The 112,000-nt window shown below is 38.7% G+C and overlaps 6 protein-coding genes across 10 annotated transcripts; 3 read left to right on the top strand and 3 right to left on the bottom strand.

The window, feature by feature from the left end:
* The first annotated feature begins 22,829 nt into the window (after positions 1 to 22,829).
* LOC103715855 (probable methyltransferase At1g27930) lies at positions 22,830 to 23,944 on the top strand. The gene has a single exon (XM_008803621.4). The coding sequence runs from the start codon at positions 22,920 to 22,922 to the stop codon at positions 23,769 to 23,771; it is 852 nt and encodes a 283-aa protein (XP_008801843.2). The 5' UTR covers positions 22,830 to 22,919; the 3' UTR covers positions 23,772 to 23,944.
* Positions 23,945 to 33,392: 9,448 nt separating this feature from the next.
* On the bottom strand, positions 33,393 to 50,718 carry LOC103715842. Of its 5 annotated transcripts, none has more exons than XR_005513702.1 (6): positions 50,437 to 50,718; positions 47,807 to 47,910; positions 41,924 to 42,037; positions 37,962 to 38,045; positions 37,633 to 37,809; positions 33,393 to 34,090 (listed from the first exon to the last, which is right to left on the bottom strand). XR_005513702.1 is itself a non-coding variant. In XM_026807995.2 (5 exons), the coding sequence occupies exons 1-5, from the start codon at positions 50,714 to 50,716 to the stop codon at positions 37,753 to 37,755; spliced, it is 639 nt and encodes a 212-aa protein (XP_026663796.1). In that variant the 5' UTR covers positions 50,717 to 50,718; the 3' UTR covers positions 37,178 to 37,752. The 5 variants fall into 5 exon arrangements, 1 of the variants encoding a protein (XP_026663796.1); XR_003387317.2 differs by lacking the exon at positions 33,393 to 34,090 and adding an exon at positions 36,573 to 36,798; XR_003387318.2 differs by lacking the exon at positions 33,393 to 34,090 and adding an exon at positions 36,815 to 37,125.
* LOC103715843 (probable methyltransferase At1g27930) lies at positions 34,097 to 36,602 on the top strand. Its single transcript, XM_008803610.4, has one exon. It carries the CDS (start codon positions 35,686 to 35,688, stop codon positions 36,520 to 36,522), a length of 837 nt encoding a protein of 278 aa, XP_008801832.1. The 5' UTR covers positions 34,097 to 35,685; the 3' UTR covers positions 36,523 to 36,602.
* A 5,463-nt stretch (positions 50,719 to 56,181) lies between the features above and the next one.
* Positions 56,182 to 77,443, top strand: LOC103715844 (alpha-ketoglutarate-dependent dioxygenase alkB). The gene is made up of 7 exons (XM_008803611.4): positions 56,182 to 56,458; positions 56,551 to 56,708; positions 58,634 to 58,992; positions 74,943 to 75,081; positions 75,222 to 75,288; positions 75,374 to 75,495; positions 77,081 to 77,443. Exons 1-7 carry the CDS (start codon positions 56,364 to 56,366, stop codon positions 77,218 to 77,220), a joined length of 1,080 nt encoding a protein of 359 aa, XP_008801833.1. The 5' UTR covers positions 56,182 to 56,363; the 3' UTR covers positions 77,221 to 77,443.
* A 4,056-nt stretch (positions 77,444 to 81,499) lies between these two features.
* On the bottom strand, positions 81,500 to 95,525 carry LOC103715845. The gene is made up of 7 exons (XM_008803612.4): positions 95,275 to 95,525; positions 95,132 to 95,172; positions 93,035 to 93,092; positions 86,905 to 86,998; positions 82,264 to 82,348; positions 82,122 to 82,187; positions 81,500 to 81,857 (listed from the first exon to the last, which is right to left on the bottom strand). Exons 1-7 carry the CDS (start codon positions 95,381 to 95,383, stop codon positions 81,696 to 81,698), a joined length of 615 nt encoding a protein of 204 aa, XP_008801834.1. The 5' UTR covers positions 95,384 to 95,525; the 3' UTR covers positions 81,500 to 81,695.
* A 7,844-nt stretch (positions 95,526 to 103,369) lies between these two features.
* Positions 103,370 to 104,748, bottom strand: LOC103715846 (ribonucleoside-diphosphate reductase small chain-like). Its single transcript, XM_008803613.4, has one exon. It carries the CDS (start codon positions 104,572 to 104,574, stop codon positions 103,543 to 103,545), a length of 1,032 nt encoding a protein of 343 aa, XP_008801835.1. The 5' UTR covers positions 104,575 to 104,748; the 3' UTR covers positions 103,370 to 103,542.
* Positions 104,749 to 112,000: the final 7,252 nt, after the last annotated feature.

Here is a 112,000-nt window from a genome sequence, read left to right on the forward strand (position 1 = left end):
CATCCGAGCAGCTCTACCAACCCAAAGACGTCCGACTTGCGCGCTGTGGTCACATCCTCCTGCAGCACGACCGAAAAACTACGCCTTGCCTTCGTCAACAATCAATGCGTATGACTCCTGCAGGCATCCGGTTTACTCAACAATCAAAGTGCATGGCCCCTGCAGGCACTCAGCCTACTCAACAATTAAGACGTATGGCTTCTGCTGTCTACGGACACCAAGCCCCTTACGGCAAACCTGCGTGGCTACGAATGATGGCATGACTCCGCGATGACTTGAGAACTTCGGCCTAATCTCCTACAGTAACAGCATTGATTCACACGATCGAGCATTAAGTTCCACTACATGTCCAATCGTACGACAGACCATTTGCTCCGTCACATCACAGGTAACCCAGCCTCCCTCTATAAAAGGGGAACTTCTCCATTTTAAAGGGGGCTGAGAGATTGAAACTCTACAAATTGACTACTCCTGTTCATACACTTGCCCCCTTCTGACTTAAGCATCGGAGGGCCGGCGCCGGGAACCCCGGCCACCGGCTTCTTGTAGGTCTTCCGGAGGACGTCGCGTGCCGTCGGACCGCCGCTCGCCGATTCCCACCGGAGCTCCTCCTTTCTGGCCTAGTGGTCGCCCCCGGGTCCAAATTCCAGCAACAGGAACTAATCTCGTGCAGACATTAATCTCGTTAGACCCTCCATCTTTCAAAATTCTTACAAAGCATGGCAAAAGAAATTATTTTACTATGACTCATGCTTTTATTAATTCAGGATCAGATTTGATGTAGACTATTTTGTCTTCTACATATATAAATGAATAAGGTCTGGAGGTGAAATCTACCATATTGGAAAGCCGAATTATACGCCATAACTTGTTCATAAGATATTTAATCGAGATGATCTTTATTTTTTTCAAAACAATTAACTTATCAAGATCTACGATGTAGAGTGAACCTCTTAAGGGGTTGACAGAGAACGAAATTCTATCATTTAGGCCATGAAATGGGTCGATCAATTCGAAAATTTTTGAGGGAGAAGATTTTGAATGGACATAACTTCTAATTTAGAAAAAATTGGACGAAGTGACAAAAGGCAAAGTTAATATGGAAATCAAGATCTACCTTATATAGCATTTTGATTTCTTTTATATTTATTTTTACTAGTCATGTCTATTTTTAGGAAGTTGTTCCTATACGAACTAAAAGATGTATTTGATACGAACTCTATAATAGCAAACCTCACTACTACTATTATAAATAGAGCTATGTACTTCAGTTTTTGAATTTTAATTAATCAATAAAAGAAAAGGAGACCTAAACCATACTTTTGCCAATTTTTCTACTTTTTGATAAAAAAAATTTTGAGAAATTTAAATTGAGCAGGTTGAAAATTTTCTTCCTTCCCTCTAATCGAATCATTTATGCATCTTGATCTATGATGCTAGATACACATTGCACTCCTTAAGCATCCATCATCCCAATTACTTAAACTAAGATGATAATCTTGTGTGCATCAAGTAGTTGATGTAAGAAATCCTAATTATATTATCTGCATGGATTAAATACAAAATTTTACTAAGAAGAAAAATTGGAAGGAGCAGCCGCTAAGTTAGCACCCTTATTGCTATACCTTAATGGAATCGTGTTCGAGTAAAATACTATGTTTCCCATTTGTTATGTTTAAATCATCCCCTACCAGCATGACATTGGCCAAGTTAGTCAGCTTGTCCTCAGCATTTTTCCGCATGAAATTCTATCCATCAAGGCAATATCTCTAAACATCCATTTTTATACTATAAAACACCACCTCCAGTCGTCATGAAACATATCCAGCAAGATTGCTCAAAATAGATTGATCAAGAACAATGGCATCGTTGTCCAAGAGTTATCACTTGGTTAGTACAGTATGTAGGCATTGCTCACAAACTTGGAACTTGGGTCATATCAATCTCATGTGCCTTGACATGTGTTCAATTCTAGTTTTTTTTTTTTTTTTTGGTAGAACCGCGGCTCACACTCTACAGATGTAAATGCGGCCAACAAAATTAGAAAACAAAAGACCAGATAAAGGACTCGGTACTATGTTGCAATTCATCCATACGAAGCCTTCGGAATGGTGAGCCGCATAGGAAGCCATCCAGTCAGCTGCATCGTTTGTTTCTCTATATACATGTGTGGTCTGATGGAAACCACACTCCCTAGTATGTTAAGTTTGGACCGAGAAAACTTGGTAAAGTGATGTTGGAGTTCAGGTGTTATGAAAGTAACTGAAGGATTCAATAGTGTCACTCACCATTTGTACGCCATATACGCAAATGACGAGTGATGTTTTAGCCGGATCCCATCAGTTCAAACACTTTGAACAAGAGAGAGGACCATTCTTCAATAAACAACACTAAATTTAAAAAGAGTCTTCTGGTTTGCAGAAAAAAAAAAAAAGAAAAAAAATATGATTAATATAAAAGTATAGGAATACCTCATGTTTAGTTGAGTTTTTAAGGAAGACAGATAAAAAGGTAGCTTTTCCACCGCCTGAAAATTAAAGAAATTTTTTTTGCAAAAGTATCCTTAAACTTTTAGATAGAATATGATAAGATCTTTTTCTTTATTAAGAGCATAACATATATTTTAGATAACTTTTCTGAAAAAGTAGATTATGGTGAAGGCCAGCTCAATCAAGCATGAAGCTGCAGCAAGGGAGAGGAGGGAGGGAAGGAGAAGGTGGCTGGATGTACGGCGAAGTCCAAGACCGGCTTTTTTTCTCAGTTTCTGAAGAAAGAGGGAGAATTTTTTGGATGGCAATGGCTAATCATGTCATCTGTTTAATTTGTTCGAATCCATTATAGATCAAACTGTAATATCTATTTAATAAAATAGTCACGATCTATATTTTTGATATATTTAATAAATACAACGGATTCGGGTTGATTATTTTTTATACCTATTTTATATCTCATCCGCCTCACATCTTCGTCCGGTCCAATCGGATTACTATCCCTAATTTTTGGTGGGTTACCAATGCATTATTGGGCTAGGCAATGAGGAGGAGCTAGAAGAACTTGTCCATGTTGAAGGAGGTCCGACTCTAATGGGATTTTTGTTGCATCTTAAAATTAGTTAAGGATGATGGCGAGGGTCATTTGAATGAGCACCAATAGACGAATCATTTTGATGTAGTTTGCTTTGCTGCATCAGCATGATATGATCTGAGTTTTCAAAAATTACAAAATGCATTGTGGCATAACCTTTTTGCCTAAATTTGTTATTAAATTTCAAATTTATATACATTGTCATATCAATTATTCCATTAAAATTAACTTATAAAGTGGTTTGAGCACTTAACTATGTAATACATAATAGTTATTATAATGCATATGCATTTATTTTATTTAATTTTATATCTTAGAATTTCAAATTGTTTTGATATGATTAAACGCAAATCCCCACTTTTCTTTGGTCAAATTGTGTTGCCCAGTCCAAACACATTGTGTCACGCCCCGGACCTGGATCCATAACACGGCCGTGCTATTGCCGACTACCGCCCCCAATAGCACGCAGCCTCATACATGGGTAACAAGGTAGTAAAAAGCAGTCAAACTTGCATATATCAAAATATGTGCATTACAACAGAGGTTATATATAAAATACAGAGCTTCTACATAGTTTATATACACAAAAGTATATTCATATCACCCCAAAAATAAAGAAGCCCTGTTGCAAAAGAAAAATGCTTCTAGCAACTGTCACTGGTGGTGATCTGAAAAAAAATGTAAATGAACAGGCATGAGCTACACGGCTCAGTAAGTAATCCTGCATAATCTTGTCGAATCAACTAAAAAATGCTAAACATGCTTATCAGGGTTTGAGAAGCTGACATGTATACTATCTAATAAATCATCGTGATAAAATATCCATGCTGAGTAAATAATTCAGTGTCCTATATCAACAGGAAATCTCATAACATGAAATGCACATATAGAACCGTGCCTCCGGCATGCCGTGGTTATACTCTCAGATACTACTGCGAAGTCATTATCGGCCACTGGCAGGGCTGGCTCAGTCATTCTCGGCCACTGGCAAGGCCGGCTCAGTTGCATTCGATCAGTAGCTCTTAAGAGTCCGTAAACAACACTTCTTGTAGGTAGTACCTCATGGATGCTACAGTGAATTCATTATCGGTCACTGGCAAGGCCTGCTCAGTTATTAGTCGGCCACTGGTGGGGCTGGCTCAGTCATTATCGGCCACTGGCAAGGCCGGCTCAGTTGCATTGAGCCCGTAGCAATATAAACCCATAAGTACCCCTTGCAAGCAGTGCACATAACTAGATGCAAATCATTATGTTATTTCATATGGATATCACAATTATATAGCAATGTAACCCAATTCATCTTGCATGCATAATAAAATCTGCATAAGCTCAATACATGCATAATCATGCATTATATGGCTAAAACATACCACTTATATACATGATGCATAATTCATAACTCAAGATACATAATTCACAATAAAATTATGACAGGTTAATTACATGTGTGATTCATAGAAGGTTAGGACAGGTTACTTACATACATGATCCACAACAAGATTAAAACAAGTTACTTATTGTGATTCGCTTTTTCCCAGGTCTCTCACGTCCTGGTGATAGATCCTGAGTCACCTAAAATCATATCATAACAAGCATGTTATTTCCTTTTTATTTGTTTGGATCCTATCCTAAATTTAGCCCAAGTCTAATGCGTCCATATTGGAGCCTTGATTGGGTTCATATGGGTTAATTGGCTTTCTAATTGGTCAATAAGCTTAATTCCCAACTTAATTGGGTTTAATTTCGGGTTTAGGGTCACTGTGGTCTATTTGGGCCTGTGTTAGGGTCAGCCCGAGGTCAATTTGACCTACATCTATTAAATCGGGGTTTGAACTAGGCTTTCTTTATGATTAATTGGGCCTGCTGAGACCCACATACTCAATTGGGTTTGGACCTGGTTTAAATTGGGCTCGTCCAGACTTAGCCCAATCTGATTGGGCTCAGGTTCAGGTTCAATTGGCTAAACCAATTTCTTATTATTGGGCTTAACGGGTTTCGGATCCGAACCCGATTCCGACCCGTTAACCCACTCTTTTTTTTTCTCTTTTTTTTTTCTTTTCTTTTCTTTTCTTTTTCTTTCTCTTTTTCTTTCTTTTTCTTCACTGTTTCTTTTCTTCTCCTTCTCGAAGCTTCTTTTCCTTCTCTCTTTTCCTTTCTTTCTTCCCTTCTCCCGATCCCTCTTTTCCTTCCCCCTTTCTTCTCGTGCGAAGGGAGGAAGGTGATCTCCGGAGGGGCCAAGCCACGGCTGGCGGTACCTACGGCCGATGCCCGAGGCCGAGCCCACGGCATCCCCGGCTGAGCCCACGGTCGGAGCCGACGGCTCCCTCGTTCCAACTGTGGTGGGGAAAAGAAACCCACCACCGCGGCCATGGCTGCGGTCGAACTTGCCGCGACCAAGGAAGGTGGCGGCCGAGCTCACCGTGCCCGAGGGAGGGGAGGAAGGGCCTCCAGCCGTCGATGCTGCGACCACAACTGCGGCCAAGGTCACCGCGCCGGATCCATGGTCGAAACACCGGTAGGCTCCCCTCTCCTTTTTCTCCTTTTCTTTCTTTTTCTTTTCTTCGGTCCTTCCCTCCGGCACCACCACCTCTTGCCGGAGAGGAGGTGGTGGTCCGGCCAGGGCTGGCGGCCCTGTGGCCACGCCGGTTGCCGGCTCGGCCAGACTGGCGGCCCGGGGCTGCCCCCCGAGCCCTAGGGTAGCCGCAGCCAAAGCTGCGATGCCCTGCTCATCTGCAGTCGGGCTCGGCCCGAGTGGTTGTCGGGCCTGGGCCTGGGCTGCGGCCGTTCTCAGGCCGGCCCGCGGCCGTTCTTAGGCCGGCCCGCGGCCTGTGAGTCCGGCCCGGCCCGCGGCCGGTGGGCCCTACCTGTGGCCCTTTCTTCCTTCTGCCGATCTCCTTCTCTCTGTTTCACTATTGAAACAGAGGAGAGAATACCCCACAGAGGGTTTCTTTACTACTTATAATTTCATTAACAGGGTCCTTACCTGGCTTTGGCCGGTTGCAGTCGGGCAGTACCACCCCTTAGTAGTCCCTCCTTCCTCTCCTAGAGCTTCAGGGCTTCTTCCGCCTCTAGCTCCAGGGTTTCGGCTCTCTGGTTTTTGTGTTCTAAGGGGTCAGGGAATAGAGGGTACAGTACTGGGGCTTAAATAATTTTGTTTAAGGGATAAGACCCCCTTCTGAGAGGTCCCATCCTCTCTTCCCCCTTGCTCCGGGGGCTTCCAGTTGCCCCCCCTTGTCTCAGGCCCGCCGGAATCGGCTGCCAGCAAGGGGGTGAGGTGGCGGCCCCCAGTTTTGCATGGGTGAGGGTCCCTCAGTGAGGTCCCATCCTCCCCTGTTCTCTGGTCCGGGAGCTCCCAGCTGCCCCCCTTGTCTCAAGGGCGCGCGGTGGCTCTCCCTCTGCCGGCCAGCTATGGCCCTGTCACTTCCCTTCTCAGCAGGAGGTGGCAACCCTTTCACGGTTGCCCCCTCTCAGTACTGCCCCTATAGTGAAATCAGGCCCCACTCCCCCCGTAACTGGGCCTTAAAATATTGTGCCCAGTTGGTAGTGGGCCCGGACATTACATCCTCCCCCCCTTAAAATAAATTTCGTCCTCGAAATTAAACATACCTCAATTTTCGAAGAGTTGGGGGTGACTTTGACGCATCTCCTCTTCAAGTTTCCAAGTAGCTTCCTGTTCAGTGTGATTGGTCCACTGGATTTTGACGTAATGTATGGTGCGCCTCCGAAGAATCTGCTCCTTCTTATCGACGATGCGCAGAGGGACTTTCTCATAGGTCAAGTCTTCATTTATCTGCAGGGGTTCATATTGTATTACATGGCTGGGATCTGGGATGTACCTGCGTAGGAGAGAGACGTGAAAGACATCATATACGCCTGATAGCTCCGGAGGTAAGGCCAGCTTGTAGGCGACCCTGCCTACCTTGGCAAGAACCTCGAATGGGCCGATGTAGCGGGGACTCAGCTTGCCGTGCCGCCCAAATCGGGTAACACCCCTTGAAGGAGAGATTTTTAGGAAGACAAAGTTCCCCTCCAAAAATTCCAGTTCCCTCCTTCCTTTGTCAGCCCATCATTTCTGTCTGTCCTGAGCGGCCTGTAGTCTTCGCATTATCAGGAGTACTTTATCTCTAGTATTCTGAACCAGTTCAGGACCCAGTAATTTTCGCTCTCCAACATCATCCCAACGCAGAGGGGATCGACATTTTCATCCATATAGAGCTTCATACGGTGCCATTTGGATGCTGGAATGGTAACTGTTGTTATAGGCAAACTCTACCAGAGGTATGTGGTCATCCCAGCCTCCACCTAGGTCTATGGTACAAGCTCTCAACATGTCTTCTAGAGTTTGAATTGTTCGTTCTAACTGACCGTCGGTCTGGGGGTGATATGCTGTACTAAGCCTCAATTCAGTACCCATAGCCCTCTGAAAGCTTCCCCAGAATCTGGATACGAATCGGAGATCGCGATCAGATATAATGCTCACTAGCACTCCATGTAGGCGCACAATTTCATCAATATATATTTGGGCCAGCCTGTCCAATGAGGTTCCAACCCTAAAAGGTAGGAAGTGAGCTGACTTTGTGAGGCGGTCAACAATCACCCACACTACATCATTTCTTTTTACTGTTCTTGGGAGCCCTGTAACAAAGTCCATAGTTATATGCTCCCATTTCCATTCTGAAATTTCTAGTGGCTCTAGTAATCCTGCCGGCTTCTGGTGTTCTGCTTTTATCAGCTGACAGGTCATGCATTGGGCAACATATTCGGCTATTTTTCTTTTCATACCTTTCCACCAGTAATGCTCTCGGAGGTCTCTGTACATCTTGGTACTGCCGGGGTGGATGGAGAAACGAGATTGGTGGGCTTCTCTTAGGATCTCCTTTTTCAATTCAGCATCAGCTGGAATATATAATTGATGACCGAACCTCAGGGTACCATCTGGGTGAATCTGGAGTTCGGGTCGTAACCCTTTCTCTACTTCATCCCTGAGTTGACCTGTGCGTACATCAGACTGCTGGGCGATCTTTATTCTGTCGATCAGTGTCGGTTGTATCCTCAAAGTGGCCAACAGACTCCTTGTAGTTTGTGCAACTACTTCAACTTGTAGCCTATCAAGATCCTTTTGAATCTGCGGCTGGGCGGTGAGCAGTGCAGCTAAAGTCACCGCTGACTTTCTACTCAGAGCATCGGCCACCACGTTAGCTTTGCCTGGGTGGTATTTAATACTCAAATCATAGTACTTCAAAAGTTCCAACCATCTTCTTTGCCGCATATTCAATTCTTTCTGGGTAAATATATATTTTAGGCTCTTATGTTCAGTGTATACCTCACAATGTTCCCCATATAGGTAGTGTCTCCATATCTTCAGGGCAAAAACCACTGCAGCCAACTCCAGGTCATGGGTCGGATAATTCTGCTCATAGGGTTTCAGCTATCTGGAGGCATAGGCTATTACCTTGCCATTTTGCATTAATACACAGCCTAGCCCAGTTTTGCAAGCATCACTATAAATAGTAAATTCTCCATTTGTGGATGGCAGAGTTAAAATTCGAGCAGATACTAACCTCTATTTTAGCTCCTGAAAACTTTTCTCACAACTGCCGTCCCAAATAAACTTGGCCCGTTTTTTGGTCAATCGGGTCAAGGAAGTGGCTATATTGGAGAATCCTTCCACAAACCGTCGGTAATACCCGGCTAGTCCTAGAAAGCTTCTAATTTTCTTGACGTTGGTGGGACGAGGCCAATCTACCACTGCTTCAATCTTCTTGGGATCCACCGACACTCCATTCTCGGAGATCACGTGCCCCAGGAATGCCACGCTGCTCAACCAGAACTCGCATTTGCTCAGCTTGGCATATAACTTTTTCTTCTGAAGGGTTTGCAGTACCATTCTCAAATGAATTTCGTGCTCTTCCTTGCTCCTTGAGTAAATCAGTATATCATCAATGAAGACTATCATGAACTGATCTAAATTCTGCTTGAAGACTCTGTTCATTAAGTCCATAAAAGCAGCTGGAGCATTGGTTAGTCCAAATGGCATAACCAGAAATTCATAATGTCCATACCTGGTTCGAAATGCAGTCTTTGGCACGTCATCAGGCTTGATTTTTAACTGATGGTAACCGGACCGCAAATCTATCTTGAAGAAGACTTGGGCACCTTGCAGCTGGTCAAACAGGTCGTCGATCCGGGGCAGAGGATATTTGTTCTTTATAGTTATCTTATTCAGTTCCCGATAATCGATGCACAGTCGCATGCTCCCATCCTTCTTTTTCACAAATAGTACTGGGGCTCCCCATGGAGACACACTGGGTTGAATAAACTTTTTATCCAAAAGTTCTTGTAATTGTGTCTTTAATTCTCTGAGCTCAGCAGGGGCCATTCGATAAGGAGCCTTGGAAATAGGTCCTGCTCCTGGTGTGAGGTCAATAGTGAATTCGACCTCGCGATTAGGAGGTAGTCCTGGTAATTCCTCAGGAAAAACATCCGGATATTCCCTGACTACCGGAATATCTTCTAGTTTGATCTCCTTTTGGGTATCCACCACACATGCTAGATAAGCCGTACACCCCTTTTTTAGTGCTTTGGCGGCTTGCAAGGCAGAAATGAAATGCAGTGTTGAATTACATTGAGGAGGTGTATCGTCATTCAGAAAGAAGAACTCCGGTTCCCCTGGCATCCGAAATACCACTTTCTTATGGTAACAGTTAATATGGGCGTGGTATTGGGACATCCAGTCCATTCCCAAAATAATGTCGAAATCATGCATGTCAAGCTGTAGAAGATTTGCCTCTAACTCCTTTCCTCCCAACTGAATTATGCAGTTCTTGTATTTAGTGTCGACTATTACTGTTTCTTGGAGGGATGTGGCAACATGCAATGGTTCTATTTTCTCAGATGTGCAATGTAACTGTTTGGAAAAACTAACCGACACAAAGGAATGTGTAGAACCAGAATCAAACAGAATAGAAGCATCAATCAAATTAACTGGCAGTGTACCTATCACCACTTGGTTGCTCGCACTGGCATCCTGGCGAGTCAGCGCAAATACTCGGGGGTTGTTCCTTAGCCTCTGGCCCTCGGGTGCAGGAAGTCTGGGGGCTCTCCTTGGGCAGTCACGTGCTATATGTCCGAGCTGCCCGCATGTAAAACAGGCCCCAATTTTCTTCAGACAGAGCCCACTGTGATGCTTGCCGCAGCTAGGGCAACCTCGGTTCTGTCTTTTCTTAATCATAGACCCCTTGATGCCCCTGGGCCTACTGCTCTGTCCTCCTGCTGGCCTGGCCTTCATCAGATCATTTCTTTCTATGTCAGGCCTCATCAAGTCGGCCTCAACCTTCAAGGCTCGGTCCAGTACGTCTCTGTAGCAGGTGAATAGGTGAGAAGATATCTGGGATCTGATCCTGTACCTCAACCCCCGCTCAAACCGGCTTGCCTTACTCCTTTCATTGTCCATGAACTGGGGGCAAAACCGGCCCAGTTCGTTGAATTTGTTGGCATACTCTAGGACGGACATCTGCTCGGACTGCATCAGTGTCAAGAATTCATCTTGTTTCATCTGGCTAACCGAGTCCGGGAAATACTCTGTATAGAACAGCCTCGTGAAGTCCCTCCAAGTTATCCTGCTGGCAGGGTATGCTGGTTCCATGGTTGTCCACCAAAATTCGGCACTTCCTATTAGCTGGGGAATGGCTAATCGGACCTTTGTTTATTCAGGAAACTGGAGTGCTTGGAACATCTTCTCCATTTCCCGAATCCATGTCTCACCTGCTATCGGTCCGGTCCGCCGTTAAACACTGGTGGGTTCAACCGTCGAAACCTCTCATAATAGGAGTTAGCTGGTTGTATTGCAGCCAGCTGCATCTGCTGCTGCTGCTGGAGTAACTGCGCCATCAACTGGTATACCCCAGCTAGATCTGCGTTGCCTGCCGCAACGCGTGGCGTATCTGGAGAGTCTGAGAGGTAGCCAGGATGTGGGGATGCTGACGGTACCCTCCTATCGTCATCCATATCTTACAGTGGTTACTGCAGTCAAAGTTTAAAGTAAGATCAACATATCTTGATAAGCCATAATATTCTTAACTACCCATTAACCCAGATGTTTACAGTTATGATCTTGTTAAACCTAGAGCTCTGATACCACGAGATGTCACGCCCCGGACCCGAATCCGTGACACGGCCGTGCTATTGCCGACTACCGCCCACAATAGCACGTAGCCTCATACATGGGTAACAGGATAGTAAAAAGCAGTCAAACTTGCATATATCAAAATATGTGCATTACAACAGAGGTTATATATAAGGTACAGATCTTCTACATAGTTTATATACATAAAAGTATATTCATATCACCCCAAAAATAAAGAAGCCCTGTTGCAAAAGAAAAATGCTTCTAGCAACTGTCACTGGTTGTGATCTGAAAAAAAATGTAAATGAACAGGCATGAGCTACACGGCTTAGTAAGTAATCCTGCATAATTTTATCGAATCAACTAAAAAAATGCTAAACATGCTTATCAGGGTTTGAGAAGCTGACATGTATACTATCTAATAAATCATCGTGATAAAATATCCATGCTGAGTAAATAATTCAGTGTCCTATATCAACAGGAAATCTCATAACATGAAATGCACATATAGAACCGTGCCTCCGGCATGCCGTGGTCATACTCTCAGATGCTACTGCGAAGTCATTATCGGCCACTGGCGGGGCCCGCTCAGTTATTAGGCAGCTACTGGCGGGGCTGGCTCAGTCATTCTCGGCCACTGGCAAGGCCGGCTCAGTTGCATTCGATCAGTAGCTCTTAAGAGTCCGTAAACAACACTTCTTGTAGGTAGTACCTCATGGATGCTACGGTGAATTCATTATCGGTCACTGGCAAGGCCTGCTTAGTTATTAGTCGGCCACTGGTGGGGCTGGCTCAGTCATTACCGGCCACTGGCAAGGCCGGCTCAGTTGCATTCAGCCCGTAGCAATATAAATCCATAAGTACCCTTTGCAAGCAGTGCACATAACTAGATGTAATTCATTATCTTATTTCATATGGATATCACAATTATATAGCAATGTAACCCAATTCATCTTGCATGATAATAAAATCTGCATAAGCTCAATACATGCATAATCATGCATTATATGGCTAAAACATACCACTTATATACATGATGCATAATTCATAACTCAAGATACATAATTCACAATAAAATTATGACAGGTTAATTACATGCGTGATTCATAGAAGGTTAGGATAGGTTATTTACATACATGATCCACAACAAGATTAAAACAAGTTACTTACTGTGATTCGCTTTTTTCCAGGTCTCTCACGTCCTGGTGATAGATCCTGGGTCACCTAAAATCATATCATAACAAGCATGTTATTTTCTTTTTATTTGTTTGGATCCTATCCTAAATTTAGCCCAAGTCTAATGCGTCCATATTGGAGCTTTGATTGGGTTCATATGGGTTAATTGGCCTTCTAATTGGTCAATAAGCTTAATTCCCAACTTAATTGGGTTTAATTCCGGGTTTAGGGTCACTGTGGTCTATTTGGGCCTGTGTTAGGGTCAGCCCGAGGTCAATTTGACCTACATCTATTAAATCGGGGTTTGAACTAGGCTTTCTTTATGATTAATTGGGCCTGCTGAGACCCACATACTCAATTGGGTTTGGACCTGGTTTAAATTGGGCTCGTCCAGACTTAGCCCAATCTGATTGGGCTCGGGTTCAGGTTCAATTGGCTAAACCAATTTCTTATTATTGGGCTTAACGGGTTTCGGACCCGAACCCGATTCCGACCCGTTAACCCACTCTTTTCTTTTCTCTCTTTTTTTCTTTTCTTTTCTTTTCTTTTCTTTTTCTTCTCTTTTTCTTTCTTTTTCTTCACTGTTTCTTTTCTTCTCCTTCCTGAAGCTTCTTTTCCTTCTCTCTTTTCCTTTCTTTCTTCCCTTCTCCCGATCCCTCTTTTCCTTCCCCCCTTTCTTCTCCTGCGAAGGGAGGAAGGTGATCTCCGGAGGGGCCGAGCCACGGCCGGCGGTACCTGCGGCCGATGCCCGAGGCCGAGCCCACGGCGTCTCCGGCTGAGCGAGCGGTCGGAGCCGACGACTCCCTCGTTCCAACTGTGGTGGGGAAAAGAAACCCACCACCGCGGCCATGGCTGCGGTCGAACTCGCCGCGACCAAGGAAGGTGGCGGCCGAGCTCACCGTGCCCGAGGGAGGGGAGGAAGGGCCTCCGGCTGTCGATGCTGCGACCACGACTGCGGCCAAGGTCACCGCACCGGATCCATGGTCGAAACACCAGTAGGCTCCCCTCTCCTTTTTCTCCTTTTCTTTCTTTTTCTTTTCTTCGGTCCTTCCCTCCGGCACCACCACCTCTTGCCGGAGAGGAGGTGGTGGTCCGGCCAGGGTTGGCGGCCCTGTGGCCATGCCGGTTGCCGGCTCGGCCAGACCGGCGGCCCGGGGCTGCCCCCCGAGCCCTAGGGTAGCCGCAGCCGAAGCTGCGGTGCCCTGCTCATCTGCAACCGGGCTCGGCCCGAGTGGTTGTCGGGCCTGGGCCTGGGCCGCGGCCGTTCTCAGGCCGGCCCGCGGCCTGTGAGTCCGGTCCGGCCTGCGGCCGGTGGGCCCTACCTGTGGCCCTTTCTTCCTTCTGCCGATCTCCTCCTCTCTGTTTCACTGTTGAAACAGAGGGGAGAATACCCCACAGAGGGTTTCTCTACTACTTATAATTTTATTAACAGGGTCCTTACCTGGCTTTGGCCAGTTGCAGTCGGGCAGTACCACCCCTTGGTAGTCCCTCCTTCCTCTCCTAGAGCTTCAGGGCTTCTTCCGCCTCTAGCTCCAGGGTTTCGGCTTTCTGGTTTTTGTGTTCTAAGGGGTCAGGGAATAGAGGGTACAGTACTGGGGCTTAAATAATTTTGTTTAAGGGATGAGACCCCCTTCTGAGAGGTCCCATCCTCTCTTCCCCCTTGCTCCGGGGGCTTCCAGCTGCCCCCCCTTGTCTCAGGCCCGCCGGAATCGGCTGCCAGCAAGGGGGTGAGGTGGCGGCCCCAGTTTTGCATGGGTGAGGGTCCCTCAGTGAGGTCCCATCTTCCCCTGTTCTCTAGTCCGCGAGCTCCCAGCTGCCCCCTTGTCTCAAGGGCGCGCGGTGGCTCTCCCTCTGCCGGCCAGCTATGGCCCTGTCACTTCCCTTCTCAGCAGGAGGTGGCAACCCTTTCACGGTTGCCCCCTCTCAGTACTGCCCCTACAGTGAAATCGGGCCCCACTCCCCCCGTAACTGGGCCTTAAAATATTGGGCCCAGTTGGTAGTGGGCCCGGACATTACACATTGGGTGTGGGCCTTACATGGGTTCAACTCAAACAAAACATGAGATGCTCAAGTTGACCAGGATCCAAATCTCATAGCTTACCTGATATATAAAATGGACTTTTATCTATAAATCTCTTATATATTTGTAAAACTTATTAATTATATAAATTGAAGCAAAGATATTAAAAAAATAGATCTTAAGAGTAAGAAAAGAATCAAACTTTCCAAATAATAGTATTTGCTTTCAACTAGGCTAATCCTGATCAAACTCAAATCTGATCTCAAGCCATACCTAATCCACCCGATAACTGCTATTCCGGCTGCTGCCTACACTTGAGTTGCATGCACCAAAAGCAGGCCTTGATCATACTTAATCCACATTCCCCTTGGTCATCCTTACCTTAATGTTTAGATTTTGGAACTTCAACCATTTCATGATGAAAGTCTCCATAAGCAAATCTGGTCGAAGGCATCGAGAATTTGGTATGCTAATGTAAATTTGGTTCCTCTAGAACATTGGGTGGAGTAAAGGCAACAAGTATACAAACAAGTAGTATGATGTAACTCTTGTTCAAGGAGGTGGCTTTTTTATTCCTAAGAGGAAAAGCAGATGCTCAATCGATCATAAAGCTCAATGTTCAAGTCAAATATGAGCTTAACATGTTTCATGAATCATACTTACAAAAATATAGGGTAGGCCAAGTTTAGTCAATATCAAATAACCAATATCGTTCTCGAGTTTTTATCGCTAAAAACAAAATACTAAGAGATTTTTAATTTTTTTTATAGTTTATGGGCTCTTCTTGAGATATCTCAAATCAAAATTATCCATTAATTCTTCCAAGTGAAAAAAAAAGAAGATCAACAGTTGAAGTTTATTGTGATTGAGTCTATTAGAAATATCATCATACTGTTGTAAACCTATTGTGACAGATTCAATTATAATTATATGTTATTTGTAAAAATAATAATTGCTGTATACATTTTACAACACTTCTCTGACAACATTTGGGTTTTAATTCTCTTGCAAAATCTTTCAATATATCAGGATATATCTTTAATGAATTTGTAACTAATGGTTTCGGCAGAGATAAGGTTCAACCCAATGTAACCGGCCATTCGATCGGACCAGTCACCTGGTCTTAGTTCAACTTGACACTCCCAACTCAGCTGCTTTTAGCTCAAACCAACCACTTTGGAGAAAACCCCAAGCATAATCCTGCTTGCATTTATCCTGACCTCATGGAATATAACTGACTGCGAAAGCCAAGAGTTGCCGACTCTGGAGATACGTGGGCTGGGCTCCACTGAAATGTAACCAGCCCAACTTGCAAGTTGGGTAGGGCCCAAGATTTTAGGAACGTGGGTGGGCTTGGGCTTAATATTCCTAAGGTCGAGATTCCTAAATTGGCTTATTGTTGAGTTTACAACTAACCAAAACTGCAACTCAGCTAAGCCCAACACTACACGGCCCAACTAGACCCAACCCGGAATAACCGAAATTATACTACTACTCATTTATAGTTTGCAGAAAAAGAAGAGAAAAAGTAGAGTTAACGAAAAAATGAAGAAATACCTTATATTTGATTGAAGTTTTTAAAGAAAGAAGATGGAAAAATAGCTATCCCATGGGAAGGGGGGATATGGAAAAGTCCAATTTCCCTCGGCTGGAGTAATTTTTTTTTTTTTGGCAAAAGTGCCCCTATGTTTTTAGATATAATGGGATAAAATGTTTTTCTTTATTGAGAGCAGGTATTTTACACAACTTCCAGAAAAATAGGTGCTCCACTAAACATAAGCCATATTAAAATGTGCCGCTTTTACATGATCAACCAAATATGCAAGACTATTTTTTCCAGCATCTACATATCAGCTTCCTAAGAAAATATTCTAGTGAAGAAAAAAAAATTTCTATGAACCAAATGAATCTTTAATATTTTGGCTATACTTATATATGGCTCATTTAGTTATATACAAGGCAAAGAACTGTGCCATGCATGGGAATAACATAAAAGATAAACTTAATAGATAGATGTTGGATGTTTATATATCTTTAGTTCTATGGATAGTTAGATCTATTCTTTTCATCAAGTTTTATCTATTTATGTATACGATGATATATATTTTGTACATAGACAAAGGATTAAACACAAAATAGCCATCCGAAAACAAAGATCGGGATCTTTGATCAACCGGGACTCAATATACAGCGACAATGATTCTAGGCAAAGTTCGGATCAATTATTAACTACCAAACTGTTACAAAAGAATCTTATTGATGATTTCTTTTAATCTTAATTAGTTCTCAATTTTTAGATTGCAACTGAACTAAAAAATAGTTGAGCGAACCTAACCCAAGTCAATCACGGTTGGATTAGCTCAAGCTGGTTCTCAAGATACCCAAAACTTTTAAGAATAAATAGCAACAAATTCTTCTTATCTTTTTAATCTTAATTTCTTCTGAATTATTCGAAATGCCATTCAAACCATTTAATAATGGAACCAACATTACCAGATCCAATCAAGATTGAGTTCGTTTGGCTCGTTATTGAGTTACATATTTGGAAAAAGAGAAAAAATAGAAAGAAACAACGAACAGCGCCCTATCCTCACATCGCCATCTCAAACCCATGCATAAAGACCATGGGAGCCACAACACTAGGTAATTTATAAATAGACCCAGCATCTTCTATAGTGCGATTTTTGCATTGCAGAGTACTGTATCACTATGGATATCCACCGTCACCTACCTTAGAGATAGACGGGTCTTCTACATCTTGTGTATCATATGGAAGGCATTTACTTATATTTTTAAGATGAATGAGAGTCGTTTGTCTCCAAAATAAACAACATAGTGGTTAACGGATACGAATACGAATGTTAGTCGGATACAAAGATTCATATTTATATTTGTTTTAAATGAATACAGATACAAATCATATATCGAAAGTCTGGATATAAATATAGATATAAATCGAATAATTAAACTTTATAACCATAGAATCAAAGATATTACTAAGTGGATAATAAATCAAGTTAATAGCATGTTAATATAGTCATTTATTTTTCTTAACAGCTCATAAGTGCTATATAAAATTAAATAAGATTACAAATGGAATCGAATTTTCTGATATAAATCGGATAGTTATTTATTTATATTCAAATTCATTTTGCATTGATGGATACAGATACGGATACAAGATATTAGTTGAATGCTCAAATTTCTATCCAGATCCAGATAGTTTCGAATATGAAAATGAATTTGGATAAATATTATCCGATCCACTTTTATCCCTAAATACTATTGGGACCATAAAAACCATGCATCTAATATTATCTTACATGACCAATTTAACCAAGCCCCTTGGTTGGGTTTATGCTCAGTTTTTAGTTTATAGTTCTCATCTTATTGTAAATATGATTTTGATTATATATATAAAATTTTGATCATACAACATAAATGCCAGGTGTTATTCCCTATACTTTTATCTGTCTAAGGACCATATTTTTTTGATTCTAACCTCTATGTTTAAATCTGAATAATTGTTCTTTTATTTGACCCATAATGACTAATGCAAGGAACAATCTTTTTATTATAATCCTTTTGGGTGGAAAATACCAACTATTATCGCAACTTCCAGTTATAAACAATAACAACTATTATAAAAGCTAATATCAATTCTCAAAATGAACTCTAAGGTTGAGCTGGGGTTTTTTTTTTCACATTGTTGCTTCTCTCACTACTAATTCACCGCAAATGATGGTGTAGGTGGGGGTCCATCAATAAAGGCTACTGGCATTGCAACCGTGGCCGTCCTTCACTTGCCCATTTCTTTTATTCGCCCTAAACCTCATCAAGCAGCCACACTTCTCAATATTGGGAAGCCCAAACTCCAAAGCAGTAATGCCTGGACATACATGAAATCAGTACACAATATTGGTCATTGTCAGTGCCTGTTGATCTGGCCATTCACTTGTTTATCTCATTGGATTTCATTATGGGTCACCTAACAACTAAAGTAATGACTCTATTTAATAATCCAACAACCTTGTTGACGCCCACATGAAATTACAAATATATATATAATAATGCATAATTTGCCTCGAAGTCCATGCTATCTACTTAATTAGGAGATGAAAGACCATATGTCTAGGTGCAACACCTTTCATACCAGCGAAACAAGTAGGCTGGTGTAACCAAACAAGTAAAAAAAAGAAAGTTATTAAAGTATCAAATTAACAGAGAACAGCATAAGAAAGTTATTAACGGAGAGTTGTATTTCATTCAATACTATATATATATATATATATATATATATATATATATATATATATATATATATATGTGTGTGTGTGTGTGTGTGTGTGTGTGTTGTATTTCATTCAATACAATATATATATATATATATATATATATATATATATATATATATATATATATATATATATATATATATATATATATATATATATATATATATATATTCGAAAGACAGGCAGAGCTATAGATCAAATGGTTTCTTATGTTTTAGAATATTTCAATAATGCTACATAAGAAAGTTATTAATGGAGAGTTGTATTAGGGGTTATATTTCATTCAATACTATATATATATATATATATATATATATATATATATATATATATATATATATATATATATATATATATATATATATTATATCGAAAAACAAGTAGAGCTACGGATCAAATGACTTTCTATATTATAGAATATTTCAATAATTAATGCTACATGAGTGGATGGTATCATTTTTCGATTGCAGTCTTATAATATTTTATTTTTTGATTTTGTTAAATATGATTCATCAGTTTGGCAATTTCTAGCTGTGGCTGATTCCCGTTGGCTCTGGACCGGAAATTAGGTTTGGAAGGAGCATAGAAATCAACGAGTTTGAATATTTTTTCGAGCTTGTGTCATACTTTGACTACTGCCACTAGCTTTGGCCGGCAACATAACATATTTTTTTTCTGTCTTAGGGCGGTACAAACGTAGTACAAAAACGTCGCAGTGGAAGGCCACCTAAATTTATATTTCATTCTTCCCTGCTCCCATTTGGCACCACAGAAGCTGCCAAACGAAGGACCATGCAAGTTGTTATTTTACTTCCATTGAGTGTCGGAATCTTGTGGTTTCTTTAGTTGGAATATATCAGATTATTTTCTAATCTGTTTTTAAAAAAATTATTTATCTAAAATGATAATTATAAAAAAATAAATTTATTATATTTGGTTGATAAAAAAATAATAGGGGCGAAATAGATCGTTCAGCTCATAACAAAAGGGCCACCCAATTTCGGCCCAGTAAATGCTAACACCGACTAGATGGGTTCTCAGTCCGGCCTCGGACTCTGCCAAAAGCTCCTTCAACTTCGGATATTCTTTGACTCGCCCGACCAAGTTCAGGACATCTCCCATGTTCGCTGACCCACCCCGACCTAGCTCGAAGAGCCTCCGGTACTTGCCGACTCACCCCGATCAAGCTCGGGGCGCCCTCTTCAGCAATACATCCCGACCCAAAAGCTCGGGGCGCTCCACCAAGCACACTTCGGAACTCGGAAAGCTGAGCTGACCTCACCAAACGTATGATGCGGCCTCTCAATGAGTTCGGCCTCACCAGCGGCCGCACCGACATACGTGCTCACGCCCTCCTACGTTGCCGTATATTGCAACATCACACACCATGCTTTATTAGCTGGCCCTTGACAGTCAAACGACAGCATCGTGACTATTCCGGCCATGCCCTGCTACGACTGTCAACATCTTACCACTCTCAAGAGCGAACAGTACCACGCGCCACTGGCCAGCTCGAGCTGCGCGCCATTCGACTTAGAGCCACCCTCCTTTCATGATGAGGGCGGACAATGCCTTTGCTACTTGGGCCATTCCACCGAGACTATAAATAGCCTGACCAGGTAATTTCTAAAAACTTTTTGGCTGGACAAAAGATCCCCACTCTAACTTGATTGTCGGAGGACCCTCACCAGAAACACCGGTGAGGTTTTGTGCACGTCCGCCGCTGCCACGCAGGAGGTGACTCCCGTTTTCTTCCTCCACCAACCGACAGCTCTCTCGACTCCTCCGGCGTGGCCACCCTTGGGCCAAATTTGAACCACAACAAAAAATATTTTCAAAAATAATATAAAAATTATTTTATTTGATTAAGATAATTTTATATAAAAATATTGTCAAATTTTAATAATATTTTTAAATAAATAATTTAAATAATAATATTTTTTAATCTATTTGCTTGTTATTATTTATGACCCATTTACATAAATACCGTCAATATTAACTGGGGATTGATAACCTACTGTCTGTTATGGTAGGTTATCAATCTACCCATTTTTTATTGGACAAAAAGTACCCTTACTTTTTATATGTATATAGAAAGATGTATGTATATATATAGATAGATATATGTATGTTTATATGTGTACGTGTGTTTGTGTATATACCGAAGAGAGAGAGAAAGTATTAATTGGGAGTTGAGAGGGTGAGTTAATATAGGATTTTAAAAAGATATAAAATATCCTTAAGAGTTATAAAAAGTAAGAATATTTTTGTCCACGGAAATATGGGTAGATTGATAACTTACCATAATAGAGAGCGGGTTAGCAATCCCCATATTAACTATTTATATCATTAAAAAAATTTAAATAAATTAAACATAAAAAATATTTATCTTATTATAAATAAATTTTTATATATTTTGGTATATAAATAAATATATTAATGATTAATAAATTCTATTATAAATTTATTAATAAGAAACAAATGTCCATTGTTTTTTTTCAAAAACCTATGGTGCAACAACTTGCACTACTAGGAGTTGGCCACCTAGAGCCTTGTCTTGTTGCTCAAGACTGCTTTACTCGATTCAGTATTTTAATAGAACAAATGCATCCTGTGGTAACTTAATTGTAGCCCTTCCACTCTAGTTTATATCATTTCTGAAAAAAAAAAGAAAATGAAAACTTTCTTGCATTCCCATCTGCACTGAGCATTTGTATTTCATTTTTTTTTTTTTTGCTAAAAAAAATTTGTATTACTGATTTGTACCATACTCTCCACCTGCACTCGATTCCAGAACCCCCGAGTATCACCATCGTCGCTACCGTGTAGGGCCCAGTTCATAAGTGGGTGAGGACATGGGTGGGTAAACAATAGGTGTCATGTACTGTCCTAGTTTTTTTACTTTTAATCGTGTTCCTTTCTCTAATAGAATCCCGGCACGTGGCTTTCCTTGATTCGTTGCTTTTTTTTTGGCTGGATCCCACTAATCCGCCTTGAACAATTATCGGCCGACAAGTACCTAAATCGGCCGTCCCAAATTTAGCACCGCGTGAGCTGTCGGAACACGTGTTACCATCTTGTCCTTCGACAGGATCCCCTGAAGGCCTTCCCCAATGACCATTTGGCCCACTCCCCAAAATCTATTGTGCCTCCATTCAGATCTTTCTCAAAAATACCCTCTACCTCTAGTGGTGAAATATCTAGTACACCTGATAAGATAATTATTGAATTCTTATTCACATATTTAATTCTATTAGTAACTTTATTTAATTTTATATAATATTTATAATTTTAAAAAATTAAATGACTATACTAATATTCTATCCATTTGATTTATCTTTCACTTGCGATCATAAAGATAAACAAATATATCCAACTCTATCTTGTCCTTATTGAAAGTAAAAAAACTCAAAAGGAGTAAACTCATCAAAGCATATTATTGTATTACATAAATAATAAAAACTTTCTGAAATTAGGTGGTGATTTATAGAAAACAATTCATCCAACTACATTGAACCCTAATTTCAGCACATCTCAATATTAGAACCAAAATCGAATCATATATGGATTGAATACCAATATATCCATATTCATATTTATTTTATTTAAAGAAAAAGATACATATAAAGATGTTAACTAGATTTAAACATTTATATCCATATTTATTTTAAATGAATACAGATATAAATCGAATACTGAAAGCATGAATATAAATATGAATATAAAATAGATAATTAAACTTTATGATCATAGGATCATAAAAATTACTAAGTAAAAGATAAATCAAATTAACAATATATTAATATGATTATTTATTTTTTTAAAAAAATTATGAGTGCTATATAAAATTAAATAAAATTATACATAGAATTAAATATTTAAATATAAATTAGATAGTTGTCTATCTATATTTATATTTATTTTTATTAATATATATATATATATATATATATATATATATTAGATGCAGGTATTAATTGGATACTTAAATTTTTATTGGTGTTTGAACCGATGGGTTTATCTCCTCCCATCCCATGGGGAGGGGCATTTTCGTTATTCAGAGATAAAATGTGACATCGTGCGGGCACCCTCGCTTATTTGTCTTCCACGGGAAGCTTTTTAGAACGGCGAAGAGAGAGCGAAATCACTGCTTGATAGTTTGGAGCTGAGGAGGGGTGAAAGAACTCGGCAAAAGGTCGGCGAAGAGGAAAACGAAGCGATGCGGGCGGCGCTGGAGAAACCCCTTGTCGTCGCCGCCGCGGCTGCGGCGCTGGTGGTGGGTGCCCTCCTCGTCTCGAGCTTCATCCGTGCCGGCGACCGCGCCCTCCTCTGCTCCTCCATCTTCTCCTCCTCCTCGTCCTCCTTCTCCTCCTCCTCCTCTTCGGAGCTCGCGGAGGCGCTCCTCCACTACGCCACCACCAACGTCGTACCCCAGCAGTCCCGCGCCGAGATGCGCATATCCTTCGACGTCCTCCGCCGCCGCGCCCCCTGCAACTTCCTCGTCTTCGGCCTCGGCCACGACTCCCTCATGTGGTCCGCCTTCAACGCCGGCGGCACCACCGTCTTCCTCGAAGAAGATCCCAAATGGTTCCAATCCGTCACCAAGGCCTCCCCGGCCCTCCGCGCCCACAACGTCCGCTACCGCACCCAACTCATCGAGGCCGACGATCTCATCAAATCCTACCGATCCGAGCCCTCCTGCCTCCCGCCGGCGGCGGCGCCACTCAAGAACAACCACCGGTGCCGGTTGGCCCTCGCCGACCTCCCCGCCGAGATCTTCGATCGGGAGTGGGATCTCATCATGATCGATGCTCCAAAGGGGTACTACAACGAGGCGCCGGGCCGGATGGCGGCGATCTTCTCGGCGGCGGTGATGGCGAGGAGCCGGCGGGGAGAGGGCGAGACCGATATCTTCCTCCATGACGTCAATCGGAAGGTCGAGAAGATGTTTGCGATGGAGTTTCTCTGCAAAAAACACCTCGTCGGCGGGACTGGCCGGCTGTGGCACTTCCGGATCCCGCCGGTGAGGGGGAACGAGACCTCCGCCTCCAGCGAGAAGAGCTTCTGCTGAAGTTTTGAAATTTTAGATTTTCCGAGGGGCTTTCTTGTTACTTTATTTTTGGGCTTGTACTTAATCTCTATTTTTGAATTTTACTTATACCCCTACTCTATCCGTTTGCATGGATTTGTGAATTTTGATTAAATTATAACAAATGAGCAGGGTGGAAATGGTAGTGGAGGCAATAACACAGAGTAAGTAATGGACTAGTATGTAAATTTTGTTGTTTATCTTTGATAGGGTAATACGAAGGAAGGTAAGGAAAATGTGATAAATTAGGATGAAAATTTAATTGGATAGGTAGTAGGGTGCTGGAATGAAAAATAACGTATGGTACTCTCATTCATGTTATGGATAGCTAGCTGGAATACAATAAAATCGCAATTTTGGCTAAATTGGAGATCATTACAAAACAGTTCGTGTTAAAATCCCATTTTTATTCTTGTTAATCATATGTGTGTGTATGTATAAATGTATGTATGTATGTATAGATATAAATATGTGTGTGTGATATGTGTATCTTTGTGTGCATGTGTGCCCGTGCATATTTACATGAATGTTTGTTCATATGTATACATATATATATATATATACACATATATATATATATATCTATATTTATATATATGCGGGTATATTATCTCCATCGGGGGACCGAGAGAAGCCTAAAGAAATAAATAATATTAAGAAATGAGCAAGGTAGTGAGTCTAGTTTGTAGGTGGTTTGGTGGAAGGGGTGGTAATGGGATCAAATCAAATCGGATGATATAAAAATCAGATCAGAAATCAGATCAGATGCGGAATAGATCAAAAATCTACCAATTTGAATCTCACCTATTAATAGACAATTTAACTCAATCTATAATAAGTTAAAACAAGCTAAATGGATTAAATGATTAAGCCCGTTTTCTATAGTTTAATTAAAGTGATTGTTAGTGGAGAGCACACGCCTATTGAATATTTTTTAATTTCTTAATAACATAATCTATTATCTCATTGGATATAGGTGAACTATAATACATAAACGGTGCATTGTGAGTAAATTAAGGTGTATGGCGGTGTGCCATTTAAAAGTATTTGGCTGGATTTCAAACCATGTGACTTCCACGGAATCAATCAAATGCCGTGAAGAGGGGCCGTAGTTGGAAGGTCAAGTATCTATTTAGAAATGAATCTTGGTTGCCCCTGCCTTCACGCCATGTATCTATCCATTCCTTTTATCACCAAGCTATAGAACGGGAATTTTGCATGAAAAATATTCTCATTTCCAAGTTGATATAGTTATTATTTTTTTCTTTCAAGGACTTTGTTTTTGTCATGAAAAAATTTAAACGATCCTATCCTAACTCTTATCTTCCGGTCCGATCGATGATATCAAACTACATGAGCGTAGAAAAATCCAGTAAAAAAAAAAGAAGAATTTGATGAGGTGTCCATTGTTTATCAGAGCATATTGTAAAAATCTTTGATATCAATGGTGGCCAAGGTTCACCCTTTTACAAGGTTTTTCTTTTTATTGGTTGTAAAGGTTGACAAGGTTCATTTTAATTTAGGTGCTGATATCCTCTTAGAAGTTGGCAGCTTGACTACTTGATGTGGAAATGGAAAGCCAAGTAGTGTCCCTTTGGGTCTGTCAAAGTATACTCTGATGACTTCAAACGCAAGTTGGTTCAGTAAATTAAAGTACAAGTAGATCTTTCTGAGTTAATTGCACCTCAATGGACAATCAAGTTATCTTTATAATAATTGGTGGTTGAACAACTTCTATGAGGTTCTTAATGAAAAGATATGCAGGCAAGCCCTTAGATACATAGATTCATTTCTTTTTTACCTGCAGGGTACAAATCTGAGGTATTACTTAAAAAACAGAAATGAAGACTGGTAAATATATGTGACATGTTACATGCAATACATCGGGTCACAAACTATGGAATTCAGCATCATGATTTCATCAAATTAATCTTATTTGATGGGTGAAATCAAAATCATTAATTAAAATTTTTGCAAAAAAGAAGGAAATATAATAATCAAATTTGCAAAAGAATTATCATCTTTTTGGGATAGAGCATTTGTTTTCAATTTTTGTTCGCTGACTAGAAAATAACCTACGCTACGCGACAGTATTAAATTGAATGACAAAGAAAGAAAATAGCAAGGAGATAGAGATAAGAAAGAGTTATAGTGGTATTGAACATTAGATGATATACAAATATAGAACTTAATTATGACTCCTATCTAGCTCAGACTCTTCAGCATGAACTGGTTAATTTCTGTTAATCTACCTTTCAATTGCTATAAGAGGTAGTTCAAACCACACATATGAGCAGCTTGCAAACATAAATTATAACTTAATTAACAAAATCACATCAATATAAGAAAGAAGAAATCACTCGATTAGCCTGCTCTCTATGTGACAAAATCAGATCATCAACACAACATATTTGAAGTCCATTAGCGGCATCCAATAAAGCATAACCAAATAAACATTGAAGAACAAATAACACAACAAAATAAATTTTAAGAAAACAAAAACAAACAAATCACAGAAAGTTTATTTATGAGTAGGGATCCATAATGAGAAGTGTGTGGTATGACTTTGAATATTTAATTTTTCCTCAAGGTGTTACTTTTGTCTTTCTCCATATAGTAAATGGAGGGAAAATATACTTAGCTTTTATAAGCCATTTTCTCTATCTCAAAAAATTTATTAGCTATTTAACAAGTAACAAAGGCTAATCAGTAACCTTATTTCATTACATAACCTAGACTCTGATAGCATGCACCGGTAAGGCGCCGTTTTAGATCTTGATGTTCTCTCACTAAAATTTAAATCCAAACCAGCCCATTCTTCTCCAGTTTTTTGATCCCTCTCCCCTCTCCATCCATGGCGATGACCGCAGCGCAGGACGCAGAGGATGGGAGAAAAAAGAAGGTTGACCCTGTGCTAGTCAGGGGTGCAAATTGATCGGATCAGATCAGATCCTGATTGATCCTGATCTAATCTAATTTTTTGTTCGGATCCTAATTTTAGATCCAGATCCGATCCGATTGAAGATTGGATCGGGTCGGGTCGGGTCCGGATCGGTTCTGAGTCGGATCGGGTTCGGCTCCGAATCGGATTTTTTTTTTTTTTTTTTTTTTTTTTGCGCTATTGGGAAAGAATTTGGGCAAACCTAATTTAGTCATATTATAACGTTGAGGTGCTGGGTGACCCATCACTTGAAAGACTTGCAATTGACCTCCAGTCAGAACAGATGACCCATGACTTACCAACTAAGCCGGTCTACAAGTCAAATTTCATATCACACTATTTTTTATCTATATGACTGATCGGACGGAACTTGGTGTCTCCCTGCTCCCCTCTCAGGAGGACAAAAAAAATCCCAGACCTTCTTCCAAAATCCAATTCCATTGCAGAAAACTGGCACATGACGCATATTCAGTTCCTGTGTTCCCTCACTTTCTCCCTTCAAAAGTTAAAAGAAATATCCCGGGCCGAGGTTCCTTTGGATTCTGTGAACCTATGCTTGTTGCTATCCTTCCACGCTTGAACCCTACTCCCCATAGGGCATTTCCTCCTTCATTTTTTTTGTTTTTTGGTACAAAACTTTCCCTCTTCGTTGGCTGGCATTTTCCATCCCTTAGGGAGCAAGCTAACAAGCTCCTAAGAAACCCATATCTCCTTCGCCATCAATTTACTTAAAAACGACCAATAGTACCACGACCCCCCTCCCCCCACACAAAAACTCTCTCTCTCTCTCTCTCTCTCTCTCTCTCTGGGTCTATTCGGGTCGGATCGGGTCTGTTTGGTAAATTCAGGCCTGACCCAAAAAATGATTTAGGTCCAATTTTAGGACCCTACCCAAACCCACAGATCCTAAAATTTGAAGCGGGTCGAGTCTACGCGGGTCGACCCGACCCATTTGTAGTCTTAGTGCTAACCATTTGAGTGCGAGGGAACAAGAACTAAGTTCAAGAAATAGAATTCACCCTAAGATGGATAATTAGGCCGAATGATTAATTCCAATCAATCTAATAAAGACCGAGGCAAATATACTAGTTTTAGATTTCCAAAAATGGAAAACTATTTTGTAGGCAAAATGAAAGGCCAACGAAACATGATTATTAACTTAGTAGTTGCAGAATATTTGTACTTGTACATAATGGAGAGACGGTTAACGACAGTTATCAGAATCGTTTTAAGTGAAGAATCAGACGTAAGAAGCAACCATCGGAATGTATAATTATTATATTTGTGGGTAATTAGTATGTATCATTATACAAAAGTGAAGTTGTATTTTGTAAAGTACTCTTCGACAATCAATCGAGTCAATTTATTTTTATCTTTACCTCGGTCATATGTCATACAAGAAGTTATAACTTATTTTTTTACTGCAGCCCAGTGCTATACTCTTAGCATAGTCTAGTGCTGCATCCTTTTCACCATAGTCTATGCTAACCCACATCCATATCCATCTACTTCAAACAGTGATGAGATGATGATGAAATTTTTTGAATATTAAGGCATTTAAATTCACACTATTCTTTATCCTCCCTTTGGTCTATACTTTTCTGGCTAATTCAATACCGATGTCACATCTATGTACATACCCAAATCTTTTTCGATCAAAACAATTGATGATTCATTTTTCACCTCGATCAATCGAGTTTTTCGAAGATTTCGAGAATTCTAGCTAGATGCGAACACCATTGAATCTGCGTATTCTCAAGCTCGTTGGTGGAGTTGGGGCCACAGGTGCGTGGATGATTGTTGATGGTTTTCCAAAGCTCGAAGGATTGTACGTCCATGCCGACGGCGTGGGCACATACAACCACAGGAGGTCCCCAAGGCCCTGCGCAAGGCCAAAAGTGGATTGTCTTCAAGCTGTCGTTAATGGAAGTCACGACACCCTGCCTAAAATTTCACTGTAGTGACGGAAACTCTCTCGAATCCGTGCTCTTTGAATGCGACTGATGTGAAGTATCACCAAAGCTTGTTTTAAAGCTTCAAACTTTTCCGGTTGGTGCTAGCTTACCGTTAGTGATAAAAGAGTTGCATTAGTGCTCAAATGTGGCATACATCTGTTTCATTAATTGCTCTCTAGTTTTATGCATGGTGTGGCATTTGTTGTACCAAGTTGGAGAGTTGTTGCTGGTTTAGATCGTTTCTTTTCTTGTTTTGAAGACAATGGTTGGTGTTTAGGGGGTTTAGTCTATAGCCATCTTATCTTGTATTATTATTATTATTATTGACATCCTTAGCCAATTAGTGTCTAACTTGTCGCATCTGAAATAAAATTAATGGTGGAGCAGCCAAAGAAACAAAAAGTATCTTTTCTTGTTAGGATTTAAAAAACTAGCAACCAATAGTTCATTTGATAAGGTTATGATATCGTGGATTATTGAAGATAAGGGTTCTAGCATTATTTCTAGCTTTGAGCGGTTTACACTTGCATCTATTTCTTCAGAGCTAAAATGAAAGAGCGATATAACTTCTAGGGTTATCACACAACAAAAGGCTGTCAACTTGATCCGCGTCAAAGGATGATTCTAGCTCTAAAACTAGTTGTTTTTAGCTACCTAATGGCACCTGCATGGAGTGAGGGGAACTTGGGGGAAAGGAATCACCAGCCATGTCTTGCCCAAGGGAGAAACATGGGATATAAAATTGAATGAAATGACGTATCTAATTTTAAATTATATTCAACCAAGAGATGGGTAAAAGTGCCTCCCTTTATGACCTCCAGGACCATCCTTAACAAAAGACTCTCTACCATTTTGATCCTTTAAAAATACAAGTAACATCTTAAATGAAAGCAAGATTTATGGATTTAGATGAGAGGCTTTGCTAGATGATGATAATATGTTTATGTTGTGTCAATGGAAAGAAGCCAACCAAATAGGTTTGATCCTCAGACTCTTACCAACCTTTTAAGAGAAATAAGAAGCATCTAATGGTGGTGAGGAAAAAAATGAAAAGCATGGAAAATGTTAACTCGACTATGTAAAATATGAAAGAAATTTGAAAGTAGCAAGTGAACAAGTAAGGAAGGTAGCAAAAACAAAGTTAGCAAGCTCGGTTAATGAGTTAAAATTTGGAGAACTAGCAAGTAAATTAGCAAGTTGTTAGTGGAGCAAGTAAATAAATAAGCAAAGAAAAAAAAGTAAGAAAGAAGAGAGGAGAGCTAAGGTATGTAGAGCCCTTATTTTTGTTGTTGTTGATAATGAGGAAGATCTCCCTTAGATTCGGAAGTAAAGGCTAAGGGCTTCTTTCAAGCTCTAATAGGTGAAACTTATCTTCTCCTTGACGAAGGTTTCCTTCTTGTTAGATGAGTTTAGGTCTTTCGGCTAATAGGAGATAGTGGGAAGTTGGGTATTCTAAGGCTCTAAGGTTTTGGTGCTTGGTTTAAAGCTAGGATTTCTTCTAGGGCTAGCAAAAAGTATTAAGAGAAGGAAGAGAGCTAGCACTAAAAATTGGGGTCTTTTTTGCTTGGTCTTCTCTTCATGAATGGGGTTTCTTGGAGTCCTGGGTTGAAGTCACACTTGTGTGAAGGTTTAGCTAAGCAGAGAGGGTTTGGGTGCATTGCTAGGATTGTATCTTATTGGTTAGTAAGAATTGCTTGGTCTCACTCAAGTGATGAGACTAGATATAAATCATAAGGTGGATGAAAAAGGAATATATGGCTTGAATTAACTTATTTGAAATAAATGGGGAGAGGAGATGGTAAAAGTTTTTTCGGTTCACCTAATATGTCCAAGTGGTTGAGTAGGGCTGTAAAATTAATGCATAAATCTTGTCGATATAAATTGAGCTTCACATAGGTTAATGAACTATATAGCTTCTAAATAGATTTTAAGTTAGTGGATCTGGAGAGCTAGCATGGCCTTGGAACCTTAGAAATATGAGAAAGGGGTAAAGATGAATTTGGTTTGGTGCATGATGATTGGGGTAGTTTATTTTTTCTAAGGATCAATTGGCATAAAATAAATCATGATAAGTCCATTTGAGCTTTGGATGAGGAAAAATTATTGTGTGCACTGCATGCACGGCCACGTTGGTGCATGCCACCAATCGCCGTAGTGTATTGCTGTGGGCCAATTAGTGAGACGAGCGCATGATGAATGGAACCTACGTTCAGGCATCTTGGTGATTGGTGGCATGTACTAGCATAGTCGTGCATGCCGTGCACACACTAATTTCTCTTCAATGAGGCTTAGATAGGGCTAATGTGTTGGACTGTTTATGTGGGTTGGGCATAGGTTGTTATAAGTTGGGCTTGGGTTATTCATGGGTTAGCCCAGGGTTAGTTATGGGCTGGTTTCCTACATGGGTGGGTATGGTTGGTTGTAGGTAGGGCTTATTTAGTTATGGATTTGGGTTTTATGGGTTGGGCAGATTGGGTTTAGGTTAAGTCTGTCAAGAAACAAATTATTGGATCAAGGGGAAGAACAAGGAGGCCCTGTTGCATCTATTATGGGAAATGATATATATAATGTTTTGTTATCTGGTACATTACATTCAAATAATGCTTTAATGCCTTAACCTTTCTTCTGGATATCTTGTGATAGTGGTTTTCAACTTGGGGTTTTAGTAGTTTTAAGGCCTTCTGTTTATTGTATCTCCAAAATTCCATCATCTGAAAATATCTTTGTTGGTACAATTGTTTCTGAGTGCTTATCTGCCTCAATATCCACAGTTTAGCTTGCCATCAATTTGTAAGTCTGCTTGGCATGAGCTCAATTTTGTTATTATGATATTCCTTGTCCTGCTTGTCTATTTTTTTATTGATTAAATGTGAAAATAGATATGAATAAGGCTTCTAGGAATGAGTATAATTAAGGGACCCACTATGGTAGAAATTTTAGATAAAATATACACTCGTTAGAATTGTAGATAAACAGAATGTGCTCTTCTTCATTTAATTGTCATATTACATAGGTTCATGACATGCACCAACAAAGTTTGCAGTCATTCAGTAATGCTGAGTAGTTTGAAATAAAATATATTAAAACATTGAGTAAAATGCTCACTGTATTGTGTATATGCTTTTTTGTTTCTTTTTTTTCCTTGATTGCTTTTGTATTATTCTTTAGGTATGCATAATTAGTAAGTTTGAATCAGAGGCTCTTAGATCTAGAACAAAAACAGTTCTTGTACTTCTAAAATTTCTGACAAGTAATTGCCAGACAAAAGTCTAATAGACTATCTGAAAGAAAAAAAAATACTCAAATGACTTCATGATCGATGAATGCTGCTAAGGCGTCGATGCACCACCACAAGATAATTAATCCAATGTAAAAGTTTTCAGGTTTACAAAAATGAACCTAAAAGTAAGATGAAGAAACAAAATTTATGGCAGCATACAAAATCAATGAGGAAGGCATCTTGTATTCTTTATCCAGCTAGATAGAGTTGGAAACCAATTAGTGAAAGTGTTCATTAAAGAATTGATTTGTAAACTTTAACTTTTACATCTGATATGATAGGTTCCACCACATTTTCTAAATATAATGTATAAAAGCTTTAAGATTTTCCAAGATGTTGCTGATATGCTTCGCATTAAATGTAGAACTTTATGCATGCTAGTTAAACCAAGAGAACATCTTACAGCTCAAAATCAAATAATTAGTTAACATATAATGGGAGATATATAATGATCTGCAGTAGGCAAAAAAATGGAGTAATATGAAGATACCTTGGTGATATAGCCTTGCAGATGCTTTAGAGGATACCCAACAACAAGTAGAAGCTGATTAAATTAGTTCTGATCTAGACTAATCTGACCAAAATCCCTGCTGCAAGTGCTCCAGATTTAAACTCAGAAATGAAACAGAATTCACTTTGATACAGCAAAACTTTTATCATAGTTATGGTCGTCTAAAGGATAGGTGTAAGTGGCTATCTTGAATGCCTAGGCAGGAACCTATTAGTTGTTTAAAAAAAATAAAGTAAAATTAGTAACATAATCTTATATTGCTTGTTTTATATCCACTTGATACACAGGATTAGATTTAGAACCTTTTAGTCATAACACTAAATCTTGTTCTCAACGTTTTTATATTAATTGAAGTCATTAAAAAATCTTGAAAGTTTTAAGTTTCTTAAGTTATTTAGGGAACTTGCGAATCAAAGTTTAATAAAATACCTACCATAACGGTGAATGTCAAGTGAAGAAAATTGATAGGCATTCAAAAGTTTGTGCACTCTCTTTCCATCATAAATTCATAACAATATGCGTTTATAACAATTTCTTTCTTCTTCTTTGTTTTTTTGAGAAAAGAGTTAATGAAGAAAAGAAATAATGGAAACATTAATACATTTGGTTAAAACTTGATGCTTGTCGAAATGTTTTTGTGAAATGCATAAAATATTAATAAATTTTTGAGGAAAACACTTTATTTGTCTTCATACAGTTGGCTTTCAGATCAAGTATGATTTGTAAACATGTTAATTTTACATCTGGCTTGCATTTTAATTGCATGCTTGACAGATCGATGCTGAGCATTGTCAAGAGTTGCCCAAGACAACTTTGGAGTCTGCCTTGGAACCTTGAAATCCAACTGGTGGAAATGAAATCCTTTGCCATTTCTTAAGCTCTATTAAAAAGATCAACCTTCAAGACAAAAAAAACCTTGAGGTTGGAAGATAAAATGCATGTTATCTATGATGCAAAAGATCCAATATAGGGAATTGCATTCCTCTGAGACATTATATACCCAAGATTCTAATTACAAGACTATCCAAGGGTACACCTTGTAAGACCTGAGTACCAATTGTTCAGAGCACACAACATATTATGTGCTCACCTCTACCTTGGAAACTACAAATACATTGAAATCATTGATGGCTAAGTCATAGAAACAGAATCTAATGCAAATAGGAAGATCATCACAGAACTGGTAGTTTTTCAGGGGGGGTTACAGTCGGTCATCAGCATGATCACATAGTTACAGATGATTACAGTTGCTTGATATATAATCTACCAACTTGCGCAAATATATGCCACCATAAAAGATGTCATGGAATATAGGGTACATAATGACAAGAGCCAGGGGGTCATTAAGGTTAGGAAGTTGGGGAGCCTAATAAAGTCTTTGAAGAAGAGAGCTGACCCTTCAGTGATGTGAAACAAGCTGGTAGTCCATAACACCCCTCCAGCATCTATTTTGTTTGTTCGACTTTAATTAAACTATTAACTTTGATGTTGAAATAATCGTCGGGAAGGTTCGATGAAGCTAAACGTAGGTCCAATTTTGGACCACATCATAGCCGTCCACAACCGCTTGAAAGTGATGCCTCATGCTGCATCTTCGCACACAATCGAATCCACCTGCATCATGGAGATCTTGTCTGATCTGATGGTGCAATTGTTTAGACAGATTGATTAAGCCATACGAACCAAAGATTATTAGAGAAAAATGATGTTTGGGGCTGTCAAACATGTTCGTTACTTAAGGGACAAACAATTTGATATCTTAGCATGCCCAATATATTAGGTACAATATATATAATTTTTGTAAAGACTCGTGCGGGCATGTGCTTAGTCCTACATCAGTTATTCGTTGGATAGATTTTGAATACTTATACAAGATCAAGAAATCCAAATAAAACCTTCCGGCTAGCCATTTTGAGTAAGATCCTGGATTGTTACAAATAGTATCAAAGCGGATCTAGCTCATAATCTATGTAGACTAGGGGACACTGCATCACAAATTCATTAGGACAGACTACGAGCCGATCATAGTGCTTGTGATTAGATTTGAATCCTTAACATAATGAGGACGTCATGGCTTAAACAGGAAGAGTATATGAGAACCTGTGCAGGCGTATGTTTAGTCCCACATTAGTATTCGCTGAATAGATCTTGCGTACTTATACAAAATCAAGAATCTCTCCTAACAGAAATGAGTCCAAGCTACAGGCAACTGCCATCATCTGATCATAAGTACCTTCACTTGCATTGTGGGCAAAATGGATTTTTCCTCGATAAGCAACAAAAAAGTTAGCATGTTAAAGGCGCAAACATTTGACATGATTGCTCCCGGCATGCTTTGGCTATGTATGGCCCATCAGCTCAAGTTGTTAAGATGGCCACAGTGAGGTTAATGCTAGAACCTAACCACCCCATGTTGAGAATAGTTGACAAAATGGATGGTTAGTCACGGAAGTTGGTTTCCTATGAGCATCATTCCAGAATATTACGGCCAATGAACAATAAAAGAAATAAATTAAGAGCCAAAGAATGATTAATAAAAGAGAAATGATTAATATGGGGCCCTTAAATGAAGTAATTTTTGCAAAGCTTTTCCTTGTTGGTGCAATCACCAGAAGGACCCACATGTCTAGAATTTAGATGAGTCATCCGAAATAGGAATTCAAACTCAGGCTTTTTGCAATGAGTTTATTATATGGAATAAAGACCATCATCCAATTGACCAATTGAAAAAAGGATTTGCTAGAAGTGAGACCATCTCCTCCATATGTGATGGTGTATGATCATGTCATTGCCAAGCCACCTGGGTCACCTTTAACTTGTGGAAGGGATTTATAAAAGTTCAACATCATTAACTGTTGCTCAGCAGCTACTCCTACACCTTTCTTTATATTCACTCAACTGCTCAACAAACCTGAAAAATAATTTATTTATTCTGGAAGAAAAGCATTCAGGATGCCAATCTTTTGCTGTTGCCCCCATTCAAGAAAGAACTCTTTAACAAGAGAAATCATCTCTCTTAGCTCTCAAGAAATCCAAAGGCAACCAACACACCCACCACAACAGTCAGAAGAAGTGAAGGCAAGAGTAGAAAAGAGAAGAAGACCAACTCACAACCATATGCAAGACCTGAAAAGCTTCCTGAGAAACATTGCAGATATGAAACAGCAGCAGGAGGAGGACATGAGAGGGTAAGAGGAAAGAGAAAAAAAATGACATGGAAGAATCTCATCTTCATCCTTTTCCTTATCTTCTCAACCATTTCCTTCCTTAGACTCTTCAGATTTACAAGCATTACTTCACCCCCTATCCTTCCCCCTTTTCCATTCCTTTCAAATTCATGTGCTTCCACAAATCCTGTACCTGTGAAACGCCTTCCTCATGTATTGCATACAGTGAAACCTTATGTCAGGCCACCTGCTGAAGACATCCTCAGATTGAAAGAGCACCAGCTCCTCAAAAATCTTATAACCCACAGAGCCCCATGCAACCTCCTTTTCTTTGGACTTAAACCACAATTCCTTGATCTAGCCATGCTGAATACTGAAGGCACTACTATCTTCCTAGAAGACGACCTCGAAAAGCTCAGAACTCGAAAACTCAAAGGCATGGGAGTCTACTTGGTTAAATACCATAAAAGATCCAGTGAAGCATATGAGCTACTTAAGCATGCTAGGACAAACCCTGCCTGCACACCACAAGCAGGTCTCCTCCATAGATCACACTGCAAGCTAGCACTTACTGGCCTGCCAGGTGTAGTGCGCAGGAGAAAATGGGACGTGGTGGTCGTCGATGGACCAAGAGGAGACCAACCAGAGGCTCCAGGCAGGATGGGGGCAATCTACACAGCTGCCATGGTTGCCAGAGCTAGTAAGATGACGGACGTTCTTGTCCATGACATAGATCGGATGATTGAGAAGTGGTACTCTTGGGAGTTCTTGTGTCATGAAAATTTGGTTTCTTCTAAGGGAAAACTATGGCATTTTAGAATAAAAGGAAACTCCAGCTCTACTAGGTTTTGCTCTGAGGCTGTACCTCTGATTCAGTAGGTATGTTCCTACTTTTCTTTTGCACCTTACAGATATGAAATCATTTATTGAATATGAATGAAACCATAGTTATATCAAAAGATATCTTCTTTGAGATGTATTGAATATCTTAGCCAAGGACAAACTTGATAAAAAAGATGCGAGAGCTGAAAGCACAATTACAGGAATATGAGCAAATTGCGCATTCTTGTTATTTCTGATTTCTGAGTCCAGGTACCTTAAGAGCACAAATGCATGGAAATCACCAAGCCACAAGTCTCTACCAGAGCAATAATGCTGCAAAAACAAATGGTGAAAGCAACCAACATTTTCTAATCTTAATATTTCTAGATTTAGCATAGAGATAATAAGGAAAACAAGTTAAAGGCTAGTTGATTCATGCCATAATTTTACATGATGGACAAGCATAGTACACAAAACTGAGAGCAGCTGGAGAAAGAGAGGTTTCCTAAGCTATGGTGAAGCTGAAGCATACATATTCATTAAATGTGATAAGTAGGTTGACTTTCATTCAAGATGTTTCACAACCAAGGACGCATCTATAAACTGAAGCCTTCCTATGATTTTACTTGATTGGAGATGGAGGTTGAAAGCTTGCTTAACCTGCAGCATTCCATAAAGGGTGCAGATAACAGTGCAGGAAAACAAACCAAGATGAGTTTAAGTAATAATTACTAATTTATAGCAAACCCAGCTATACTTGTTTAACCTTGGCATATAAGCTACTTAGGGGCTATTTGAAGTTCCATAAGTAGAGCCGCATGTAGCTCAAGTTATATGTACATGATAATCCCTTGTTTGGATGCATGCAAACCAAATTACAAAATACATTGAGTTGCTTGTTGGGCTGCAACTCAGGACTGTCTTGTGGTAGGTTGACTCGCGGTCAATATGACCATCAGACATTTGAATATGTATTATTATTTTTTTTAAAAAAAAGGTTTTTGTCCTTATTCCATCTTGATCAAAGCCTTGGCACCCCATCTCGTATCAAACCTTCCATAAAACAGGGAGTTCGGTAACAATGTGTTCACTCATAAGAGAAGATTCAAAGGAAATTACTACAACTAAAATTACATACAAAGCACCATAAAACAATGTCTGATGTACCTGAGACCTCCTTGCCCACATGACGGATTGCCATAGATTACCAACGCTAAAATGGAGCTACAGCAACACAAGAATGCCAAACCATGTGGACTGTTTCATGGATAAACATGCGAACATAGTCTACAAAAAATACTTCATTCTGTCATCCCTCCTCATGGCATTATATACAGCTTGGACCTGGAACAACCAAATCGAGTTATGGGTCAATAGATCATGCACCTTTTATAAAAGATCATAACCAGTAAACCAAACATTATGCATCCAGCTGATTGTCCTCAAAAAGTATGAAATGCAAGCTAAGATCTGCATAAAGGGGAGGGGAGGATTACCTGCTCACTGGAGACAACACGAATAGGTCCAATGTTTACAGACACATACCTGCCCCTTGAAGACAGTTTCTGAGTCACACGACCCTGCTCAGCATCCAATAAAATATGGTTATGATAGTAACTGATGAACATGAATATCATAACAATAATAATGACCAGAAGTTCAGAGCCACTATGTTCGATAAGCTCACTGGGGAAAATAAATTACAAAGAAAGCTAATCAATTATGTATATCATCCTAACCATTGAGCTATTTGGACACTAAAAGGAAATATCAGGAAATCATTACCAACACTAGAGTAAATTCAATTTTATCAAGAAAAAAATGGAGTTTTTGCAAATATGTTCACCAACAATTCACCAACAAAGATGTCTGAATTCCTGTTTTCATGCTTGATTCCTATCTCTACCTCATAGAGAGTAAAAGTCATCAATCTATATACAAAGCAAAAGTTCTTAGCCCCCAAGACACCAACTTATACAAAAGGTCCACATTTACTTTTTGGGTTGTATGACTTTTCAAAAATTCGATTTATTCCTTCTCAATTTGAGATTCGAGATCAATTGTTGTAGCATATTCTCCAGTATATTGGATCTTCCGGCGCCTCTCATATTAATCAATTCGCATCTACCATTAATCTTATTTACATGAGCTTCCAGAAATGATGATACAGACAAATGAAGAGGGAACACTTCTCAGCATGATTTCATTGAGGTTTGTGCTTTGAATTTATTTTATTCATCAAATAAAAAATCAAAAGTGAAATAAAAGGATGAAAAAGAAAGGTCCAAAAAGCAAAGATGGCAATTGGTAAGGCACTAACATATAGCAACAGGCACAACAGAACATAAGGGAAGGCGAGTATGACATCATAACAGCTTCCTTGAGCATTCAAACCCACAGCAGAATAATACCAGTGATTCTTCAATCAGATGTGAGTGATCTATGCAAGCAAACAACCAAGTAGTTGCCTATATGCAAGACTTGCAGGTAATGAGGGCAATTAACATATCAGAAAATTAATCATAAATTTATAACAATCACCTTGAGAAAGAAATTTATTAACACCAGACAGAACAAAATCAATTGCCAAGTCACAAAACAAAGATGGAAAACAAAAAGAAAATATATTATGATGCTCCTAGGAGAACTAGTTGACAACACAATATGTTGCAATAACCAAGGAGCAACATCGGTGGAACCGACCCAAACTGGCCGGTTCTGTCCATTTCAAACCATACGGGTGGCTCACCGGTATAGCTCCAACTCCAAAAACAGGACACGTTCCCAGAGCCGGAGAAGAAGAAGAAAAGAGAGAGCGAGCAGGGGAGGAAGGGAGAGGAGAGGATGCCAACGGCCCCACTCTCTCTCTTTTTCTCTCTCATTCTCCCTCTCCCCTATCTATTTCTCTGTGTCGGTACGGGCCCGGCACGGCACGGTGCGGGCCGGTACCGAGACGTCCCGCCAGAAAACCGGTACGGGGTCTGATATTGGTTCCTCCAACCTTGTCAAGGAGTGAAATCATATGAGCAGTATCGAAAGAAAATCAGGAACGATATTGGGAGCAGTGATGACATCAGAATGATAAGTTTTATACTACTCGCAGTTTAAAGCGGCAAAGGGAATGTGAGTAATAACAAAATCAAAGTCTAAGAATGGGTTTGTATGGTGGTTCCTACTTCTAGAAAACCGCAAGACAAACGACCATAGATAAAATACGCCTGTCATATATAACTACTGGCAGCAGACCAACCTTTAAAATCAATTCTAGAGCTTGCTCAGCCTTCGAGTTTGTTAATAATTAAATGGGTAGCAGAATTTAACGTTTGCATTTAGGATATGTTTGGTTCGTGGTATGTTTAGTTGGAAGGAGCTGAACTCTAAAATGGGAATGAGAATGAGTGACTCCCATTCCAACCATTTGGTTGGGAAAGTCTCATTTCCGTTCCGATTCCAAGAAGGAAAGCGATGCCCCAATGCCCCAAAACCCAATTCCTATTCTCCTCTAATATTCAAATTTCATTCTAATTCTGATTCCGATCACGAACCAAACACGTAAGCAGATATGGTTATTTCGATTCTCATTTCAATTCATTTCGATTTTGACTCCAATTCTGGTCGTGAATCAAAGGCACGAATTGGAATGAAAATTGGAATGGCATATTTTCCAACACATTTGATTCGTAACTAGAATCGGAATCAAAATCGGAATGAGATTTGAATACTAGAGAAGAGTTGGGATTGGGTTTTGGGGCACTAGGGTATTCCCATTCTCCCTGGAATCGGAATGGAAATGGGACTACGCCGAACCAAACAGCTAGAATGGGAGTCACTCATTCACATTCCCATTATAGAGCCCAACTCTCCCTAACCAAACATGCCCTTAGAGTCAATTTTGTAATAGGTATAGATAATTGTTAAAGTATTGCACCTTATCGAAGGGCAGAAGGATTTTTAAAGCCATTGTCTATGGTTACCCACTTATCTAAAGAAGGGAAGCGATCTCAAGAGATTGTTAAGTGAACATTTTATCTTCTCAAGTCCTTCCCTGGAGTCTTCATAATCCAAGCATTATCCTGTCCTAATTTTGCATCCTATTTATGTATATCTAAGACAAGTGTTTAAATCCAAGTGCCAGAGCTCATCTTGATCTAGGACCATGCCAGTATGGTACCCAGATAGTAGTAGCATAGATCAAGAGGACCAAAACAACCATTAAAAACAAGAACAAATATAAAAAATAATAAATAATAAATTAAAAAATTGATGTCCCAGCAGGCCAGACCATCCAAGTGTTGGGACACAACAAACAATGGCCGTGATGGACCAAGACAACCTGGTATAGAGAAACCCAAGATCCCAAATGCATCCTAGGACCTAGTCTCTCTCCATTTGATATAGTATCGCTATGAGGTCAGTCCTCAATCATTGCTTTAAGGCTTCTTCTACCAACTCATTCATCACCATCAACCGTCTCCCATTTTAAAATTGCATCCATTTACATAAAGATTTAATTGATTGCCATTCATTTTATCCATTACCTTGCATTACTAATTAACTTGCATCATTGTATCTTAGGTCCAAGGATAGATCATCACCAACTAGAATAGTTTTTTGAAATTTTTGGCAAACCTCCTTGAATCCTTTTATGTTTTCTTATAGGAGTGTCTCAAGGCTTATTGGTAAAGTATAAGGTTTTCTTCTGGGGAAGAAAGGGCAGCTTTTGATTCTCCTTCCTCACCTTCTTGATTGCATATTTATCTTAAATTTTTTTTTTTTTTTTTAACAAAATATTGCAAATTCATTTACTCATCCAAATCCCTCATGCTCTTTCTCTTTATCCTGTGAAAGCCTTACGCGAAGTACCCATATAACGAGAACGCTTATGTTATTTTTAGTATAACATTCCTAAGTTCCCCATCATCCAACCAGCTAAGGCTTTAACACAGAGAGCCTACCCATCTGCCTTCTCTGCTTGTCTGTCCATCATTTAACATCTCCAACTCACCCACAGAAAACCATCCCAGCAATCCCACCCATTAACTGTTTATTCCTCCTCCATGATTTCTTTTCTCTTTACCTCATATTTTTCTTCCTCTACTTCTGCAACCTATTCCAAGTATTCTTCTTCCTCTTTTTCTTAATTTACGTCTTGAAGAGCCTAAGTCATTGTTCAACCAATCTACGCACCATCTAGGCATTTAGGTGTTCCCACTGCCTAGGATTGCATAGACACCTTGCAACCTTGGCTTTTTTCATAAAAAAACCTTCAGAAAACATATTAAATGAAGAAGCATGAGTTTAGTATTTTCGGGATTACAACACTACAAAGGTATTAGTTTACATAAAATATGTGAAGCTAATGAAAGTTCACATGCATCTTTATAATTTTTAACTTCTTTTGTGCATACTATCAAAACAGACCAGTTTATTCAAAATTAAACATGATCTGTACACAAACCTTCGGAATTGGTTGCTGAAGTACAGATTCAACAGCAACAACCATTGCTTGGACAAAATCATCACCTCCAGTTCCTATTGCAGTGAACCCTCTCTTCATGGGATATGAGTTTACCTGTAAAATCAACAAATAACAACAAACAGGTTAACGGTACTAGCTCCTAACATGGTGAAGTATGAACTGCAAATTAAATTACTTATTCTTGGTAGTCTCCATACCAGCTCCTATTCTTCGGTAGTGCACATCTAAAAATTGGATTATCTACTCCAAATAAATTGGATTATTTACTTCTAATAAATCATTATTACCAACATAGATGCAACGATGGAAGAACCTTGTTAATGATAGTAATTTATGGCACAAAATCAAGGCCAGCTGCTGATAGTAATATAGGAATATAAATAGGTTTTATATTATTACTAGATATATTCTTTACTTATTTGGCAAATTACATATCTGTACCCTAGCTGTAAATCCCTAATTATTAGGCTTGTAAATTTCTATATAATGTACAACTCCCAAAGGAGAGGTAGGCTGTTTTTTGGCTCCCTAAACTATTGTGTGCTTTAACATGGTATCAGAGCCTCAACATTACAATTGAGGCAAAATATCCCCTGGTGTCTTGGAGTTTTGTTCTTGTCTTGCGCAGCACTTGTGATCCCAAAGTGAGAAAACTTGTTCAGGTATTTGCTGGTCTTGTTATATTGGTGTCCTTCTCTGTCCTGTCACCTAGCTTGTGACTCATTCTTGCTGGTTACATCATGAATTCTGAAAAGTCAGAATTTTTTTGTGTTCGTTTTACTGGGAAAAATTACTCGGCGTGGGCATTTCAATTTCAGTTATTTGTCAAAGGGAAAGAATTGTGGGGTCATCTTGATGGGAGTGATTCAGCCCCTGAAGACACAGAGAAAGATAAGGATCAGTATGCCAAGTGGGAAGTCCAGGATGCTCGGGTCATGTCTTGGATCCTAGGTTCGGTTGAACCTCATATTATTCTTAATCTGAGGCCGTATAAAACTGCCAAGGACATGTGGAATTACATGAAAAGGGTCTATAATCAAGGTAATACAGCTAGGAGATTTCAACTGGAGTATGAGATGGCAAATTTCACACATGGCAGTCTCTCTATTGAAGCATATTTTTCTGATTTCCAAAATCTATGGACTGAATACTCTGATATCGTTTATGCTAATGTTCCTCCTAGTGCACTTGCTGCTGTCCAAGCTGTGCATGAAATCAGCAAGCGGGATCAGTTCTTGATGAAGCTCAGATCTGATTTTGACACTGCACGTTCTAATCTGATGAACCGTGATCCAGTACCCTCGTTGGATGCTTGTTTTAATGAGCTTCTTCGTGAGGAACAACGCCTTTTCACTCAAACTGCCATGACCCAGCAAGATCATGCGCGTAACCCTATACCTGTGGCTTATGCAGCCCAAGGGAAGTTGAAAGGCCGTGACATGAGCAATGTACAGTGCTATAGCTGCAAAGGTTTTGGTCATATTGCAACAAACTGTTCACGAAAATTCTGCAATTATTGTAAGAAATCAGGGCATATCATATCAGATTGTCCCACTCGGCCTCCCAAGAAACACGAGAGTGTTTTCCATACTTCAGTTGGTGCCTCAAGTTCTGCCTCTCCGGTCATTCCTTCTGCTCCTCCACATCAGCCTTCTCTCACTCCTGAAATGGTACAACAGATCATAGTTTCTGCCTTTTCTGCCTTAGGGATCTCAGGTAACAAAATCATCTCTTCTCTGCCCTGGTTTTTTGATTCTGCAGCCTCTAATCACATGACAAACAGTGTTGTTCCTCTTACCAATGTGAAAAAGTATGCTGGTCCTCTTGATATTCACACAGCCGATGGGACTTCTTTGCCTATCACGGCTGTTGGTGATATTTCTCCCTCCTTAACTGATGTATTTGTGTCTCCTAGCTTAACTACCAATCTTATTTCTATTGGTCAATTAGTTGACAATAACTGCAATGTTACTTTCTCTCCTGCTGGTTGTGTTGTGCAGGATCAGGTATCCGGGAAAATGATCGCGAAGGGGCCTAAAGTGGGACGACTCTTTCCTCTTCACACCACACCTCCACCTTTTTTTGTTGCATCTCCTTCTTTTGTTACTTGTAATGCTGTTAGACCTGATTATCAAAGGTGGCATAGATGTCTTGGCCACCCTAATTCTCATGTACTCCGCACTTTGTTCAATTCTGGTCTACTAGGCACTAAAGATTCCTCTTCTCTTAATGATGTTCAATTCGATTGTACGGCTTGCAAGCTGGGTAAAAGTAAAGTTTTGACTTTTCCAACTCATGCATCTCGGGCAACTCACTGTTTTGAGATCATTCATAGTGATGTTTGGGGGATTTCCCCTGTTGTTTCCCACGCTAACTACAAATACTTTGTTACTTTCATAGATGATTATAGCCGATTTACTTGGATTTATTTTCTTCGCTCTAAGGATGAAGTCTTTACTGTTTTTCAGACCTTTGTTGCTCTTCTAGAGACTCAATTTTCTGCCAGAATTAAAGTCTTTCGTTCTGATTCTGGGGGAGAATACATGTCTACCAAATTTCAGGCACTTCTTCAAAGCAAAGGAATTCTCTCTCAGCGTTCTTGTCCGTTCACTCCACAACAAAATCGTGTTGCCGAGCGAAAGAATCGTCATCTTCTAGATGTGGTAAGAAGCTTGCTCCTTGAGTCCTCTGTCCCATTTCGTTTTTGGTGTGAAGCTCTTTCCACTGCTGTCCATTTAATCAATAGGCTACCTTCCCCTACTCTCAATAATGCTTCACCATTCTATCTTTTGTTTAAACATTCTCCTCATTACTCTCACCTTCATACGTTTGGTTGCGTATGTTTTGTACATCTTCCTGCTCCTGAACGCACTAAACTTAGCGCTCAATCTGTCCAGTGTGCTTTTTTGGGTTATGCTACAAATCAAAAGGGTTATCTTTGTTATGATCCTTGTGCACGTAGGATTCGTGTCTCTAGGAATGTAATCTTCTTTGAAAATCAGTATTTTTTTCAAAATCATGTTGAGCCGCCGTCTCCATCCTTATCTGTTTTGCATAATTTTGATTCCCCTGCGCATATAGAAAGGTTTAAACCTAGTTTTGTGTATGAGAGACGTCCTCGGACAATATCTGGTTTTCCTCCAGATCCCTCTAGGCCTCCTCATGATCTTGCAACGGAACCTGATTCTGCCTCAGACTCAGTGGTTGATCCAGTCCCTCTTCGCCGCACTACCAGACCTTTGAAACCCCCTGATCGGTATGGTTTCTCATCCCATGTCTCCCTTGTAGCTACACTGTCTTCTATTTCCATTCCATCATGTTATAAACAGGCTATGGACCATGAGTGTTGGCAGAAAGCAATGGCAGCCGAACTTCACGCCCTTGAGGAGAATCACACTTGGGATATTGTGTCTTGTCCTTCTTCGGTGAAACCTCTTCGGAGTAAATGGGTGTATTCTGTTAAATTGAAATCTGATGGTTCTTTGGATCGCTACAAAGCTCGGTTGGTAGCTTTGGGTAACAAACAGGAATATGGCATCGACTATGAGGAGACCTTTGCTCCTGTTGCCAAAATGACCACGGTTCGCACAATTTTAGCCATGGCAGCCTCTCACTCTTGGCCGATCTACCAAATGGACGTGACAAATGCTTTTCTTCACGGTGACCTAAAGGAGGATATCTATATGACGCTTCCTTCAGGTATGACTACCTCCAATGCAAATGATGTTTGTAAGCTTAGGCGTTCTTTGTATGGGCTGAAGCAGGCTCCCCGGGCTTGGTTTGAAAAGTTTCGCAGTACGCTGCTTAACTTCTTTTTTACACAAAGTCAGTTTGATGCCTCACTCTTCTTCCACAAAACTTCCACTGGTATGGTTCTTCTCTTGGTTTATGTGGATGACATTCTCATTACTGGGACTGATGTTGCTCTGATTTCTAAGCTTCAGCAGTTGTTACATGACTCTTTTCATATGAAAGATCTTGGTCATCTCACCTACTTCTTGGGATTGGAGGTTCATTCTCAACCCAATGGGATTTTCTTGAATCAACATAAGTATACCCAAGATCTCATCACCTTGGATGGTTTGGAGGATACTCAATCAATTGATACTCCTTTGGAGGTGAATGTCAAGTATCGGAAGGCTGAAGGAGACCTTCTATCTGATCCAACTCTTTATCGAAAACTTGTTGGGACTCTTATTTACTTAACTATTACTCGGCCAGACATCTCCTATGCCGTTCATACAGTTAGCCAGTTTATGAACTCTCCCCGGCATCTTCACTTGGCTGTCATTCGTCGCATTATACGCTATCTGCGCGGAACTCCTACCCGTGGGCTTTTCTTTCCAGCTGGTTCTCCTCTTCAACTTACGGCTTATAGTGATGCGGATTGGGCAGGGTGTCCGGATACTCGCCGGTCTACGACGGGGTGGTGTATGTTCCTTGGTGGTGCATTGATTTCTTGGAAATGTAAGAAACAAGATTGTGTGTCCAAATCATCCACTGAGGCTGAATATCGTGCCATGTCGGCTGCTTGTTCTGAAATTGTATGGTTGCGTGGTCTTCTTACGGAGCTTGGTTTTCCCCCGGATCATCCTACTTCGCTTCATGCTGATAACACTAGTGCTATTCAAATTGCAGCCAATCCTGTTTACCATGAGCGAACCAAGCACATTGAGGTCGATTGTCACTATATTCGTGAAGCCTTTGACCGGCGAGTGATCTCTCTTCCTTATATTTCTACTGACCTTCAGGTGGCTGATGTCTTCACCAAAGCTATGACTAGGCAGCGGCATCAATTTCTTGTTGGCAAATTGTTGCTGGTCGATCTCCCAGCATCAATTTGAGGGGGGATGTTAATGATAGTAATTTATGGCACAAAATCAAGGCCAGCTGCTGATAGTAATATAGGAATATAAATAGGTTTTATATTATTACTAGATATATTCTTTACTTATTTGGCAAATTACATATCTGTACCCTAGCTGTAAATCCCTAATTATTAGGCTTGTAAATTTCTATATAATGTACAACTCCCAAAGGAGAGGTAGGCTGTTTTTTGGCTCCCTAAACTATTGTGTGCTTTAACAAACCTGACCCACTCCCTGCAGCAGATAATGGTCTAACTAAAGCCTAATGCTGATATAACACAAACCCTAATAGGTCCGCCTTAGGTTTCGATGAACTTGATATAAAAATTGAGAATTATCTATGCTATAGCAGATGCTAATTTTACCAACACCAATTAAACCCTATGATAATTGGTAAAAGACGACCTAAAGGGATTGTCTTTATATGCTGTCAAACACCATGCCTGTCAGCCAGTGCTACTTGGTCACGATTCAAAAATGTTTCTGTCTATGCATCTACTCTGACCCAATTTGGGTGCTGCATATGCGTGCGTGCACATGCATGAGAGAGAGAGAGAGAGAGAGAGAGAGAGAGAGAGACCCCACGTGGTTTGGGGGTGGGGGGATGAAAGGATGAAAAAGATAAGCAATTCAGTTGGCCAATGAATGAGATTCATTATACATGGCAAGACCAGCCAACTCCAGTTAAGATATTTTCAATCAAAAGAAAAGAATCTGGATCGAACAGCATAGAAACAAAAGAAAATGGATAGCAACAACAAGCCCGATGGCAGCACAAGATAAACATCTAAAATAAAATAAAAGCAACAGTGGCTGAGCGTGGTTTTGAATTTCACTAAGGGGACTCAGCAGGTACATTCTAGACCAATTCATGAATACATGCAAGTAGGCACATAGACCAGGCAAGACCACCAATACATGGATGCAACGCAAAGTCCACAAACATGCATAAGCATTCAGACGCGAACCACAAAGAGAGCGACAAATACCATACCTTCTGATCTAGAACAAGCCATTCATTGCTAGCATCATCTGTCACTGTACCACCAATGACAATATTTGTGGTTTGAGCAACCCTTCCTTCCGACTTTGATACTTCTGGATACGATGCCAATACAAGTTAAAACAGAAACAGAATATGACAACTTTAATAAAGATATTATTCAGTATTTTAAAGTTTAAACTAATAACAATCAGCAAACTGTTCAGTCCTAACACAAGTGACATTCACGGTAACCTGCATACTATGGAAAATCCATGATTCCATTCATAGATGTCCCATTTATTGCATTGAATGTCAAGGTTTACATTTTCTTCTATTTGTTGCTCCGCATTATAATATACATAATGACCATACATAGTATCACTGACTACCAGCTTGTCTCCATAAAACTTCCAGCTTTATGACTAAAAAATGTGCTTCCTGGTATTTATGGTGAGATGCTCCTGCTGAGAGACAGTGGGACTCAAATAGTGCTTATGTCAGCAAAATTTCTCATATAATTTCAATTATATACCTAAAAAGTACAGCTTCCAGTCAAATGGTAGCAATACCCCCTCACTTGGAAGAAGTTGTTTGAAGAAGGCTTGGTTCAAAACAAGCAGTGATTATATCAGCAAGTCAGATAAACAGAGTTGATTGCACATTGCATGTCTATGGATGGGGCATGTCTCTGACAGGCATCAATATGCAAGTATTGGGACATGAGTATGTGTGTATGGGGGACCTTGACAAAGCTTCCACTGCCTCCCTTACTTTGACAGCTGTTTGTGCAGCAACACCCAGCTCTGCCTCGCCAGAAAACTTCCCAGGCCCCACCACCAGGCCCACTTAAAGCCATTTATGGCCAACAGTCCATGCCTAAAAAGAAAATGGACTATTACAGGTTTAAGTGATCCTCCATATGATCATATCCTGTTTAGTCCTGTTCCACACAGCACATTCAGGTACCTCTCTCTCACACACACACACTATCCCAAGCAGGTTAAGAGAGTGTTTTGTCAATATCATGTTTCATAAAGAATTTAAAAGGAGAAAGGGTTGTTTATTTTGTTTGTTTTATTCATGTTATATGGTTATATTGATATTTTTCTTTCTTCCTCTTAAATCTTATGATTAGACAGGTGTTGCTTGCCATAAAATTTAAAAAATATTTATATAATTTTTAATGTTGTTTTTAGTGTCTCTTTTTCAAAGTTCAATACCAATTGACCAAAATTTAATTCATTATAGATAAGAAAATGAAAACACTTTGTCATTATCTCCTAAAAACTACTGAGAACAAAACTTCAAGAGAAGAGGACATATTCGCTGGACCGTATCCTCTTTTGGCATTGTTATCTAAATGCGGTGCTATGGCTGATGCCCTTAACGTGAGATACCTCTCGGGTGCATGGCTCCATATGCACTTCTTTGGCAGAGCCATTCATTGGTCCACCAACATTCATATGTGAAAATCTCAATACATCATTAATTCAATATGAAAATTTTAGCTCCCCAGAATAAAAGGTCAATGTTGATTAATAGGATATTGTTCCCATACTGATTTATGTCAGTCCACCTAGTAAGAGAATTATACCATATGAAAAGATCTTATTATATATTGCTTAGATGGCCTATACCAGAAGTGGCAATCATAAGGTGATATAATTTATTGTTCTTTTGCAAATGTGCAAGTTAAAGAGTGAAGCTTGGTCACACATTATCAAGCTTCACCTATGCTCAATTGCCCTTTTTCATATACCAAGCTGAGCCTGAGCAGCGTCCTGCTCAACTCGGCTCCAGTCAGCTCATTTGCACAGCAAGTAGTGGAAGAGGAAGACTTATGCAAGAAATTAAAATGAAGAAAATAAGCTGTCAAAAGTTAGTTATCCATTTATAAGGTTGTTCATCCCAAGTAAAAAAGAACGATGCATCCCAATTCTGGAGAAAAAGAAAGGGAAAAGAAAATTCGTTTTATTAAGAAATATCAATTGCTGCAATCAAGCATAATTCAAAATCCAGAATTTTATCTTATTTCAAATCACTTCTCCATGTGTGATATAAAACGTATGAGTGGTTTTCTGTTTTAAGTATATAAAGTAAAATTAACCCAAAAGAAGTGCAGATATTACACATAAATTATGCATCAGTGAACCAGCCTATCTCAAATGGGTTTAGGTAGCTGATCACTGATCATCATTGTTAAATCTTATTTCACATAGTCTTATTCGAACTGATTGCTTGACAAGAATTCTCAATACAATTCCAAAAATTAACATATCCAGTCTCCATCCTAACAACAACATCAGTATGGATATCATACTATAGCAAGATTCATCTCTAAATTCTACCATCACAAATAGCAACTCCAATAACCAATATTAATTTCAAACATTTTATTTCATTTTTCTTCCATGCCGTGCATCAGCTAGTTCCTACTTTTCCACAAAATAAACCTGTTAAGTAGATGCAAAAAAGATAGATTTTTTTTTTTCAATAATTTGCTTTCCAGTCAATGCGCCCCATCGCTCCAGAGAAGAAGACGTAATCAAACACAAGTGATTACAGTACAGCGGTAAAATCGGATTCAAGGTATCATATCATTCCATTGTATTTGGGGGATAAGGGGTGAGGGGGCTCACCGGAGATGGCCTTGAGGACGGCCTCCTGGGGTGGGCCCTGGTCGTCCTGGGGAGAGGAAGAAGAAGGGGAAGAGGCGGGCGACGGCGCCTCGCTATGAGAGCATCGAAGAGGGGAAGCTCCGTAGAAAACCGTAGCCCTAGAAGGTCGAAGAAGGGGAGGCGGAGGGCGGTGGAGGGAGGGGGGCCGCCATGGCCATGGCTCCCAGAGGAGGACGGAAGAGCGCAAAACGGTTCGACACGGCATCGCGGATATTTTGCGGGGTTTCCTTGGAAGCCACATTTGCGCCCGACAACTTATAGCGGCTTCCGGAACTCCGCGGTTGGCACATGCTACAGCGTTTACGACACCGTGAGGGCACGCATTGTGGACTTCAAGAGTCGCGTTCTTGTTTCGTTCCCATGATACGGGGGATTTTATCCAATTGCCCGCTTAATCTGTACTTTTATGAATTCAAGCTTCTTATATTTTATTTTTTCCCCTTTAATAAAATGTTCAAGTTTTGAAAATTTCAATTGTTATTGCGTCTGGTCCATTTTTAACATATAAATTTATCCAAATATATATATATATATATATATATATATATATATATATATATATTATTATTATTATTATTATTGAAACAGATATTCTAGTACAAATACATCTAATATTGTCATAAAATATCAAATTTTGGAGCGCTCTAGGCATCTCCCCTCTCCTAGCCTACAATGTGTTTCCGGAGTGATTAGTCACATACGAAGCCACCCAGTCCGTGGCTCAGTTCGCCTTTCTGAAGACATGCTTGGCCCGAAAGGCTATGCCACCGCTTAACATAGCCCAAATGTCTCAAAGCAAGGGGTGCCCCCTCCAACGTTGCTGGTATCACTCTGTGTGCATTTATTATAAACAATATATGTATTCAACTGTGCATAGACATATAAAAAATTTAAATATTTTTAAAACTCGACTACCTCTCCAAACAAAATAATGAAAATGCTGAAAAACTAATAAAAATATACAAAGTACCTTCTTTAATTAAAACTCCCAGTTCCCTCTCCAAGAGTTGCTATTACATCGCTATTTATCGCGAACTAGCATTTTGACATCGCATTAGACATTGTCTGTTCAAGATAAAAGAATATTTAGTTGGTAATCATAATCCCACCAATTAAAGTTGTTTTCTTTTTATTTTTTGGGTAATATATGGAGGAAAGCTAAAGTTCAGATCGAGTACAAGCATATATAATTGAGTTAAGTATTAGCAAGGCAACGACTACACATAAACCGATAAACAACACAAACCAATCATAAACGCAGAAACCCAACGTTCAACCCTTCAGCTATCAGAGGTTGGAGATAAAGTAGACCTTTCTATAATGATGAAATCCCCTTTAAGCAGTTGATTCACCAAGAAATCTGCCACTTGATTACCTTCCCTATATACCCGAAAGGAAGGCCACTTAGTTTTCCAATCAAGAATGTCCTTCATCGAAGGAGGCTGACATTACTTCTTGTCCAAGGATTTTGATGCTATTTGACCATAATTAAAGAATCTCCTTCCAACCACATATTTTCCAGCTGATAAACAGATATAGCATGGTGCAATCCCAACCACGCTGCAGTCAATTCTACATATAGCATAGAGGACAATAGCGATTCGGCTACAGTGATCGACTGGATCGAAAGCGGACGTGCCAGGACAGATTTGCACCCTCTAGTCAGTGATATTTGCCATCTTCTCGAGGAGTTTGATTCTTTTAGTATCATACATGTATTTCGGGAGACAAACAGTATGGTGGACTAGATCGCTTCCTTTCGTCACATGGGGGCATTAGAGCATGTGCCGTTGGCACTAGAGCATATTTTGTACGGTGAGTATTCCGGATGTACTCACGGTCGTATGTAGGGAGACGCTAATACACCAAAAAAAAAAATAGAGGACAATAGCAGTAGTTCACCTTCTCCTCTAATCATCTACCCCATATGATTACGTATAACAAATCCTACTGCAACTGTGAGGAGTCATGCGAATGTATATTTAGTTCTACAATGGTTATTTACCGAGGAGATTTTAGATACTTATACAAGATCAAAGAATCTAAATAATATATAGAATACTAAGGTACTATATATTATTAAAGATCCAAATCGCCTCAGAGCACTTTTGTTTGGTACTATTCAGAACTTCTTGGCTCTACTTCAAATACCAACTTAGAGGTGGACTGGAAGGTAATGTTCAGCAAATACCAAATAAACCTCAGTGATTTGGAAGAGAAATTTTCTAAAGAAGAAATTAGGAATGCACCCTCTAGCCCTGCGAAAGACAAGGCTCCAGGGCCTCATGGTATTCGAGCAACATTTTATCAGCGCTTCTGGATGGTGATAAAGGATGATCTAATCAGATTGTTTGATGAAATTCGCAACAATAGTGCAGATACTTCAAGACTAAACTTCAATTTTATCACCCTTGTTCCAAAGAAACGAGAATGCCTTGGTTCAAGGAATTATTAAAATCTCCTCCAAGATACTGAGTGCAAGACCTGCCAAGCGCATGGATGCCTTGATAACTGAGTCTCAAGCGGCATTTATTTTTTTATTTTTTTTGGTACATCAGCGGCTCACACTTGACGAGTGTGAAAACAACCAACAAAATCAAAAAACAAAATACTGTGCAAAGGCATAGGCACAACCTCATAATCTAGCCAGAAAAAAATTTTCGAGTAATGAGCCGCAAAGAAAGCAACCCAGTCTGCAGCACCGTTCGCCTTCCAATATACGTGCATGGTCTAGTAGGAGCCAGCCTTCTCCAGTACTCTATGAATATTGTGGAGCAGCGGCCGATCCTCGACTGAGCACCCCCATCCTCGGATCCACTTAATCACCGTGGTCGAATCTCCCTCGAGGAGGATGCAACCACCATCTAGTACCCGCCTCGCATAGGAGATACTCTCTCAAGCCGCCCGAAACTCAGCAGTCACTACTAACGAGTCAAAAATCCTCCACCTACCTGCCGCCACGAGTCTGGCGTCGTGATCCCTGATGACAAATCCCACATCTCTACAACCCCCGTCCTCTGCTACACTCCCATCGAAGTTCACCTTGAGAAAGCTAGGGGGTGGGGACACCCAGGATACCAATATCGTCCTGGACACTGCAAGAGCATAATGGGGGGCCCAGATATCCCTGGCCAACCTAGTAGGTGAAGCTTCAATGGTGCCGGTGATCTCTACCGCATGCCGTAGAGCTTAGTCCCCCACCACCTTCGGGTGGGAGTTGTCGCCGTCGAAAACTCGTATATTCCTATCCAGCCAGCAATGATAGGTCAAATAGGCATCACGAGTCCCCCTCTCCTCCTGTCCGGACCCTCGAGATGAGGCCTCCAAATGCCATAGGAACTCCTACAGCAAGATTAACGATAGCTACATTAGTGCAATGGAAATCCTCTTTTACAGCAAGAAGCATAAGGAAAAGGGGCTGCTATTTAGAATAGATTTGGAGGAGGCATTTGACAACATAGACCGGGGATTTCTTTTATCTCTGCTAGAGGCCTCGGGGTTTGGAAGTAAGTAGTGTAAAAGCCTAATAACTTGATAAGAAGGGTCTCAAAACAAGGAGACCCGCTGTCTCCTTTGCTCTTCATATTAGTGGCCGGCATTTTCAATTGCCTTCTCAAGCCTGCAGCTAGAAATAATATGATTAGAGGAATAGGCACCCTTAACAACATCGGAAGCATATTATCTACGGATAAAGGCTATGTGCAAAATCTAAAATTTCTCCAATATTTATTTAAATTGTTAACCGACGTAAAGATAAATTACAACAAAAGCTCACTTTTTGGCATTAGGCTTGACCCAATTGCTATTGAGGCTTGATCCCATCAACTCCTTCAAATGCCCAGAAAAGATAGAAAGCAAAAAGTTGAAGAGTAAAAGAACTTTGTTTGTGAAAAAAACTCTCAAAAGATAGAGTACCAATGAGAGAGAGATTGAATTGTTTTTTTATTAATCTTAGAAGAGTCTATTTATAGACTTTATTCAGAAGACCGAAGAGATGCGTCTGAATATATGTAATATTTCGGAAACATCTGACACATCTCACAAAAGGTATTTTAAAACATTTAAGACAACTAAAATTTAGGGGATAAGAAAATTTAATTTTTTTTTACATTAAAACTCCAACATATTCAACAAATACTTTCTACAAAAGTGGTGGTGGAGATATTCTGAAAATCAGGATAGGCTGTGGCAACAATTGGCAAACAAGGTGTATTACAAGGCGAAGTTCCACATCAACCCAAAGCCTTCCCAGAGCCTCTTCAATGGGGAAGGACATTAACCCGGCAAGAGACTTATTTTTCAACAGTATCATCGTCAAACATGGAAATGGGAAGCAAATAGCGTTCTGGAATGATTCTTGGATCAGAGAATACCCATTGAAATCATATTTTCCAACTTTGTATCCCATCACCACAAACCGGAGCATGTCCGTTAGTGATTTCTTAGCCGTTCCAGTTCAAGAGAATCTCTTCCCCTCCTCGCTCCTCTTTAAGACGAAGGGAGGAGTCGGAGAGGCTCGCAAACCTTCTCAGCACAATAAACATGATCAACTCTGAAGATAAGATATCATGGAAATGACGTAACTCAACCAAATTCTCAGTTAAAAAGTACAACAACTTCTTCAACCATCGAGGTGCAACTTCCCATTTCGCAGCAGTCAATTGGAAGTTACATTTGATGGAAGAAGTGAAAGTGTTTAGGAGAATGAAAAGAGGTGTAACAGAAGATAGATAGATGGAGATAGAGATAGATAGATAGAGAGAGAGAGAGAGAGAGAGAGAGTTTCCAGCATTCATAGTGATGTTTTTTGTCATGGAAAATTTAATAGAAATAGCAAGAGACAACGAACTGGGAGTAAATCAACAGCAAACATTTTTGCTGATGGCAATGAAGATAGCACGAGCATGAAGTCAAACTGAAGCAAGAGAAGAGAGAAACAAGATAGAACGAGTATTGAAATATGTTCATATTGTAGAAAAAGACTTGCATCACAAATACATAGCAATCATCGTGAAATCCGAACAGATGGCTGGATGTATGGATCCAATACCCTTGTACATTGCACTAACCCTGAAATTACATTATGGAATTGTGCAAAACACTCGACATTCTACAACCTACAACCTCTTATAACCACAACCGACCCTGCAAGTTGGAGTAATTATTGGTTGAACCAGATCCATGAGTTGGTAGATCAGTCCAACCATGAACCAACACGCATAGAGACTGAAAGAATGCAATACACACATATTTGTGCATGTTGCTTCACAGTTGAACTGGTCTATTAGCTCAACAATAGATCCGATCCAACTAAAAAATAGCCCTACAAACAAGGTCTGCTGAACTGAGTTGAAACGCTCGATTCAAGCATTACCAAACTGATCCGGTTCGTCATTCATATTCGATTCCGGCCATAACCGGTCCTTTACTGCCTGGAACCTGCTAGAACTTGTCGGTTCGGTGCGAACCAGTCTGTTCTCACCGAGTCAACCCGGTTTCGAACCGGATTGGATATGGGCCACCTACCGCTACCCTACCGATTTGGTCCGATACCGAGCCATACTGAGCACTGATGGATACGGATTTTGGTACTAGTTCGGTGGATTTTATCTACAAATGGTTATAACATACTGGTTTTGTGTGGCTGATGGCTACCACAATATTTTTCTTGTTTCTCATCACCTCAGGTATCTTGACTGCATCACAGGATCGAGGCAATTGGCAGGCTTATGGGTGCCAAACCTAGTTGCGGAAGTCACCGTTACGGCACCACCTCACTCAAGCCATAAACTACTGTTATAAGTGCGATTCGTTTCGGGTCGGCCGGTTGCCGCCTCAAAGCTTCAAACAACTCCATACGTCGGCCAGAAGAGCCCGGCGGCGCTACGATGTACGGCGCCGAGCCGGCGGAGTCGGAGCGGACCGCGTTTCGGCGGGCCGAGAAGCGATACAAGCTCTACAAGACTCCCAACCCCAAGTCCAGGTCCCTCCCGCTTCCCCTCCGAAACCCTAACCCCTCTCTGTCCAGGGTTCCCAATTCCGATTCTGATTCGAATTCGGTGCATTTGATTGCAGGAAGAAGCTGACGCACAGGACCACCGATCTGTCGGACGTCGTTGATTTCCACTCTATTCTCCAATCCTTTGAGCGGAGCGGAGATCCCCCTCCGGGGATTTATGGATTCCAATGCCCTGGTTTCAATCGCCCCGTCTTCTGCTTTGCTGATCGACCTGGTATCGATTAGAGTTCCATCTCGATTTGGGACGTTGTTTCGTTTCTTTTGTTCACTTGATTTTATAGTAGATAATTGGATATATCTGTTTTCTCGTGGAATTTGTCATGCATATATATTTCTAATTATGATTTGAAATGTTGGCATTTTCATAGTCGACTTAGATTTCTGTTTGGATTTATCTAGTAAATTGGTAAAGCTATTTTTTTTATTGTTTACTGGATCAAGAGGAGGTAAAAGCAGCGACTAAATTCGATTGAATACTTGAGCATTTTGAGTTGTTCATAGCGCTTGCTCTGTGAAGTGCATATTAGAAGGCCAAGTTAAAGGAAAAAGTTGAATCCAGTGATAATATACTAATGTTAGTCTCCTCACTTTTTCTATAGCGTTGTAGCAAAATTTTAAACAATGCTTATTGCATGTGCATGCACTTTTACCTGTTATTTGTCAAACCAATTTTCTTGATTTGTTATGACTTAATGGGCCTTGAGTTTTCATTGTCATTTTTTTGCAATCATTCTTTTATGATTTGTTTGTCCATGTGATCCAAACATTGCTAACATTGGCTTTAGTGACTTGCCACCATGTCTAAAACAATGTTACCATTGTCTGGTGTTACAATTAGTGCCCAGGTTCCTAAATCGTCTTGTGAGCTTAAAAACTGCAGTATAAAAGCATAGGAGCTGGTATCATTTTTGGGAAAAAGTGAGAGCTGTCAGCATGTTATATTAAAATCACTATGTTTCTGTATAAGTCGACTGGAACATAAAAACTAGCTTACCTATAAACCCAAGATACAACAAAACAAGGTGGGAACTCACCAGATGCATTTTAATTGGAAAAATGAGGCGGTAAAAATTGGAGGTAACACAAAACCACTTATTGTCCAACACCAAGTTGCACAAAAGAAACAATTGAGAACCCATCTTGAAGGAGAAAGGGCAAGATTTTCGAGGAAAATTATTACCAGACCCAAGAAGAAGAAAAGGGCATCCAAATATTTAAATAGGAATAGAGTAATTCTTTCTTTAAACTCTAGCTTTGTCAGTAGAGTGTGTATCATCCAACCAAATGGAAGCATATGCCTTAAATAGGGTTTGAGCTTGACATATGACCAGAATAAATGCACTATACGAAGACCATAACTTTTGGATGGTCTTAGTAGAAGTTTGTCTTGGAAATTTACAATTATTTTGAAGATAATAAGAACTTGGTCATTAAGGATGTTGTATCTTATAACTCATCTTGGCAGGTATTCTAAGGGGAGGAGACAGTAGATTTTATGACAAAAGGAATTTTCCTAATCTCCTTGCATCTACACTTTTCTTGGTTTCTTTCTTCTTCATCTCTCTATTTTCTGTTTCATGCCTCCTATTTCTTCTACTTTACCATAAATAGAATAAATACAACGAAGCATAAGGAATGAATTGGCTTGTGCATAATGTCTCCTGTGGAGTGGTCATCCTGTAATCTTTGATCTCGTGTTTAACAATAGATTCTGGCCTTGATGGATAAGCAGTTGGCATCTATTCCATTTTTTTTTGGATGATGATTTAAGGAAGGTGTCTATCTATATTATATAAAACCACCTGGTCATGAATGCTGTGTCTTCTATGATGAAATATTGACCATTACTGTATGATACTTTCATCAAGCCAGCTGAATATATAACTCAATGAATGCTGATGAAGGATTTTAAAGCTTATGCCTCAAAGTTGGCAAAAGGCACTCTTGGTTTTCTTAATAAAATTTTCCTTTTGATTAGTAGTGTGTAATGTGTTGCTGGCAAGCAGAAGGGGCCTTCTGTTATCATGTTGTTTCCTTGCATTGACTGAAGAGTTTGCTCTCTCCTAAATTAACATAACCTTTGTGCTCTAATTCTGAACATGTCTCATAGAGTTTCATATTTTTTTTTCTTTGGTGTAGGATTTTATTTTATTCCAAGTGCATTGACTGTTGAAGAACAATGCCACTGGATCAGAGAGAGTTTGACAACCTTTCCTCAGCCTCCAAATAGAACTAGTCTAACTGCCATATATGGTCCTATTGCTGACCTATTTGATGCTGCTCAAAACCAGAAAGTTTTGATTGAAACAAAAAGTTTAGCTGCAGATATTGAACATGAAACGAAGAATGGTGAAAACAGTCTGCATACCTCTAAGTACATATTTTCTGAAGCACCTGACGATGCTCGTAGAGGGGAGTCATGCAAACCAATTGCGGCATCAGTTCTCTTGCAAAAACTCCGCTGGAGCACTCTTGGTTTACAATTTGACTGGTCTAAGGTATCCAAGCAATTATGCTTTTTATTTTTTATGGTTGGACTAAGAGTAAAACCATTGAGATAATCTGTCTTCTTTGCTTTTTAGGTTCAGATATTTGAGGTACTAATTTTATGCTTGTCTGCTATACAAAGAATTTTACAACTTCACTTAGAATTATTGGTTATTGTCTTTGATTACAATGGAAGATGTACCCTGTAGAAGTGAAATCCTATTGTAGAGTCAGATAAATCATGGGAGTAGTAAATGTAGATTCATGAGTAAAAGATTAGATGTAGAAAGTGTAAAATCAAGATAAAAACTTTTTTTGGACTTTACTTTAAAAACCCTAATAATGAAGTTCCGCCAAATTTTATTCAGCTGAGCATTTGATAAAGGAAGTTTTAAATACCCACTGTTTTCTATCAGTTTTTATTTTCTGTTGAATTATCTTAGATAACATCTTAAACTTATTAACAGAAAACAATAACAAATTCAACAACTTCTCAGCAAAAATATGTATCCAACATGTGCATGGAAATTGGCCATTTTTCCATATCTCTTGTAGTCAATGACTGATGAACAATCTTTATCCTATTATCTCATTGTTGCTTAGTCTCATCTTGATCATTGGAATTTTCTCTTAGGTATTTTGTTACTTGGATATCAAAATATTCAATTTGAATTTCCTTCATTAATTCGTGCACTAGTATGTTCGCTTCCCATTTCCAATACTCCAATTTTCTACAAGGTCAGAAATCATAGTTGTAGTAAATACTATGTAACGTTGACTTTGACAAACAACTCATCATAAAAAATTAAACCCATTGTATATATAGATCCAAGCTGCATCTAGGTAATTTTTTAACTAAAAAAAAACAGGAGACGTAAGCTTTAGAAAATCCTCTCCATTGTCAAAATAACTTATTTAAATTTTAGCATTTATTGAAAACATGAAGATTATGAGAGCAGGGAACCTCTCACGGATGAAAAGGAATAGATACAACTGGTAGCTATATCTCCTACTTCGTAAAAGTAATGAACATATGTGCATTGCCATCAGGTAATAAATCCATGGCAAGGACCAAAGGAGCATGGATCCTACCAAGCTGTGCATGTGCTGAAACTTTGTACAAATGTCACAATATACAGTCCATGTGCATACTTGCAAGTATTGAAATGACACATGTCCATGCCATTATAAACATGCATAAGCTATTTCGTATGCAGTACATTTTATTTCACAAATTTTGGCTAGCATCTCCCTCAACTCGAGATGGTTCATATATCAAGATTTGCTGCCAGAAAGATACATTAACTACAAGTTGTATTATGTTGATAGGAACAGACAGTCTATGGGAGGTAGTATTAATGTGAAAGGGTGGCACCTAAGATGCTGATTCTAAAAGATGTTTCAGAAAGATGACTCACAATGCTACATGAGGATGAATGAAGTCCTGAGCATAAAGAAGCATCAATCTAGCTAATGAGCAAAAGCAACAATGATGTGACAATGATGCCATGTATATAAGCAAGCTAAAATGTTAGTAAGAGGGGTTGCAAAGATTATGATTGGTCATTATAAATCATGGTGCAATAATGAAGGTGACAAGATTGAAATTGCTGCTGGTGTTATTTTGATTCTAATAGATAATTTAAGTAGTATGACTGGGAATTGACTTGTATTAATTATTGTCATGAACAATATAAAGACCTGATTGGAGTAGTAACGTGTTCATGCCATGAAGTTGACTAGTTGATGAAGTCTACTGGCAACAAAGTTGGCAGGTTGATGGTATTGAGAAGACAATGCAGACTGACTGCAAAGTCACGAGATGTGTCATATATCTGCGAAAAAGATAATGGTGGTGGAATCTGAGCTACTAACAGTGTTTGCACGTTAAGATGATTGACAAGTCTCGTAGTAGATAGCTTAAAGATGATTTCAACAAAAAAGGATAAAAAAGCTTAAGAAGTACAAGTTATGAAGGATGTTGTTATTCATGAAATAGGAGTTCTTGGTCATGAAAATACAACGTTCTTAGTTGGGGGCAGTTTTGTTGATGCAGATCAAATATCTAATGAATGAATGATAATAGGATGAAAAAAAGTGAGGTCCCATGTATTATTAGCTAAGTGAGGCAGAGCCAGTTGTAGTAGTGTGACTAAATATGATAGTCTTGACTGAAAAAAGGTTTTCTTTATTGACTTGGGAGTGATGACATATGCATAAGGCCAGTATATAGAGATCTCGAGCAGAGGAAGGCCGAAGAACAACACAGAAGATATAATGATGCAGCAAAGAAGATTGTTCTTACTCAAGAACATCAAGAAGATTCAAGGATTTCACTAGTGAAACACAAAAAATAAGAATATGGTAGCAATAGATAAAGTAGGTTTAAGGAGAGAGAATTATCATCTCAAAAAGGTTGATCAAAGAAGCTAATACAGCCTTACAGTGAAAGGAATTGAGTGATGCAGAAACAATAGTTGTGCAAAACATGTACTAAAGGTGAAACTGCCAGTTCAGCACAAATGACAGTGATGTGTGGCCAGAAAAAGGACCAAAATGTTAAATTTGATTTGGATGGAATAGAATGACTGACTATTGGTAGGAAAACTTGGTTTCTGTGAAACCAGATTTTTACAACAGTGGGTGGTCATGATGGTATTGTCTTTAGAAATGAGAAACAACAGAATGAACAACACCAAGAATAATAGAATGTAAATAATTCAATAGTTCTACTTGGCAACATTCGCCAATTCACCCGTATATAGGCATGGTGATTAGAATGTAAATAATACAATAGTTCCACTTAGCAACATTTGCCAATCCACCCCCCCCCCCCCGCCCCCGCCCGCTTCGCCGCCGCCGCCGCCACGAGATTGAAATTTACATATACACCCTTTATTTCATGTTACAAGCACTTTTATTTAAGATCTATCAAACTGGGCCGAACCACCCGGTTCAGCTTGTACCGAGCCGACCTGGTGGAGGATCGAGTCGGGTCGTCTCTTTTATTCGAGATTAGTCCTGAACCGGCCGGAACGGGCTGGAATCGGTCCGAACTAGCTGGTTTCATGCGGAACCGGATGGTTCGCACCAAGTCGGGCTGGTTCCAAACCGCCCCCCACCTCTCCTTTTGTTATAAAGAATTGTTGGGAAGGCCCGAGAAGTTTCTAAGGCCTTCCCAACGTTTGGATTAGTTCCCCCTTTCCCATGGCAAAAATTATAGTGATTCAGCACGATTAAAGAAAGATCCAACCCTAAATAAGGTGTGCTTTCTCTTTTCTATCTTCTTTCCTCTCTTTTTCTTTAGGCTCAAAAAAATAGCTCGAAATTTGCAAAATAAAAAGGGATCATGTCAAAATTTTTGATTATGGCTTGATTTTATGATATATTCTAGATCTATGGATAATCTACAAAATTTCACAAAAATTTTTAATTTTCAAATCATATATAATTTTTAAAAATTAAAAATATATTTTCGAATTAAAAAATAAATAAAAATTTTAAAAAAAGTAAAATCAGAAGCATATTTAGGCGCATGCAAGCTACTCTCCAGCTAAATTTGGTGTCTATTTATTCAAGTTTTAATGCGATTATGTGCATAGTGATCTAGGCCAAAATTTGAAAAAAAAATGAGAAATAAGTAGCCTTTGATGCATGCCTATGGGCCTAGAAAAAATATATAGCATCAATTGTTTGGTTCCATATGGATCTGAGCTGAAATTAATTTTTTAAAATATTTATATTTAAAATTTATTTTTTAATTAAAAATTAATTAAAAATATATAATTAATACAAAAAATTATGAAAAATAGTAGTATGTAATACATATTTCAGAAGTATTTTCTGAAGAAAAAATATATTTTTCTAAATTTTGATATTTAAAGTTAAAAAGTATTAAAAAATATAAATAAATAGAAAATAAAAAATTAGTATTATGTATTAGATAAATCATATGCATTTTTGAAGTAAAAAATATTATCGTAAATTTTTTTTGCTATTTTTAAATAATTAATAAACTGACGTATTTGATCAACCTGTAGGAATGAAATCATAAAAAAAAGAAGCCAGAGTGTGACATTGGTTGGGATCATGGGCAAATGCTCTTGGGCAGGCACTATTGGAAGTGCAGCTGGTGCAACACAAAATTCAAAGGAGGGGTAACTAGGTTGAAGCAGCACTTAGCTAGTAGTTACCTCAACTTATCTGTACCGAAAATGCCCACAGGAGGTTCGACAACTGATGAAGAAATATTTACTGATTTCAGAGCAACGAAAGAGAGGATTTTCAAGAAGAAAGTAGAGGTGGATCGCCGAGCGACAGAGTCATCTTTCTATCACTCCAGAAAGTCAGAAGAGACATCTGCTTTAGATGAAAAGGAGGCACAGATCCAAATTGCCATTCAGATGAGTCTGGATGATAAATGGTAGCAGGATGAGGTGGTTAGGCATAGGGCTTGATTTGGGCCCTCATACTATGAGTCGGGCTCCGGTTCTGCGAGCAGTAGGACAGATCCAGAGCTTAGGAGGACCTTCTCAGTTAGAGAGTCCGTCGGTAGAGGCAGTGGTTATATTGCATCTATGCTGCTGGGGGCTTTTGCTAGCAAAAAGAAGTCCTCTAGAAAGATTCCACTAGAAGCCGCCATTCATGATTTAGATCTGAAGGAAAAATTTCTCGAGTTGTCCGATAAAATCGGACGCCAGGCATGAAAAATCAGTTTTAAAATTTTTATTTATAACAATTATAAATATTAAACATACTAATATGTAAAACATACCTCGATCCCGCAGCAGAAGTTGGATGAGGTATGCCGGATCTGGATCCCTGAAGGTAGCTCTACGAGGCCTGGATTTGCAAGCCCTCTACTTCGCACGCACGTCGAGCTTCGTAGGAAGGTAGGATGACTTTGATATTCGTGCAAAACATCTTTTGCAAAAGGGGCCGTAGAAGAAAAGAAATTCCCTTTTTCTTTTCTTTCTTCTCCTTTTCCCTAACAACAAATCATTGTTTTCTTTTCTCTCCCGTTTTTCACGGCACGCCCGAGAGCAGTGACGCCTGAGTTTGATCCCGATCACAGAGGAAGAGGGAAGGCAGGAGAGAATGCCGGATTTGAGCCGGACTCCGTACCACCAGAGAGAACTTCTTCCTCTCTCTTCTTCTTCTTCACTGAATCAAGACTACCTCTCTCTGTCTGACGTTTTCTTCCCAAGAAAAAAAATTCTCTCTTCATCTCCTTCTTTGAGGAAACGGTGGCCTACAAATAGGCCAATGCTGAGAGGAGTTAAGAGGCGTAAATGGCCGAGCGTTATTGTATTCATTTGTTATCTAATATGAATGAATTTCATAACGTTTGTTTCAAAAACAACCATGGGGAAAAAACAGCAATTAATGCTGTATTTCAAAAATCAAATTGAACTGGAATGTAGCCGGTTCAAAACCGGACATTCCAGTCCAAACGGCAATCCAAATGGAGTCCGGATGGAGATGTGGCGTGGCTTTGAAGCATCGGCGGAAAGTCCTTTATTTTCTCCCAGACTTTTTCCCATCGCGGCTCACAGGACACTTCTTAAGGGTCCATAGCTTTTATCCATCGCGGCTCATAGGGGATGCTTAAGGGTCCATAGGAGCTTAAGGGTCCACGGGTCCATAGGTTATTTAAATTGGGATTGGGTCAGCAGTTCAATCAATTGGGTTAGCCTACTTGGTTCTAAACCAAATTGATGGCCCAATTGAATGGTTTTTGACCAAAAAAAATTCCACATGAGTCCGACTCATGGGAGGTTCAATTGGGTCCAATCTCGGCTCGATCCAAGTCCGACTTAGATCAAAACAATACGAAATTAAATTCCAATTAAATCATGATCGAGCCCAATTACTTTAATTGAGACCCAATCAAACCCAATCTCAACAATTGAGTCCTGATCAAGTTCAATTGCATTAAATGAAACTTGATTGACCCTGAATACAGACTTAATTAGTTGTTCATCCATGAAATTTAGCATGTACCTCATGTTCAGTGCTAGCTGAACATAGACAACCAAATTCCAAATGATCCATAATTTAATTCTTAATTAAATTGGGTCAAGATCTTCCTACTTAGCTTGACTAATATGCGTGACTCCGATAGGTTCGAACACTAAGCCGGTAGTACATAGACTACTCCATGCGCTAATCGAGGTGACCATCTAGCAATGATACCCAACGTCTGAATAGGCCGAATATGCAAAGCAACATTCAAGAACCTAGACGTATGGTTATTGCATAATTCATCCCTATGACCATCGATGCTCAAGATGACCTCAGAGTGGACTGTCGAACTCTGGGTCCGATCATCCATAGTGTATTTCAAATAATCAAATCAAGTGACCTATCACTTGGTTTACCCTGGCCAAGGTTTTAATGAATTGAAATACAACGAGATATCAACTCGTATAATCTGGAGTAGTCAATCCCATCTTGACTCATACACAGACTTCGCGAGTACTTGACTGCACCCAGCATCCTTCCGATCCCTGAATTAGAAATTCAGGTCGTCCAGTGCCTAAGTACAGTGAGTTGCTTGCAAGTCACCGTGATAGTCTCAGGTCTAAGGGGTACTTATGCCCATACGCTTTGCTAGCTAACTTCCGACAGTGGAGTGCTACGCAGGTGAGTCACTGTTCAGTGACGATGTACTTCTACATCTCACCTGTATGCCATACAGTGTCTCCACACTCCTTGGTTTAAGAGGACAACCAACTAAATGGCACACAACAACCTATACTTGACATAGCTATCGTCCAATTGACAGCTCATCATTTGGTCGCGAACTGGTTTAAGGACTAAATGATAAAACCTCCTTTATTCACTAAATTAGTCCTAAGGACTTCATCACAATACACAGGAGTTCAATTTGAAGATGTAACACTTGTGATGAATAGAAAAATGCCAGAATAAATTTTTATTCATTTTAATAAAACATATACATACATCAATTTCTTACAATTAAAAAATTAGTTTTGGGACACAATTCCCGACAAGATCCACATGTCTTCTCCAACAAGGATTCGAAGCAGCAGAGGATTGACACAATACTAAAGAAGGATAAGAAGAAGGATATGTGGCGAACTATTGGATCCTAATTTCACTTTAGTCACATTTCAACGAATGTGACAGACAATACGTACTATAGGTCTATCATGTTCACCATACAGGCTATCGGTCTTGGTATAGATCCTCCAGGACTGAAGGACATCTACGGTAACTTTATTGACAATAATAAGGAGCTAGAGAAGTGGATTGCTTCATACAGACTGACAGTGATGTGTGATGGTTGGACCGATCCTACTAAGTGGAGCATTATTAACTTTTTGACATATTGTGATATGGAGACTTTCTTTTATTAGTCGGTTCATGTTTTCAATCAGGTGCACGACGCTATATGCATTCTCAGATTGATGGAGGAGGTGATTGAGCAAGTAGGAGAGAAGAATGTTGTGCAGGTCATTACTAATAATGGGCTACAATATAAGGCCACCAGGAGATCTTGATGGAGCGACAACCACATACTTTTTGGACCCTATGTGTGTAATTTGTATCAACCTCATGTTAATCAACATTGTGAAGATTCATAGGATGCAGCAGACAGTGGAGACAATCCAAACCATCACCAGATATATTTATAACCATACATGGGTCCTATAATTAATGAGGAGCTATGCAGAAAAATAGATCTTGAGACTGGGAGTGACATGGTTTGCTACCAATTACGTTACACTTAATAGCCTTCTTAGAAAGGAAAGTAGTCTTACGTCAGATGTTTGTCGATCTCGAGTGGCAGAAAAGTAAATTTGCGAAGGGCGGTCACTGAAGGGAGCACTGTCGAAGACTTGGTGACGAGGTAAAAATTCTGGCAGCAGGTCGAGAAGATAGTGAAGGCCATCAAACCATTGTACGAAGTGCTTCGGGCCCTGGACAATGAGAGGTACCTCTAGATGGGCTTCTTGTATTATATGATGGAGAGGGCAAAAATGCAGATCAAGGAGGCACATTCCACATATGCCTAGGAGTACATCGACATCATTGAGCCATGGTGGAACTACCAGATGGGTAGGAATTTGCATCTAGTAGGTAAGCAAGAACATTAAAAATTAGATTGCTTCTGTGCTTGTACAATATTACTAAGACAATTACAAACTCTATCTGCAGCATACTACTTGAACCCGAGGTTTCAGTACACCATACTTGTAATTGATATGGATGACAAACTTCTGGTCACTTTGCGTAATGTGATTTACAAGATGGAGCCTAATGTAGAAGTCGCGATCCTATGTCTAGAAGAGGTAAGTTAACTTAAGTGACATGTGTAAGTTAACTAGTATCTTCAATTATTAACATATTACAATACGGTTCTTTTTCACAGAGCAAAATATTTAAAGAGGGTACTGACAGCTTTAGAGTCTCGGTAGCTGTCGTAAGTAAGAAAAGTATGAATCCAAATATATTACACATCAGAAGGATATTTATCTGACGTTAGATGGTTACTAATATGATACTATCTTATATATAATTTTTTTCAATATTTTTGCAGTTGAATGATGAATTCGTTTTGATTTGTCTGCGAGAAATCTTAAGCAACTAGCTATCATGATCCTTTCGCAGACTGCCTTTTCGAGTGGTTATGAGCGCAACTGGTCCACCTTCGCTCTTATTCACAACAAGCAGAGGAACCGTCGACATAGAAGCACCTCAACGACCTTGTATATATTCACTATAATCTGAAGTTGAGGCTGGAGTGCATTCAGAAGAAAGTGGAGCTGAAGTACAGAGATTCGATCCATAAAGCTTTCATTGACGATGAGGATGATCCTATGATCGGATGACTTGTAAGCCAACAACAAGAGCCGGAAGCTTAATGAGCGAGGATTGTCTCCATGACCGGCCAGTTTCATGATCAGCGAGGTTAGGATCCATGTAGGGCAATGGGCAGATTGCAATATTCTACACATTTTGCCAGCTAATCAGCCACAGCCACAAAGACCACTGGAGAGCCGATCATTATATAACTCTTTGTCCGAGACATCCTCTTAGAGATATGACCGAGAGATGCTTAAACAAGGCCACTATGCTACTCGGTCAACTCGGTCGGAAGGGCGACATCAATTCTCTCAATATAGCCAGGCAGAGAGGGGCATGAAGAGTAAACAGGCAGATAAGGGCACGAAGGATAAGTAGGTAGCGTTCAGCATACACACACAAAAAAAAGAAAAGGCACCTACAATCCCATGGAGAGTGTGGAGTTAGTTCACCCAGATTCAGAGACCAGGAGCAGCAACGATGACAGTTCTACTGATCATAGATTTGTTGGCCAGAGAGGAAGGATACATTCGTAGGGTGGTCTTCGATTCATCGATGAGTTTCATTTTATACATGCTATACAAGATAGGGATCATGATGCACGATCTGGTAGAGCTCGCGAGGATACGATTGCATATAGGAGACGGGCTTTTCAAGGTCATTCAGGAGGACACGATGCAGCTGCAAATGATCTCACATATGGAGTAGGATCTATAGACATATCAGATTTCAAATCGTATACTAGATCCTATTACCCGCAGCCACATGCAGCCTATGACCCATATGAATATGGTTATGGATATGGTGTGTATGAGACATCATCTTTCGGTGGCTACTATCTTACGTAGTCCGAAATATTTTACGGATCGAATTTTGTTACTGGAATATTCGGATGGGCTCCTCCACAGTCGTATTATCAGCTAGAGGACATCTTTTAGAACCAGAGCTTCAACGAGAAATTCGAAAGTGCTTATAACCCAAAAATTCCTTATGAGATAAACATACAAGACTACAATACCGCTTGGTTAGAGGGGTAGGCTGATATGCCTCTTGACTATGTTAATGATTCGGATATCTATAAGAGGTATCGCAACTCGATGAAATTTTAGATATCGGTATGTTTGTCATATTTTAAATATACGTAAGTAATTGTATTATTTTATATTTTTCATCTCGCTAGTTGATTTGAGGATATTTCATGTTGCTTCTTGTAGTATGCAACATCTCACTAATTATTTTATATTTTGTATCACTTTAAAACAACAAGATGCATCGTTTAGGTTAAATCGTCATTATAGAAACATCAAAATACATCAAATTATACTAAAAATTATTTAAAAATTTGAAAAAAAATGATTACCTATGAATCAAACTTGAAAATTTTTTAAAAAAATTGGGCATGCCTGTTTCGGTACGGTACTGGTTCGGTATTGTACTGATTCATTCGCCGACCGGTATGGATTCAGTACCAGTTCGGTGGACCTCGCTTCTATTAGTTTAACCTTAGGTTGGCTAGGTGAGTATTGAACTCAACAATTGACTATTTTGCCCATATATATATATACTCTTTTTTTGGGTAAAAGCGGCTACACATTTCATATAACTCTAACGTGAGTACAACCTACTAAATCACGGGTCCATATATATAGTTTTCAGAATTTGGAGATGCATATCTAAATATACATGTCATGTGTTGTATCGTATATATGTTACATGTTTTTGCATTTATGTGTATTTAAATGCTCATGCACTTGCACATTAGGATAAGCAACTAAGCACTTTCTGGACAAGATATATGCAAAAACCCTTGAAGGAATGAAATAGTAAATTAATAGGTGATGATCCTTTACATTTGGATGATGTCATCTAGTTCCAGGAACATATATGCAAATTTCAGACTTTTAGAAGGATATGCATGCACTTCTTGGGTTTTGAGGGTTAAGTAAGCATGTGATCACTTTTTAATATTATATGCAAAAATCCCATAATTTTATGATCTTGTAGCCTAGTTAGAGTTGGAGGAAATTTTGGAGTCTTCTGAGTAGATGGGTAAAACAAGGAAGAGTTGGCATGTGGATGGAACTATCATCAAGAGTAACAAGAGCAAGAGATTGTAAATTTACTTCAAACATATATTTGTCTTTATTGCTTCTCAGCTGGTGCAAAGCTCCTGAATCTCTGGCTTAAGATATGGATCGACTAAAGATCATGAAGGTGGAGAAAATTTGGGGATCAATGGAGGATAAAGACTGGTGGAAGACAACTGCTAGTTATTTCCACTGCCATCAGTTGTGTGTGCCTGATTGGCCCTAGTGATGTTGCCATGGAAGTCCTAATAAACCTTATTCGTCTTGATCCAGAGATAAGAACGTATGTACTTGCTGTTGCCCATCCCTCTAGTTGTGACATCCCACTCTACCACGCCCCTCATTGTCGTTTCTCTTGAATTGGTGGCCGCCTTGAATTCGTCTATGTACTTGCAGCTGGCAACTCTCCATGTCACTTGAGAGAGGCTGGTAAGCATACAATTCATAGGAGTACTGTAGTATACCTGTAGGCTCGTCAACTTGTTACACATTCGGGAAAATGAAGAATGTACAAAAATAATCTCACTGTGTTTTTGACTAGAATAATTTTTGCAGGACGTATGTCCTTGTATGTTAAAGTAAATGTGGCTGGAATTATTGTTGGCTTCTGTGCTATTCCATAATCATGTTGTGACTTGGGAATCTTTCTACTCCAGTCTTCCTCCTTTGCATCCTCACTCCTGAGGGAACAACCTTATCTTTCAAGCACATGCACAGTGACGGATCGTTTGAGCCGAGATAAGTTTTCCTTTTCAACTTGATAGAGCTTAGTTCAGTCTGACCATCAATCATTGTGGTATCTGGTGATAATTACATTAAATGCAGTAATCAGATGGCAGATATAGGAACCAAAATATGTCCTAAGTCTAGCATAGTTTATGACAGAAAACAAAACAATCTTCTTATTATGGGCAAAGTTATTGCAATGGAGAAGCTTGTTCTGCAATTTTTTCTGCATATATATGTGCATTACTTTGGTCATTATGGTTGAAAGTCATAGATGGGACGTCTGTAGATTAACTTTGCTGAAATTTGGGACTGCATGAAGAGATTGCCATGCCAAATTCATAGTGCAAATGTAGCACATGCAGTAAACAAATATATCTTTCTGGATAAAGCAATCAAGGTTTTCTCTTAGAAAAAAGATCCAGAGTGATCTTGATCTAATTAGACATAGAAATCTTCAACTGCTCCATCCATTTAATGTCACAAATAAAAAATGATCATGCTCTTAAGTATTGGACCCTACTGGTTAGTACCAGGCATTACCATGCTAGACTATCAGGGATCCTATACACTGTATGCCTTGAGACTAGGTACCAGACTGGCCTAACATACCAACACTTAGTATGCCTGTACTGAAAGGGGTGCTGCTAAAGGTATCAGTGCCGTACTTAAAACTACAGGAGCTCTTAATTGGAAAAGCCAGAGAAAAACTACATATGCCCATGCACAGGATGAAGGGGGTTCACATCATCCACGAAAAAATGTTGAAATTATGAGCATGAAATTTTAGTTGATTAATTAAAAAATCATGCTCAGGCACAAAACTGAAAAGAAAGTTGGCTTGACCTGCATAGGTAGAAGAACAGAGATTACACCTCTAAGGTAAGCTATTGGAAATGATGAGATTGGTTATCAATTAGTTGTGAGGGTTTAGTTAATAATAACTTTTCTTAAACTTTTTTTTCTTTTGAGTTTTAATTATTATTACAATATTATTATGAAATAACCTTCTAGGCTACGGAGCTGTATACTTGTTATGTCCCTAATTCAGTTTTCTGATATTGGCATTTAAAGGCATAAGAAACTCTAAATATTAAATCATCATGTCAATCTATAATTTGGTAGATAGATTGCTATCTTTTCTTTCAATGATTCAAATGCCTTGGAGAGGGGTGTCTCGGTTTCCCCATGAAATAGGATGCGATACATCCCGCCCCGTCCTGGCGATCACCCCATCTTGGAATGCTCTTTTTTATTTTGTAATTTTTTAACTTTATCTTAAAGGTTTTGTTATTTTATTTATTTTTAAATGTATTTGGACTTCGAAAATAATGTATTTAGGGTAAATTGGCCCTATTTAGTGTACTCTGAGGTCAGATACTATGTAAATGTGTCTGTATCTATTTTTTCCTTTTGTTTTTATTAATTTTTGTTAAAATTTTAACAGTAATCTTCAATAAACTTTATTAATTATATTAGCTATTAAGATATATGCTAAGCTAGAATGGTGCCTATATTAGCCTTGGTTATTAAAAAAAGTATCAAATGGAAGCATAATTAACTATATGCTGCCTAATGAACTGTATTTCAATATTACACAAACTAAATTCATGAGTTTAAGTTAAACATTTCAGACATTGCTATTTCATGTGGAATGTCTATGGCGCTCATATACATTCGAGTCCTGTTCATAGATAGGTCCTTGAATTTAATGCCAATCTAGATGTTGGGCCCATTCTTGTTGCTTGTACCATGTCCGGTGTTGTCCTGGATAACCTCTTGACAAAACGTCGAGTAAAAGATGGGCCATCTTTGCTTGGGGTGATGGGAGGTGACACCATACTATCTTTGGAATGTAATCAAAGCAAAATAGGAATGTACCCTTCAGGATTTGATTACTGGGGTATACATTTAAATCATATGTAGAAGAAGAAAAAGGATAATGCTATGCGCTTTGATTATCTGATGCGCCAATGGGTCCTATAGTGCCCCTACTACACCAGAGCCACCAACCCTCTCGAGCTAAGTGTCCAAACCACCCACTATGCGTCATAACCTCGTCCTGTGGACACTGCTCCTCGATAGAGGCCCGTGCCTCCATATCATCAGGATTAGAATCTTGATCATCATCCAAACCTTTGCGAACAAATCTATCAAATTCCTGATGATCCAGTGCACCCCTTTGAGCTTTATTTACCATCTTAGCCTTCCTCAGTTGCATATCTAGTGGTGCCGACCCCCCCCCCCAACATTTTTCTATGATGCCACCCAATATCTTTCTTTTTACTATCGAGCTCTGTTTGGTTAGGAAACATATGACAATTGGTATAATTTTAATAACAAAATTTCAAGCATAAGTTATGGTCTATTTGAAATCTTGGTTGTTCAATTTATTGTTTCTTATTTTTCTAAAATTAATTATCTAATTAAAATTTCAGAGTAAGATAGATGTTCGCGACACCGACCATCATTCGTGCCTCTAAATTACGTGGGGATATAGCTTAAATTTCCCCCTCAATTTTATATTCATTAATTTTAATTTTAAATAATTATTTAATTAGTCATTATAATTTAATTTGATTATTTTAGTTATTTGCTAAAATATCTGATAAATACCTAGAAATTAGCTTCAAATTGCCTACACTTTTTCGAACTTTTTACATTTATTGTAATTGATTATAATTTTTAAATATTTTTTGTTCAAAAATTGAATAAAAAATAAAAAAATTGAAAAATAACAATTCATGCCTCTAAACTATGAGAGGATGTATCTGTATTTTTCTCGACTTTATGTTCATTAACATTTTCAGATTTTAAATAATTATTTAATCAATAATTATAATTTCTTTTGATTATTTCCAATAATTATTAAAATACATAATAAGTACCAAGAAATTAGCTTTAAGTTGACTACCCTTGTTCCAACTTTTTTAGATTTAATATTTAGTGTAATTTTTAAATAATTTTTATTTATAGGTTAAATTAAAAATCATAAAAATTCTGAAAAATAAATTTGCTTAAGGGCTTTCTACGCACCCATACATGTATTTTGTACGTTTTTTCCAACTTGAATAATAGCATTTTGGTCCGAATAATTGAAGTCAATTTTGATTTTGGGTGTAAGCTTAGTTGCTAATGAATGCAGATGAAATTTATTTAAAACAATCTAAACACGCTACATTTTTTTCTTACAAAAATTATTTTTTATTATTTTTAGTGATTAATTTATCTTGGTAAATATTATAATTTTATAAAAATAGGGTATATATAAAGATAAAAATTACAATGTTTTTACCTTCATCCTTGCCCTACATTATATCATAATTTCATGCCAAATAAAAAAAAATTGGCATGATCTCTTCAGTTTTCCTTTATTTTGGTCAAATTAATGGCAAAAAATTATTTTTTAATTTTTAAATTATTAATTTATCTTGAAAATATTATAATTTTATAAAAGTAATATATTTAGAAAATAAAAACTATAGTCTTGGAGCTTGATCCTTACCTTACAATATATCATAATTTCATGTCAAAAAAAATGGCTTGATTACCTCGGTTATCCTTTATTTTGGTCAGATTAATGAAAAAAAAAAATCAACTTAGCTGAAAGCTTCTCAATGTTGAACTAACCATGGTCATTGAAATCCCACATCATGAAGCTCTCCTTCCCTTCCTCTCTTTCTCTCGGTTAGTCAACTTAGCCTTCAGTTCTAGCCACTAGGGTGATGCTGTGATGGGCATCACAACAGCCATTGATGCCTAAAAATGACATCGAGACATTAGGTGTGGGACTCGGTTCCACTTTTCCTTGGAAAAAAATAATCAATGCACAAGGCTGAGAGGAGGCTCGTCACAGTTTAACCAAGGACTCGGGCTTCAGGAGGCCAAAGCTAGAAGAGTCAGGGGGGATCCATCTCATGAGACCCTTGAGCTTGAGGGAAGTATCATGGCTCCAGTATAGATTACCACTAATAACACCAAGACCACTACAGGCTGGAGCGAGGGATTCAGGTCCCACTCTTATCCTAGGTCCTGCTTTCTCACAAGAACAAATCAGGATGGCCGGGACACCCCCCTATCTGATTTTTAAGTCATTGCTTTCTTTAAATTGTTCCGATTTGCTCCTCCTAATTTTTAAAAACCCTGAATTCTCCGTGTTTAAAGCAGGAACTTCATTATATCTCCATTATTTTTTGCTGTGGCTGCCAACTTCCTGCATATAGCATCCTCTTGACCTTTATTTACATTTATTTCATTGCATGGTTAGTTGTTCCATCATTATTTATATATTTTTTTGTTTTTTTCTGGTGGTGTAGCGCAACTATGATGTGTCTCTCCCCCACAACAAGATACCAGATGCACTCTGTCTGCTTGCTAAAAAAATGGCTGTACCTGCCATGTCATCAAGGGAAGAGTTTCAGCCAGAAGCTGCAATAGTAAACTATTTTGGTCCAAGTATGCCAGTAATATAACTGAGATCTTGTGCTTATGCTAGCTGCTGTAATCTGCAAGTACAGTATATATTGGTATCAAAATGAAAATAGCATCATCTATGAGTTCGTGAACCAAAGGTCATTTTTTTCTTCAATTTGCAGGTGATATGCTTGGTGGTCACCTTGATGACATGGAAGCAGATTGGAGTAAGCCTATAGTGAGCATAAGGTGTTGCCATTTTTAATTTGCTCATGCTAATAAGCTTTTAATACCATGCTCCAAGAATAGCTTATTTGTATACCTTCTTTTGTAGCCTGGGCTGCAAAGCTATCTTTCTCCTGGGAGGAAAATCTAGAGAGGATAACCCAATAGCCATGTTCCTGCGCAGTGGCGACATTGTGCTTATGGCTGGGCAAGCAAGGGAATGCTTCCACGGTCAGTTGGTGTTTCATTCAAACTATTGTTTCATTTTTGTTTACTTCTCTTTCTTTGAATTATTATGAAAGTCTTGTTATTTCAAATTGTGCAGCCTCAGGACTTGGATAAACTCTCTAGCAGTATATTAGCTTTGAGTAATGTTTTTATAAAAATGAAATCATGAAGTTTGCAATTGATTGTGTTAGTCACTTGGCCAATCTGTCCTGCCAAATAAAGATGTGTGGCAAGAACCATGCTAAAGCTAAGAGACTACTGTTTGTGATAGTTAAATGGATAGTTCTTGTCCTTTTCTATTTACTTCAACATGTTGTTGAAGTTTGTGAACCATCTTGTGCTATTTTCTGATGATATGAGAAAAATTTCACACCAATTCATATAAACGTTATTTAGCATAGTACATGCCTTTAACAAGATATAGGCCCATTGTGATTTTTTCTCCATACTGAGAGAGACAATTGAAGTGCATCTCACAAAATTGAAGTGTATGTATTACTCCTCGCTACCAAGTCCTGAAACTGAGGGAAAAATTGGACCTGAGAGAAGAGGCAGCACTCCTGGATGGATGTGGAGTTGCAGAGAATTGTGCCAAATTGAAATGTGTATAAAAGTTCTCGTTCCCAAATCATTAGGCTGAAAACAAATTTGGAAAACAAAGGGAGAAGCAGAAAACCTGGATGAACTTGGATTACACTGTATATTATATTTACTAGTAGCTGAAGCTAAAAAGATTGTTTTCTCTGTTGTCTCTTCTCTTGCATTCATCTCACACTGTAGTTAATTAATAGCAAAAAAATTAAGAAGATTGTTTTCTCGGTCGGCTCATATCTTGCAATAATCTATCACTGTAGTTTGTATTTAATAGTAGAAAAAATTAATTAGATTGTTTTCTCGGTTGTCCCCCATCTTGCATTGGTTTCACAGATTTAATGAACCTTCAAACTGCAATGACTTCTCCTAGAAATGAAAATTTCAAAAATTCCATCACTGATAGATATGTTCTTTTAACAGCATATGGTTGTTTGACATTTTCATGGCCACAGTTCTTGTTGGCCAATAGAAATGTAAAGGTGGTAGAACCCTCATATATTGCACCTTGTGCTGCATACCTGCAGCAGCCGCGGTCTGAACATCATGACTTGTCTTGGGAGTGGATTCCAGAACTCACTGCATTCCAGGAACTGGCTCAGGCATAGAGAGAACCCATGTTGTCTCTTTAGAATATGCTTGTCCGATTGCTAGTTTTATGCTGGTGTTTGTGGTATTTTTCCTGCAATGCTGGATTTCATTCTTAAAAAGATTATAAGGCAGGGAATCTCTAAAAGGAAAGGAGACTAGTATTCCCTCAGGCCCCAATCATAACTGTATTGCTTTCTGTTGAACAACTAAGAAATGTATCTCAATAACCAACCCTATTTTTGTGTCTCTTTTCTAAGCTGTGGTAGGCTTTGATGCAAACTATGACAGAATAAAATTGTAAACATAAATTCGAAGAGGCTATGGACCACATTACTAAGCGCTGCTTTAATTCATTATTATTTTTCACTCATGTAATAAACTACCTCCTTGGCTTCTGTTTTGGCAGGAGTACCACGAATCTTCACAGGTGATGAACATGCAGATGTTGCTACTCTCTTGTCACATTTTTCTGACAAAGATAACTGCTGCTTCATGGATTACATCAGATATTCAAGAATAAATATCAACATCAGACAGGTCAATTAGATTCAGTTATTGTGATTCCTACATTAGAACATTCAACTATTTCCATCATTAGGCAATATACCAATTTGAGTGTTAGATAGAGTTGTTTAACTTCTTCTTGAAAATGGGAAGAAGAAAGTGGTGAAGAAATTGGGATAGGAGAGAAGAGAATATTTGTCCTTTTTACGACTTGCCCATGCCTTTCAATTTGGGGATATGAACTTGGAACAGTTAATTGGGAGAATAATGAGATCATGATCATTAACCAGGAAACAAGAAAAGAGCCTGGGGCAGAAATCTTGTAAGAGTTGTACTATGGCCGAAACCGTTGCCGACAAGCCTGGCAGGTGATCTCCATGCAAGTGGAATTGATCCTTCTGGTGGCCACCTCCTTCATCCTCTCCACCTTCTCCACCTCCTCTCGGGCTCGCTCCCACACCAGCCTAGCTCGTGTGAACTCTTTCTCTGCCAGCTCCAGCTCTCTTCTTGTCAGCTCCCTCACTCGCTCAGCGTAAGCCTCGTCTACAGCAGCAAGTCGGATCTGTTCTGCAGTTTGTTGCTTCAGTGCTTGCGCGTCTCTCATGTTGCTCTTAGCCTCCTCATTTGAGGGCGGTCTCCGTGGTCCAACGCACATCGATAGGCTTAGGTCAAGCGGTGGATGATCAGAAGGGTCGGTTATCACTGGAAACTTCGATGCCTCGCAGGGAACATGAGCCGAGGAGGGTGCAGGGAGTAGTAGCTTTAGTTCTCTCACATCATCTTCTTCCATGGAAGGAGACTTACAGGGGAATATTGAACAAAGATGGTGAGTGGCTGCAAGGGTTGGTGACGTTTAGTCTTTATATAACTGTTTTCCTGATTAGCTAATTTACCAGCATGCCCATGCTATCAGGGGGTGTCCTTTGCACCTTAAAAATCTAGCTACTCTTTGTTCTTGTGATAGAGTCTCTGTCAATTTTGTGCACTTACAAGTTACAATGCATGTGGGTTTCAATTCTTCCATTTGGTCGAGTAGACCGGTCGATTCAAATATTTTTTGACCAAGAGCTCCTATCAGCCCTCTGTTCTCTCATCCCTTTTTTTTTCTGAAATATATTTCAGCTTAATCCAATTACACATTTCTTCTTGTGGGGTGTTTAAACTTGGCCCCAGGATGTGGTTGGTTCATTCTGGCTTGGATAGGACTAGTCCATTTTGAATCCCTCGCTGATTAGATCTATTGGCAGCGAGGGCAGGCTCCCTTTTCTTGCTGCCTTTGTTTCCACGTTCCTAGCTTGGGCCTTTTTGGGTTGGCAAATGGTAGAGGGTGCAATAATTGCAATGGCACTTGTGTGAGTTGGTGTTGTTTCATAGGAGTCTCCTCTGTCGGTAGGCCTAGGTTGTCGGCCCCGTACAGATAAACCTAACATTTTAGTTTGGTGGGATCAACTACTTTGAATCCCTTTTTTTTTTTTACCAATAGCCAATCTATGGCACTCTTCGAGACAGATCTGTGGTACTGTTTGTCATGGAATCTTTTTGGGTTTCAGAAGTAATATCCCAAAGAGAGGAACAAGTCTATTTCTACAAGATGTTCATCCTTGATCAATTTCTCAAAATTGGTGTTTGTTTGAACCAAGATGCATATTTTAGAATGTATTCAATTCAGTCTGTCCATTTAGTATCAAATATTTGGTACTTGTCGGAATAGATTCCTAGATATATCGCATTTGCATCATGCATTTGTTTTGCAATGCTTTGGCAAGCTCTAAACTAATTGTTTGCATTAATTTTTTTCACAATGGATTAAAGTTTATATCTAACACTAATCAGGACATCGCATATCAGTCGGTCCCATCCTCTTTTTTCAGAGTTTTGAGGTTGGAGTCCTTGATGTGGATAACTCATTGAGTTGGCAAAGGATGCAGGTTTGGCGTGGTTTTGTGCCAATATGTTCAGCGTTGCTGCCCATCTATCACTTTCATATATAACCCTTTAAACTTGGAGGTAAAATAAATTATATGTGGTCCCACTAATATTAGATGCATTTTTTGAATATCTACAGTAGATTTTCACTAGTATACAAGCATTCCTAAATTTTTGTTCTATGTGGTGTTACCATAAATTATCTTCTCCTGAAACCTATGTTAGATGATGGATGTACCATAAACCAAAAGCAATTAAAGTCAGGTTAAATATTATCTTCTTTTTTTCTTTTTTTTTTCTTTTTTTTTTTTGAGAGAGAGAGAGAGAGGGAGGAGTGGGCGAACCACACCTAAGTTAAAAGGGAAGTTCAAGTATTATTTTATCATTCACATAAAATATCTTTTTCTTGATCCATCTCATAGTGGACAGGAGATCAATAAGTCTAAACAAATCCCAACAGTCCTCAGCAGAAGCAGGCTTTCAGAGGAGTACTGTAAAGGAGACTGAAGATAGTGATTGGCCTGAGCACTGAAATCAAGACTCCCAATCACAGCTCGAGTTTGTCCACAAGAGCATTAACTTAGTGCAAAAAACCATGTGAGGTGACCCTAATCACCACTGCTTTGCAAAACAATCTGCTACCATGAAATCATCACGTCACATCTACAAGAGAAAAGCTGCCATGTTTCCCTACCTGACCCCTGGCATCTCCTTGCCTGCATCCAATATCTTCATAGGTTGGTGGCTGGTTAATTTTTTTCATTGGAAATCCTTTTGGATCCAAGGAGACACAAAGCATGTGTGAAGAGAGGTGTTCCACCATTTAGCTCAGCTTTTGGCTGATGCTCTCGGCCACAAACCACAAGTCCTGTGCCTGTGATGTGAATGGGGTGGATAACTTGCACTCTCTTTAGACACTGATTTATATATCATTGTCTCCCACCATTGCAGAGGAGCACCCACCAGAGATCTTTGGTCCCCATCAGCTTAGCCTTAAAAGTGAAGGCCTGGTCATGCTTCAGCCCTGCAAGAACCTGTTAGCTAAAACAGCAGTACACGACCATTTGGTATACGTGTGATACGACAGTCTTGATCGATAACCCACTGTTGATCAAACATCTTGCTCGACGACGATGCATCAGTGGCTAGTCAATAGGGCTGATTGGCTGGCTGCATCCATCTGATCATGGATCACATTTAGGTTTTGTGTCATCATGGAGACTGCTGACTGATATAAGTGGGGTTGCATGGTGGGATTCCTGGTGGACCACTGCTATATTACTGTGGTCCTGAGACAGGACTCATGTCTTCAGCCAAACTCAGGAAGAGAGGGCTTTCCTTGATGGATTTGATGTGCTACCAACCCTTAAGTATAGATTTAATTATGGAGGTGGAGTGAATGATTCCTTTGCTCATGAGACCCATGGGTTCCTGATGGATGAACTGTCAACCACATGATCAACATGTCGTATACTAGAGTGTTGCCATGGAGACAGAAGCAGTGGTCCTTGCAATCTGGATCTATGCACCCTTTTCTTCTCTCTTTTTTTTTTTCCGAGAAAAATGGTATTCAATATGTACTGCACTTGGACACAACCTCGATGACAAATGGGGCTGGACCAGCATTACATCCATGGTAAAAGATCACTTCTTGGCTTGGGTTTAACCTTGGCATAGGAAAATCATGAGAGTTGAAAGGAATTTCGTGTGCTTCGATTTATATGTTAGATTACTGAATCAAATTTATAACATAATTTCTACCATAAATGTGGAGGACATCAAATGAAGAAAACCAATAAATGTTCTCACAGTTACATCACCATAATTTATTATAATATGATATGAGAATTAAAAAAGTTGATTCTATTCGAGATATATGTCTGCAGTGAAAATAATATTTGGTAGATACTAAGTAAAAAAAATTACAGATTTTTTTTCTCAAGATTTAATCACTTCTTTAAGAGCCATGAAAAATTAGCAAATTTGTGAAAAAATTCAGAGAGATACGTTACATCATCATCCTCCCATGCTTTTAGGGTGAGTGGGTGGGTGGTCTTAGTGTCTATAGCAGTGCCCTACTGCAAAAAACATGCATGATCCAGCCAAATCTCCCAACAAAGATCTCTGATGGCGAGCCATATAATGACCCATGACCAGTAACAATGACCTTTTTCATTTTCTTGAAAGCCAAAATTGGATAACTATCCCCAATTGTTTTGCATCATCTATAACCTTGATGACAATTGTTGTATCCTATACAAGTTAAGCCACTAAGCATCGCTAACGCAGTCAGATGCGCTGGCCAATGTTTCTCAGTACAACCAACTTAATTAACATTCAAAATAATAAAAAAATTATCAGAATGAAGCAGCTAAATAATCATACCTCACAACCATCCAATCAAAGCATGCGGTCAAAACTTAAATAACCAAACAACTGAATCTGGACAAGAATCAAGAATACAGGGGTAAGCTTTAGTCCATGGCTCACCTAAAAGACAAGAGTATACAATGCGGTAAAAGATTACAGCTATGGAGATAAAAAAACATATGTATTTGAATCACCAAACCGTTGATTCTTCACACTAACAGCTACAAAAGGCCGAAGAGTAAAGACAAAAGAAACTGGAAGAAGCACGACCCCGATGTCTTGGCAGAGGATGAGGTAATTCTACTAACCACCTCTTGAATTTGATCTGGTGCAAGAACTGCAGCACTACTATCAAAATTAGCACTCTCCAACTGTTTGTGCAGCTGCATCAGGACAGAATTGAAAGAATCCATCACTAAAGTCAAGCTTGTCTAAGGTACCATAACGCAGGAGACAAGTGAGAAACAGGACCAAGCAAACAGAAGATATGTCCTACCTACCTTCACAAATGGACCCATCTTTAAATTTCAAATGCAGCAATGTAAAACCCTGGGCATAGGTCCACTCAAACCTCACATTGCACGCTTGCACATTCACGTGACGTGCGCGTGCGCACACAGAAGAGAGAGAGAGAGAGAGGAACATACTTTTTCAAGGATTGCAGATTGCTCGTCTGGATTATACTTCCGGATCTGCTTTAACATCTCCAATTGCTGCAATGTGTTCATTTACAACTGGAGTCATTTCTTAATTACAGATCTTAGATGACAGAACTGATATATAATCTACCTGCTCTTGCAGTTTTTGCTGAGTGAGCATTTTTTCTGCAAACTCACTTGGCTCAAGCTCAGCCTCATCAATGGCCATCTCTTCCCTGTTATTATTGACATCAGAATCTATGATGGTATGCTTTCAGTTTATAATCACATGCTTGCTTGGGTAAAATATGTAAGTCCAAATATGATGGATTGATCATGGAATCAAAATGGAATCAAATATGCAACAACAAATAGACGGGATAAGGTCAGTATTCTGGTTACAAGAACGTTCTAGTGCAGAAAAAACCTTGTGGCAATTGCTTCGGAGAAGCTTAAGAGCAGCAAGGTCGTTCCTGTTTTCATTTATTCCAATTGACACCAACTTCCAATCTCAGAAATAATATGAGTGTGCTTGGTTCTTAAGTGAAATTTAATTAGCATTCTTGTAGACCAACATGACATCATTGGAGACCCACATTGCCCTCATCTCCTACCTCCTCTCATTCCAGATATCTGCTCAAGATTGGATTACCACACTCGAGTGGGCATTCGAGGCAGTGGAGATGCAGCAGAATTCTGGGCCTATTAGTTGGGCTAGGCTGAGCTGTTCAGCCCACTCGGACTTGGTTAGGTCTTGGCCCATCTAGGCTATGGGCCGATCTCAGGTTCAGGCTTGGGTTGGGTCAGGCCAAAGTTTAGAAAAAAATTTTGGGCCTAGGACTGGCCAGAAGCCCAAAAATTTCTTTGGGCTGAAGCAGGCTATAGGCATACCAAACCCAGCTTGACCAGTACTACCTCTACTTATTCTACTATCAGAAAAGGAAACTGGAAAAAATATGCTCTCGTATAATATTATACATAATGTCAAAGGATAGGGTAAACATTACACAAGAATGCAGAATTGGACAAATTGAGAATAAAGTGATGAAAGCTGATGCAGCTGGCATAAGTAATGTGCAGAAAAGATCTCAGACCTCAATGAGAGAGGTACTTGGATTTATGCCAAAATGTCGGAAATAAGGAAAACATAGGACAACATGGGAAAGTGAGCCTTGATGCAATGGTAAGGCTGCTCTATTGAGACCAGAAGATCAAGAGTTTGAAATACGGAAATAGCATCTCGGCACATGGGGCAAGGCAGCATACATCTGACCCTCCCCAAACCCTGCAATAGCGGGAGCCTTGTTCACTAAGCCCCCCCTTTTTGTAGGACAACATGAATGGAAGTTGTGGAAAAGATTTTGAAAAATTTTATACTAAAGCTAAATGTGATTTATAATTAGAATGATTGGTGATGGATTTGTTAGATGGCACCAAGTAGTTGGGACAAGATCAACACTTATAATTGTGGTATTTTAGTATATCTATAGTGTTGCCACTAGCCAGCAAACAACCTTATGTACATATCCATAACCAAACAGTTATTTCTTGCTTCTTTTCCCTCTCTGGCTCTCTTACTTTTTTTACAGTTGTTTCAAGTAAAGGTTCCATATTAAATTTCGTTATCCAACATTTGGAAGCTACATGTAATATCTTTAAATTAAATGAGAAGCATTCATCCCTTTGTTATAATAGTGTATTTGTATAGTCAGTTATCTTACAATTAAAACAAGAAATTAAAAAAAAATGATATAATAGTAACATATTATGAGATAGCTGTTAAGATTTGCCACTTGCAAAAAACAAACTGGGTTCCTCTTCATGACGGATAGGTCTCCAATCAAAGTACGCGGAACGGACCGAAGCGACGTACCGGTGAAGATCGATACCGGTTCGGTACCGATTCGGAACCGGTTCTGAAAAAAAAAACGCGCGGACGCGCGCGTCCACGTTATGCTGCAGAGTGGCATTTAATGCCACTTTGCCGCATTAAAACCGGCCACGTGGGGCAGCGTGGGGGCTCGCTGCCCTGCACGGCGAGCTCGCGCAGGGAATCACGCACGCATGGACCGCGATTCCCACCACGTGGAACGCGCACGAGCATGAGTCGGGGGACGCGTTTCTCCACTCGCGCCCGCGTCCCCACGCGCAGGCGCGCTCCCCACGGCCTCTCTCTCTTTTTTCTTTTCTTTTTTTTCCTCCTCTTCTTCTTCCCGAGCTCCTCCTCTCTTCTTCCCTCTCTCCTCCTCTCTTCTCCTCTCTTTCCCCCTTCTCCTGCGAGCAATGGAGCTCTTCTTCCCCGCGAGGTGCTCCGGAGGAAGAAAGAGGCCCGGTAGCGCAAGAGGTCTTCTTCCCCTCTCTCCTCCTCTCTTCTCCTCTCTTCCCTCCTTCCCCGCGAGTACCGATGCAAACCGGTGCAGTCCGCACAGGTACGGGCAAGGAACCGTTCGGTTCCGAATTCCACCGCTGTACCGTACCGGTGAAGGCCGGTACCGGTACGGTACAGGCTGAACCAGTCGGTTCCAACTGGTTCAGCAGACCATGTCTCAAACACTAGTTTTTGAAGTGATTGAACCAAAAAATTTACTGGATTATGACAGGTAGGGTAGCTGCAGTTGGAAGAAGATGCTAAAGTCAGAGCTTAATAGCAGGACACTTCTATTTAGAGTGTTGTACCTGCTTGAGAATCTATCACGAAACTTGTCCCCGAGACTCGTTCTCACGTTCACTAAAAGTCATTTTATATTCTAGATTTTTGAGAGTGAGTGAGAGAGAGATTTGCTTCCCCATACATACACAAATATGTTCCTGCAACCAAATATCGTTAACCAAACAATGAAGGGCAGAGAAATGGTAATTGGGTTGAAGATGTGAAAAAGATTTTTCCACTGTATGAGGGGTGGCTCTGCCTGGACTTATTTGTTTAGCCCAAGCCCAGCCCAAAAAAGTAATTTGGCCTTAAGTTTCAGGCCCAAACTGACCAGACAGGCCAAAAACCCTTGCATAGGCCCGTCTAAAATTGGGCAAGCAGGTCAGACCATGTGGACCGCTCCAGATATGCTTAGGTCTAATCTAAAATGGCATTTCCAGGTGTTTCTCTGAAAAAATAATTTGTTTTGACTTTGCGTGGTGCAGAAAAAGCATAAGCATTAAGAAACATAATTGCAGCATCTTGTCCATCAAATACAAATTTCCATGGGAGCTGGTCTCTCATAAGATAAGTAACCCATGCATTTCCTAAAGATCTTGTTTTCCTGAAGTACTTATCTCATAACTTGCTTTCAGATTTGTTTGCCACTTTAGCAAATATGATTTTTCCCATGTGCTGATAGATTTTAATTTTACCCATCTTCTTACCCATCTTGCATGTGACACTTCCAATTGCCAACCAATTTGGATTTGAACAGAAGTAATCTCGGTATCTCTTTCTAAAATTTCATATGGTGCAGGATAATCATAGTTTAGTTTGAATTTTTGTTAGGGGATCCATAGTTTTGCTCCTACTATGATGAACTGCATCTTTTGGTTTAGTATGCTAATAAATCTCATACTCCCAGGATTCGTATAGTCCCCATAAAACAAAGAGATGAAATAATAATTAATACCAAGTCAAAAAAGATTCAATCCTACTATCCAATATAATCAAGAAGAAATAATTATGGTTACCCAAAAGTTAATCTTAATTTGGCATTTTATATATCTACGTGCTGACTTTCGGTTTTAGAGACAATGCATTACTTATAAAACTTGATTACCTATAAGGCGACAACTTCTCAAAATATTACAAGATGATATAGCATGCTTAAGCATTCAAACTTTATCATACAAGAAAAAGTTCTCTACTATAATAACTTCAAATGCAAAAAAAAAAAAGCATAATCCGTTTAGGCCATAAGGTTTTTTTTAGATTTTAACAAGTTCTTGCATACAACCTTAATAAGTTATTCTCGATGAAACAAAATTTCAAATAGGCTAATAATATCTCCCAAATCACACAAATCTTGAGTACATACTGAGAAATCTCCAATATCATTGGATATAATATTCCATATTTTGTTTCCCCAAAACAATTAAATTCTCTTTTATTCAACAGAGAGTGGCTACTGGTCACCATCAAATCTGATCTGGCATTCACAAACCACATCAAGATTTAGGTTACTTGGTCCGATGTAGAATGGGATGGCCATTTGCATATATAAGAAAACACAAATCAGACTTTAAAGAGCCAACCTTAAATGCATGGAATAAGGTATAAGGTTTCTGGTTATTCTTCGAGCAAATAATAGATTAAACTATTGAATATTTATCTATTTTTTCATTAAATTATCTATGCATGAATAGATTATGTTAATAGTTACTTATGTGAAATTTATCTTATCTTAATGATTCTCTAGGATTAGAGAAAAACATTTATTTTCATATCCATATCCTTTGACTTTCCACTAGCAAATTCATCTTCTATTAGATTGTATAAAATTCTAGACTCTTAAGTCTTACCACTAAATAAGGAAAATAGCAGGCAAGGAATAACCATTTTTTCAGTACCTCCAGGTAAAAGAATTTCTATCATAATAGTTAATAGAAGTTTACTCAGTTTACTCATTTCTTCCTTTTCCTTTTGCATTTTTCCCTACTTATATTAACAACTTCAGCAAGAAAAATGACTAGTTGAAAAAAAAAAACTCTTTTCTAAATTACTTTAATACAACAACATGTGGAATAACAAAATATATAATAAGAGAAAATGGTCTTAATTGCAAGTCCAAGGTCCAGGTTAGGGAAACACACTTACTTTGCAACAAACCGGTAAAACTGGATCATCAATTCCATGTCATTCTCATAAACTGTGTTTACCTTTCCCAAGCAAGCAATCCCATATCTTGGATCTGCAGCAGGTTAAAATGGTAAAACTTATGACCTTGTGTCAAATAAGACATTACCAACAAAGATAGGGTGGGGGAAGGAAAGAGGAGGGAGGGAAATAGAGTCACCTAAAGTAAAAGATATACCTCACGATAAAGGATAAAAAGTGTGTGCTTTCTTTTCATGTGTTACATGAGTTCGACAGCTGAATACAAAAAGATGATATAGACCCTTCATCTACTACAGCAATGATGAATAAGTACCAAGAGCTAGAAAGTGTGCAACTGTGCATTATTCCATGACACTACCGACTAGGGAAGCAAGAAAAAAAATTGGATTTACAACATTAATAAGCCACTAGTTCTTTTAACGCATGTAAAACTCTGGCGTATCCACATACATGAAAGGTAAATACAGGCATATCAATCATCCATACCTCATAGAACTAATCTTGGAATAAAAATGTGCCAATAGATGCTAAATATTAAGAAGTATGTGACAGAATAAATCTGTGAGGACATGTCAGAACCCCATCCATATGTGCTGGCATTTTTGCAGCATGGCCAAGCAATGATTGTAAATGAATAGTAGGACTCAACATATTAATAATTGATCTCCAATATATCCTACATGCTCATGAAAGGTTAGATTGTCTACTGCTTGGATAATAGTCCATGTATCACAATTAGACCTATTCATGAGCCGAGCAGCCTGACCACCTACTCAAGTGCAAGGCTTTTCAGATGAGCCTGAGCCTAGATTTTGAGCCCAATAGGCCGAGCCAAGCTTGAAAGAGATAGTCTATTAAACAGACTAGACTTGGGTTTAGGTATTGAAGCCTGACCCGACCCGCATTATAAATAATATGTTAATCCTAGGGCAGATTTGCCACCTCTTTTAATTCCTGGATTAAGAGGAGTCCTGTTCTCCTCTCCTCTTTGATCGTCCTCTTCTTTCTTTTCCAGTAACCACCAATGGCCACTTCTCTCTTCTTCTTCTTCTTCCATCGAAGTCGTCGCAGCCACCCATCTCTGGTCGATTATGGCCGTCTTTGATGGTGCTTCACTTGTGTCATTGTAGCGAGGGCCATGCTGGCATACACCGACCATTGGAATAGTCACAATAGGGACTTCTCGTATATTCAATAACTTTCCCTACTACAAAGAGGATGTACAAGGGAGGGTAATATAGACCGCTACAGCACTAGATAGCCCAGAATAAGAATTTGAGAGCAACAGAGGAGGGGCTTGGATTACCTTAAGAGGAAGGTATGGCAGTTGCGGAGCTCTTTTGGGATTGAGGGTGGTTGGTGAGTTTGGGCTAGTTTGAGGGGATGGATATGAGATAGAAATAGAGGAGTGCCAAGGGAAGGAGGGCATAGAGAACCCAAGGTATGAGCTTCTTGGTGAGGAAAGTGGTGGGTTGGTGATGGTGGTAGGTAGTCCCCATCCATGTTTTGTTGTGGCAGTTTGGATTATGAGATGGTGGGAGAAGCTAGGGGATGGGAATGGGAGGTGGGGTTGAGAAGGAGGGCAAAGATGGACCCTTTCTGATTTCTCCCTCTTTCCTCCCACATCCACCCAAAACCCTCTCTCTCTTCCACCATTGTTGAGATGGATGATGGTGAAATCTATAAATTTGACAAGCATTGGCTACTAAGCCCCATATTTAGCGGTTGAACGAGCATCCATATTACAGTGCTAGATAGCATCATCAACACAAACTCCTTCACCCTAGCCGTCTTTGTAGGCCCGGACTTCGACCCCTCCATAGTAGTCTCGCCTTCGACGACTGCACCACCAGGAATTAGATGGCGGAGGATCGGGTCTCCTTCTATGTCTTCACCTTCGCCTCCTTCCTCTGCTCCTGCCTCATCGCCTTCTGCCTTAAGCTTTTTTCCAAATTAAAAAAAGAAATTAAGGAAGTCCAAGAGTTGGCCCAAACCTGAAGTTCGAGTAAATGTTGGGCTTAAGCATGGGAAGTAGGACTGAAGGCTGAGCTAGGTCAGGCCCAAGCCTGACTAATTTTAGTTATACCTTGGCTTGAGCCAGGTCTAGCCCCACCCTATGAATAGGGCTAATCACCATAATAAGGAGCAATAATGAAGCCCATCTTAGGAAGATGGAAAAGAAGCTAGACAAAACTTCCATAGATATATGAGCCATCAAAGAATGCAAATCTTAGATGCTAAAAATGGAAAAACAATTAATATTTCTTATATTCACAAAATAATGTTGAAGCAAAAGCCAGTTGTTGAAATCAATATGTTAGATCACCTGCACAATTAGCACCACTCAAGATTCAATCTCTTGTATGGGGGCAAATAAAGAAGCAAGAGAGATGGGAGTTCAAGCATATTGCAAAATGCTTAAGAGATGGGGGAAAAAGAAAGAAGTATGAGTGGTAGGAGTTAGACTGCTAGAGGGGATTGAAAAATGCTTAAAAGAGTGAAGTAGAAAAATTTATCAATGATGGCTGACTAGGCATTCTTCCTTAGGCACTTAGGCAACCCAATTACCTACATGTCTCATGCTTTCCCAGGTTTCAAGTAGAACAAACATCTAAATGCTTGGGCTAGTTTAAATGTAATCCTCTGATGTTTTTTTAAAAGAGCTAAATAAGTAGGAAGTAAGGCATACCCTAAAAATCATTTGGCATATTTAATACATTATTTTGAGATATCTCATGGGTATCTCTCCTAAACAGTCATAACCAATAAAAGAGTTGTTCGCATGTGGGCCCTTGAGCCAAAGAAAAGCCCGCTGGTGTCACTATTAGACAGAATGACCAAGTGGACAATTGTGTATTCAATAGGGAGAACTGGATCATTTTGGACACTTAGAAATTATTCACAGCTATGCGTGAGGTAGGACATCACGCTCATATGACTGTCTTTGTGTACAATATCATTAACAGATTAGAGTCACTATTTTTCTCATAATCGTTAGAGTAGATGACTTTGCATTGGCACAATGGGTCTATTTCATACTAAACGGCCAATGATACAAGACCACCTCTTGGAAATCACTATCAAGATTGGAGATGTTGATCTTGTTTGAACAACATGCAAATGATCCCGTGACCTAAGGGCACGATTACCCACTATGATTTTGGTTCAATAAATTTAGGGCCAAACCCGTGTATTGGCAATGACACGCTAGATTCTATCCTCGATAAGGAGCATATAGATTCATTGTGCTTTGTCAAGATTGGGGAAAAGAAAAGTTCCAACAAGGAATCACTTATGACATTTTATCGATATCAGAACAAAGAGACATCAAACACAGAATCCTGGTACGAAAGAATGTTTTAATCAAATTGGTTCCATATTATAATTATTATTTACTTTGAATATAACAAATTGTTACTTGAAATTGGTTTTGCACATCCATTGGTTGTCTATCATGCCTACCACATGATCTAGCATTCTGATGGGCCATGAAATCAATGGGCTATAGGATTGACAGTGCTAATATTTTTCCTACAATCAATCAAGGATAAAGGAAGGTGGGAGGACTGAATTGCAAGAATTGTTATGTTGCATGAAGGGATTCATTTCTGTCCATTATATTTACCAAGAATTAGCACAATATACATCTTTATGCACAAAGAGACAAGTCAACCTTGCTTCATTGTGGTTATGGCATATACATCGAAATAGGACATCTTATATTAGAATGCAAGATAACCTCGAGGCCCTATCCAAGGTTTTTGGAACCGATGCCGGGATCCATACCAACCAACGACCGGCATGGAATGGTACAGGTCCGTACTATACCATGCCGAGGGTGTTTCGGCCTCTTTATGTTTTTTTATTTTTAAATTTTGAACTGAACTCAGCATACGGTTTGCTGACTTCAATCCAAAATTCGTAAATAAAAGAGAGAGAGGGAGGGGCCAAGGCGGGTTCAAAACAAAGGAAGCATTTAAAGAGAGAGGGGAAGAGGAAGGAGGAGGGAAGGAGGGAGGGTTGGCGTCCGATTAAAAGCCATGATGCTCCACCTCTCGAGACAATTGAGTTCCCTCAAAGGGGGGAGTTATAGAGAGAGGGAAAGGGAGGGAGGGAGGGAGGCGGTCAGCATACTTGGACAATCGACGGCCAGTGAGACGAGCAAGGGCGAGATGCATGAGAGTTGATCGAACAGAAGAAGGAAAGGAAGAAACGAAGAAGCAGAGCCCTAAACCAAATTTATAGCATGAAAAGTGCCGATAACCGACTGGTCCGATTTGATACGCCCCGAATCTGCCGGTTCGGCATGGTTTAATATTTTCTATCCTATACCATCACCTTGACTTTTTCTCGGATCTTTCTCGAGCCCTCACCAGACATAGGTTCAATATATTTGAGTGTATTTGATCCCGCCCTTAGTATAGGAATATTGGATTAGTTAGGCTAACCTATTTTAATTAATTGGTTCATTGTACCAATCCAAACCCTGACCCTTGTGACTAGCTCATGCCTAGAGCTTACTAGGCTAGTCCAGCATGTGGGCCTAGGCGGCCTACTAGGGTTGCCAACCAAACCATAGGGCATCCTAGGTGGCCGGCAACACTTGAGCGCTAGGGTTTTAACCTTAGGTGGCTGCTAGCCTAGGGTTTCCTAGGTGGAGCATCCCACCCTCTCATTAAGGGGTTGGGACCTAGGGATCTAGGGGATAATGAAAGAGCTACAGCTAAGGTAGGAGTGCCAAAGAATTGGCACGGAAACCTAGAGCTTACCCAAAACACAGAGAGAGAGAGAGAAGGAAGGAAGGAAGGAAGGAAGAGACAAGGAGGAGACCGTGGTGTGATTCTTGAAGGGCTTGTCGGGTGCGAAAACTCTATCTGGTGCCTAAAGAAGTCTTCTTCCATCTTCTTGTATTATCTAATCATGTCTGCAGGTATTAATCTATCTTGCTCTGCATGTAATCTATATTCTATTGGTGATTTATTGAAAAAGAGTGACCCGGTTCCTATTCTCCCACTGCATCACGATGTTGTATTGTATTGTTGTCTATCAAAATAATGGTGAATGAAGAAAATATATTCCTATGGATTGCAATGCAATATAGAATACAGTCAAGGTTCAAGGACTATGTCAATAAGAAAAAAGTTTAAAACCAACTTTATCTAATAAAAAATGAAGACATTCTCAAATACATTAAAACAAATGGTATGCAGAATAATCTCATATGACTATAAGATTATCCACTGTCAGATTACTTGAGCTATATGGATGAGGATGCTTGAATGAAGAGGGCATGCTAGCAAACATGAGCATAACAACTATGAAGATGTTGAAGTGGCTATATGGTGTAACTATAGACTTAAAAATAGGTACATTTGAAGAAGTTTCGCAATAGCAATAATAGAGGAGAAAGTAAATTAAGCTACAAAAAATTAGTAAATTGTATCCATCGAGATGACACAAAATTGATGGCACGAGACTTGTCAATTATGTTTATGTACAGTGATTTGATACATCAACTAGTTTTTAGTGGTCTGCCCATCCGTTTGGTGCAAAATAGTTGGTTTCTAGTGTCTGTATGCTTTTCCTTCTTGGTCCGTACCCTTTCACCCTAATGATAAAAGCTAATACATTTTGTCAAGTTCCCATTCTTGCGATGTTGTTCTCAAGAAACCTGTCTAAAATGCAGCAATTATTTTGGTACAGAAGATACAGCAAGGAAAATTAGGGATATCGTCAGCGGTGCAGAAAATGTTAGTATTTTCAGTGTTAAAATGAAACCACTAGCTAATTGGTATCACTAAGAAAGTTAGAGCTACCAGTGGAAGCAAGCAAGCATTTTAGGAAAACACGGGCAAGAGAGTTGTTCCAGGTACTGATCTCATGAACAAGACTCCTCCATTATTTTTTCCTTACCGTGTCATTAGAGCATATATTGAATGCAGTACTGCTGCTTAAAAAAATTATCCAAATCAGCAACATTTTTATTGATAACAAGGCTTAATAAAGTGTAAAGAGAGTGCAGCTACAAACAAAAAACAACATAAAACAATTTAACCCACAGCAGATCATCCAAGAACATAATCATTTTGTTACTAAAACACCAACCTACCAATTCCCATTTCCCGAAATATTTCCTCTTGGATGGCTGTAGTTACAGCTACCGCCTCCTGCAAAAGAAAACTATGTAAGTCATAACTTTTGTTCCACTTTTGAAAACGTAAGAATTCATAGTTTATATTAATAAAAAAAAAGAGGACACTCTAAGTTTTCTTTTGAACCTTTTTTATAGAGTAACATATATAGCCATTCCAAAGATGCTTAACATGCTCTCAAGCATACCAGGTTTAATAATGAATTTGATGTTTAATCCATCAGTACAGAAAGAAAATGATGTATTTGTGTTAAGTGTCAATTATATTGCTGATTTATCTTCCAAGGTTTCAATGCCAATGAAAACTTTCAAGGTACAACTAGCTATATTGCAACCTATTTCTAATTTTTTTGTTATTTAATAGCCTGCTCAATATGTGATTCTAATAAAGATTCCATGTTAACTTTAAATAAGTTCTATCATGGCTCTAAGGAAAGGTGTCATTTCTATATTTTTATCATTCACCATATTAGTTTTAAGCAAAGGTTCTATGGATTACTATATAATTTCTTAAGCTTTTAAGTAAGAAGTGATTGGTTTTCATCTTTATCTCTCATCCATATTTTTTATAACAAGTGTGTGGCTAGGCAAAGAAAATGAATAGAAGATGCCCATATCTCTCTCTCTCCCCCTCTCCAAATAGTTGTCATCTAAATTAACTTTCAAACTTTTCCTATTATCATTTTGGTCCCTATGCATGCAGTGTCTTCTCTTCTCTTCTTTGTGAATTTCAATTAAAAAGAATAATTATATGGATCAATTTAGCTCTCCTGTTACATGGAATTAATTGATCAGGTGTTAATTTATAGAGGACAAGATTTAATCTCACATTGATTTTTATTATGATACATTATTGTATAACTCTTCATAAGCATTACGTGTTAATTTAAAAGAATTATTTTATTTCTACTTTCTTTGTTCTTATAATAAGATATAGGTTTCAAGATTTTCTTTTCTCCACCCCATTAAATTTTAGTAAATATTTCATATTCTACTAGGTAATTTATCAAGTCTTGATCATGAAAGCAATTAATTTCTGTCTCTATCTCTCCCTCTTATCCCTCATTATGGTATGTACAATTTTTCTTTTTCTTTTTTTTAGGTGAAAGTATCAATGATTATTTCTTAATGATTAAAATTAAATATATTGATGTTTAACTTTGTTCATATTATTATTTGACTTCTCATTGCAACTTACTTCATGTTTGTGAGATCTCATTCTGTTTGTTGTGCAAGCATCTTCTTCGCTTTTAAGCAAATTTCTTGCTCCCCTGTATTCTCCTCCAACTATTCTTAAGCTTGGGTAAGAGAAAATCATGTCATGTGATCCATTACTACATGCATAACAGAAAGCACATGATCAAACATTCAGAATTGTAAGTTTTGCAAGAAAAATGATTCAATGGGGATTTATTTTTTTACTACATTATTTGCATTTGTTTCAAAGGAAGAAACCCAAAAAGTTTTTATGGAAAACTGTTAGTTTTCCAACAGGAATACAACTATGATTGAAATTGGAATTACTCAAGAAAAGTTTAAGTTTACTTTAGAATTAATCAGTTTTATAGTTCGTCAGTGTTTAATGGATAAAAAAAAAACTGCAAATTATACTCTCGCTTACCCTATTATCGCTATCAGTATCCTCTTTATACATGTACGATCAATATATGTACTGCTAAGTGAGATATATGAACAAAAATACAAATTAATTATCAGTTGCTGATACATGTAATGTCCATGGCAATGGCTGAATGATAGTTGTTGTATCCTTATTAACATAGTTCCGACTTAAACCATTATTCCCCCAAAACCTATCTATCTACCGACAACAATGATCGAGCAGTTAATCAGCAACTGATATCCGCAGTCTGTCATGGTAATTAAGGAAACAAGGGGGTAAAAGGAAAATTTGAAAAAAAAAAAAAGCTCGTTGTAAGAGTTATCAATAAAAAAAAAATAAAGAAAGATTTTAAAGTAACAGAAGGTAGAACTCAAGAACTCACATTTAGCAGAAAATTTATAAAGAAAATCAAGTGACGATTATAAAAAACATACCTGCTTGTCCTTTACGGCATTGGCTATCCGTTTCTTGACATCTGAAGATCCAAAGATGCATCAAAACGGGAAATCAGAAAGGAAAACACACGCAGAGGGGGACAACCAGAGAGGGGGGGAAACGGGAAGAGGAGGGAGCGGACCGGGTTGGGAGGTGAGGACCGAGAAGCGAGCGAAGAGGTGGAGGAGCTGGTCTCTGGAGAGCATTTCCGAGCTCTGGAGGGCCCTCGGAGGAGCGGAAGCGCTCGCCATGGCTCAGAGAAGAGAGGAGAGGAGGGAGATGGAGGCCGAGGACGAGAACAGCCGATCGAAGCGGCGAATAACAGCAGCACAAAGGAAAAAGAGACGCCGCTAGAGCTTGGTGGGCGTACCGTTGTCGCCGATATCCTCCACATAAACGGATTGTGTTACGAATAACGGCCGTTATACACACACTCCAGCTCGTTTGGCAGTCAAGTATTTTATTTTATTTTTTGCTTAGGAAAAGAAAAAGCCGGGAGGAAGGGACAAGTCCATTCCTGCATAGCAGCTCCCACACTCCCACTTCGGTAGGAGAATGTTCGATGCGGGTAGAATGATCATGTATTGGGCATCTCGGCCGGTTTTACTCATATCCTTTCCATCCATAGGCCCGGCTTGGTTATCCCTATAGGCTCTGGCACAAATTCTCTGTATGAGTACGTCACATCTGGCACCACCGAAGCTATCAGAGGACCAATAAGCCCTTCCACCCCAAATGTCCGAGCGGGGAGCATCCGGGCAACTATTACGACCGCCAGGATAACTCATTATAGCGAAAAATAACAATATTATTCATTTAAATCACTGTTTAGACAATAAACATTATTTTTTAAGCAATCCGCTCCGCTAATTTTTTTTTATGACTATGTTTATTTATATCATGAAACAATTTACAATATATGTCTATCTTATTGATACATTACGAAAAAAAACTTCCTGATATCTAGGTATAGTTGAACTAAATACTTTATGGATCATGATTTATATCTTAAAATATGAATAGATTTAAATTTATTAAATTATAGTAAAGCATAGTATTATGCCATTAAAACTGTTAGTTTTAATACTTGTTTGATACTTAGAGACCACAAACATATAAATGTTGGTCTCTAAATATTTTTTGTAATATAGATCATATAATGATTTAAATCTTGAGTTTAGATAATTTATCATTGATTTTGAAGGAGTTGACATAAAATATGTAGTCTAACTCATATATGCATATGTATCTACGTACATACATACATGCATAAATATGTATGCATATGAGAAAGAGAAATATAGACTATGTAATCTTGCCGATAGAGGTTTTCTACTATTCTCAAATTCAAAATCAATATTGGGTAAACAAATCGAAGATTTGATTTATATCAATAAACATACTTTATTAATTTCATTACATAAAGAAAAAGAAGTGAGTCTAAATGAATCTTTTTTTCGCGAGACTAGCAAATCAAACTAGAGAAAGTCCCAGAGTTATTTGTTCACTTTCACTCTCCAACAAGAAAAATCACAAGAATCTCATTTCCATAAATATTTCACTCATAAAAAATATAATATTTCTCTAATAAAAAAGGTTACAACCATTCATATATCTTATCAAGTGATTTGGACATGTGAGACACTGGTTGAAATAATATGAATAATTTTCATACTTAAAAAACCCATTATGTATAAGATTATAAAGTCTAGCAACAACTATAGAAACCTTAATATAAATCTTGAATTAGAGAGAGAGATAGTCATAAAAGGTATTCAGTGATCTACAACTGGGATTCTTTTATCTAGGTGTGCCTTTAATGTGTGGTCCAAATTACTGGTTGGTTAGAATATGCCTCGAAGGATAATGACATGAATCCCCTGCTCCTCCACTATATGAAGTTTTTAGACTCTCTAAACCTTAATTGATTTCATTGCTCGAGCTGATTGTCATCTTCCTCCAAATTTGAGTCAAAAATCATGCATACTTCAACGACTCAATAGGATAAGGCTTTCTTGAAGAATAGTTATTCAGAGAAAGCTATTTTTCTTTTTACTACACCCATGCTTTCTAGAAGCTCCCGAGACATTTCTAATATCCTATATATTTTTCATACATATCTTGTATGTAGTGATATTTTAAACATTCTAATCATCACATGTATGATGCATAGCACAATCCTAGCCACTCTAATACATAATTGAGCTCTATATATAAGGGAGGGATCTTTGTTTGCAACCTAACTCTGAAAAATTCTAATCTCCATTTTCTAATATATACAAAAACTTTCATTCACTATGCATTCTCACTCTCTCTTGCTCTCCTACTTTTCCTAAATAAATAAAAGGATTGGATCCCAAATTGCCAAGGGTGTGGCACTAGATTGATTAAGACATATCTAAATAAAGAAAGGCTAACCTGGTTATGCATAGGTAGTCCAGATGCTGCATGAGTTTTGGATAAGGTGCAAATCTTAAATCAGTGACATGATGCTCAAGAGCATTTAGCATTTCAGTGTAAAAATTTAGGTGCGACCTACATGGTAACATGAGTGGTAGGTGGAATAGCTAGGAGTTAACTGCAATATCTTCGTCCAAATGACAAGATCTTAGAGTCACTATAAACAAATTTCTCATGCTTGGTGTCATCTTGCTTGTTGATACATGCCAAATTTCTATTAAATATTGGGATGTTAAAAGATTAAATCAATTTTTAAATAAAACAAATCAACATCCAATTTGAAAGCATAACTTGATAGATAGGTCCCAACTCTAGATGTTTGAGAATCCATTTTGAAGCTAATTTTGATTTGTAAATGTTTTTCCTTTTCTAATTGATTTTAACGTAAGTGCTTATATTATAATCAAGTTTGAGTATAAAACTCTAGCAGGGTTTGATTTGCAATAAAAAGATTTTTCAAACTTTTAGAAGAAATCAAAGAGTTTTATATGTTATAACTTTTTAACAATTTATATTGCAGAGATAGCTAGGCGCTTATGATATCTTTGGCAACATCAGATTAAAAATGAAATTCTTGACACACAATATCATCCAAGTCTTAGTCCATGATTAAAAGTGATGGAGATAGACAAGAATTCAAGGCTTATTATCACCATCGAAAATAAAGTTGACATTTATGAATTGAAATAAATATATGCATGGCTGATTGGTAGTTTTCATGGATAATGAAGATTAAACTACAAGTTCTTAAGACTTTTGAGGCCTTAATCTTATTATATGGGTCACCCTAATTAGACATTTGTCATTTTTATTATTATCTTTCATTTCCTGTTACTTAGTTCATTACGTCGCTACTTTAGTTCAAGCAATTTTTTTAATTGGCAAATCATCTAAGATGGTAATAAAGCCATTTTGCTTTAGTGTGAAGCAACTTTATCGTATGTTAAGATTACTTGGTCTACAAGCCTCTTTACTTGCTCAATAGGTTATTTGGGCATAAAGGGCTACCTAGTAATTATCTTTTCATGTAGAGGTATATATGTCATGACTCATAAGGTACTTTTAAGTTGCTCTATAAATAGAGGATGCGCTTCCTCTCTTGGGTTCTCATATAACATAAAGGAATGAAATCACTTTTCTTTATATGAGCTTCCTTCATGCAATACGAAGTTGGTGTGAGACCCTCCAGTAATTCCAAAGTTCTTCGTCTCTATTCCATCCTCTCCTACTTCTCTATTCCAAATATTTTCTTTTTGAGCTATTTTTCACCACCTTCGCTAGAAAAAAAACCCATAATGCAAGACTTTAATCCCATAATGCAAATTCATGACCTCCAACAATTTGAGCTCTAACACTATTTAAACTAACCAATTTATCCCAAAAGTTTAAGTTGATAAAGAAATCTATCAAGCTTAACAAAGAAGAAACCAGCTCATAAAGATTCAAATTTAGCTTTGACTTCCCAAACTGTCCATGTTGCAGCATTGATCATTTGTTCAGCATCCGGAAAGAACAATATGATCCCATTTCCCACATTCTCTCGAAAAATGACACATTTTTACATTAGATATGCAATTCAAGTTCTATCTTGCAGTGCATTATTATTTTATAGTCAGAAACAATAGGTTGTGCAAGTGCTGAACAGAAAAATTGGAAGTGAAATGGAGGACAAGGAGAATCATCAAAAATCTTTTTTACGAAAAAAAAAGCAGAAAAAATAAATCATGCAACCTGCAATCATAAGACTTCCTTGTTAAGCAAGTCAATTAGGTAGAGCTATTTATGCTCAAATTCAGATCCTTACAATAAGGGAACCACATAAAATCAATCGTCACGACATTGAACTACAAGGCAACTAGGTCTCAATGCTTTGAACTTTGCATCTACTACATAAAGTTATTCCATCCTTCACACCTATATGAACAATTAGAACACCTAGTGCTTTTCTAGTTCTAACTTCATTTTTGAGGGGGGAAACATTGGAAATAACACATTCCCAGTTTCACCAAAAAAGAAAGAAAGAAACAAAAAATCGCATTTCTGGTTCAAACTTGGAACCACTCTGTGGCAAATGCACTGAAGAGAGGGGTGCCAACCGGCCAGACCGACTTAAAGATGGGTACTTGAAACATCTCCATAACTACTAACTGCTGTGTTCCAAAACAAATTAAATGTAGATCTAAAGAGAATTGAACATCTTAAGATGCAAGCTTAGATCTTTCAGGTATAGAACTTGCTAATCTATAATAATGTCGTCAGGTTTTCTAATATGACATCCCAAGATGTTCTATCAGGCATGTTTAAATGTTTAAGCACATGTCCATCGAAAGTTGTTAAAAATAAGAATTTGTAGTGGATTATCCTTCCTGAAGAAACACTATTATCTATATACAGATATGTGGAAGTAGATTCATCAATGATATGAAACAGAATTGGATTTTATCCAAAACAGTTCCTGAAAAATACTATTTCTACATTCATAAATATATGGAAATAGATTCATCGGTGATCTGAACAAGTTGATGTAAAGATCACAAGGTCTAAAAATCAGTGCATATCCAAGTCATATTTACACATAGATATTGCAGATAGATGAAATAAAATGTGTATGACAACATATGCAATTTCATGAGTTAACACCAAATTTCGGGTAAAAGATTTGGGCTACCGATTTTTTCCAAGTGGATTGGCAGAAAGCATACTAAAAAATAAGATTCTTATATTTGAAGCACTCTTCAACCTATATTAGAGAAGAAATATAAACATCATATTCACCCAAGAAATAGCTAAATAACTGACATCTCTTTCAATCAAATGAAGATTTCTTCTGATGGCCTGGTGAAAAGCTCTGATATCCAAGTATTGCATCTGTATAGAAGCAAGAAACACGTCAAAGCATGTAGAGGAGAAATAAGCATTCTAAAGACAACCAGTTGGCATTTCTCTACCCATGTGAGGAACCCAAGGTTCAAACCTTGGCGATGGCACAAGCACACCATATTTCTTTAAAAATAATTAAAAACAGAAATCCTAGAACAAACCCAAGAGATAATTCATACTAGTTACTGCTGATCTATGGCTGGTAGTATCACATTCTTTAAAAAGAATTAAAAACAGAAATCCTAGAACAACCCAAGAGATAATTCATACTAGTTACTGCTGATCTATGGCTGGTAGTATCACATCAGAAAATCCCTCAGCATACTTGGTGCGCTGTTCAGCATGACAAATTCAAGTGCTCATGTGGATACATGTAAACCTAGTGCAATTTTCAAAATAATAACAATTGGAGATATTGCTCCCAAACAAGAATGGACAGAAGGACAGAAGTAGGAGGTCGAGATAGAGGTGCAAACAAGCTGAAAAGAGCCAAGTATCAGGCTGCTTGGCTAGGCTTAATATATACCAGGATTGCTCAAGCTCAGCTCAAGCTCAAGCAGAGCTAGCTAAAGTTGTTCAAGTTCAGCTTGTACAAGCTCTTATCTGAGCTTTATTGAGCCAAACCGAGCTTCCCAAATTTCTGCAACCAGCTCATTTTCAATCACAAATCATTTATGAGCCAATCTCTCGAAACAGTTTGAGCCCAGCTCGCCTTCCGAGCCAAACCTGAATAGCTGTTGTTGAGCCGATCTCGAGATGCTCATGAAACACATGGATTGTTTGCAGATGTAAAGGGAGAGTGCAGACATACAAGTCCCATTTAGAGATCAACATACAAATCTCTTTGAAAATCCACTTTACTCATACGTGAGAGTAAGCAGCAGACTAGTATCAAGAATAGCACAAAGGACATAGGCATGCTTCTGCATAAGCAACAAGAGAAAGAAGAGATTCATTAATAGTACAAGATTCTAAACTAACAATCATGTGTATTGCATTTCAAATAATCTGTGGGAAGGGCATGTAAACACTAGATGCTTGAAGCTTCTATCTTGGACTAACACATATTCAGCTGATTTTATTCTCACATGGAATTGAACGCCCGCAGCTAGTTAAAAGCACTCACACAGGTTGAACTTTTACAGAACAAATAAAATGGATACTTAATCATCACCAAACAGAACAATGCAAGTTTAAAATTTGAGCTATTTGAGTTTACTTCTTCTCAAATATAAGGAAATATTATTTTTATATTCATAAGGAAAGGTATCGCACAACCTCTGTAATTAAATCATAACAAGACAAAGAGATGCTGATTAGCAAGTTACTTTATGGATATGAAGGTTATACATTAAATTCACTAAGCAAATAATTGCGTAAATGCAACAAGTCAACCAAAAGCAAATGATTTTTCCTTCAATTTTTCTGAACTTCAGAGCTATTTCTGCTAAACTTGTGATGTAATTAACTCGTAAATTAATTGCACATTAATTCCTTTGAAGTTTGAGCAGATGAGTGCAGTGCCTGGAAAAAAAAGAATGTTTCTAATTTTACCGATCAGACATGCAAATTCTTATATTAGCATCAGTTCATTACAGACTACTTTTCTGTGGCATTTCTTCTTTTTGGTAGAATCTATGGCATATCTTCAGTGTCCAGATGTGAGAATCCAACCAAAAAAGACGCACCATAGAATTAGGTCAATCTCAATTGCCGGTTTCTTTGGGCTGCCAACTATAAATGTAATATCCTACTAAAATATTATCTCTGTGATCACATTACATAACAGATTATTTCACCCTCTTAACAAACAGGCACAGATGAAGACAGATAGAGAGGATTTATTCAACAGACATGATGAAGCTATTAAGATATGAGAATAAACATGAAACTCCATGCAAACAATTATATGCTAATTTCATATAACTCATAGCAAATACGCATTAATGTGTTATGAATCCATGATAGCCATAAGCAGTTGTTGTTGATTGACTGTTGGCGAGCATAAATCTGAAACAAAACAAAAATATTTAAATGTACCAGATATGGACTGTAAAATCTTCATGCCATATCCCTCAGCAAGATTTATGCTAATTCACGAGCCGTCCTAATAATCCACAACTACATAAACAAAAACTATTGGAAAAATATATCCACATGAAACTGCAGCAGAATTTGCTTATGAGAACTCAAGAGAAGTATATGACACCAGAAAACGCATTGCATATATGAAAAGATAAAATTGGAAGAGAAAATTTCCAGAGCATGTTATTGTAATGAAGATTGTTAAACTGAGCTACTGAGAGAAAGTACAACACAATAGTCATTATTACCTCTTACCGTAGTATCTAAAACCATAGACAGAATGCCATGCGGCCCATGTCTAGTAAGAGTAAGCAAATTCATCGCCAATTTATGAAAGATATCAAAAAGAAAGTGTAAAATTGAACATTTTTTTGTTCCCACAGCATAGATAAACTCACGCATAATGACAAAAAATCAAATCAAAGTCAGACACAATCAGTCAAATCAAGCTTCGATCACATAATCTGCTCATGATTCATAGTGATTGCCATGTACACTAAAATTTCCTTCACTGTTCTAGGAGAAGAATTGCATTAATTTAATTCCATAAAAGGCACTGCTGTATTCACCTTTAACCCACAAAAGTCTATGATGAGGTGTGCAAACAAAAGGCTAACATGACAAGTCCAAGAGTATACCTCCCACACCAACCAAAGTGATGCTATATCTCCAGTACCATCCTCCAAAGATCACTTACTTTTCTCTAGTAATAAACACAGGAATCTCCTTCATGATAAACCTTCTCCCTCAGACAGCCCACGATAAACCATCAACAACATCTCTTAGGGGCATTATTTCAAACACAAAAGACCTCATTGGAATACACCATTCCACACTATACAAACACAAAACAAAAGACAATCTATGGCTTTCCAAAAGATCATTTATAGTATATTAGACTTCTTATAAACATACATAAACCTTCAACCAAAGCAAACTCACCTGAAAGAAAGCAACAGTGAAATTATTACAGAGAAAGAATCATTCAGAAATCCTCGTCTAACTTGAACACATGGTTCCCTCCATGGCCATTCCCATTCAAGCTCGACATCACCGCCGCCTTCTGGTAGTCCCCGACCCTCTTCTCGAAAAAATTAGTCTTCCCTTGGAGCGATATCAGCTCCATCCAATCGAACGGATTCGCTGCCCCGTACAACTTCCCGCATCCCAACGCCCCCAAGAGACGATCCGCCACGAACTCGATGTATTGGCTCATCAAATCCCCATTCATCCCCACAAGCGCCACGGGCAACGCGTCGCAGACGAACTCCCTCTCGATGTCGACAGCGTCGGCGATGATCGACTTGATGCGGTCCTCGGGGAGCTTGCGGTTGAGGAGGGAGTAGAGGAGGCAGGCGAAGTCGCAGTGGAGGCCCTCATCGCGAGAGATGAGCTCGTTGGAGAAAGTGAGGCCCGGCATGAGGCCTCGCTTCTTGAGCCAGAAGATGGAGCAGAAGGAGCCGGAGAAGAAGATCCCTTCAACAGCGGCGAAGGCCACGAGGCGCTCCGCGAAAGAGTCCGAGGACTGGATCCACCGGAGCGCCCACTGGGCCTTCTTCGCCACCGCCGGAACCGTCTCGACGGCACGAAAAAGGCGGTCCTTTTCGTCAGGGTCTTTGATGTAGGATTCCAGCAAAAGAGAATACAACTCGGAGTGGATGTTTTCGATGGCTATCTGGAAGCCGTAAAAGGCGCGGGCCTCGGCGATCTGGACGTCGGACATGAAGCGGGCGGCTAGGTTCTCGAGGACGATACCGTCAGAGGCGGCGAAGAAGGCGAGGACGTGGGAGATGAAGTGGCGCTCGTCGGGGGTGAGGGTGTGGAGCCAGTGGGGGAGGTCGGCGGAGAGGTCGACCTCCTCGGCTGTCCAGAAAGAGGCGACGGCCTTCTTGTACATCTCCCACACCTGGGGATACCGGATCGGGAACATCGACAGGCGGTCGGGGGTCGGGGCGAGGAGCGGCTCCTCCAGCTCCTCGACGGCGCCGGCGCCGGCGCCGGCAGGCATCGACGGCATGGCCAGAGAGGAGATTCTGGGAAGAAGAAGAAGAAAATGTAGAGATAGGGGCGTTTTGGGAATTCGAGAGGGGAATATCTGGTAGGGTTTTTGGCGTGGATGCTGATTGAGTGGGGTATTTTTATAGAGAGATTTCGGGAATGGAGAGGGCGGGGAGTTCTAAATTTGGGGACGATGATTGCCGATTTGCCGGGGAGGGAGAAGGGATCGGTCCACCGGGAGGTGAGTTTGAGGAAATTGTTACCGCATGGATTAGATGTTCTGTTTCCTAAATTCTCGAACGACGAATCGACGATTGGACTGGACAGCAGAGTGACCGCCATGACGGATGTGACAGCCGTTATCTGCCCGCTTAAGCCTCTAAATTGATTTTTGGAGACTTAAAAGAAAAACTGTAGTAAAAGGTTTAGGCCCACTGGCTGAGCGGTTGGTTTATAAAAAATTATTTATTATTTAATAATTATATTTTTAAAGGACTGTAAAATTTTAATATGTATTTAATAAATAAACTAAAAAATATTTTTGATATGATAAAATGACCATAAAAAATATTACATAGTATTATATAACAGAGCATTATAAAATATAATCTATATTAATATATAAATATATGATATAATATAATATTACTATAATATAATATCATATTATTATAATATAGTAATATAATATTATGTACTGTAGCATAATATGCAGAGTTTTCATTGATAGACTTTTTAATCATTTCTATAAAAAAAAAGATAGAAAACCGAGAACCAAAGGGATACAATAGTGAGAATACCCGTATTCAAGGATCAAAGATACTCAGCATTTATCTTCAGAAAAAAATGAAATAGACTATGCAGTATGGCCCACACAAATCACTTTTGAAAATTCTGAGAGAATTAACAGAAGAAATTATGGACATATATAACATAATTTAATATTATATAACATAACATATCAATATATTATGATATAATATAATATAATATTATATTTATAGTATAATACAGTAATAAAAATATAAAATATTATCATTATTATCATTATATATTAATATTTTTATTTTCTATAATTATTATATTTTATTATGGGTATTTTGGTCTAAAAAGAAAAAAAATTATTACTCAAAATAGCTTTCAAAGCTAAAACAGCTTTCCGTTTTTTTACCAAATACTTCTATTCCATCTAAAAATACTTTTAGAAGGCTAGAAAGTGCCAAAATTTTTGCCAAGGAGGCCTTAATGGACCATAATGTGATCTTTATGCATCACTAGTTATATAAGAATATAAATTATTTTCTAGATTATAAGAATTTAACATTATTATTTGTCTTACTACAGTTGTAAAGATTAAATAATGACTATTACTACTATATAGTATCAAAATATTGAAAAAGAAGAATAAGAGAGAAGAGAATTATATTTCTGGTTGTCTTTACAACGTATATGAACAGCCTTTATATAGACTAGGAGACTGACGAAATTTAGTAAGGCCGACTAAGTTTGACACAATCAATCACAAATCAATCAAGGTGAAGTTTAGTAACGCCGACTAAGTTAGGCATAACCAATCAATCAATGGACCTAATCAATCATACGATTTTAACATCCCCTCAAACAGTCAAACTTAAGGTGGTAAAGGGCATCTTGCGATCTCTTGTTTCCAAACTCAAGTTAGTGGCATGGGCGGAGCATGTCCTCCTCTCCGCCGGATCGTGGCGCGGTCGGCGGTGGCGTGACGGATCTCTGCCTTGGTCGTGGCCGGTCGGCAATGGGGTTTTCCCCTTCCTCCACTAGAGAGATCGGAAGAACTGAGGAGAAGGCTTGGGAGGGAACAAGAAACCCACGGGAAAGGGGGAAGAAGAAGGTGTTTTTTAAAAAAAAAATTAATGAGAGAAAAAAAAAGACACCATAGCTCCCTGAGCACCTTTCGATTGAAAGTCAAACAAAAAATAATAAAAAAATAAAAATAATTAAAAAGAGAAACAATGGCTAAAATTTTATCGGAGAAGAGAGTTTTGAAAGCTGCTGAGACCGAAGCTCCGATAACTCTCCAAACAAGATAGGAGAAATAGAGAATCTGCGAGCGACGACGACGACCAAAAAAATACAAAAGAGAGGACGACAATAAGTTAAATGATCGGTGGCTGTGATACCATGTTGAAAAAGAAGAATAAAGGAGAAGAGAATTATATTTTTGTCTGTCTTTACAATATACATGAAAGGGGCGTTTGGTTTGGGATGATCGTCCTAGGATCAAGGGTGATGTGGGTGGAGGTGATGAGATCACCGCGTTTGGTTGCACCATAGTAATCCTAAATCGCCTCCACTCCTCAAATCACCATCCAACTCGGTGATGGGATACCCGTCCTTGAGGTCGGAAATCCAAGATCACCTCAGAACCGTGATTCTGGGTTGAAAGTTAAAGACAAAAATACCCCTCAATTTAGCAGAAAAATTGATATATCAGTATACCATCAATATATTATGTCCACGTTATATATATATATATAATGTTATGTTGATATGATATATTATATTAATGATATATATATGTATATTATATTACTAATCATATTATTATCCTATTATTATTGAAGGATAATAAATATATTATTATATTTTATATTTATATAATGAAAATATTTAATATATTACTCCTTTTTACCTTATTTTCCTAATCCAAAAATTATTAGTATTAAAAAATTTATTATAAGTATAAATAAAAATATTAATTCTATAATGAAAAATAACATATTTTTATAAGATTAATAATTTATAGGAGTAATAAATATATTTTTATAGAATGTATTATTAATTAATATATTGATAAATATATTAATATTTTTTTATAATATATTTTATATGATTAATAAATATATGATAATGGCTACTAAAAGTAGAATATGCGACAAAATTATGGAGCTATTATAAGAATTAATATATTGATTTACATTTTTGATTCATTAGAATTAAAAACATATAAAATATATCTTGATTCATTAAGATATATCACGGGTATTTGTGGTATTATGTGGTCGGTGATCTTGGATCCCCGTACCATATCAAACAAGTTACTCATGAATACTCGAGGATTTTTAATCACTGGACCATTACCTACCAAATACATTCTTAGATCACTGAAGATCAAATCACCCCAGCATTCGAATCATCGGAGATTTTAGATCACTGTGGTGATCCTATTGGGGTTACCAAACGCTCTCAAGTAGTCTTTATATAGATTAGGAAGCTGACGAAATTTGGTAATCCCGACTAAATTTGGCACAATCAATCACAAATCAATCAAGGTGAAGTTTAGTAAGGCCGACTAAGTTTGGCATGATCAATTAATCAATGGATCTAATCAATCATATGGTTTTAACACAAAATATATACAAAATATTGTCTAAAGTATCTAAGTTTTGCATGTTGAGCAGGCCTATAAAGAAAGCATTGCAACAGCCGTTATGATAACGGCATGATGCCGTTAGTCAAGCTTCTCGGTCCTAGCCATTACGCGTTTGATGCCGAGGTGAGGGATCGCGGGGAATTTGAGGGGATTTGTTTTGGCATTGGGGAAGGATAATTTTAATTTTGGCGGGAGGTTTGGTTGGGAAATTGGATGGCGCGCGCGTGAAGTTTGCGCGGGAATCTTGAAGGCCTTTGCGGAGGGCTGATCGCGAGTTTGCCGCGTGGACAATCATTGGCCGTACGCGTGGATGTATCGGTTGGGCACGTGGATCCAGGTGGATCCCGTTATTTCGACTTGTGCGGCTACGGGAGTCATGAACTGAGCAAAAGCTTGACTTGAGAAGAGATGGAATTAGCTCGACTCCTAGCTAAGTAAACCAAGCTTGGACAAACTAATTTGAAGCTAAGCTAAAACTTGGTCCACTTCAACCAAGGTCGGCCCGATCAGACCAATATATTTATATATTTTATATAACATAGATAATAGACCATGCATTTAATGAAATAATTAGTACATCTTTTTATCCTTTTAATCATTTAATTCTTCATTTAAGTTTGAATCAAGCTCTAAATCAAGCTTCATTCGGCATTTAATTTAAGTTTAAACCGAGCTTGAATCAAGATTGGATTAATTTGAGATCAATTTAGGGCTATCAAGTTGATTGATTAGGCTCATATTAGGCCTACTTCAAAAGTAAGCATGAATTGAGCTTGAAAAAATGGTAAAAAAACAAGCTTGTTCCAAAGGGTTCCAACTTCAAATTAATTTTAACCTAAGTATTATTAGACCCATGCTCAATTAAGCTTAATTCGATTACACCCGACTAATTACACCATATTCCAACCTACAATGTATATTTAAAAGGCCAATTGGATTGGAGCCATGTGAGCAATCTGAATGGGCTGAAGGAAATGATTGGAAACTCAACTAATTAAACTACCATGTAACGTTTAACAGACCGACGACATCTAAATAGTGTTAGCCAAATCGGGTTGAGGAATCATTTGAAGTGCAGATCAAGTTTTAAAAGATGGAAAGCATAGGCCAAGTGAAGGTAGCCTATCCAAAAGGCTAAGGCCCTGTTTGGGTGAGCTGTTAGTAGTAGAACTTTTAGAAGTAGAACTATTATAAGTAGAGCTGTCTGAAGCAGAGCGTTTATAAAAAGCTGTTTGCTGTTTGGTAAATATATTTCTAAAGTGCTATGGTACTTTAACATGTGTTTGGTAAACAAACTGAGAAAGTACTTTTGTATGACAAAATGACCATAAAGGACATTACCAGTATCATACAATAGAACATAATAAAATATAATATGTATTAATACATAAATATATGATATAGTATAATATTAATGTAATGTAATATAATATTATATTTATAGTATAATACAATAATAAATATATAAATATTATAATTATTAGTGTAAATTAATTTTTCATCCTTCTAATGACCATTTATTTCTCTAACAAATTTTCTAGCTAGGTAATAAAATTGGTTAAATAATTACTAATTTATTTATTTTATTTAGTTATTTATTTATTTATTATTTTATTTCATTGAAATATAGAGAGGTCGCCAGCCATATGTGGTGGCTGGCATGGTGGCTGCCACTGTGGGCAACCACGAGCTCCCAAAACAAAAAAAAAAGAAAAAAAAAGAAGCAGAAGAAGGAACAGAGGTGGCGGCGTTGAGAGGAAGAAGAAGATAGAGAGGGAAAGGGAGGGGATGGGTGAGAGAGGAAGAGGCACGATGAGGATTTTGGGAAAAAAAAGTGAGATTTAAATAGGGATATTTTGGTACAAAAAACAGCTTTCCGACAAAGCTGAAAACAGCGTTTTCGGAAAGCTCCAAATTGGAGCTTCTCCCCAAAAGCTGTTTTCAGCTTCCGCAAAAGCTGAAACAGTTTTCCGAAAATTTTATCAAATACCATTTTTTATCTAAAAATACTTTTGGAGGGTCAGAAAGCACATTTTTTATTAAAAATACTTTTGGAGGGCCAGAAAGTGCTTTCTGGCCCTCCAAAAGCTCCCCCAAACAGTGAAAAGGCTGTGACATTGATATTGAACATTGGTTATTACCAAAGAACTAAAAAGTGGAATGAGCAACTGGAACTGACTATTGAAACATCTAAAAGAAACTGGAAGGATAGGCAGCGACAGGTGTCACACGAAAAATATGCAGGTATCTGGTAATTAATAACAAATTGCATAAATATTAGGATATAATTCAGAGAACAAATATTTCGCCAATCAGAAGTTATCAGTTTTTCTTGTTTTATCTTCCAATTACTTTCATTTATCCTACATTTTAGTTATTCTTAGTTCATAAATCATAACATAGTTTCATAGCCACTGCTCCCTTGTCCAAGAAGATGCCACTCTAGCAGTAAAAGTCTTGAAGGTCAAAGTCATAGATTTCACAACCATTTGTATCTCTTTCTAGTTCAGATATTGGTGGCAACTCCATGCAGTCATCTGACCTTGCCACAAGGTTGGATCCCCTCTCTATCCAATCTTAGGAGAAAAAGGCATGAACAAGCTCTCAAGCATGCTTAATGAGACACATGTAGCTGCTAAGATGCTGCTGTGAAGGAGAAACAAAATTTAACTATCAGGCAAAACTGTGAGGGATCATGACTTCGAGAACCAAATTTCTCAAGCAGGGTTGATGTATCCATCAGCTAGTCTATGGTAGGAGATTGTTTCACAATTCAGATTCCACATGGACAAGAGCTGGCAAAATCTATTAGAAGCATGACAAGCCATGTGGTCACTGTGCTAAAGCCATTTGTTGAATAGCATGAGTCATCATTGACCTTGATGGAAAAATAGGTCAAGAGATTGTCTCCATGCTATCCAGCCAATATGAAATACCACAACATACATTGATATATCTCGTAGTTAATTTGGTTGATAACAATGCTTGTGCGGTGTAAGTCGGTCGATTAGCAATTACCATATAGAAGTGCCAGGATTTTAGAAACACCTGGCCTCTACAAGTTCACGACTTATAAAAGGAGTAAGCTGAGTATTGGCCTGATGAGAATCTAGGATCGATTGGTCTAAAGATGGAGACAAGGAGGAGGGGTGAATCTAGGATCGATTAGTCAGACCGAGCATGATGCTACTGATGTTTCGATGAATGCCAAGTTGATTCTTGATTCCATGATGAATTTTAGCCACCTTGATCAATGGATGTATGCGAGAAGAAATCATGCTAGTGGAGTCATATAGACACAAACTTCTGCACTAGAGATTGGGTGTGCCCAATGGTAACGTGTAGAGGGGCAATAGCTTAATCAGTCCATGATGTAGACTTCCCCAATTCCAAGCACTGAGGGGCATCAACTCCAAAGGATACTACCACTTCTTCGTTAGTAGCTATGCATACTAAATACATATGTCAAGGGACAACCTCAAACCAATATTGGCTAGAATTCATCCTATTGAGGGAAATTTGAGTGCTATAAACATTTTCTATTTAGTCATCTACAAATAGAGATTCTTATGAAGAGGACAACAAATGGAAACATTCAAAACAAATCTATAGAAGGCTTATTTATAGAGCTTATTTAGTGAATACTAAAAGCTCTTGGACAACACATGGGTCATGTAACCAGTCCGATCGCCTATGAAAGCAAAGTGTGTGGCACCTACCTAGAGAATTGAAAAAGTATATTGAATGTGCCTTAAATAGGGTGATAATGAAGTCTCCATAGATATAAGAAGCCTATCAATCGAAACAATATCATAGTTGCAGGAATGTTTATTGATTCAGATATGACCGATTGATTACCAAGGTTGTGCCCATCAACCTTCTAACCATTAGCTGATGAAATGTGGGGAGTATTGTTTACACCACATTTTAAACTACAATATAAATTCAAAAGGCCGACTAGATGGGGGCCCTGTGGATAGGCCGAATTAGCTAAAGGAAATAATTGGAAACTCAATTAAACTACCATGCGAAG

The sequence above is a fragment of the Phoenix dactylifera genome, chromosome 10, assembly GCF_009389715.1.
Source record: "Phoenix dactylifera cultivar Barhee BC4 chromosome 10, palm_55x_up_171113_PBpolish2nd_filt_p, whole genome shotgun sequence".
Taxonomy (NCBI): Eukaryota; Viridiplantae; Streptophyta; class Magnoliopsida; order Arecales; family Arecaceae; genus Phoenix; species Phoenix dactylifera.

Excerpts from the sequence above, each read along its gene's own strand:
- LOC103715842 (XM_026807995.2), bottom strand. The coding sequence starts at position 50,716 with ATGTGGCTTCCAAGGAAACCCCGCAAAATATCCGCGATGCCGTGTCGA. Across the intron at positions 47,911-50,436 it reads CGTCCTCAAGGCCATCTCCG|AAGTATCAAAGTCGGAAGGA; the intron begins GTGAGCCCCCTC and ends CATCGTATCCAG. Across the intron at positions 37,810-37,961 it reads GTGTTGTCTCCAGTGAGCAG|GTCCAAGCTGTATATAATGC; the intron begins GTAATCCTCCCC and ends TGGTTGTTCCAG.
- LOC103715845 (XM_008803612.4), bottom strand. The coding sequence starts at position 95,383 with ATGGCGAGCGCTTCCGCTCCTCCGAGGGCCCTCCAGAGCTCGGAAATG. Across the intron at positions 95,173-95,274 it reads GGTCCTCACCTCCCAACCCG|ATGTCAAGAAACGGATAGCC; the intron begins GTCCGCTCCCTC and ends TTGGATCTTCAG. Across the intron at positions 81,858-82,121 it reads AATCTGCAATCCTTGAAAAA|CTGCACAAACAGTTGGAGAG; the intron begins GTATGTTCCTCT and ends GTCCTGATGCAG.
- LOC103715855 (XM_008803621.4), top strand. The coding sequence starts at position 22,920 with ATGCGGGCGGCGCTGGAGAAACCCCTTGTCGTCGCCGCCGCGGCTGCG.
- LOC103715844 (XM_008803611.4), top strand. The coding sequence starts at position 56,364 with ATGTACGGCGCCGAGCCGGCGGAGTCGGAGCGGACCGCGTTTCGGCGG. Across the intron at positions 75,289-75,373 it reads AAGCCTATAGTGAGCATAAG|CCTGGGCTGCAAAGCTATCT; the intron begins GTGTTGCCATTT and ends CTTCTTTTGTAG. Across the intron at positions 75,496-77,080 it reads AGCAAGGGAATGCTTCCACG|GAGTACCACGAATCTTCACA; the intron begins GTCAGTTGGTGT and ends CTGTTTTGGCAG.
- LOC103715843 (XM_008803610.4), top strand. The coding sequence starts at position 35,686 with ATGACATGGAAGAATCTCATCTTCATCCTTTTCCTTATCTTCTCAACC.
- LOC103715846 (XM_008803613.4), bottom strand. The coding sequence starts at position 104,574 with ATGCCGTCGATGCCTGCCGGCGCCGGCGCCGGCGCCGTCGAGGAGCTG.